The following is a 125,935-nucleotide window of genomic DNA, read 5'->3' on the forward strand; positions in this document are numbered from 1 at the left end:
CCAAGTAATGTATTTGACTTGGTACTCACGTCCTCCTTATACATCTAGCATTATAATAAATGTGAAGTAGTGGACTAGTGGTGTTAAGCTACATAAGACCTCTACTTTCACCTACCCAAAACTAGTCATCATTGTGCATATATGCATAGCTATTAGCTTTGACTTAGTTCATGAAGACCCAAAAATATTTTACATAATTGATGATAGTTTATTCATTATCAATTTTGTCAAAAGATACCAATTTAATAATACACATGAATACAATAACATAAATTACTAAGACTAATAACTTGGTGTTCGTCTGGTGATGTAAGACCATGCTAAATCCTTAAGATGATCAATGAAATATATTTGTTGGGTGACATGAAAAATCAAACAGAATAAAATTTAGTATCTGCTGCATCAGTTAAGGATATGAGGCTGATTGAAAATAATGTGTGGGGTTATAAAAAAATTAGTTCACAAAAAACTATAATGGTGAGAGCATTACTCAAAAGTTTTAGTTAAAAATAACTTGGTCTAGAGATACAATATAATCTCATTTGATAATTCTTCTCACCATATGTATGAAAAAAATTGTAGTAAAATATGTTTGGTTCTATCTCCTTAGAGTGTAACAATACATGAAACATTATCATTAACCAGCAGTGTACTCGTGTGCTTGCACGGGTCGCTTCTTTGTTTAGGTATAATGCGCAAATAATGTACATATATTTTATAACGTCAGTAAATCATAAATCGAACCATTATATTTTTTGCATTCATATAGTTGCAATTGAATAATTAACGTAGTTTCTTACCAAAAAATGAAAACCTACCAACAAAAATCCATGCAACATTATCTTATATTTCAGTATTTTTAGAACTTGTTTTAATTGTCTGAAAACAAACCGTAGGAGGATTAAATAGGTTGAATTATCCTTCTTTTTTTTGAATTACCAAACAAATCTAATTCGTAATTGTCACTCTTAACAAATGTCGGTCTCAGAAATCAAACAATCGGCTGCTTAGATTATGTACTTACCTCACTTAATATTTTGATCTTGTGACTAAAGTTTGTTTGGTTGACCACAACAAAAATGTCCGAAAAACATAGTAAAATAGAAATTGAATTTAGTACTAAACATTAGGACCCACCACTACCCTTAACACCGTTCTTCCTTAACACCTTCTCTACCATCTTCAACTTTTTCCTTTCCATAATCCCAAAAAACAAAACTTCACATTTTCTAACAAACATATAACTTAACAAACACCATTTCTGCAAAACCCACCTTCATATTTTCTTCACTACCAAAAATTTCACACCTTTACATAAAACCCATAACTTTGCTTAAACTAAAAATATGATTTTGCCTTGTAATTCTAAAAAAAGTTCACTTTTTTTGTGTTCAGTGATGTTGGGTTTAGCTTCATGGAGTTGTTATGGCTTAGGAACATTTGGGTTCAATATCCACCACAGGTTTTCTGATCCGGTTAAGGGAATTATGGGTATTCATGATCATGAATTTCCTCATAAGGGAACTCCTCAATACTATGCTGTTATGATCCAAAGAGATAGAATATTCCGGGGTCGGAGACTCGCCGCCGATCATCATCACCTTCTTACTTTTGCCGCCGGCAACCGCACTTATCAGATTGATGCCTTTGGATAGTATGAAAATTCTTCTGTTTTTCTTTCTAAATCTGGTTGATATTGTTATTACTGTTATAAAAAGAAAAACTTTTTGGGTCTGGGTCATGGTTTTTATTAGAATTTTGTGTTAATTTATTTTTGTTACTAATCTGTGTTAAACCCAAATACCTATTTAAGGTTAAAAAAACCTCTCTAGCTTTCTATTTTTTTATGATTTTTTTTCTTGAAGGGAACCAATTTTCTTGGCACTGGAATGAGTGATCCTTTCTTTAGTTAGAATTTTGCATACTATACATGAGAAAGTGCAAAGAGAATAATTTGATGTGAGAGTAAGTCTGAATTTACATGACTATGAAGACATGGTTATATAAGAATCTTTATCAACAACTTTTTTGTGTGAAGTCTTAAGAAGAATAAAATCTATGATGCATTGATGGGATTTTGTAAGGGATTTTATATGATGCTGTAGATATAGAAATAATTTGTGTTCTTTATTTGGGTTTCAGTTTGCATTTTGCCAATGTTTCTGTTGGGACACCGCCTTTATGGTTTCTGGTGGCATTGGATACAGGGAGTGATTTGTTTTGGTTACCTTGTAATTGTACTAGTTGTGTGCATGGTTTAAAGACAGAAAGTGGAGAGGTATATATTTTCTCTTTACTTGTTAACATTTGTACTTGTACTACAAATCGTTTATCGTTTATCGTTGTTTGGTATTACTTTGTTTCCTTGGAAAAAAAGAAGACCTTATATGAAACTTGATTTGCATCATAACTAATTGTTGGATATATCTTGATGGTTAGTTTGATTCACTTTTCGCTTTTCTGTGGTTTCTTTATCAGTACAAACCAAGACGAATTCGAGTAGTTTGAATGTAATGGCTCTTTTTTATTATTAATTTTCTCTGACAGGTAATTCCTCTTAATATCTATGATCTTGATGGATCATCCACAAGCAAAAATGTTTTATGCGGTAGCAGCACGTGTGAACAAATTCAAGACAGTCAATGCCGCTCAACATCGAATAGTTGTCCGTATCAAGTTAACTATCTTTCAGCTAATACTTCATCTAATGGATTCTTGGTAGAGGATGTGTTACACTTGATTACAGATGATGATCAAACTAAGGCTTCCGACACACGAATTACTTTTGGGTAAAATTCTCTCAACGATACATCATGCTGAAAATTTTATTGGCTATATATATTGAACATTGTGGCATTTTATTGACTTAGAGCTTAATGTTTTGTCAATGAAAATGATTTATGATAGAACATTTTGGCGTTGTTCGATCCATGTAGCCGACCATACCTAGTGGGATAAAGGCGCGGTTGTTGTTGTTGTTGTTGTATATATATATATATTTATATATAGCTAGTGATGTTCAGGAATCCCGTGACAGGTTCATGACCTTGTGAATTCCTAGTTTTCAACTTGAACTAAGTATCCTAATATCATTGTTTCTGTTTGATTCTCTTACTTCGAAACTGCTTTCTGTAATTAATTAACCTTTTTGTTTTGTTTTTTTGACATTTTCTCATTTTGTTGTTTTTAACAACCTTTTTCTTAACATCTACTTATGTCTTATGGTATTTGCCATCCGATCTGTTGCAGTTGCGGCAAAGCTCAGACTGGTGCATTTCTAAAGGGGGCTGCTCCAAATGGTCTACTCGGACTTGGTATGGAGAGTTTATCCGTACCTAGCATCCTAAGCAAAGAAGGGCTTACTTCAAATTCTTTTTCAATGTGTTTCGGATCTGATGGTTTCGGAAGAATCACGCTTGGGGATAGTGGCAGCTCAGGTCAAGGAAAAACACCATTCAACCTCAGGGCATCTCAGTAAGTGGATGTTGTTTTTCATTCTTCTTTCGACAAGAAATTGTTCACTTGCACTCTGGAAATGGAAATTTACAACAGAAATTCGAAAAACGTGTGTCTAACTTCAGTTGTTCTTAATGAATCTTTGGTGTTTATTGGCAGTCCAACTTATAACATCACCATTACCCAAATTATTGTGGGAGGAGATGCTTCTGATATTGAATTCCATGCAATTTTTGACTCCGGTACATCGTATACCTACCTAAACGATCCAGCTTATACTGGTATTGCTGAGAATGTAAGTAAACTACGTAATAGTTTTTAACATGGGATCAGGAGTTTCATGTCATGAGTTAAAATTTCCTGTTGTGTTTGCAGTTCAACTCACTAATTGAAGCAAAACGGTATTCATCTCAATCATCCGATTCCGATCTCCCATTTGAGTACTGTTATGAAATAAGGTGATTTTCGCTTGAGAAAAACTATCAACTTATTTTTCTTCATAAACAACCAGGCACTGATTTCCACTTTACCTGCAGTTCAAATCAGCCACTTCAAGTTCCCTTTCTGAATCTAACAATGAAAGGTGGAGATGATTATTATGTTACGGATCCACTTGTACCGATTTCTATTGAGGTGAGGGACAAGAGGTTGAACTTGGTTTTATGATATCTAAAGGTCCCTAACCTTCTTAATCTCACAAATTCTTTTTCTAATATTCAGAATGAAGGAGATTTTCTTTGTTTGGCAATCCAGAAAAGTGACAGCGTGAATATCATTGGACGTGAGTATTTAACCGGAAAAAACTTTCCATGATAGAATATATGATTATGAAGTTTTGTATTCCAATTGACTTAATTGCTGTTTTCTCATGGAAACTATTTTGTTAATTCATGCATTTTATCAACTTAGTAGCACCTACTACTGCAACATTCTTCGGTTTCTTCTGGTATTATGAAGTAAATGCAAGTTCCGCTTGTCTATTTACTTTTAACCAATCATAAATCAATAGTTCGACAAAAAAACATGCATGACTTCGATAAAGTTATTGCTGAAGCATTGATACATGTTTGAAACTTGCAAAATTCATTATATTTATCTTCATGCAGAAAACTTCATGACCGGCTACCACATAGTCTTCGATCGTGACAACATGAACCTTGGTTGGAAAAAATCGAATTGTGAGTATATCTCATTTCATCAGCATTAAAACTCGGCATGCTTTAATTTTTTTTCCCTCTATGAATTGTTGTTAAACATTGAGTTTATGATCTTCTCAGGTTATGATGTGCTCTCAGACTCATCGCCTATTAACCGATCACACTCTCCGGCTGTTTCACCTGCTATGGCTGTGAACCCTGTCTCCACACCAAACCCATCAAGTAATCCTGAGAGGGTCTCACCTAATAGCTCATTTAGGATGAAACCTTCATTAGCATTTATGATAGCCCTTTTCTCACTTATAGCAATCTATTGATCATTTTTCTGTCAAATTTACCATTTATTATTCAAGTCAATAGGCTTTTTATTTTAGTTGAGTACACCAGAAGCATTAACAATTCCCTTTTTTGAGTCTTAATGTTATTAATTTGATCACTGGCTTGTAAATAGTGTAAACTACAGATAGTTCATTCCTTACATTATACAATATATAATAAAGAAATTCCCTTTCTTAAAACATACATTATATGGCAGTTGATGGCTCCACCTTTTTCCTTAGTAGCCTTAAGCCAGATCCAGATTCACTGAAATCAGATTTGCACATATTCATTGCCTTCAATGGCATGGCACAATATGAGCTTTTGGATGGATTCAAAGTCACATAATATATCCTGATCCAAAGCCATCCATTTAATGGTTCAGCCAAAGGCTTCAATGATTTCAGCATTTGAATGAAGCCACAACCCAAAACCTTGTGCTATTAAACTCAAGGTGTGGTTAGCCAATGTCTACAAAACCAATTCTTTTAAATCTGCATGGCAACTGTGAAAATATGATCTTCATGAAAAAGTTAACATAAATACTCTTACACTTACACTGTTATTTTGAAAAAAATTAATCTTGGTACTGCATAAGATTTTCCTTTTCTTTTGTTCTATACTACAAATTTAGCATATTCAAATCTAATTTGACATTTGGCTTTGGATTGTGCTGCTCAAATGATGCTCATAATGCAACATAAAAACAAATACATATTCCAAGAATCATTAATTTATGCCAAGCAAGGATTTCAATCGAGCTAAGTACCCATGTAGTTTGCAACAAAAAATTACTAAGCAGATGATATTATAATTATGTCTATAAGAAGACACTCACTCAAAAATCTTAACAAAAGATCAAAGTCCCAAAAACCTCTATTCAATCAAAATCTCAACCTTCCTATACTTTTTGTATAGCTCTGTCCACTTCCTTTCATGTGGTCTAGAATGGCCACATTTTCATCGGCCTCTTGTATTCTAGTGTGTGGACTGAACCACAAGGTTGATAACTAGTGCCTCTTCTTCCCCATACCTTTGAATTGCGATTTTCCGTCTTTCCTTGTCTTACCATCAGAGGATAGTTGAGCTTGTTTTGATTTCATCTTAATCGATTTAACCAAATATGATAATTCATGCTTATCTTTCTTTGATTTCAAAGCATCTCCTTCCTCACCCTTGTTCACCATGTCAGAATCATTAGAAGACAATTGCATTCCTCTAGAAGGCTTCACATGTTCTTTTTCGATCGGTATTTCTGAATGACCCATCTGCTGCTTCTGTGCTATTTGCCTGGCATATACTGCACTCCTGCAAAGCACACAAAACTAAATTTTAGAGACAAAAATGAACCGATATTAGAGTTTGCTACATGAAGAATATAATGGTGTACAAGTCTCTTGAACCACAGAAAGTCCAGTATGGAGATTAAGATCATCCAATGATGGCAATTAAACCATAAGTAAACATTCAAATATTATAACCAGGTTAACCGGTATAAATCTCAGTCATGAAATCATAGTAGATACAAGTTGAGTTCCTCATAGTTAATTAAAGGCTGAGTGCAAGCTACATCTAACTGATATAGTTGAATTAAATTTTCAATATTTGACAAAAGCATCCTATTATATTTCAACCATATGGAAGTACCCATGATTTAAAACATGAACTTAACACTTCTCTCACAGCTACTCAGATGTTGCAATAAATTGTTTATGAACACAAGCACTATAGGGAAAAAAATACCTTTTAAATTGTGGGTCGGTGGGATCGATTACAAAGTCAGGTGAAAGAAGAGCCGCAAAACGTGGGTCCTCAAAATCACTGCTGGGTATTTTCCCTTCATCAATAACATTCTCCCCCTTTTTGCCCTTGCCTTTTTTAAATTTTAGATTATAACCCTTGACACCAGTATCAGTTCCCTTGTCATCAGCGAGCAATAATTCAAGCTCTTCTTTGCTTGCTTTGTCCATCCCATCCATATCTTGGTGCTTATTTTCTCCATCTCTTTTACCTTCTGCCTTCTTCCTCTTCTTAACAGAAGGCTCCTCAACGAAGAAGTCATCTGCTTCTTCAGCTGCTTCTGGAACAGTGTCACTATCATCATCTGATGATGATGATGATGAAAACTTCGATTTATTTTTCCTGGCCCTCTTTTTCTCACGTTTTTTCCTCAAATATGCTTCCCAAACTGTTTCTGCGTTTTTATCTTTCTTTTCCATAATATGTTTGCTTATATCTTCCAAACCTGTATTGAAGGTGACCTCCATATCCTGGGCATCATCATCATGCTCACTATCTTCATCTGAACCATCGCCAGACTGGAGTAAAGCACGATACTTTTCCCGTTTCAAAGCTTTCTTATCAGGCACATCATCCATCTCATTGTTATCATCACCATCATCACTTTCACTCTCATCAGAAGTCAGGAATTCCTTCAGTTCCAACTGATCTAGCTGTTACGGAGGAAGGGAAGAAAACAAAAGGTCAGGTTCATAATAAAGCATGTGACAAAAACAATAATCACTACATATATGAAACAACATACAAGAATACCAATGCTTTTCAATTTTTTTCTTCCAAATGTAGAAACATTACATATAGACATGCAGTACAACATATGACTGCGAGTTACTGGGGCAGAAAAGCATGTTGATTAAAATATAAAGAGGTAGTGAGTGAACACAGTTAATGACATTGATATTCACAGGCTTACATGACCAGATTGTGGATATTTCCTTTGCGATACATAGGACATGGATCATTAAATAATCTTATATGCAGTGAAATGTAAAATTGGTCTTTTAAAGATACAGGTGACACTAACTTGGTCCTCCAAAGAAAATATCCACCAAATATGACCCTGAAAATTAAAAAAAACGCCACCGCATTGACCATACTAGGGACATAGGTGATGTTCCAAATATTTCATGGACTTAATTTAACACTATGTGGTGGCACTTCAAATTTTGAAGGACTTAACTAGTTGCAATTGTATCTTTAGAGGACCAGTTTTACGATTAACTCTTATAAATAAGAAACTACGAGAATGACTAAATAGCAATAGAAGTGAATACTAGAAAATTATAAATACACTGTGCAAGGTTTTCAAAAATAAGAAATACACATGTCCACAGCTTTTGCAGCAGGTTAGGACAACGAACACTGACCTGCTCATCAGTGAACTTCCGTTGCAAGGTCTTTGCACGAAGAGGTTCATCCTCATCCCAAGAAAGATTAACTTTACTGTGCTGGAGAGCTCGAGAATAGAAATCCTTACACTCATAGTTCGCAGGAGCCTGAACAGAAAAGGCGTTAATATCTTCTGGTTATTAGAGTTAAACTAATCATTCATAAATATAGTAATATAGTATATCTCTAATAAAGTTGGCCAATGTAGCAGAGTAGATTGTGTAAATGGCTAAAAGGATTTAAATAGACCACCTCAATCACTAACTTAATTGCCTACTAATGAAGGACAATCAAAATTAGATGGTAAATACCTCTGTAGCAACATCACGAGGTGGTTGTTTAATTTCCATATCGTCCGGAATAAACCTCAAATCAAGTGCATTAGAAGACTGTATAAATTCAAGACCATCACATTCCTTGTAAATGTGATCCGCTGTGGTAATTGAGTCGCATTCCACCACAGCATAGTAGTACCTGGGGAGCCGCAGAAAGAATCAGGATACACATAGATGAAAGAGGAGAGGAGAATAAAGGGATGTGTATATCAAACTGTGAACATGTCCATATGTCGTGAACCTGGAATGCTTAAAAAGTTAACTAAGTCTGCTTCGTTTTATATTATACAGTAATGATTTATGCAGTGCGGGGGACGGGTGTTGATCCTCATCATGCAAAGCATGTATGACAACAAGTTATTAACACGGGTACCGCATCAAATTATAAGATGAGGAAATAGTCTATGCATTGACATTCTAAGCTACAATGTTAATGCATCATTCACCAATCACTGTTCATGTTTTAGGAAACATTGACTCTTGGATAAAAGTAGAGTAGATGAATTGTGAATATTTGCACTGACGGTGTAAAAAAATCACACTGGTAGTGAAAAAATGTTAAACTCTCACAAGAAAAAGAGGCAAAAAAGGAATGTGGAAAAAGAAAATTAAGGAATATATTCTAATATTCATTATCACTGAACATTACTTTTCAGCTTAACCATATCAGTATGTAAAATGCACTAACATCATGTCATATACACCATGACATATATTGCTTATAGGAAAAAACAATTATTAGATGATGAGTACTATAAAAGTGATAGATAAACTATTTCAAAGCTTTATCTCTAAGACACCCAATAAAATATGTCACGACAAAGTGATTTTGCTAGTTATTTACCGCATCCTGCTCTTCTCATACGCACGCAGCTTCTCATTGTCAATATCATCGTCACTGCTCTCTTCGTCACTATTTTCGTTTTCATCATCGAACAGACCAACAGGGCCACGAACTTCTTCCTCTTTCATACGTTGAATACCAAATTCAGATGGATAGACAGCTACTGATTTGATCAATCCATTAGATGGGACAAATGAACTTAATAACACATACAAGTCAACAGCCTACACCAAAAACAAAACACTGTAACAGAATCCCTAATACACATAGACAACATTTTAATCGAGCAGAACCATGTCCCAAGTCCTCGAATTAAATATGTCTCACAATAAAATTTATCTATGTCAACAACATCATACTTGAAATACACACCTTAACATATCTCCAGTCCATGTTAACAACAGCAAGCCTATGCGTTTCTTTCTCAATATTTGGTACCTCTTCCTGATCACACAACAAATAGTAACGAATTCAATGAATGACCAATTCATGTTAGAATTTACATCACACAAATTAAATACGAATAATGCTTCACGTAAATTCTATTCATGAACTTAGTAAGAAAGGTGCTAATGAGAACGATTTCATTTGTAGTGTCCCTTCCACTTTTGACTTAACCTTATTTCTGTTATTCCTTTGATTATGCTACTCGGTTACTGCAATTTGTATTTGTCTCAACAATTCCATTATTCGTACAACTATTGTTACACCTAGACGACACCTACTATTCGCACTCACATCAATCTACAGTATCTACATCAAAGGGAGCCACGCTATTAGCATAATCACAATAACTAAAATTGACGGTGAAACAACAACTAAACTTAGATTTCCATAAGTACATGTAATCCACTTTGAAATACAAAATATCGCGGCATCCACTTACACTCAAATCCATCAATCTACACTATTTCTTCAACTACCCTGCATTTAATGTTAATTCTCCCCTTAGAACAAACCCATGAATAAAGTTATGCTAAATAACACATCACTAATTCAAAAATCACTCTTTTCTTCCAAATCCTTATACAACCAATTCAAAGTTCATATCATTCATACCCTTTTCTCATTTCCCTCCGAACTAGCCGTAGCAACATAAAGTTGATAATTATATTATGCAAAATTCAAAACGAAGCAATGAAAACCATTACCTGTGTTTCCTCCTCAGAAGCTTCTTCATCTTCATCTGTATCAGTATCCGTAGCAGATTCTTCTTCATCTTCTAACTCTTCTGATTCATCTTCTGAATCACTCTCAGGTTTCAATCGATCAACTTTCAAAATTTCATCTTCTTCTTCATCCTCATCACTAATCTGTTCTAATTCTTCTTCTTCTTCATCTTCTTCACTTTCACTTTCATCCTTCACCTTTTTTTCTTCTTCTTCTTCTTCCATTTTATAGTAATGGCGAAGAGAACCGTGGCGTGAAGCGGCGTCGTTTTTGGGTTTACCTCTCTTATCAACGGGAGCAGAAGAAGGTAAGAAGCTCTTGTGAGTGAAGATTCGATCAAAACGAGAATCAATAGCCACTTTGGTTTTGTGCTTCGGTGCATCACGAAAACGAGGGTCTGTGTGTAGCGACGAAAATCGAGGGTCGCTAATTACATTAGCGGCGGTAGTAGGTGGAATGACGGAATTGCCCTTCTTCATCTTCTTCTTCTTATTGGCGTTGTCGTTTTTGGATCCCATCGTGGTTTCAAGTTTCGAGTGCTATTCTGTTTTGGTGAGTGAATGTGTTTTTATTATTAGGGTTCAGAATTTGGAGACAAAACAATCAATGTTTTTGGGCTACTTTTTTACTTACAAAGCCCAATCCACAATTACACACTCACGTCACTTTTTGAAATACAAACGCCGGGCATGACATGAAAAATATGTTTATTTGCCCTAAAATATCCTCCAACATGTCTTATTTGTCTGTGGGCATTTCAAACGAGCAATTTGCGAGTATTACTGGAGAAAATGTTGAACATTAAATATATAAATGTATGTATTTTATCGAATGTAGAAAGTGTGATCCATTTGTTATATATGAATTTGTATATAAAATTCAAGAAAATACTTATATATGGATTTTGTATTTTATAAGTAGGTTATGTATTATACATATTTTGTATTATATTTGTGCACTTATATTTTATATGTATTGTTCCATTTGTATAATTGTTTATTATGATAAATAAATTTGTATATTTGTATGCAAAATTTGTATTGTTTATTTTATACGAAGTGTATATAAATATGTACATATTTTTTTAGTTTTATTTAAAGTGGACAGAATATTATATTTGATGCCCTACTTAAAGACTAACATGTCCATATCCTCCTAATTTAGGCATACATTTTATGGACGAGAATAAGGTGATACTAATTGTCAATACTATATGTAAGCATTATCTAATATTTATACTATATATAAAGCCAAAACTTGAAATAACTTCTCTCATAGTGTAATTTTCATTTCCTATATTGCCCTTAACATTATTTAATTTTTACAAAAAAAACTATATAATCCTAAGCAACTACCACCAATACATTAATTAACCACATATCTCACCTTAAATTAAATATTATTATAAACACATAAAAATATAATATATAAAAATTGAATATGTAGTATCACACAATATTCGCCGGTATACACGAAGTGCCTGTACACACTAGTCTATTTATAATGCTAAAATGTCATGGAAATAAACATAAAATATCATATCATATGCAACTTCATCTGAATCGAACGATTTAACTATTGATATGATCTTTAATCAACTCTTAATTGAACCATTTTGAGGTGGACATGAACTATAGGCACATGACATTAGCCTTCATAGGGTGTTGATCCTATCATCTTCACCACTAGCCATTTATTTCCTTTCCATCTCCATTTCATCATTCTCATCTCATTTTTTTATTTTTTTTGCATTTTTATTTTCTACTTGTGGATTTTAATTATTGTAATTTAGGATTATTTTTTAGTTTGTGATTGGGTTTGGATTCATATAGAAGGGTTGAATTTGTGGCCCTCCAAGAAGGATCATATCACATTTTCAACATTAGATCCAATAACATGGGCTTATCATTTTGGTTGCTTTAATTTAAAATAATAAAAAAACATATATGAAAAAAAAAATAAGGATATAGAAATAGTGTAATATTTATATATTGACAGTGTAAAAAATTTATATATAGTCAGTGTATTATCTATTTATATCACTTTTATTAAAGATTCAATGATTGAAAATAAATTCTAAATAATATAGTGACAATATAAAAACTATTATATCGTCGATTGCATACATTTTTTTTCTATATGTTGATGAGAATGTGTTTCAAGGGTGAGTAACTTAGAGAGAAATGGATGCAAGTTTTGTACTAGATTGAATCATGTGTTGCAAAGCAGTAACTTGTTGGGTTGAAAGCTGCAACCTCAATTAAATTTAAATCAAAATTCATCAAATAAGAATAAAATATAAAGAAACATAGTATAAAAGTTTAAAGGTAACATATTAATACAAATATTTTAAAAAATAAATAAAATAACACACATGTCACATTTTTACTTGCTAGATGAGATAAGTTATCTTCTTATATAAGGAGATACATTATTCTCTTAATACAAAATAGGGACAATTTAGCTCTTGTAATTGTTTATCAATTGTGACTAGAAAGGGGTGTGTTAAAATATTTTAATGTTAGTAAAAATATTAAAATAATGTAAGGGGATAATTGCTCTCACTTGTTCTTTATAAGATTGGTTCATGATAACATATCATATTCAACCACACCTAAGGTGGATGACTTGAATTTCCATATAAATTACATATTATGAATGAAAATTTAATATTTAAGTTAAAATTTTAATGATAAAATATTTTTCTGACTAATCAAAAGAAACAACACATAGAATGATACACTTTTCGGAACTTAAGATGTGCAATGGGGAACTATAATCTACATCAACATTGAAGCTCCAATAAATGTAGTTTTGGTAAGACTTGTCTGCCATCATAACCAATAAAGTTAAGAGGCTTGCAATGCAAGTTTTGATAGCACAAAAAACTAGGACTTCTCAACCATAACCACCTCAAATTCCTCTTTCATAATTGAGGTCTACATATATAGTCTTGCTATTGCAAATAAGGAAATACATTTTAATGGTCGATTTTCTTTGCTATTCGGATATCCGTTTACGACGAATAAAGATATGTTATCATAAATGATGTCTTAAATCGAGTAAAGATTCTCTCAATTAATAGAGAGACAAATATTACATAATAACACAAAAAGAAACATGTAATAACACTTTTATCCATTTGTTATCATAAAATCATATTTTTGTCATTGAGAATATGTGTAAAAACAATCACTTGCCTCTTCATTAATGAAGAGTATCCTTATTCATCTTAAATCATATCTCATACTAATAAAAATATGTTTTGTCAATTAAAATAATTAAACATACATTATTATTTTTATTTTTGGTGACAAGGAACAATAAATTTTTATTCATATTAGGACCATAGCCTAAAGTGCGACATGAAATTGTTAGTTAACCAAAAGAGCTCATAGTAATATCATACAATTTCATTTTTGAGATTAGGACAATAATACAATAAAGTAAAGTAACAACCATAATAATGTATCATGGGGTGTGACATTATTAGAATATTAGTTTGTTATTTGTCATCATTCGTTAAGGACATGAAATTATAGCTTTATTCTTGATTCAGCTTAATTGAATAATTGATTAACCTTTTTTTGTTTCCCACGGGTATCCTTGCACTGGAGGCAATCCTGTACGAGCTAGGAACATTCACAGGTATGTGGGCTAACTCTCCCAACGAGCATTTTTCCATCCACAAGACTCGAACCCGGATTATTGCTTAAGGAAAATCAAGCATGTACCACTTGAATCAACACCCGTTGGTAATTGATTAACCTTTTGATTCAAGAGTAACATGCAACACATTATCAACTTACAAAAGCTGAGAAAAAGTAGTAGTGAAAACTACAAGAGGCCCGAACCTTAATTCTACAAAGAATAAAGTACCTTGTCATTTAGTTATGAGAATGCTTAAACATTACTTAATTGACTATATTACTTCAAAAATTGATTATATGGGGCCAGATTATGTCCCAACTTATAACTAATCACTTTTCTTTTTCACTCTATAAAAAATCCATCTTTGATATCCACAATCTAAAAAGCTAAAAATCATCAATTAGTCTTAATAAACATTGCTATAATGGCTGCATTATTGAACTTAATTCTCACATTTTCACTACTTACAATTGCAAACTCACTTAGCTTAAACTACTATCACAAGACATGTCCTGATGCAGAGTCCATTGTTGCTAAGGCTGTGAAGGCTGCCAAGGCTGTCGATAAAACTGTTCCGGCCGCGATCCTCCGAATGCACTTCCACGACTGCTTCATTCGGGTAATCCGACAAAGAATTCTTCAATTCCTTGCAATGCCTATATTCTGATCAAATACTCAACTTGTTAACTATATATTATGTGTTACTTTTTTGCTATTTTTGAAGGGTTGTGATGCTTCTGTTCTGTTAAACTCAAAGGGAAACAACAAAGCAGAAAAAGATGGTCCACCAAATGTTTCATTGCATGCATTTTATGTAATTGATAATGCAAAGAAAGCAATAGAATCTGCATGCCCTGGAATAGTTTCTTGTGCTGATATCTTAGCTATAGCAGCAAGGGATGCAGTTTTTCTGGTATGAAAAAGAGTTCAATATATATACAAATTTACCATTAGATATGGCAAAACGTGCCGCCCGGCCCGCAAATGCCCACAAAAATTTAAGTGGGCGCGGGCATGCCCGCATTGGTTAACGGACAAAATTCAATGTCCCGTCCTTTTTAAAATGGGCTAACGGGCGGCCCGCGGACATTGTTGAATAATTAAAAAAAGAAAAAAAATTTATACAATAAATGAAATGAAATTAAATAAAATAGTTGAAGATAAAAAATTAACAATTTTTTTGATATTTGATATGAAGTTTAACAAATCAATTAAATTACAATTTTTTTTAGGGATTAAAAATCACATTACATCATGATTTATTTAAAAAAAAAGTTACTTTTTCCTGGGCCGCCCACAGGCTGCTTCACATGCCCAATAAAAATGCCCGTAAACTTAACAGGTAAAACGGGCCGGGCAAAAAGGTAAAATTTATATGCCCTGTCCGTAAAAAAATGCGAACTATACAGGCGCGTCCACGGGCAATGCCCGTTTTGCCATCTCTATTTATCATCATTTAGATTATTCTGAAGAACTTTTGTTATTATAAAACTATAGCTGATGCTAGAATATGTGTTATTTTATAGTCTGGAGGACCAAGTTGGGATGTTCCTAAAGGAAGAAAAGATGGAAGAAAATCTAAGGCTAGTGAAACTATACAATTACCAGCACCAACTTTCAATATATCACAACTACAAAAAAGCTTCTCTCAAAGAGGTTTGTCTATTGAAGATTTGGTAGCTCTCTCAGGTAAGCTATTCCAAAGGCCAAAAACTTAACCTTTATTCCAATGAATGTTCAACTAATTTGGATAACTGTGCTTTTTATAATGCAAAGTACTGTCCGTACCCTACGTTGTAAAAAGTCAAAGTTATTCAGAAGTTGTCTAAGATAATTGTCGATAGAACCCATGAAGCACTGACACTTTAATAACTTTTACGTATCCGTGTCTGATACGTATCCATAGCGTATCGAGATTATATTTTCGAAAAATAAATAATTTATAAATCTGATACTTTCTGGATATTCTATGATATTCTTAAAATGTTTTCCCGATACCTAATAGACACTCAGAATACCATACAATAGCATTTTAAAAAAGAGAAAAGCATAGCACAATCAATTAGGTAGAAGAGAGAAACATAATATATAATCTACCACATGGACTTGTAGCAAGATAAATAAAACAAAACACACATATTGCGTAGAGAATTAATAGGAAGTGCATATGTATAATGTTGATCCTCGACTAAACAAGATTGATCATCGAATGACAATATGAATATCACTTTGTATTTAGCGATATCTACGAAATATGTTCCTTATTTGGAAATTCATAACAATAAAATTATATCTTTATTATGTTTTATGGATTTTATGTACATATTCTACACACTTACCTCAAACTTATCATATCTTGCATTTTCAAGAAAATGCGTATCGACATATCAGATACATATCATATTTGACACTCGTCTCGATATCGGTGCGACTTTGAGTTGATAGTGATGTGTGTTTCTACCATATGTAGGAGGACATAGTCTAGGCTTCTCTCATTGTTCTTCATTCAATAGCAGAATCCATAACTTTGATGCTACACATGATATAGACCCTTCACTAAATCCATCATTTGCATCAAAACTAAAATCAATTTGTCCACTAAAAAATCAAGCAAAGAATGCAGGAACTACATTAGACCCTTCTTCAACAACTTTTGATAACACATATTACAAGTTGATTCTTCAAGGAAAAAGCATATTTTCTTCTGATCAAGCACTTGTTGATACTCCAAAGACAAAGAACCTTGTTTCAAAGTTTGCTACATCACAAGATGCATTTTATAAGTCTTTTGTGAAGTCTATGATCAAAATGAGTAGCATTAATAATGGGCAAGAAGTTAGAAAAGATTGCAGGGTGGTTAATTAGAGAGGTTTTATTGGTTTAATTAATGTTGAAAATGTCAACTTCTACCATATGAAATAAATACAATTATTGTTTTAATGTATAATGGCAAATTCCAAGTATGTATGTTTATCTCATTGTAATGAAACTTAACATGTCTTATGAGATTTATTTAGAATTGTAATGAAGCTTAACCATATCTTATGAGATTTATTTAGAAGGTTAACTATGTCTTATCATTTTTTTATATAAGTAAGGATATCTTATGATCCTATGAGTATAGAACTAATTCATTTTAGGAAGTCGAACATTTGATATTTGATCATGAATATGATACTTGAAGATTTAGTGGTGTCTTACCAACTCCTTATTGATGTCTTATGAGATTAATTTAAAACTTCATTATAAGCACATCTGATGTCTCACAGTTTGTGTTACTCCATATGTCATAAGCTTGTGATTGGTCAGAAAAATACTTGATAATTAAATTTTAATTTAAATATATATTTTTTGACCAATCACAAATTCATAACACATGAGTGACACAAACCGACCTTTGCTTACTGAAGGCATGATTTTCTTGGCATATTAAGCCCAATGTTTTTTTAGGAACTTATCCAAGAATTGTGACATTACCAACTAAGCCCAAGTAAGAGCATTTTTTATGGGGCCTAAACAAAAATAGCATCAGCCTAATGAGATGCCATTTCTTTAAACAAAAACAACATTGAAATTAAAGTTAAAAAAACGAATTATTTTGAGATTGTATAATTTATTTTATTATTATTATATTATAATAAACTTTAGTGATTAAATTATAATAACAAATTTATTATATGTATACATATGATTCATATAATAATTATTTATGTATATATATATCAATTATCAAAATATATAAATATATAACCAAATTTTTTTGGACTACCAAGATTATCTTCTCACCCTTAGGTTAACGAATTAATCATTTTCGAGGTGCATCTATTGTGAAAAATATTGTGGAAGCGTAAAATGAATATTCCTATATTTTTTTATTGAATTATCTAGGCATCAAAAGCCTAATTTATAGTGTGAACTAACTAGCTAACAAACTAATAAACACATGTTGAAAAACAATTCAAAATGTGTTAAATGTGTAAAATATGTAAAATGTGATAGCTTTGTTTTCCAAATAGTATCATTATTTCTCCCAATAAATGACACTACACGAATCGAACTTTAGTATTTTGATCATCATAAAGATGTAACACTCCTCACACTACTAACCTTTAAAAATCTATACTCCAAATTCCCAAATAACTATTACTTGCTTCTACCATGTTGTTATCCATATTCAAACCTTCTTGGAATTAACATCATCCAATTGGCTTAATATAAAGATTTATATATAGAATGTACAGTATCTACAATTTATTTGTATTTTTTTAAAGAATTAATAATGATAAAATATAAATAATATAATATAAGATAATGTATAATAATCATACACACTACAACTATATCCATTTTTTTTACTTATATTTCATATTTGAATGTATTTCAAATAAGTATAACAACCTTATCTTTTCCGCCAATTCCCATAAAGGTGATGAGGATATATGGTTACAGGTGGCTCCAGCTTATAGCATTAACACATCTTTCTCTATACACACAATTCTCCACCCTTTCTACTCTTCCTTTCTTAAATCTTAATAATTAATATTATTAGAGATAATTTTAACTTTCTTTACTCAAAAATTTTACATACATCTTTTTATTTAGTCTTTAGAAAACTTAAATTGGTGACAAATTAACAAAATAATTTTTTTACAAATAAAAACTAATACTCATAAAATCATTGATATGATTTAAAATGGAAATATAACAAAAATTAATCATAAAGAATGCTAAATAAATAATTTAACTTATATATAATATTTTTGAGAAATATTTTAACTTTTTCCAAACTATATAAAATATACCAATGGTCATATGGTACATGTTTGATTATCCTTAAGTAAAGTGTCGAGTTCGAATTATGTGGATTGAAAAATATCATTAGGAGAGTTAGTCATATATACACATGGATATTCTCGGCTTGGACATAATTGACTATAGGACGAGTATATACGTGGGAAACTAAAAAAAATTAATATAAAATATTTTATGTGGGGCTCTTTACTCTTTTAATATTATTATATTATATTAATATAAATTAATATTTCTAGAACTCTCCTTAATACTCTTCTTCAGTTCTTCTTCTTCTTCTACATCAATCTACTGAACTTGCAAGTTTGCATAACTAGCTATGGCTTTCACTCACAATTTCCTTTCAATTCCTATCGAACCCTCTCAAGTTTCGATTTTGAACCCTTCCCATTTCATTTCACCAAATTCTTCAAACTTTTCTTCCAATCTCCGTTTCAAAGCTCCTAATCACTCTATATTCCCCAATATCCACAAGATCGCTCATAAAAGTAAAACCTAACATTTTTAATTTTGTTTTATGAAAATAAAATGATTTGCATTTGCAATTTCCTTTCTTTATTATTATTGTATTGAAAAAATTTCATTTTTGATTGGTTTTCATATGAATTCAGCTACTAAGGTTAAATCACAAGAACCTGAAGTTACTGTGGCTAGTGATGCATTTACCCAATTCAAACATTTGCTTTTACCTATTACTGATAGAAATCCTTATCTCTCTGATGGTACAAAGCAGGTTAGTTTCTATGATGCATCATTTTTTTTATCTTTTTATTTTTATTTTTGCATAGGTTTTGAAGTTTATAAAAAAATGTTATTTTGATAATAGATAAGTTTTTTGAAATGCTTGTGGAGATTAAAAAAATGAAATTTAAGTGAGATCTTTGATTTGTTGTAAGAGAAGTTGTAGAACTTAGGATGAATATCACTATATCAGTATATCAGTATATGTAAACTAGTTTAAAGTGAATTGTTTATATGTTCAATTATAGCTCAATCAGCTATAATTTTTTTAAATTTGTTCGCAATTGCAATAAACATAATGTGATCACGATCGCAATTGAAAACCAATTTTTGAAGCACCCACAATGGTGTTTTTTGATTTGTTTAAGAACTTTCTTAATGTTGTTCGCAGTTGTTGGACGCGTTCTTATTAAGAACTTGTTCGTCCTTACCTTTGTTCTGAGACAAATGACAATGGTTCACCATTTGAGTGAGTTTCGTAAGTTGTTGTGAAGTGTAAATGAATATAAAATAAGCATCCAGACTCATCTAAGAACGGAAAAGTTGTTCACGGCTGTGGATACGGATCACTGAGAAACTATTTTTCGCTGATTAACGCGTATACTTGATGCACAAAAGACTGACATGTGGTTATTGTCATTTTTTAGGCTATATCAACTGTTACTGCTTTAGCAAAAAAGTATGGAGCTGACATTACAGTAGTAGGTATGTCATTCCGTTCGCAGCTTTGAACTTTTACTGATCTTTAAAGGAGAATTCTGTTATATTCTTGTGGGAGATGATTTGAAAATTAAGATTCCGAGAACTCTTCATATGCTTTGCAGTTATTGATGAACAGCTGAAAGAGTCACTGCCTGAGCATGAGACTCAACTATCCAGCATCCGTTGGCATATTTCCGAAGGTTTGCAAAAAGCTGCTTTCTTATATAATTTTAGACCTTGCCTTGTGTTTGTTAAGGGCCCTTGAAAGCACGGTATCATTCATATATTTATTCATTTTGTTAGCATCCCTCAAAGTGTGAGCATTTTCTCGCAGTGTATTTGTATGGAAATTTTGATTACTTTCATAGATTTGTGGTGAAAGTGAAAGTGTGAAGCACCTTTAATCTAAGGTCTAGGAACCATGAAATGCACTTTTGATAGGGTTCTTAAGCTTTCCATTTACCTCTTTTTCCCTCAAAAAACCAAATCACAAACAGCCCCTTTTAATTTTCTGAATGTTATAATGATTTCTAGCCTCTAAGGAATGATAGCTATCGTAAATGTGGAATATAGTGCCAAGAAGAGCATCATCAGATTTATTTGTTTAACTTACTATTAGTTAGTAAAATCTTTTCTGCTTTGCTCTATACGGGTGTTTTCTCTCTCCAGGAATTATCTTCACCAGTTTTGTTTTCGTACAATTATTGTTTATATATGAATTGTTCTAAATATTTCTTATAAAATTATTGTTTTTGAGAAAGTACAATGGCTACATTTGATCCATGTTCCCATCTTGAGTTCTTGACTACCACACTTAACTGGGAAAAGGCTTTTGTCTTTGTAGTATTATTTGCATGAATTATATGCATTAAGTTGATTGTCTTAAGATTGTATTGATATACAACTAGTATAATAGTTTCATTTAGGTTAAATACATTACAAAGTTCGGGATCTCGGTTGTAAGTCCTATCATTTTTAAACAAACAATCATACCATAAAACTTAGATAAGAATAAGTACTGTTATCAACTGTTGTTCCATCTACTTGTTTTTTTATTTCATAAAACACATACAGGTGGATTCAAGGACTATAGCTTGCTAGAGCGCCTTGGTGAAGGGAGCAAGCCTACGGCTATTATCGGTGAAGTTGCCGATGATCTTAATTTGGATTTAGTAATTATTAGCATGGAAGCAATTCACACAAAGCATATAGATGCAAACTTGCTCGCAGAGTTCATTCCTTGTCCGGTCATGCTTTTGCCGTTATAGTTTCGACTAGTTTTTAAGATATGTAATGGTTTTTGTCCCAGCTGGTATGTTTCCCCTGTTGCAATCTAATATTCCATGGTGTTTGACATTTATGTTTATAACCTGTGAATCTGGGATATGTTCTTAAAAAGGTGGGTGTGTATATAGTGTGCTGAAGTCAGGGATTTTGACTAACTTTTAAGCATGGAAAGAGGTTATGGTTTTTTTTCCCTTTTGGAGAAATTTCACTATAATGATGGGTTATATGAGAAATTCTGATACTTTTTCATTTGATTCTTTTTAAGTGCATGGTAATGTCCTTGAAAGTTGAAATGTTGGTTTCCTAGGACAGGGTTTTGTGTACTCAAGACCTTATCATTTGACTAGATTATGGGAGGGTAGTCACACATTCCGGAAAAAATTAATTCATTACTCGTTGGTTGGGGAGATACCATTGGTGATACAAAAAAAAAAAGATTACGATGGATTCATTCCAAGCATGGTTCGGATCCATGACCGCCCGAACAATGATCAACACCACCACCCAAGGCCATCAAGCCTTCGCTGTCGAATCGTGAGCCGCATAGCCACCAAGCTTGGTGTTGAGGAGCTCTTTCCCCCTTCCATTTCTTGGGGAAAGGAGGGGCAGGCGAAGGAGTAAACCGATTAACACAAGGATGATTATATGTATGGGTCTTGATTTTCGGTTGAGCATGGACTCCACGATTGTTTTGGAGTTGTTATTATATTTTTGCAGTTAAAATATAGAAAACTCTATTTAAATCCGTTTCTAGGAATATACTGGTCTTTGAACTTGAAATCAAGATTTGGTAGTAGGTTACAGATTGAAAAAAATATTAGCACTTCATACACTCGGACTAGATGATATCTTACTAAATTGTATAGATTGTTTTATACCTTAAAATGTGTTCGGTTATTTAGTTAAGAGTAAATACATATTTTGATCCCTCATATTTTTCGACTCTACCAAATTAGTCTTTAATAAATTCAAATTAACAATTTATTTCCCAACAACTTCAACATGGAGAGAGATCTTAATCCTTTTGTCCATACACATTAGTTAATATTAGCGGTTTGGTCTACGTGGACAATTACTATTGGCTTGACGATACATTTTCCATCTCGTGGACTTGTTTTCTTTTGGTTCTCTTCTGGGTGTACATCAGCGCAAGCATCAATGATTTCATGGCCTAAAATTATGAATAAATACTTATTTTAGTTCTTTCTATTTTTTGATCTTATCAGTTTATTCATTCAAACAAGAAAATACCAAAAATAGTTTTAAAAATTTCAAATGTATGTCAAATTAGTCTTTTTAGGGTCAAATTAGTTCATATCAAACATTTGAACTTTTTGTGTATTATATGACTTTTCGTTTTTAAAGGACTAAACTGGTAAGGTTAAAAAATAAAAATGACTAAAATGAATATTTACTCTAAAATTATTGAGATTAAGCAACTCTAATCAAGTGGGAAATATTGGTCGAATTAAAATCAAACAAAATCAAAATAGTGTAACATGTGAAGTTGTGAACTCCATGGATTTTTCAAGCTTAAACATTCGTACTTTTTATATATTGAACCAGACATTTGTAACCACATCACATGAGTCTGATAAGCTAGCTAAGAAAACCAGGAAGAGAATGAACATGTCAGGAAGAGAATGGGTCGAGGAAAAGAAGCGAACACTCTCAACCCTCATCCACGAACATATCTTTTGTCTCATAAAATATGTTACTTCATGTGTCACTTGCTATGATTGGTTGAAAATATATATATTTAAATTAAAATTTCAATAATTAAGTGTTTTCTGATCAATCACAACAAGTGGCAGATGTAATGACACACTTTGTGGAATATAAGATATGCTCCCTCTCCTCCATCCTTAATGTTTTTATTATTTTATGTTTTATATTTATTTTATTTTGTGTTCATTATTGATTGGTACAAAATACGTTGTTATTGTTATTAGTTATTTATTTATAAAAAAAAAGGTTTTATTTGTTACTTAATATAAAAGTGTTATAATTTATTAGTTTGTTTGTAAAACCAGGCACATAGAATAAGTTAGATGAGAAATACAATGGTTCCCCCATGATTTAGTAACACAAAAATTAGAGTAAAACAAGGTCCCAATTCTCTTCTCTACGAATTAAAATCTGACACATAAATAAATAGAAAATTTTAAAGATAAAATATTATATTTTTATATTACTTGCTTAAAATTGATGGGACCGACACAAAGTTTTAAACACAAAACCAAATCTAGCCACATCATGCTCACAATCTTGTTAGAAAATTGCAAAAAACAAGGAAGAGATACACTGAAATTGCAGCTTTATTTATAGTTAAAAGGGGAAAATTTATAAACTCATCATAAACTTTGTGTCATTTATAAGTAACCAAATATATTTTTCTCTCATATTCCTATTGTTCCTTAAACTTTATTAGTATTTTTTAATTCATTTATTTTGTTTTAACATCTACATTTAGATAATAATAAATTTTATTTTAGTTTATATATATATATAAATATTAACATATTTACTTACTTTTAGCTATGAAATTCATTTATCATATTCTTATCATCATTTTTATATTTTGACGATGTTTTCCTCCGAATATGAATGTTGGTGAACCTTTATCATTGCATCACCATTGTTGTGGGTTTGATTATAGGAATTTATGTATTGGTCTATTAGTAATTAAAAATATAATTTATATAATGACCAATTTTACGAACTTAAAAAGTTTAAAAAGTAATTAAAAAGAAAAATAATTAATTATAACTGGTTGCAAAAAACATAAAATTTTAAGAGGACTTTATACATTTTTCTTATAATTAAAAGTGGTAGACTTAGGAATAAGTGTTCTAGAAGATCCGATAAGCAATTTTGCTTATCTAGAATTAGTTAACAATGTTACCACCTTATCATTTTTAAGATAAGCATCAATAATTATTGTAACAACCTTAATTCAAACTGGTTTTTGTTTTTATCATTTAATATTATTTTAATAGGTGATTGTAATTAAATAATAAATTATATCTTAGAGATTATTGGGTCTATTTTTTATTTTTTATAAACAACAAAATTTAGAGATAATCATAAAAAGTAAATCCTAACAACCATTAAAAAAATTGTCATTTATTAATTAAAAAATATGTAACAAACTTTTCCCTCTTACTTTTATTTTATCAGGTGTTTATCCACTCGGTTTTTATTAAAAAATAAATAGATAAATACTAACTTTTCTCACTTATTTTTTTAATTCAAAACAATTTGGAAGCTTCTAATTACCTATCTATTATTATTTTCGAAATTATTTATTAAATATTATTGTTTTGTCAAAAAAAGAATTTTTAATTTGATTAAGTTAGATAAAATTAAGTGTTCACAAAATTATACAATTATTATATTTATTGATTTATGGTACACATTTAAAAAGTAGGTGAACATGGATGAATTGGTCTCATTTAAAAAGTCATTATATAATAAAAGATTATCCTCGAAAATATAGAATAATTTGCCAAAACATTGTGTAATTATTATTATTACGAAGTAATGCCTTAACATTTTTAATTTTTTTTATAAAAAACATATAACCATAATTAATTAAATATCACCAACATATTAATCATATCTTTCACTTAAAATGAAATTATAATAAAGACAAAAACGTATAATATAGTGTACACTCAATACAAAAATTTATAATATAAAATATATTTTATATAAAAAAGACATTTTAATTCTTCAAATTAAAATATATACAAATTAGATATTTAGCCCCCTAAAATTAAGAACGTGAGGAACAAATTGTATATTACCATAGTAATAATAGTAGTATTTAATTAGCTGATTTAAACATCCAATTATAATTAAAGGATGATGGGAGATTGGTGTTTTCAAATTAATACCTACTTTAATGAAATATACGATTTTGGAAATTATAATAATGAAATTTTCAAGTATTAATTGTGGATTTCATTATATTTTTCTGATTATTTACGAATTGATACCTACTTAAGATGCTACTTGAACATTATAGACTATTACTTTTGGTAAAACTAGTGATATCCCTTATCGTATTGGATGTGAAATTAATTAGTCTTTTAAGTACGTGATTGTATTTCTCAATAAGTGTTACTTACAATAATTAAATTCTTAACTTTTTAATTTATATGAGATCTAATAGAACTTTATACCAATAAATTAACATTTTGCTGATGATTTCATCATTCTCAAATAACTCATTCTTGTATCCTTTTGGCATCTTAAAATTTTCTAAATTAAAGAAAAAAACATTGAAAAATTAATAATTACACAAAGATATACACAAAATTAATTTTAGTAAAACATTGAAATATATATTAAATTAATTTATATTTATTTTTTAATTAAGTAAAATTAATTTTATAAAATGTATTACTATATTTATATTTTAGACAAAAAGGAATATTGTAATCATAAAAAAAGAAATATCATAATTATAAAAAAAATATATCTAAAACTCATAAAGTGAAATGAAATATTCTATGAACAAATCCGATTATCAAGTTGATCATAATGAATTTAATATTTAAAAAAAATAGCATCCAAGCTTGATCCAAATCCATCATTAAGATATACATAAAATTTAAATTCCATTTAATTTCGAAATCAAACAAAGAAGATATCGAGATAGCATTATTTTGAACACTAACAAATATTTCCTTAAAGATAAAGCCGAAAACATTTTTATAATACATAAAAAAATATTCAAATAATATATAAGGTTATCCTAACAAAAAAAATCAAATATATATCTAGCCCCATTATGAAGTTGATTATAATGAATTTAAATAAATAATATCTAATATTGATCCAAACCTACCATGAAGATACACACATTCTAAATTTCAAAAGAAATATTCTAACAGAAAATCAAATATGTATCTCATATCTCTATTTTCAAGTTAATTATAATGATTAGAAACAAATAATATTATCCAAACTTGATCCAAATCCAACATTAAAAAATAAATTTAAATCCTCTATATTATTCTCGTATATCCAACCCAATAAAAATATGACACATGTATATTAAATAAAAGTTAAACTAATTTAAAATTTAAAATTCAACATTTAGTAGTATATGATTGTTATGAGATAGAGAAATTGAGTAATTTTGTGAGATATGATTTCTGTTATTAAAAGATATACACAAAATCTAATTTTGAAAATTATATTAAATAATAAATGGTGAGGGTATTTTAGTAAAAGAAAAGCTGGTTATATTATACAAAGGAGAGTGTGTTATTCTTTTCTCAGTCAGAATAAAAAGAGAGAAAAACAAGTTAACCCCACCACACTGTTCCGTTTTCACAGCCTATAAATACCTCAATCCCCTCTCTCTTTCTTTCTCCACCAATCGGAGAAGATCAAACCCTAATAACTACTTTCTCCGATCATATCTCATGGCTTCCAACGCTTCCTCCTCCGATCATTCCCCTACCGCCGCCGTCGCCACTCCGTGGAGCCAGATTGCAGCCTCCGCTAAAGACTCTTCTGATTCTCTCTCTGATACCAACGAAAACGGCGTCGTAGGGAGCAATGTTACGAGGAATGTTTGGAATAAACACTCCAATGAAGGCTCTTCTTCACAACTCAATCCGTTCATCAGCGCTGATTCTTGGCCCGCTCTTTCTGAATCAACCAGAACTTCTGCTAAATCGCCTTCTCCATCGGTTAAGGCTTTCATGGATCCATCGTCATCGCAGGTTTTGTTCATTCCTATTTTTTTTGGTTTAGATGATTGATAAGTATATTCTAGGGTTCAGTTTTGTAATTCTCAAATTTGTTACAATTTATTGTTTTAATTACGTTTTGATATTGTAGCAGAAAAAATGTTGTGTCATTGATTTTAGGTCAACTTTATTGCTATTGATTGCAAAAATTATTCATGTGGTTTTAAATTTTTTTTAGCATATATGTCATGTGTTTTTTTAATTTTTTTTTATGATTTAAATGTGAACGTAGACAGTGATGAAGTGTTTTTGTGTGCTGATTGTAGGGTACTGGAAGCGGGGTTCCTTCTCCTCAGAGGGAGGTTAGGGATAATGTAAGCACTAACAATATTGTTCCGGCTCACCAGAGGCCGGTTAGGCGTAGCTATCCAAACCAATTGTCTAATGGAGGACATCCACCACAGTTGCCTGCTCCTCAAGGTTCATTGCCTTTGACAGGGGCCCACAGCAACAACTCTTCACCAAAGGAACATCAACCTAGGACTGGATTTGTGTATAATGATAACCCACATCAGCGTAATTCATATAGAAATCGGAATGGTGGTCCACATCAACGTGGAGATGGTTCTCACCATCATAACTATGGCCGCAGGCGTGATCAAGACCGTGGAAATCATGATTGGTATACTTACCGAAATTTCAATGGTAGAGACAACTATATGTCACCAAGATTTGGTCCAAGGTTTTCAGCAACTCCAGCACCTCCAGCACCTCCAACTTCTGCTTTATTTCCCCAACCACCACTAATGCAGTCTTATGCTGGCCCTATTGTATATCCTGGTAAGTTTTGTTAATGTTAAGAATATGTATTTTGTAGTTTTTGTCTATGCCTTGATGATTATATACATTTTCAGACCTACAAGCTCCAGTGGTATATGGTCCTCCACCTCCTCCACCCATGGATGCACTAAGATCTGTTCCTTTTATGATTCATCCTTCCCTACAACCACTACAGCAAGTGTTTCTTCCTTACTTGGATCCTCTGCTGCATAGCAAGATAGTCAAGCAGATTGATTATTATTTCAGGTAGTTCTTACACTTTGATCTACTGCTAGCTCATTATTTCCATTTTGTTGTTTTCTGGTTTTTTATCTGTCTCGTGAAGTTGACTTGTAGAAATACTAAAGCTTGCCTTTTGCAGTGAGGTGAATTTAGTAAAAGATGAATACTTGCGCAAGAAAATGGATGACCAGGGCTGGGTTCACATAAATTTAGTAGCAGGCTTCAATAAAGTAAGTTGTTTGGGCCTTTGGGGTATTTGATTGCTTGGTTTTTGATACTTTGTTGGTTGCTTGTTTGTGTTCATAGCTGACTAAGAATATAATGCATGTTTCTGTAAGTATTTAATCTCATGTTCTAACTTATTACATATGGAACTAGCCTCTTTGCTTGCAAGTGTAAGACTGCATACAGCTATCCTCTCCAGACCCCATTGGTTGGGAGTCTCGTGCACTGGGCCATCATTTAGACTTAAGTTACATCTGATTATCTCCTGTCATTATTGGAAGCTTCTTATTATATTGTTCTGGTGCTTTTAGCAATCATATTTAGTCATGATTGATTACACAGATATAGAAACCTTATTCTGATCTTTTAATTTAACTGCTCTCCCAGCAACAATGACGGGATGGTAAAAGGTGGTAGCATATGTTTTGTCTACATATGGTTGTGCATCATATCAGTGAAAAATGTTCCTCGTAGGCAAAAGTAACTTTACTCTTTAAGATCAGTATTTAGACTTGAAAGCTTGAAACTGATATTCCAGAAATGGTATCAGGGTAAGTGCTGCATTTTAAGGAGGGGTGAGAATGCAAATGCTGGAATCTAAGCCAACATTAGTTTTATAGAAGTTATTATAACAATAAACTTGTGGGCTATTTTTTATTTTCTATTTTTCTTTATGTTTTTTATTCTTTTTTTAATATTATGCTGATATGAATTTTTTGTAGTGGATATATCATACTAATAGCAAATCGATTGTGTGTGTTGGCCTTCTGTAGAAGTGACCTTTATCCACTGAAGTAGGACAATATGAATGCTAGGGTTCTAATGATAAAATTTGCTTTATACAGGAATGTTTAACTGCATACCTTAAAAAACAGCTTTTGATGTGAATTAATTTTGATACTTTTTCACTTTCACTCATTCATCTTTTAGTTCTAATAAAATGATGTGATCACCACAATAACTGATTGTTGTATTTAATTGATATGATTATTATTATCTTGTAATTAATGATAATGTTATTTATGTTTTTTACTTGTTGAACTAATTGTTGTATTTAATGGATATAGTTATTGTGAATAAATTATTACTGCGATGAAACATTTTTGTAGTTATTTTCTGAGAAGTTTTAACTACCTGTCAAACATTTATTATTACTATTATTAATTTTTGAACTCTATGCTTGATATGTGGATCCTAGCTTCATTTACTGAAAGATGATAAATGTTTTTTTCTCTATTAGGTGAAGGAACTGACGGATAGTGTCCACATTGTATTAGATGCTCTTAGAACTTCATCTATTGTTGAAGTGCAGGTACTTCCATTGATCTTGCCATGTATTTTGTGGGTGTAAGGATTTGAAGTGGTGACATTTTTTAGATAGAATATCTGATGAAAATGATTTTTCAGTGTTTAACTTGTTTTGTCGTAATTTTCATCCTCATATAGGGTGACAAAATAAGGAGACGAGGTGATTGGGAAAGATGGCCCTTGGCTCCTGTTCAGCCTGCTAATGAAAGATGGCCCTTGGCTCCTGTTCAGCCTGCTAACGTTACAGGTTCCGAGACCATTGAAAAGCTGGCAGATCAAGTCCAAAATATTGCTCTAGAGACAACTAACAATGCCGCTGCTGGAGGACTAGATGTTTCACATAACAGACCTAATGGGGATTTGAATTGTCAGTTTCTGCATTCCAGTGGCGAGGGCAACAGTCAAGCTGGTATTCAAGTTTCCGATAAATCTATTTCTGCACGAAACTAGAGCTGCAGATGTTCTTTAAAAACCATATTTTTTTGGAGAATATTCTTGGGAGGAAAAAAGGAAGCAGAGATCTAACATGGTCTCAATTTTGCATATGGTATAGTGACATGATTTCTCAGGAGGTACGTAGGAAAACAAGACCAAGAAATGAGGAGAAATTACCTTCTATAAAACAGAAAAAAGGCACTTACATTATTTTATTTTTCCGGTTATGGAACTTGTAGCATGACTCTAGTGATTAAGTACTTATATTTAATATGGGGCTTGTTGTTCCTACTCTGACGGTGAGTTGATTTTGTTTGCCATATAAATTGGGATATTTTGTTTTGTTTAATTTAGTTCTGTGGCCTTCCCCTTAGTTCCCCTCAGCTGCTTTTTATATTCTTTGGGGCCAGTTTTTCCAATCAGGATCAGAAGCATTATGTGTTGATGGTTGTTGATTCAGTTTTGGTAGCTACAGCTACAGCTACAGTTGAATGTGGACGAAGGAGAAGAAGCCCTACACTACACCTACAGAATCATTGCATGGTGTCCTTTGCTCTCAACTCATGTCATATTTGGAATGACTTTATATATTTCTAAACTTTCAGCTTTCATCTATTTAAAAAAAACTAGTACAAAAAATCTTATGCTTGAATTGCTTTTGCTGTTATTTTCCACCTGTATAAGGTTTGGGATATTGTCCAATTAGACTTCATCAAGTTCTTCAACAAAGTTTATTTCATGCTACACCATGTTTTTACATTGCTCATTTTTTACCTTAATCCTTAGTTTTATTCATTCGTGTAATCAGTCTCAGTATGAAATGTAATCTTACGAAAAATTGGTAAAATAATTTGATAGTCAGGAGTTACAAATTTGTCAGAACTAGTATATACATTGGTGTAATATAGCTAGTGGGACTAAGGCATCGGTATATAGAAGGAAACTATAAGAGAAAAGGTCTAGTAATTAGAGGTGAGCAGGATCCGATTCTACCTGCTTACTTGGTTTGACCTGATAATGATTGGACCCAAATAGAGTCAGATTTCTTTGGGTCTGTGGTCATGTTCGTGTTCAAAAATTAGACACAAATAAATTTAGGGGTGGGTAGGCGGCAAACATGACCTGACCCAACTCAACTCGCCCTAAGGTCAATCACTATCATGTTTATATGTGTTTTTATTAATTATTTATAGAATAATGTTATTTCTTTTGTTAAAACTTAAAAGTGTCTTTTGTTCTCTAACTTTTTCTCATATATACTTGATTAATATATAATTTCATATATCAAATTATATATTTATAATAATGAGTAAATTACCGAAAAGACTATCTAAAAGAAATATGTAATAGAATTAATTTAGTTTGGGTTTTGGTTCGAAGGTTGTTCAAGTCGTTATTTGAGATTGAGTTAGCTTCGAGTCTAGGATCAAATCTGGATCTAAGAATGATTTTATCAATATTTAGGATTAGGTAAGAGATAAGTCTTTTCTGCCTATGCTCACCCCAAACTACAATTATCAAAGTAAACCCAAATTAAAAAATTATAGGAAAAAGTTCAGAAATATATAATTACATTTTCCCTATAGATTATTAAATAATGTTATATATTATTAACACATCATTTATATGTTAATCAACATTGATTCTTAAATAAAAGTAATTAAATGAACAATGTATTAAAAATGTGAAAAACTCCACACTAAAAGTTAGGATGTTCACAGTCAGTTTGGACCGATTTTTAGACAAAAATTATCATCTATAGACATAATTAGCATGCATTATATTCTAGTCTAGTTTATTTATATTTTGACGTATGATCTATATATTATATGTAGTTTCAACTCGGTTTAGATTGATTTTTTATATAAAAAATTGACACCACATATACACTTTAAAACTCATAAAATGACTAACATATTGAGCATAATACACTTTAAAATATTAATTGTAATACAAAAAAATAATCAATTTGTTCAACAGCAACATCAAAATAGTGTTTAACAATAACAAAAAAAAACAATTCACTGTTCAACACCAACAAAACAACAAAAACCAACAACAAAACACTATAAAACAACATCAAGTAACAGCCACATCAACAGTAGCAAATTTGCATTACTTCAACCTAGTTTAGATCGATCTGAATCTTACAGTTGAAACAAAAAACTGAATTATATCGATCAATTTTAAAAAAATAAATTCAAGACAATCTAAATACATTTAACTTTTTGAGTTTTAATCTATTTTGAATGGTCTTCTGTTTTAATTTTGAAGTGGTTTGGACTTGAACACCGCTACTAAAAATGTATAGATATTAAACTCTATATTTATATATACACCATTTGGTACTTTATAAATAATAAAGTTTAGAATACATTCCTGTCTTTAGACTCTTAACACTCATGAATTGGTGCCCTAAACAACTTTAAATAAGTCGTCAAATTATCTCATAGTATGTTTTGATGTGAGTAGATTACACCGGGCTCCAAATTTTGAGAGATTTTATAATATAACTCTAAATAATAGAAAATAACTAATAAGATGTTGATATAATACTCGATTATATTATCAGATAGATTAAAAGATTAAAGATTCAATTCACTCCGAAAACAAATTAGTTTTTTACCCATATAGTAAGAGATATCCTTAGTTATACCAAAAAATAATAGTAAATAAAAAATTGTCATGTTGCTTGATTTTAAGATATTCCTAATTGATGTTTATTTTTAAGAAATGCTTTGGTTGGATGATATGAGCTTAACGTCTTATATTCATCTTGAAATTATAATTAGAACAATAATCAATTTGATATTGCTGAGAATGAATTATAAGTGGAGTTAAAGTTACTTGAAGAGTTCTTGCCTTAGAAAAACATGCTAGTTCTGAAGTTTTTGAAACATACATATTGTATCCATAATGCAATATTAATTTCCATTCATTTTTTGTTACAATTGCTTTTACAATATCATGGAAAGTAAATAAATTAGGATTAAATTAAACTTTTTTATTTTATTTAAATTAAAGTTGATTTATAGCAACATTGAGAATGATATATTGAAAACTTTTAAATATAAGGATTTGACCCATGCTTTTATTTCATAAAACGTTAGAATGATGACGCTTATCAAATACATTAGTTTTGAGAGATTGTTAGAATATTATGTAAAGTAAAATACTTTAAAATTTCAAAGAATTTTCAGTAATAACTTAAAATAAAATAAAAAACAATCGAAACATGCATAATTTAAATTTTATGATTATAACTTTTTCTCATATTAGAGAGACACAAGTATTTATTTAAGGATAGAAAATGTTTGAAACAACCTTAGTGAAAGAAATCTTCTATGTTCATTGTTCTATGTTTGTCACTTTGAGAATCCGAGGAAGTGTGGGAAAACTTGTTGGTAGAATGAGTTTATTCTTTTTTTGTGGGTAATACTTATATATCTTTTCACTCTTTTAGGTAAAAAATTAATCTCTTTTGGAGTGTATAACCACTCTCCCAATAAATATCGCTTTCAGGAATTAAGCCATTGACCTTTTGATCATTTTGGGATTTCATGGAACCTTACATTATTAGGTCAACACTATATTGAATAGAATGGATTTGTTCTAATGGATAGATAAGTGACAATTTGAGAATCATTCGAATGACTTTACATACAACACTTTTGCCCAGTCTTTATCCTTTTATGATGTAGAATGTGGAAATTGAGTTGTATGATTGCCTCGTTTAACGAGTATCATTTTTTGAAAACGAATTCTCAATCTTTTAATCATTTTATAATCTAGTAGGGCCTTCCACTACTGGATCAAAACCTTATTGGTAGAATGAGTTTATTCTAATAGATAGATGAGTGAAAATTTGAGAATGAGTTGAATGGCATCACATACAACACTTATGCATAGTCTTTGTCGTTTTGTGATGTAGAACGTGGAAATTGGGTTGCGTGATATTCAAGTAACAAAATTTGGTCTTTTGTGAAAATCTGTTGGTGGTGGCTGGTTTTGGAAGGTAATGAATAGCAACAGTGGTAGTAGAACAGTGGGCTAATATGATTTATGACATCATGTATCAAAAAGTGGTTTGGATAGAATTAGGGGCAACCAATATCCGATCTCACATGCTCACTCGGTTTGGTTCAATCATGATCGATGTTAAATAGGATTGAGTCTCATCATATCTAAGGTCATATTTAAGTTCAAAAATTAGCCTCATATAATATTCAAGGATAAAGGACAATTATGACTTACCCGACCCGTCCCATGTTCATTCACTTATCATATTTGTATGTGTCTCTATTAAATTATATACAGAGTAACGACATCTCTTTGGTTGAAACTGTCATTGATTCTCCAAGAGTAAGTTAAAAAGACTTACTCCGCATCTTAACTATTCATTTAGGTCAATCCAATTACTTGAATTAGTGAAAGATTTCAACTATTAGATTATTCTAGAATATATGATTAAGACGTAGAGTAAGTTTTTTTAACTTACTCTCAGAGTAAATGGACTCTTCTCATCATATATACATGATTAACATATATACATATCATTTCATATTTCAAATTACATATATATACTATTAAGTAAAAAAAATATGCATGCATTATATTTAATCAGCTCTAGGTCAAATTTAATGGTTATCTCAATCAATATTTGAGACCGAGTTAGCTTTAGGTCTATGATCGAATCCAAATTCAAAAAATGACTCTACCAACAAAATTGTAAGTGGTGGTATGACCGCTACAACTAAAGAAAAAAGCTTAAAAATACTAATTTTTTTAAGCAATTTGTACTCTTAAATTTTGAAACAAGGAGAATGAAGTAGTACAACTCAAAATATTAAAACTTAGAAATTGAGATGAGACCATGGTTGTAAAAAAAGTGAGGATATGAGAAAATGAGTGAAGGGAAAAGGCATTGACCTAGTAATGTATATGTTCGAGGTTGAGATGAGAGTCACCTGATGCAAAAAGAGAGAAATAAGGGAAAGAGGATGGTTTCACATGTTTCTTCTCCAAAAAGAAGGAAAAAAGATGAACAATAGGGTTTCACATTTCTGCTGTAGAATTTACTATTGTTCATGTGTTTATAGAAGAGAGAAAAGGGAGTAGTATTATCCAAAACCCTAAAAAAACATGCATTAAATAAGGGCAAAAATATTTTTCCTCTTTAAAAACTTGGCTCCACACAACCTTGTTACCACATGAAAAAAATAAAATAAGAGCAAAATGGACATCCCCTAAAAATTAGGATTCCATTACACAACCTTGTTGAAACAGGTTATGACCAACTAACAGATGCGACGACCATCCGTGCCGACAACCACTGCAACACCACTATCCCAACATGATAGTACACTATTGACTACTTGGATTCCAATTCTAATTTTTTTCAAGTATTTAGCCCATTCCTTATAAGTTGGTATTGATTTTCGTTCCATGTTAACTTGACTGAAAATTGCTAACATCGACCTAAATATTTATAAAAAAGATGAACTAAAATCAAGGTGATAAATGTAGGAAACAAAATCAAAGTAGGACCGTAAGTGTAAGAGTCAAAATCCGAGAACTATTTGCATTGCCAAATTTGGTCGACAAATTCTTTTTTCCATGAAACAATTTGGCCCTTTAAAAATTTTCCATGGTACAATTTTATCCATAGATATTTGAACTAAATTGGGTGAAATCAAAATCTCTAACAACCAATTTGTTCCATTCAATCATTTCAGGGATCAAATTGTCAAATAAACAATATTTGAAGATTCTTTGGGGACTTTCTTTCAAGACCAAATTTGGTCATGCAAAAAGTTTCAGAAATCAATTTGAGTGTTCACTCAAAATGTAAAAAGTGACTCAAGTGAGCTTCAAAAACTGCCTTGACAAACAAGAATATATAAGAAACTCCAAGACTAATCGATCCCATTCATGTTGTCCACGAAAACATGAATAAGTGGTTTTGAATTGGAATCCTCTTCTGTTCTGGACCCTCCAATACTGGAATATGAGGGGTAAATATACGAGACATAATGTTGATATTAATAACCATAACCAGAATCAAACCATTAATTCCAAATGCCACTTCATATATAGCTATTACTTACAGCTTCCAAATGCCCAAGTTCAAAAGGGAAGCCAAATCCAAGTTCACATAATGAAACATAAACAAGGTCATCAAAATAAACTAGCAACTAAATCATAAACTTGCATGATATTATAGTTTTCATGAAGTAAATGTTTTATGCATAGTTCTCCAAATGTCAACAATGTGACATCTCTGTAATTTATGATATATGAACTAAAACAGAATCTAGACAAACCAAGCACCACCACAGCTTCACAAATCATTCAAAAGCCCACTGATTCTCGCGACGCACTTCCTCCTCTTCCTCGGGGGTAAAGTCGTTCTTGATGTTGAAGGTCTTGCGAATTTCCTCCGGAGTCTTCCCCTTGATCATGTCTGCAACAGTCTGGCAGGTCAGGTCCAAAAGGCTCTTGATGTTCAAGTAGTTTGCAGCCTGAAATGGATAATTTCAGAATACAACACAGTAAATCAGATCAACTATTAAATAGCACAGATAAAATCTAAAAGCAAATCTACTATAGTAAATAATTTGGAAACATGCAATAAAATAGACCAAACAATGTCACTACATAATTCTCATCATTAACAAACATGGCATATAAACATCAAAAAGGGGAAGGACGATCCACGATCCAGTGTACTAGACTCTCATTTAATGAAATCTCGGGAATCGTGGTGGGTCCAAGACCCGAGGTCAGGGGTGCAACTGTACAAGTTACATTGAATGATCCAAAATGTAATAGAACTCGATACCAAGTAACATGAGTGCAATTTTACATAACAAGGTGCAATGTGAGTATAGATGTACGCATCGTTACCATCACAATGCGAGACTTCACAGGAGACTCACATACGGAGTAACACAAATATAATAAAATATGAAAACACACAAACAAGCCATAAGTTGCTTAAATTAAAAACAATTTAAAAAGACAAAAGAAACACATGTTGGTAACAAAACAAAGAACACACCAAAATCAAAGATCAAAGGCAATAAGTATGTCACAAAAGGAACAAAAACAAATTATTACCAAAATCACAAACCCTAAAACATGACAAAACAATAAATAAAAAATTAAAAAAAGTGAGAAGAATCACCAGAATGAGATCGAAGAGAGTGGCTTGATCAACCTTGATAAAATCAACATCCCAAGCTTTGAGATCATCATCAGCAGGCTTTTCAACATGATTCTTACAATACTCAATTACCTTAGCAAGGATCTTACTTGTGACGTTGGGCAAAGGGATTCCATTATCAGCACAATCATCTTCGATCATGTGTTTGATCGTTTGAGATTCAAGCGCCACCGCTTCATCAACCTCGAAAGCTTCGCCATCGGAACTCTTGAGCGTGATCTTCTTCGGTGTTGAAGCCATTTTGTGTGATAATGATAATCGATTCTGAGAAGTGATTATTTCATGCGTCACCACTCTATTTATATGAATAATTTTTAGAACGTTCTAGAACAGCCCAAGGGGAGGAAAAGGAAAGTGGATAAGATCATACAAAATCCATTTTTTTCTATATTTTAAATGAGTCATCTTATTCATTTCTGAAGTTATTGTGATTTTTTTTTGTTTCTCACATGTATTTTCGTACTAGAATCACTCATGTCTAAGTTAGAAACACGTGTTCTTGCACTGGAAGCAGTCATATACAAGTCAGGAACATCCACAAGTACGTGGGGTTAACTCTCCCAGCGGACATTTTTTTATCAACAAGATTCAAACCCGAGAATCAATCATATACCAACCAACGAATTGAAATTTAACCATGTTTAATATAGTTGAATTGAAATTATACTAGTTTAAAGTAATTCAATTGATTATTTAGTTATAATCGTTAACCAGGATCGTTTTCATGTCTGATTATTATTCGAATAGGTGGGATTGTTGTATCTAGTCCTAATATTCATTCAAATTCAATATATGAAACTTTATTTATATAATTTCTATATAAAATATGCAATACTTTTGGTATAATTGTATTATAAGAATGTAGTAAATGATAAAGAAGACACAATTTAATATTGAATTAGTAATGTTGATTTTTTTAAAATAATGACAATACTATTATCCATACTTTGTCATATGAAAATAGAATAAATAATGAATATTTCATCCTAAATATGTATCAATTAACCTAAATGAGGAATGCTTAAATTATAATTTTGGTGTGAAGTAATTAAGCAATCGATATGTACGTGAATTAATTTTTTTGAAAAAGTATATAGAAATGTTATTGACACTGAACAAGATGTGTGAGTACGAATAATCAGATATTTGTATATAATTATATTAATAGTGTATAATAAACTTTGTCAAACACATGTCAAACTTAGAACAGCAAAATATAATTGAAAATAATATTATTTGCAAAATCACTCTCTTTCCCTTAAATTATTCATTCTTTAATTAAAATAGTTGTTGTAGTTTTGGAAAATAGGTATTGAAAATTGGATTTATTCTCCTTGATAGAAGAGAAAATCAGACCTAAAAGATGGAAGTTTGTTTGTACAGTCATTGAAAAAAAGGAAAAAAACTAATAGTGAGTTGTGTATGGTATGTGTTTGAATGGTTTCCATTAGTAAAAAGAAATTATTAAAAAAAATATTATTTAATTATTAAAAAATTGATAGAAATAAATTAATATTTTTAAATTATTATAAGATGAGAGACTTACTCTAAAAACAAATTTTTTAATCTTACTCCTAATTCTGATTCTAGTGATTCAATTATAAGGAGATCTAATATACCTATAATAAATAGAGTTAGTTACATAATGACAATGTACAATTACTTTTTCTCATTCAAGTATCACTCATCCATATTATTTAATATATATATATATATATATATATATCCAATATTCTTTTTTTACTACCATGATATCTCATTATTTTTTTGTATGACTGTCTCTTCAAATAAGTATCCCTCTCAGAAATTAAAATTTTAATTTTTTACTATCTTAAGAATTTAGTGAGACTTTATACCACTAAATCAATACATTGTTAGTATATATCCAATATTCTCAATCCACAGAAAACATATCCCAACGGTTTCAAATATTTAAAAAGAAATTGTAAGATATGATTAAAGTGATGGTCATAAAAACATTGATAAGTAATATTATTTTGGTAATAGAACGTGGCACGAAGAACGTCAGAAAAGTTGGATTACTCCATGACCAATACTATGTAAATACATTATACATTCAAAAGTTGTAATCAATGTAAGAAACATCTAATCAACATAAGGAATTAATGGTTATAAAAACATTGAAATGTGACCAGGCATTATTTGTTAATTTTTTTTTATATAATAAGGAAAAACTTAGTATTGGGTTCACTATATATTATATTATTTATATTTTCTCTACTTTATAATAATTTTTGTATTTAGTATACTTTTTATTATAATTTTTATCTCTATTATATTGTCAAACTTAAAGTAATAGAGTTGGTTAATATATTGGTAGTGGTTACTTATAATTTTTATAGAAATTAAAAATTGCTGAGATAAAACTGAAATATGGAATTTACTTCACAGTAATAATTTACCATATTTTACCTATAAATACTATATATTTAAAAGATAAATATACAACAACAATGATGTATAACATTAAATAGATGAATAATTACAGATTCTCACCATTTATCCTTCTGCTTATTGAATGTGTGTTTTGATAAGGAGGGCCTTTTAAGAAATCAAGAAAAAAAAATTAAGTTTTAGGAAGGTAAATATCATTAATTATTCATCATTCATGGGTCTTTGATAAGGAGTGCTTTTTAAGAAATCAATAAAAAAAATGTGATAGGATTTAAGACTCTTGAATAAAAATAATAAATTAACGTATTATTTTTTACAGGGACACTACTTAAATATTAAGGTTCCACTGGATTCATAAAAAGACTAAAGTTTAAATGTTCAATTTTAAGATGTAACATTTGTTGGGAGAGACAACCATACATCTCGAAAGAAATTAGTTCATTACCCATTAAATGATGATGGGATATCCTTGGTTTTGTTGGATGGGGCAACCACATACACTAAAAAGGATTAGTTCTTTATCCACAATGGGGTGCACATCTGCTGTCCCACAATGAGTGTCACTCAATGAAATTGTGATTGGTCAGAGAAATATTTAAAAATTAAATTTTAATTTGAATATATATATTTTAATCAATCAGAAGGTCATGCCATATGGTGTGATACTCATTGTGGGCCATCCGATATACTCCCTCCACAAAGTGATGAGATAATGTTATTTATACAAAAAAATTCTATGTAAAAAATTAAATATATTTAATACACAATTTTAGGACACTTTTCTCGTTTGATTAGGGCAACAATTAGCATTCTCCTTGTTAGATAAGTTAAAAAAATAAATAGAAATTTAATAAGTTAAAATTGAAAAACTAACTTCAACAATTCTAGACACCTTAAATGCATAATTTTACCATACAAAATCATTATTTGTTGTTTTCTTAACCAATATAATCCCAAAAGACAATTGTACATGTAGTTTTTCATGCCATACATGTTTTATTTAGTGTTAAGGAGAATGTTTAGTGGGATATATTTGGGGATCCACATCACTTAAACTCTTAATAACATAAAAATTGTTGAGTCTCATGGCTTTCACTATCTACAATTTTATTGATACCCTTATAGATATTTTAGTGAACCTTACACATTTACTAATATTTTACTCGAGTTTTGAATCAAACAAAGGTTGTTGCACACAAATAAATATCAAATAGATGTATACAAACAAATTGAGTCACAAATAGATTCATCCAACAAGCATTGATAGTTGTCTCAAAACACAAGACTTACATTATTCCAATTGTTTGGGAAAAGGATAACACTCAATTTGAGATAACTTGAGCTAAAGTTGTAGGAAAGAAAGAGAAGGAAAAGCTCTCCCACTACAAAAACAATGCACTATCAAAAGGAGCCACTTGAGCTATATTTCATAAACATACTTTCCATATACTTTTTATTACCTATATTTAAGAGTTAATGATGATTAAATATGAATAATGAATGATATATTAGTGGTGTATCAGTACATAAATTTTTTCTGCATCATTTCCTATTTTTGTGTAGCGACATAACCCTTTTACAACATCTGGTTTTTTCCATTGATAACGTGTAAATAATTAAATTAGTCTTTATTAGGGTTGAGCAGGACCCAATCATACCCACTCATTTAGGCTTGAGTAAGAGACAAACATGACCTAAACCGACTCATGATCATTCATTACTATGTTTGTATGTACATATTTAATTGTGTACAGAGTAATGACACTTCTTTGGCCTAAAGTAAATAGTGTATTTTATTGTAACAACTTATCTATTAATATAATTTCATAATTTTAATTGTGTTTTTGCTAGTTTTTAGGACGCTTTTGTACAAATGGTTTATTGCCACAATTTATATATCATTTTATACGTGATTGATTCTCTAATTTTTTCAGTTATATATAATATATATAAATGATTAACAAAAGATCTATATATACATAATTTTTTATGTCAAATTATATATCAATAATAATGTCGCGACTCGATTTTTGGTTGAAAGACCGACTCTGCGACTTAGGGAGGGGCACACTCGATTTCTACCTCTCTTGATTGACTTGGAGTCACCAATACGTTTTTTGCGGTTAAAACGTAGAAAACTCTCTAATAAGTCCAATTAGAATAATTATGGTCTTTGAACAAAGATTCTAAGCTCAGGAGTCAATTATGGATCATGGAAGGTATTAGCACTTCGTCCATCCATATTATATCAGTATTCTCGCTAATCGCATGGACTATTATACCCTTAAACAAATTTAAACATTTAATCATTAAAACAAAACAATTTTGTTTTTCATATTTGTGTCTGACAAGAGTTCATCTTGCTGCTACGTATCTGTAGGAGCAATATGGAAATCAAGACTACGTAGTTCTGGTTCGAAAATTTGTTGGTTGAAATATATTTTGATTTTTTTTCATCTTTAAGGTAGGTGAAGCAACAAAACCTAATATCCGCACCACACCAAATCTTAAATTGATTTTTTAAAAGTAATTGAAATATTATTTTCTAAAAGATAATTAAAACTTGGTCGGTTGCGACATTAGCTTTTGCTGATTCACCTATCTTAAAGATGACAAAAATTCAAATTATATTTCGACCAACCAATTTTCGAACCAAAACGTAGTCCTGATTTTCCTATTGCACCTAATGATACGGAGAAGCATGATGAACTCTTGTCAGACACAAATATAAAAAATAAAAATGTTTTGCTTTAATGATTAAATGTTTAAGGGTATAAGAGTTCATACGATTAGCGAGTGTATCGTTTTAATACGAGCAGACAAGGTACTAATATCCCCGATCGGTAATCTACTTTTGAGCTTAAAATCTCTGTTTAAAGACCATAATTATCCTAATTGGGCTTATTAGAGAGTTTTCTAAGTTTTAACCGCAAAAAACGTAATGACTACTCCAAATCAATCAAGAGATGTAGAAATCGAGTTCGTCTCTCCCTAAGTCGTAAAGCCGGTCTTCCAACCGAAAATCGGATTGTTACAGCTGGTGACTCTGCTGGGTTGAGATATTTTGGATTGATCCATGATGAGCAACTCATCATTGCTCTAGTTATAGGTTTCTTAGTACTTTCATTCGAGCAATGAGATCAACCATCATAAACTGCCCCAGTTTGGATTGATACCCTTCTTTTGATTTCAACATGTCATATGTTTTCTCCATGCATAACTCTTTAAAAAGAAATACTAAAAACAATGATCATGCACATGTAATTCAAATTCTCCCAACACGTCCTGTCTGGCTCCATCGAAAGCTCGAACAATTGTTGAACTAGGTTCTATGGCTGAATCGTCCACTAGTAACTTAGACAATGTCATCTTTGTTATTACAATGAGCGAGGCACTGTTATCTACCAATACCCTTCCTATCACGAAATCTTTGCACGTGATTGAGATATGGTGAGGACGATTGTGTCATGTTCCCTTGTTAGGGATTTCCTCGTTACTGAAAGAAATAAAGTCATTGACCATGATATTTTTGACGATCCCGTCCAATTTGCTGGTACTTATATGGTGGTCAACGTGGGCATGATTCAACACTTTCAAGATGACTTTTCTGTGAGCCTCTGATTTCATTAATAAGGACAATATGATACCCTACCCAGAGTGCAACTTAGCTGATCAACTATTTGATATTTACTCTGCCTTATGAATTGCAAGAACACACAAGCCTTTTCGTCTATGACCTCCCTTTCAACTTCAGGTGGAGGCAGCTTAATCTGTGCTGCTTCAGAACTGGTGTCTATTGGCTCATCGATTTTCTCCTTGCCCTAAGAGGCGTTGACAACTTTCTTGGTTTTTTCAACAAGGTTATACACCTTTCCGCTCCTTGTCATGTTTCCTACCCCAGCCAGATTAACATCTTTATTCATTTGAACTGACCCTGTTCCAACTTCCTCTTGGTATTTCTAGGGGACGACTTTGTCTGATTGATATGGAACGGACTCAGTCGTCTTGCCACCATAGGTTCCATGTTTCTCAAATGAGGCACCCATCGAGGTGGAGCTGCTGCATGCATGTATGTTAAACACTGATACAAGTTTCCTTACAACGATAGGACTCCGAGTTTCCTCGTCATTCTCAATAACACAAACATCATAATATTCATTACTCCTCCCAATCACCAAAAACTGAGAGTCTAACAACTTCTGTATAAAAAATTTGAACTCAAAACACTCCTCCATATTGTGATATGTAGTTCCATGCAGCATACAAACATCATCTTCACATCGGCCACCTTTCACCAATTCAACCAAGCATTGTTGCACATCTCAGCAAATATGACTCTTAATTGTGTCTTTATATATTCCACCTTATCGATAATAATTCTTGCATCATCCTGCTCGAAGACATTTATTTCCTGGTTCCCATGATTGGGTAGAGGGTTGGTCGTGATAGTGGGAACGTAATCTTTAACATTTAGCCATTTGGAGTCAATAAGGTCTTGCACCCCATGCTTCAATGCTCTACAGGTTTCAATAGAGTGCCCTACTATCCCATAATGGTAGGCACATCTAGCATTAGGGTTGTACTAGACGGTGATAGTGTTTGGGGCTCTCCCCAGAATAGGTGCTAGTATAAGTTCTGCTTGTAGGGTGGTGAAAAGTTCAGCATATGTCATGGGAATAAGGTCAAAGATTCTTCTTTCTTGGGTCTGCAATTGTGTAGGTGGGCTTTGGTTTTGGGTCTGGTTGTTTGCTTGGTAGGGTTGTGGTTGATAATTGGGTTCGGGTTGTTGGGGTTGACATTGGTTGGGTCGTGGTTGGTTATATTGAGATGGTGGGCGGTTGTGGTTAATGTAGGCTACTGGCTGGTAGGAGGTTTGGTATGTTGTTTGTTGGGTTGGTATGGTGTTTGGGTATGTTGAGGGCGGGGCGTATACGACTGAGAATTGTTGTTTGTTTTGTTTGATGCTTTCTGAGGTTCTCCAGCTACATAATGGGCTTCTGCTTCCTTTTTCTTCATATAATTTGGCTTTTTAGACACTCTAGTCTGTTCAGCAACGATCTTGCCGAATTTCATATTCTGCCTGATCCTATCTCTAACTCTGATCACAGAATTGAAATCAGTTGTGTTGTTTCCTATCATTTTGTCGAAGAAGGGGTTGGGGAGAATGTTGATAAAAATATTGATTTGTTCGTCTTCCTCTAGACGAGGCAAGACATGTGAAGTAACTCCCCTCCACCTTTGAGCATATTCTCTAGAGGACTCATTTGCCCTTTTCGTCATGTTTTGGAGCTTGATGCGATCAGGTGCAGAGTTTCATCCTTGTTGAAGCGAGTTCATATGTGAGTGTAACTCGTAAAGTGACGACTCCTAATCAACTGGGAAATATTGAAATTGAGTTCGTCTCTTCCTAAGTCGCAGAGCTGATCTTCCAATCGAAAATCGGGTCGCGACATATATCCTTTTCCAAATAGACCCAGAAAAAGCATGGGAGGAGCAAGGTCTATGGTAATTAGACCTATGAATCAGTGAAAGTAAAAATAAAAAAAATAAAAAAGACAACATAATAATGATGCATTGTTAGCTAAAGCTAGAAGTGACTTTTTGGATACATATTAAAGAAACCTACTTTACATATAGGCAACTGAAGCTAGGCAAGGTGAGAGTCATAATACATACATAGTTCTTGGCTTGATGTGATTGTTCCAATAGCTAATTGCCTCTTTTCCTTATGGTATTCAAAGTCCTAAACAACCAAATAACAATCTCATTTTCTTTTAATTTTATTTAAGACTCCATATATTGTAAGGGTGGAGGGCTTGTATTGGTCTTGTCAGGACCTGCAAGATGGTTTGACATAAATGTGACTTGGGTCTCTCAACAAGAGGAATTTCCCAAAATTCTAGTGCAATTCTTTAAATGTTGAGCAATATGAATCATGTGAATGATAATGACATACCGTAAACCCCACGGATTTCTACTTCTCTCCATTCTTGCACAAGGGCACAGCAGCAGCACATCAAATGAGAAAGAAAATCATCGATATAGCCCCCCTACCGTAGAATATCAATGAGCGACAAAACATTAAAACAAAGACAAAGCAAAACAAAAGAAAACTCAAACTTTAACATTAGATACCAGGAGGTCATATTTATGTCGAAGGAAGGAAGCATTACCGTGATGTTCAACATCTTCCGAAGCTTCCTCCTTATACAACAAGTATAGCAGCAGCAAGATAAAACTAATGAATATGCCATCAATTCATTACATATTTCTGCAGAAGCTGAGAAAAAGCAAAATTGAAATTATAGCAGCACAACCTCAATGTTTTTCAGCGTTGCAAAGAAACCAAATTTAAAGTTAGAATAACAAAAAATCAGAAAACATTTTCAACTTAAAGCAGCCTTAGCGTTGGTTTCAAAAAATAAAGACACCTGCTTGTTAGTCAATAATCTGCCGAAAAGAAATTATTATTATTCATCCATTACATTTCATTATCATTTATGACTAATTAAGTTAAGCTGGTATTATGCTATTTTATGAATTCGGTGAGATTTCATCATTGGTTAGATTTTAGATAAACGACCCTGCTTCAGTCTACACTATATAAGAAGGTTTAGACATGGCTTGTTCTAAACCTTAACTTAAGTTGATGATGTCAAATTTTCAGATTTCAACCCCATATCCCTCAAAGTCGTGTAACCAAGAAAGAGATTTTTCTAAGGTGTAAAATCTATACGAAATACACATAATGTTATGACCTTATTATCGACTTGATCCACTCAAGTTCTACCTTTGTTAGCAAGAAACATATATAAAGTAAAAAGGAATCCAGATATAGAGATTCATCATCTTCATGCTATCACGATATATAATAGCTTACATATTGGCCTGTTAGTTGTGATAGTAGCAATCTTGGAAAGTGTCCCACAAGGATAGAAGAACGTCTTTATACCTGCGAATCAAATAATCTACTTATGAATCTAGCTCCAACAGTTACCACCACCAACTTCTAGTTTTATTCAAGGTTCACAGAAAAACCGGTGCCACCAACATACAACATGCAAGAACCTCTATCCTATTTCCTAACCGTTCCTATTAATTCTCATGAAGCTGTATATTTCATCCAGTTAAGTGTCCAATAACAGCTAGTGCAAACTACACAGAAAATTACAACTTACAGCAGTTAGAATTTAATAAAAAAGGGTGGCCGAGGGGAGAGAAACTCAAACTTGAATCTTTCAGCTTAATAGATCCGAAATGCCGATAAGTCACCCCCAAACGAAAAAAGAAAAAGAAATGTTATCACTACAGAGGCATGCTGACTATGTGATAGTTTATATACAAAGATGAAGGATAAACCTCACAGTAGAGGTGGAGAATATAAGTAAAAAAGTTAAACTACCGTCTCCACTATGGTGCAAATTAACAGATATGTAAATTAGAGATTTTGTTGACTACTGCTTTAATGGAAAAGCATTTTGGTTAATAAGGCTACAGATATAGTGAACCAAAATATACATGTAATACCCTGTAGTGAATAAAGAAACTATTCTATTATAGCCGACTAAACCTAAAGGAAATCAAATTTACAACGGGAGAGAGCATACAGAGATAAGGTTCAGAACAACAAGCAAGCAAATCCGTATGCCAATCTTCCTGCTGATATGAACCTCCGGCTGACATTTCCTTTTCTGAAACTGACAATCTGTTCGGCCCAAGGCATATAAGCATCAGACTCAATTCAACATAAGGTAGAAACCAAAAAAGATAAATGATAATTTTTTATAAATAGGGATGGTGTAGTTTAAGCTACTCGAGAGTTGTAGCAAAGGAAACTAGATGTCAGATGCATGTGGCTCAAAATTCATGTAAGTATTCTAACTTTCGGTTAAGTAGTTATTACGAATGAACCAAAAAACACATTAAACCTGGGGAAGAGAGAAATATATTACCCTGTTGCTAAAACGTTGTCACTTTTTGTATGGACTTTCGTATCAGATGAATGACCCTTTCCATGATTGTCATCAAAATAAGCGAAGTTACTGTTCTCTACTTTCTTACAACTTTTTTCTGGTGAAAACTTCTCAGGAAGAGAACAAGCTGCAACTTCTGTGACATCTAATAAACGTTGAATGAACTCACACTCTTGTATATCCATATTTGCTTGTGAACGTCGTAGCTCGAGTTGAAGCTTCTCATTTTCTTTTTTAAGTGCTTCAGTGAAAGAAAAGTTTGGGTAAGAACACGAAAGAGTTTTCTTCAGCACTACAGCATCACCTTTGTCAGGCTCGGGTTTTAAAATAACAGTCTGCATCTTTTGGTCATCATCATCCAATGTGTACTCACATTGATCTTTATCAATAACTTCAAATCTTTCCTGATTTAAAAACACAATAGATTGTCCACTTATAGTATTCAGACTAAATTTACAAACATATATGCTACTAAGAAGGTTGCAATATAAAGCAGATGGAAGTCTTCAGAAAGATATGGAAATTTTGAAAATTCTGATTGATTGAAAAGCAAAATGCTGTCGCTTATGCAACACCATGACACACTCACAATCATTTGGAGAATAAAAGGGAAGGCTTATTTTAAACTTTTTAAGCCTTCCCGTCCCTTTTCCTATTCCCTCCACGATCCTCCGTCCAAACTTATCTAGAGGGAAAACTAAAACCACATTCTATCTGAAAGTTAAAAATAATGCCACTAAACCATATCAATAGCCCTGATTTAAACTAATGGGTTTGAGTTCTAAATTACATCGAATGCTGCCGTATCCTAGTGTCCTTATAGCATGTGGTGAAAAACAAAGCACCGGGGGTATATGCATATGAATGCATAATAGTTGTGCCTATACTTGTATGGGAGAGATGATCTATCTCAATTTTCAAGAGTAGTTGCTCAGATCCCATTGAAAAAGCACTCTAAATTAATCGATTCGAGCACAGCTCAAGTTGCCCAGGTTGTATTTTGTATCGAACACATAATGTGGTTAGATGGCCTTACAAGTTCACCATATGCAACTTACAAGCATCGGACCCTAATCTTCACATGCAGAACAAGTGGAATTTGGTGGATAACAAGTTTATGTCATTTTGATTCATCTCATCAAGAGTTAGGAATCACTCAAATGAAGCAATCCTCATTTTAATCCAGGATTTACTCATACTAACATTGCTCAATAAACTTCTAAAGAAGCTTCCATTAACATTCAAATAATGTTGAAAATCAACCACAAGTTGATTGCATGCTTATTGATTTTGCCAAGGGACCTACTTGAGTTGTATCCCAAAGCAATACATCAAACAAGAGCTTAAATCCCCCGACCCTAGTAACTGTATATAGTACTAGCCAGTAGTGTTAAATTAATTGCAAACTAGCAAAGATGCAAATAAATAATATCAACCAAGATGTTGAAAGATTCCAATGAGTAAAACTACAGAACTTTTTCCTCTTTATTATTTTCCTGTTCAAACAAAACTAAAAATCCATTCACAACAATGATAATTGATAATGAGCACAGTTAAGGGATAAAAGATACCCTGACTCGAGCATTGTCGACTAGAGTAATGAGAGGTACAAGGCGTAAGTATCGGTCAATTTCATTCTGAGCTTTCCTGAATTGATAAACAATGTTCCAGCCCATGGCAAGCAAATAAAGATAGCTCCGATCCTGACAACTATTGACCAAAATATAAGATCTTCTCAAGGCATCTTCAAGCTGCTCCAGTGGTTCCCGTGTTTCAGGGTACCTCTTAAGCTCTGAGATCTTGAGTTGCTCCAACAAGTTCCCAATCAACTTCAGATGCTTTGCAAACTGCCTGCAGTTCTTCTTGTGCATCCGTGCCGTACTTGCAGCTTTTACGATCATCCCAATTAATCTCACAGCATCTATGCCCGTTAACTGGGCCACATTCGCAATCTCCCCGAAATGATCCCATGAAGAAGCCATATTCTCTACAAATCAACCTGAAAAAATCCATCCTTTTATGAGCTCACTCTAATAATTCTCATTTCATCAAAAATAAATTGGAAAAATAAAATGTTAATACAAAATCAGAACTTTTTTGTGCAAACAAATTCTCTTTGTTTTACCATATAACTCCAAAAATAAAGGGCTAAAAACATTGCAGACTCTATTATATGCTAGAGTTTCAACTTACCTTTAATTATGCAAATACTAGCATTGAAAAATCTAAAATTTCAAGCAGGATCAAGCCCTCCCCTACAAAGTGTTCTCAGAAATAGCATTACCCTGCAAGATCCATGGTATTTTCAGAGATAGAAGCACTACAAAAAAAATAGCAAATGCAATTTAAGCAACTAAGAAAAAAAAGCAGAAAATTAAAACCAAACAAAATCATAGTGTTAATGAAGCTGTTTAACTCACTTTTCAACATAAAGTCTTTTCTAAAAGAAAAACAAAATACTCATACAAATCATAAACGAAGAAATCCATAAAACATTTTCAGATTATTTTTTTCCTCTCTTTTTATCATATCAAATACAAAACAAAAATAAAAGGATCTAAACTCATTTCACAAAGTTGTTGGAAGGGTATAAGGTTCACTCGTACACATAATGCATAAACAAGTTACTATGTAAGGAAAAAGGTGTCGGTCTAACAGTGTAAGACTCACTTCCATGTATTGTAGTAATACGCCAAAGTTCGAAAGTTTGATTCCTTAGAACAACATTTGTTCGGGGGACATGCAGCCGAAAGAGATTAGTTATATAATTTGTTATAAACAAAACACATAAAAAAAAGGTTACTTACATAGTACAGAAGAATGTGAAAAAATCCGAAAAAGAAGAACATAAGATTCAGGTAATGACAGGCATTGCTTTGAATTTGGAAGTGTGTCTTAATCGATCACAGTTTTGGGTACGGTGTTGTTTGTCGCTATTGCTTCTGTTCTTCTTGCTCCATCTCAATACTATTACGTAACTACCCTCTTATGCTCTTGTTATTACGATATTACCGTTTTCACAGTTTAACTTTCATAGACGATAACAATGTAATAATAATAATAATAATAAGTGTGTAACAGTTGTCATTACTGCAAATTAATTATTCATGTACCAACGGACGTTAGTTCAAGTGTTATATCATTGATTTTTCTTAAGCAAAGTCTCAGATTCGAGTCTTGTGTTAGCCTCTTGTACTTGTGGATGTTCCCGACTCAGACAGAATTGTCTCAATACGATGATAGATATGAGAAACCAAAAAATTAACTATTCATGTTTTTGTAGCAGAATATGGAAAATGAAACTTTCTCTCCACAAGTACGTGGGGTTAACTCTTTCAACATGCATTTTTTCCATCCACAAGACTCGAACTCGAATTCTTACTTAAGGGGAATCAAATATGTACAACTTAAAGCAACGTCCGTTGGTCGGAAAAGGAAACTAGCCCATGGTGGAAAAATAAATACATGTCGTTTTAATTTTATTTTTCAATGGTTGGTTAATAAAGATAAATTGTGTATTACTCTTTGGTACATAAGTTGTGTATGATTCTACAATTTTACCTTCATTTTTAAATGGTATTATATAATAAAATGATCTAGAGATTTGTTTGCTGAGAAAAATATGTATATATTGATAGTTTGTAAATATTATTTCAATTCTCACTCATTTTCAATCATTATTAACTTCAAAAGAAAAAAGTAAGTAACTCAAATAAAATGTGGATGACACATTGATTATGTATAAATATTTACAGTGCGTAGATATTATATTCTTGTTTATTTTAGTCTTTTTGTAATATTTTTGGATTTGACATATTTTTATTTCTATTATATAACTACGTATATAAATTATAGATGAAATTAAATATTGTATTATGTTATATCATTTGAACTTAGGGGCTCTACAAGATTCTTTTTTTTTTAATACAATAAAATCATGTATTCAATTGTTATACAAAAAATCAACCATAACCAACCTGAATTCAACCTAAGTTACAAAAAAATCAAATCAAACTTTTATAGTATTAGCTAGTATTATAGTATAGTGTGGTATTTAAACTACTAGATATCAATCTGTGGTTTCATTAACAAAAAAATCATAAAAAGTACCAATTTCTTTGACGTGAATGTGACTCCACGTAGGGAAAAAAAAGCATAAACACGTATAGTGTATGAGTTTGATATATTATCATTGTACCATCCATAACTATTCATGTTTAATTATCATTAACACTTCAAAAAAGTAATACAAACGAAAAATGGATAATATAATAAATGTATATAAATCTTTACACCGATAATATATATAAATCTTTACTTTGTAGAATAGTTGGATCCATTAATGTTGGGCACAATGCTTAGAAGTTGGAAATGCTACAACAAGAATGGGGCCCTATATATATCTGAATCATGAAAAAGGCCCAATTGACAGGATAGCAGCATGTGAAATGCGGGTGAACATATGTTGTCCTGTAAAAGTTTATCACTCCATGTGCTACTATTTATGATTGGTCAAAAAATACGTAATTATTATTTTTTTAACTTAAATACATTATTTATAACCAATCACAAGCAGTGTCACACTTTATAGTATAGCAGATGTGTTCCCGTGAAATGTGGATGAAAACAAGAAATGAAAGTAACATTGTACCTTGTCACCCAAAAATAATAATAAAGCAATTCTCCTACCAATAGAGAATCTTACATATATTTATGGCTGATGCTTCCATGGTTCTCCTTCATGTTTGACAAAGACTGTAGCACTTATATGTAGTTTAAACTTATTATTGAGAGGTAAGCAAGACCTTATCCAATTTGCTAATTATGTTTGTCTTGATATTAATTGGACTTGTATAGGATCAACTTTTATTAGGTTTAGAATTGTATTTGAGTTAAAAATTAGTCAGGGCAATATTTAGGATTAACTAATAAGTAAGTTTTACCTGATCTAATTCGACTAATTCTTATTGACAATTTCTATTTATACATCTATTTAACACAAAGTAAATAATGCATTTAGTTACAACAATATATTTTTTGATATAATTTCATTTTTAATAATGTTTTCAATTGTTATTAAGAGTTATTTAGGATACTCTTATATAAATTATTTAATATTATAATGCATATATCATTTTATATATCATTGATATCTAATTTTTTTCACCCTACAAAATTTTAAGACAACATCTTTATTTTTTTTAAAGTCGATTACTATGAGTCAGATTTTTAATAATTTCATGACCAAATCTTTATGCTTTATAATTAAATCCTTAAATATTGATCTATACTATGTAAAAATTATTGCATGGTTAAAGATTATGATAAGGGTTTGATGGGCTTAGGATGTGGAAGTTACAACACACTTTTATCTACTATGGTATGAGATACTAAGTTATCACCAATAATAAGTTACTTTTTTATAGCTTCAAGAGTGCTCTAAAAATGCCTTAAGATAAGTTGCATGTAAAATGGGATATGGCCAAGGTGGTGCCTAAAAGGCTTGGCATCTTTTACTATACCAGCTCGATTTTGTAGTTGAATAAGAGTTAAACTTCTTTCCATTACTGAAGATGAAAGTGTTGTATAAAAAAAACAAAAATAAAAAAAAAACAATTATATGCTTTTATTTATACTTGTATGGTACTTTTATCCTAAAACTAAGTGTAAGAATATCACTACTTTCTATAATAATGGAGATGATCTTTACTCGTTAAATAAGATCTAACTAATCGACACAACTTATGTGATAAACTATTGAAACTAATAGAAATTAAGACCCATCATAGCCATGTGGTGGATCTCAACATTCATTATGATAACTCAAAAGAAATCTTTGATTTTGTTATCAAGCACTAGAGAACTAAGCACATTATAAGTCTTCTCTGTAGGATGATAACTATCCCAAAATAAGTAGTTTGAGGAATTTGAGCATGTGTCTATGCTGTAACGGTTGCACAAAATACCCACTTCTATGTTCCCTGTGCCACAACACCCTTTATCAGTCTCTTCAAAACCTTCACAACAACCAATTGAAGGAAACAATGAGTCCAAAATTAATGCATTATGGAATATCTAAATGGATTTGCATATAGCTAGGAAAAATTTACAAGAAAGACAATCAAAACTGATGTAAAGGCTGGTTGTGTATATTGAAGACGAAGTCGCTCATGGGAAAGGATCGACAAGATTTGCACAAGTTTGACGCCCGATGTCAAAATGATCATTATTATACATTTCCGGATAGGGAATTGGGTCAACAAACACAAATCATTGCTTTGCTATGAGGTATGGGCTTTTTAGGCCATCTGAGACTGTTTCAGGCCCGAAAAGGATGTTTTAATATTTTTTTGAAATTTTTGTTTTATTTCTATTTTGGATAATTTCGCATTAGGTTTTTCGTTTATTATTTAAATACTTTTGGCTGAGGCCTTGATCACTATCTTATCCTTAATAAAAGTTCGAGAGTTTCTCTTTCTGATGAATTCCAGAGTTTATTTGTAAGATTTATGATTACAAACTTGTGTTTATTATTCTAGATTTGGTGCTTGTCAATCATTTGTGCTTCCGATTGCATCAAAAACTCAATTCCACCACTAGATGTAGTGGACTATTACAAAAAGTTCATAGATAAAACAATATTTTTATGCATCACTTGAGAGCAACAATATTGTATTTTTTTAAAGTAATTTGGTTTACATTAGTCGATCCTAGTTGAGCCACATCTTGTATCCCAAAGTTTATATACCACTCTATATTTCTTATTTCTCATTGACTAAAAAGGTAAAAATATGAAACCAATGGGAATGAAAGAGCACAAAGGGTAATATATATCTTAGGACCGAAAATATACTCCCGTTCTAGGTAAAATATATAGTGTATCATCCCATATTTTGATTTTCTAAAAAAGCTTATCCCTCTAGACTGAATAAATTAGGGTGTATCAACTCATATGGTGAAGTAGCTATGTGACAAAGAAAGATATAAAAGTGATGAATATGATTAGTGATTACCATATTTAGTAGGGTTTTGAAGCATATCAAGGAAAGGATTATAGGAATCAAGATAGACAAATCTTGCATCTGGTAACTTTATTTGAAGTGTATCCATTTGAGAAGAGAGTTTAGAGTTGAAGAGTATTGCTCCTTGGTTAGAAGAATCTGAACATGATCTTAGAATGCCTCCACCAATTGTTCTTTGTGAGGGTACACACCCTATAACTGGTATATTGAATACTCCAATTCTTCTTGCTCCTACTACATAAAGTTCCTGCATCCAAATCATGAAATGGGGATCAGCTGTCCCACTTTTTTATGTCTCAATCTAATAGAAATTTGACACATACTTGAAAAGAAAATTAAAAAAAATGTAAAATAATATTTTTATGTGATTTGGTGGGATATCATTGACTTGAGACATGAAGATGAGAAGTTTTTAGGACGGAGGATCCTCGTTCCCTAATCATGTAATATATTTTTTACTCACACCCCATAAAGTTTTATTACACGAATGAATGAATAGAAAAGTTTTATTACACCTACCTATCCAATTATCTATTCAGTTTGCAACCTAAATCACTCTTCAAATGCTGCACCAATGGGGGACAAGATTTCAATCATTCTTTTATTTATTTATTTCTTACTTTATTTTTCTAACTTTTTGTTTCATGTTTTTGTGAGAGTGGTACCTATTACTAGGGATGAGTAAGACCCAACCCTAATTACTCATTCGTTTTGACTTAATCATGATCAGGTCTAAATATGGTCGAATTTTATCGGGTCTAGGATTAAATTTGAGTTCAAAAACTAGACCATTTAGGATCGAGTAAAGGACAAACATACATGACCTAGTCCGACCTGTTGTATAGTTACTCATTCATCATGTTTGTTATGTATCTATTTATTTGTATATAGAGTAATGTTGTATCTTTAGCCCAAAGTACCATCTATTATCTGAGTTTTCATCACATATACATGATTAACAATATATATAGTTTCATTATATTTATAAAAATCAAAGATGTTAAAAGTTGTCATAATACTTTATTCACGAAAAACTTTCTATCTTCAAAACTCACAAGGTTAAGTGCGAGTCAGACTCCTCTCCATTATCAGAGAGACCAATTAGTTGAAAATACATAGAAAAACTAAAAAAACAACGACACTTTTATTCCTTAACTTATATTGTTATTACATTTTTATTCTTAAAAATATACTAAAAAACCTAATTGACTTCTCAGTAAAGAAGAGGAGTCTGACTCCTTAAGTGGATATAACAATTTTGAGCATAGTTAGTTTCCATTTAATGTTGCAATGATTTAAAAAAATATACCTGCAAAAAGTTTGAAGCTTCTGAAGCCATTAAATCTGTATAGGATTGAATATCATATTGGGCACGCCTAAATGGAGTTTGAGCATAAGTATTTGCAATATCATCACTTCCTATGCACACAATATATATACTCTTTGATACTATTTTTGTTGTTATGTTTCCACCAAATGCTTCCTTTATCTTCATTATATATTCCTTGAACATGTTCAATTGATATGATAATGACATCACAGACTTACAACAAGGACAAAATACACAAGAGTTATATTAATTTAAGGTATGTTATACAAAATTAATAATAGAGTAAATACATATTTCCGTCTTTGTGATTTTTAATCTAACGAGTTTGGTCCTTCAAAAATTAAATCATCTCAAAAGTTTTAAATGCGGGACAAATTAGTTCTTTTAACATGTTTTACTATACATGAGAGAGAATAATTTGAAATTAAAAATGACTAATTTGATCCACATTTGATATTTTTTGAATCATTTTGAGTTTTTCGATTTTGGAGAGATCAAACTGATAAGGTCTAAAAACATAGGGTGCACATCTGCTATTCCACAATGTTTGTCAATACATGTGTCATGCCTATGTGATTGATTAAAAAAATGAATCTAAGTTAAAATTTAATTATTTTTCTCATCAACCACAATTTATTGTGACACAAATTATAGAACAAAAGATGTGCTGTAAAAAACATAAGAGACTGAAATAAGTATGAAAATATACAACGATATAGAATTAGTAACTTACCACTAATTCAGATGTTAGAGGATCATAACCAGCACCACCAGAAGCAAAGCTTACACCTGTGAGGAGTTCTTGAATTTCCAAATTTGGATCAAGATAAGCAGGTAGAAGGTCCTTAACTCCAAACTTTGCAGCTAAAAAATGAGCCAAATAAATTTATAAGTGTTACGAGTTTCACATTCAGTAGAATAACAAACTCAATATATGATACTTAAGTCATAAGACTCTCCGCATCTCCCACTTACTCGACTAATCTTTTGAGTTGAGTTTTACTCGTGTGCTTAAGTCGTAACAGTAAAGAAAATATAACATTACAAGATACGATTTTTTTTGTACCAATGATATCTGATGGGACTAACCCATTGCTGAATCTCCCTGTTGGATTATTTCCACCAACAAAATCTCTACCATATGGTGGAAAATTGCATTTGATGAGTGTTTCAATGTGGTTATTGTTTCCAGGATCCACTATAGAGTCTCCAAATACAATAACTGCAGGCACAGTTTCATTGTTTGGTAAACTTGCAGCACAAAAATGTTGAAAGATAATGGCTATGGTTGAATAACAAAGAATGAGTAGAGACATTATTTGAGAATAATGAAGATTTTGGAAGAGTGATTTCATATTTCTATGACTAATGTTTCTCACTTTTCTTTCTGAATGAAAAGCTATATATCACATACATTTTCAGTTTTGGTGTAACCTACTTTATAGGAAAGTTAGATTTTTTCTTTTTATCTATTTTTATTGTCCTCTTTCTTTGAGTCTCATTTGGATAAATTAATCAAGAAAAAACAAAATCTAATTATCAGATAATAAAAAGTCTATTCATTATATTAAATAGGTCACAATAAAAGATTTAGGAATTATAGCTAATCTATATTTTAAAACGTATGCATTTTATTTATAAGATGATATTTCCTTTCAAATGATTTTGTTATTTAAATTAGTATTATTAAAATCGGTAAATCTCAAATCGAAAAATGTTTCATTTAAGGTTCGATTAGATATATATAATATTTTTTTGCTATTTAAAGGCATATATATGAGATTAATGTAAAATTTGTCTCCTAAAATTTGTGTATTTGATTACCAATGATCTTTTTATCTCATGGAAAAATAATCACCAATCACACCCTTAATAAATTTCCTTATGGCCAAAAATAAGCATTATTGTGTAATTCCATAGGATGCATGGCATGTTGAGTGACCCAACCCATTATATTCAAACACTTACCAACCCTAAAAACTGAAATAGTTGTTGCTCCTTTATTGTGTGTGGACATTTTCCTCCTAAATGCAAATCAATCATATTCTTTTCTAGCACATTCTCAACCCATTACTACATAGTGAAGCATATACAAGTTAGGGATGAGTACCGATCTAGTCTGATCCGATCATAATTAAATTCAAATATCGACAAGTTTTATTGGATTTGGGGCTATGTTTGAGTTAAAGAATTAGACATCAATATTTAAGGTAATAAGGAACGTGTATTATTGATAGCTTGTCTTATTTTCACTCATGACTTTTATTTGTAAGCACGACCATAACTTATAGTCTATCGTTATTCTCCATTATCACTATTGTTTCTTCTCATCTCTTTTATCATTTGAGCGTCTTTCTAAACAATCTTTTTTAATTACAAGTAAATTAGTCAATTCATTAACGCGTTTACTCGAAGTTATCCGATTTAACATGATTAAACACACTCCATATTGATCTTAGAGTAAAGCTCCAATTACCATTATCATTACATTTATGAGGTGCCTAAACTTTAAAACCATGGTGTACCCTACACATAAAAACAAACAAGATATTCAAGTCACATGTTAAGTGATTTGTTCACAAAATTTTCATGTGCTATCCATATGGTGATATAGCTTCCTTACTCGTTGAAACATAAGTTACACGTTTTGTAAGACATATATGTTATATGCACATAATTGATGAGTAAAGCTATGCAAACTTCATAGAAAATTAATTATGTGATTATGTCTTAATTTACCCTAAAATTCACAAACAATAATTTAGGAGCAAAACAAAAGAAAAACAAACTAAGGCACCAAATGGGTAGTTTTTTATTATCTAGTCTAGATATAATTTAAATAGATTTATAAGATTTGAGTATCTTATTATTCCAACTAATTTTGGAGTGAAGGGTATAGTTACACACTTACACCATTTATATGAGACTAATGCTTTATTGCAATGATGAGCTATCTAAAATATTGTGTAAATTTCATGCTCCTCCAATAAATTGGCTAGGTCATGAGAAAAGTATTTCAAGGTTATGCATTGCATGCATAGTGTTACCTTACCACACTATTCAAAGAATATCTAGTGATGATGTCAAACATTAACTTCAACTATTTTCTAATCGAGTATAATATATATGTACCAATAGTATAAATAATTATACAGCATTATCCATTATTTATTTATATTATTTTTATTCAAGAGTTGAAGATGATTGAAAGTAAATGATGGGTGATACAATAACAATATAAAAACTCTTAAATTGTTGGTGGATACATCGTTTTCTCTTTCTAAATTTCTTGTTAAAAGATAGGTAAGTAACATTAGCGTATTGGAAGAGGGAAAAATCACAAGTGAGACATCATATCTTGAACCAAAACCTTAAGGTATTAATTTCATGTGTCTTTCCTACTTATAAACTCTTTCACTCATTCATGCATATCCAATGTGGGACTTCACACTTGAATAAACCCAACACAAACCATTTCAACCAAAGAACTAACACTTGGAGGATCTATAATCCCTTTTCAGTTCCGGAATAACTTGAGCTTTTTCACATGACTAGAAAACATGCATGAGATTCTAAAATGATAATACATTATATTTAATCAGGTCTAAGGTCAGGTTCGGGTTTAAAGGCTAAATTGATCAATATTTAAGGTCGATTTAACTTTGAATCTAGGATCATGTCCAAATTTAAAAAAATAACTTAACCAAATAAGAGATAAACCTTAAGTCGTCACAATTTCGCCTATACTCACTCCTGCTACGAAGGAGCACCACTAATCATGGATGATATAAAAGATGAAGATCCATTTGCAATGAGTGTAGCATAAAGCCTTTTCCCCTTTTTGACCTATGTCTTCCGTTAAAATAATTTGCAATAATAACAAAAGATAAAAGTATAACGACCACGAATCAGGATCCTAATATTAATGAACAAGTGATCCCAACTTTTTGCTTTTAAGTCGTCAAAATAAATTACCTCTAAATAAAAATGGCATACCTAAATAGTTCACTTCGAATTTAATTATATCAATTGTTAAAAAGTAATCAAAATGATACAGTAAAGAGTTTAAAATCTATGCACTATTTTTGTAAAATATTTATCATTAATTTGTATTACTTTTATTTTAAAGAGTTCGTAATAATGAACATATGAACAATGAATATTTGACTAATAGTATGAAGAACACTTACAATGTCAATACATATATTAAAAATACTTTATAAATCTTTACAATTTTATCAATGTTGGAAAACTGAGCCGGACATCAGATTGGACGAAGTTTCATATTAGGTTTAACCGGTTTGAACCGTTAAATCATCTGGTCGTACCGACAAATTTCATATATAATTTATTATTTTTATCTATAAATATAAAGTTATATAAAAATACAAAAAAATATATAATTAATAATTATACATAATTATATTGAAATAACATATTTTCATATTTCCTTGGAGTGAAGTAAATCAAAACATTAGAGTAGTATTCTATTTATTTAAATTTGAAGTGTCCGCTTCACTTCCCGAATTATTGAGATTTAACATGATCAGATTAGAATTTTTCCGATTCAAAGCAATTCAATTCCTCATTTGGATAAGACTACAAACCATAATATTTTCAAGTCCAATCAGCGGTAATAATTATCCAAGATTGAATTTTACGCTCTAATAATAATAAAAAGAACACAAAAGAAACGAGTTTGTTGGCTAAGATTTGTTCGCTCCAAGAACGCTTCAACGGCAAAATTTCGCGGGACAAAAAGGGGTTCGTGTTTCTCTCTCATCTTTGATCTTCGATCTTCCACAATTCCCATTTCCTCCCGCATAATTTTTCATCTCCTCCGAAACGGTTAGGGTTTCTCATTTTACTATTTTCTTAATTTTTCCACCTTTTTCTTCTTTAATGCCTTAGGGTTTCCATTTTCAAATTCGTTTTGGCCATTTACTAAAAGGGTTCGATTCAAAATGATTTTTTCTTGTTTCTTTTCTCGATTTCTTACCAGATGCGTAATTGAAGCGGGAAATTGAGGAGGAGATCAGGGTCCTCAGGTAGAAGATGAGTGCTTCAAGGTTCATCAAATGTGTCACTGTTGGTGATGGAGCTGTTGGTAAAACTTGTTTGCTTATTTCATATACCAGCAACACCTTCCCCACTGTTAGTGCTTTCTCTTTATTTCTTGTTTGTTTCTATTTGATCTTTTATGTTGTTTTTTTTCTTCATTTTTGTGAAAAGTTTCAAACTTTTATTTTGTTGGGGTGTTCTGGTTGTAATTGTTTAATCCTATGAAGGTAAAACTTAGTGTTTTTTTATTATTTATTTTTATGAAGGTAAAATTTAGTTTTCAATTTTTTTAATTCATTGGAGGATTTTGTAGCTTTTTGCTGTTTATAACTTCATAACAAAAAAATTGAAGTTTTCTTGAGTGTAGATTAAGAAATCAATGTTTTCTATGCCTTATTTTGTGCTATTTGCATGTTCTGTTGTGATAAATTTTAATTTTATGAAGTTTGGGGAACGTAGTAATATGGGGAAGGATATAATGAGATTTTGGTGCTTAGTTTATCCTCTGAGATGTCATGAGAATTTTGGGATCGTATTTCAATGCTAGATGTCATATGCTTATTTGAAGAGAGATGGGTAGACATTTTGTAACTCCACTTTGCTTGAAAACAGGATTATGTGCCAACTGTTTTTGACAATTTCAGTGCAAATGTGGTTGTGAATGGAAGTACCGTTAATCTGGGTTTGTGGGACACGGCCGGTAATGTTGCACAACTAAAGTTTTATTTGTTAAATCTATATTGTGTAGAGAGTTCTTTGTGGATTTTGATTGTGTTATTGTGTGGAACAGGACAAGAGGATTATAATAGATTACGACCATTGAGTTATCGTGGTGCTGATGTTTTCATACTAGCCTTTTCTCTCATAAGCAAGGCCAGTTATGAAAATGTTTCCAAAAAGGTATTCTATCAGTGTGTTTCAGAGTTTATGTTTCTAATGTCCTTTATAATCCCTTTGATATGAATATTACTTTTCTATATGAACTGAAATAGACAAATACATTATTTATATTTTATTGAAAATTGCTGATAAATTGCATATTTGTTGTTTTTCTTTTTCCAGTGGATTCCGGAATTGAAGCATTATGCACCTGGCGTGCCCATAATTCTGGTTGGCACAAAGCTTGGTAAGTGTATTCTTGTCGGTAAGTGTATTCTTGTCTAATGTGATAGCTGATGTTGGGATATCACATGCATTTAGTTATTACTCCCTTCCATCTTATTAATTAATAATATTAATTATATATTAACCACTGCTTGTAAACCATAGGATTTAAATATTTTAGGTCAATCATATAACATAACAAGGAAATTGATGGAGATGTAAACCATAGAATTCAAGCATGGTAGATGAAGTGGAGGAGTGCATTAAGTGTCATATGTAATAGAAAGGTGTCACTCAAGTTTAAGCGAAACATTACCGCTCAAATTAGTACCTATTAGTGTTGCAAAACATACTAAAAATGACTAATTTGACCTACATTTGATTTTTTGGATCATTTTGGGTTTTTCAATTTTCGAGGGATCAAACTGGTAAGGTGAAAGAATACGAGAGACTGAAATGAGTATTTATTCTTTCATTATTTGTGGGTAGGCTGGCCCAGTCTGCAAATACTTATTTATTCTTTTGCAAATAGTCTGCCAATGACTTCCATAGCATTTCTTGTCAATGAAATGTGATTTTCTTTACCATTTTGTGATTTGAAATGAGACAGACCTTCGAGATGATAAACAGTTCTTCATAGACCATCCTGGTGCTGTACCCATTACCAATGCTCAGGTGAGTATTGTTTCTGGTGCTCCTATAATTGCTCTACACTTCTACTGCATGTTTGGAATCTACTGTAGTTATTGTAGTAACAACTGAAACTTGCATGTTCTCTTTAAGGGAGAAGAGCTTAGCAAGCTGATCAATGCACCAGCTTACATTGAATGCAGTTCAAAAACACAGCAGGTACATAATTAAATTTTTTATTGTCTTTTTCTTCTACGCAATGTTTAACGTAATTAAAAGTGGCAGTTTGGTTTACGAGACTTCTACCCAGTGGGGTTTAGATAGCATGCAGCACAAGCGAATAGACTGTTTCCAAGATTTGAACTTGAGACCTCCACTCAGATCCACAAGACAAGCAACCTTATTGTTGTTTTCAGGCTCAAACTATATAATGATTAATGTGATTGTTTAAATTTAATTATTGCTTTACTGCAGAATGTGAAGGGGGTCTTCGATGCAGCGATAAGAGTTGTCCTTCAACCACCAAAGCAGAAGAAAAAGAAGAGTAAAGCACAAAAGGCCTGTTCAATATTGTGATTCACTAGGTTTAAACATTTGACAGCCATGTCTTCTACCTGTATTACCACCCCCTTCTTCCTTTTCATCATTCCGTAGCCGTTGAAGAAGTTGGGGTTTATGTGGGTGTTCATCTGACATACTCTTAATGTCCTTGAAGCATAAGGTGGTTGATGCTTTGCTTTCTTGGAATTATTGTGAACTCTAATTGTCAAATTTGCACTTCATGGTTCCCTCCTTTTTCTTAACTTGCGGTTTATGTATTAATAGACTGGAATTGTCCCAGTTAGTATAATGATCTTTGTTTGCTTGAAGATATATATCTAAATTATTTTGTATTTGGCTATAATGCTTGTTGTGCCTGTGCATAGGGATCTTTTAATAATCTTTTCCTTGACATTATACCATATTTAGATTGATGTTATTTATTTTGAAATGTATGTTATGATCCAAGCACCATCATACATGGCATCTTCCTTCCAAGACTGAGCTTTCCTTTGGGATCTTGTTTGCCAAAAGTCCAGATCGGTCGGCGAAACAAGTGGCTTGTCGTGGGTTCAATGCAGTATAGCTCAATGGTGTTCTGGTGGTTTGATCAATGTGGAACATGAAGCTACGGGTAGCTGTGGTGTTGCTTTGCCTATCATCGGACTGACAAAGTTGCCATCTGCTTCGGTGGTTGTATTTGCCTCTGATAGGTTATGCCGCTGCGGGGTGGGAGGAATGTTTTTAATTTGTTTCCTCAACTAAAATACCTTCACAGTTTAAAGCTCATCATTGTTTTGTGAAGTTAATGTGTGACCAAAATTTAACATTGTTGGGTTCCAAGTAGCTTATCATCTGTTCAATTGCACTTGTGAAATTGGAGTTCTGAAAGTGAATATAAGTAGTATAACACAAATGGGTTGCAGAAATGTTTTTCTTACACACCATTCAGAGGTATCTTACAAATAAGAAGTTACAAATAGTTTAGTAAACCAACCATACTTGTACTTTTTGCAAATATATCCAAATATCTCAAACATCTGCTGTCTGAAAACAATATATCATTCCATGTGTCGCCGCTGGTTGTGTCGGTCATAAAAATGATTAATTATTAAAATTTTAATTTAAATATATTTTTCAACTAATCATAATCACTCCTTGCCAAAAACCCTAATTACTATCATAAAATCACGAATAAATACTCATTTGATTCCATCAAGTTTTTCGTGAGTATATTATAATAAATTTAAATTACAATTTGGTTCCTAATTTTTAAAACATTTATCCACATTTATCCATTTGTTATCCCTTGTATGTTAATATTAATAGAATCCCTTATATGAACGGTAACACCATACTTGGTCATACACAACAATTACTAGTTGTATTATCAATTGTCTACACTTTTTATTCTCTATTTTCCCAAGTAGTTGTTTGTACTTGTCTTTTTACAATGATGTGTTTTTAGGTTATAATCAAAATAGCCTTTGTATTTATCTTATTTATGTAAATTTGGAACAATAGCAATTTTTTTGCAATTTTAAAAAAAATACCCTAATTAACCCACCAAATAAAAGCTAATAAACAAGGCCCAAATCTTAGGTACCTTTCTCCTCAATGCCATCTCAAATTATTGGTTCATTTCAAGCCGAACCTCCCACAAGTGTATTTATGATTTTTAATGCTATCATTTATAAATAAATTTTATTAGTTATATATATATATATATTCACACGAGTCTTTCTTGCCTCACTTTTATACGTTTGAGTAATCGTTACGGGTTTATAAACCTCTATTCAAATTGAGTATTCTGTTATAATAACAACTAGAATCCCTAAAATAACAAAGGGGTTTTCTAATGTCAAAGCGAAACACCGTCGTTTTGCTATCATCGGACGATGAAGACGATTCTATTAATCGTTCAAAGCATGGCTATAAAACAAAGCCAAAGTCGAAGAAGTCAACAACCTCACGAGGACGAAAAAAGCCTCGAGTTTCTACTTCAGAGACTCGTTTCTCTAATCTGCATCAGGTATTCATTACTTTATTTTTTATTTTGTTAATAATATTTCTGGAAATTATATTTTGCTGAAGCCCCAATTGTAACTAGCTTTAAACCCATCTTTATTTTGTTGCATTATTTAATAAATTTGGGAAAAAAATTGGTCTTGAAATTTGAAATGGAAATGGAGGGTTAATATTTTGAACTTTGGTTAAAGAGGAGGGGAAGAGTGTGAGCATGGCGCAAAGGTAATGTTGTTGCTTTGTGATCGCGAGGTCACAGGTTCAAATCCCGGAGACAGTCTCTCCACTTGTGGGGGTAAGACTGTGTTACCCTCCCCAGACCCCACTAAGTGTTAGTGTTAGTGTTAGCCTCGTGCAGTGAGTCGCCCTTGTTAAAGAGGAGGGGAAGGCAGCGTAAATAATGATAGTGATAGTGATAGTAATAGTATCGGTGGATTGATTTGAGTCTAATGATTGGGTCTTCCTCAACTCGGTAGTTAAGATAGTGATAGTATCGGTGTATGTTGTGTTAACTTGATCATAGTTGATGTGAAGTTAATGGTTGATAGTATGTTATTTCTACCAAGTGGTACTGACTATCTCTGTGGTACTTGAGTTCTGTTTACTTTTTTTGAAATGTTTGTTATTTGAGAATATGAGGCGACTTTGACTTATTGCAGATCAACTTACTCGATGAAGACTTTGATGAAGTGTTTACTGGGTCAAAGGTATCCGCTGGTATGCTGCTGCTGTGTTGTGTTTAACATGGTAGTTTTTTTATTTGCTTGATTTTGAATGGATATTTGCGCTTTTGTTCAGTTTGAATGTGAAGGTTAGAACATCATTGAGCAATATGTTACACTGGTGACTTTTCAACTTTGTTACTAATATATGAACCATGCTGAAAGTTGAAAGACTAGAAGTTTTTGAAATAGGCCAGATTCTAATGTGTTGAATTGTACTTTATATTTAAAAGCTTTAATGCACTTCATTTATTATTATTGTGTCTTCTGAATCTATACTTTTCCCCGGCTCTCATATGCATAATGGATGCATCAGATACTCAAAGAAGCAGTACATTGGAGCAATGGGTTGATAAATACAAGCCCCGTTCACTGGAAGAGCTTGCTGTTCACAAGAAAAAGGTAAAGGTTCTAAACTTTAACTTCTTGTTTCGGAAATAGGAGTTGCATCTCATTTTCCCTTTTGTCGTGTTTTCAGGTTGAAGAAGTCAAGACATGGTTCGAGGAAAGGTTGAAAGCTTCAAAGGTAAATATAATAAAAGAGAGTGGTAGAGAATGTTTTTCTTGTAGACTTGCAAAACAATGTCTAGACAGATGGAGTATTAAGGATAAGGTGATAAGGTAAAATTGTCAATGCTTTAAGAATTTTGATTTTTTTGCTCTTTCAGATTGGGTAGTTAAGCGATGTGAATCCATTTGGCCATGATTCTGTTTGGATCGTTTTAAGGTTGGAAATAACGCTAAAACTTGTAGTTCCTTCCCCCTACGGATCAGATCTTTAGTATAATTTCGTCATCATATTAATTGCATAAATAGAATTCAGGAAGTACGAACTGGAATTTTTATTTAGCCGCAAAAGGGATCAGCATCATTTTTGGCTTTTGGTTATTATAGATCTTTTCTTCTAATTTCTCCCTCTAAAAGTGTCCAGTTCTGGACTGTAAATTTCTAAAGATTTTCCCCCTAATTACTTGGTTATACTCGTATAAGTGAGTATAGATTGTTCTCTGATCTTTTATATATGCATTGTGTTCTTTGTATTCTGTTCATATTGTCAATTTCATTTTTCTTCACTATATTTTTTGGCAATTTTGCAGGGTGTCTACAGAAATAATGTTCTTGTCATTAGTGGGCAAGCTGGAGTTGGAAAATCTGTATGTACTATGTAGTGCTTCCATTTTCTTGTTAACACAAAAGTAGTTGCTTTCTTTTACGTGTACTAGAACAGCCATAGGGGACAATTTAGAAGTGCCAATGTTTGATGCATGATAGTGCGGCTTGTTGTACAAAATCTCTTCTTTCGTATGGATTTTGAATTTTTGATTTGTTCCTTTATAGTTTGATTCTTATATATATATAGATTTTTAACCCAGTTTTTATTATTAGAGTAACTACACTAAATTCCGTCTGAAAAGCTAGCTCATGGGGAGAGGGTTGCCTCTTTATAAATGATTGTTTACTCATATACTCAACTGATGTGCAATTTAAACACTTAATTATTATTGAATATCTGCAATTCCCGTTTAGAATATCTGCTATGTATAATAACTAACAAGAATGAAAAGTACTTTCAGTTAGGACGTTGCTATGAAGAATCACTTCCTATTGTACTTTGTTAGGGCTACCACATTGATGATGAAAATACGTTTTTTTTATTATGTAGGCTGCTATTCATGTAATTGCATCTCACCTGGGAGCGGCAGTGTGTGGATGGAACACACCGACACCTGTAATTTGGCAAGAACATCTTTATAATTCCGGTGCAGGTAGACCAAGCAAGTATGCTCTTGATGAGCTACATTGAATAAAAATTGACTTATCCCCATGATTATGCTTGTTGAATAATCTGTTTTTTTTGTTAAATGGTGATTGTTCTCCGAGGACATTTTTTTTAAAAATGACAATGTGCCCCGGGTTTATAGTTTAAATGGGAAAATGCATGCATTATATAAATCGATAGGGGAAAGAAGAAAATTCTGTGGTTGAAATTGTAACTTCTTGATTGTGACCATATGATTTTTCTTATTTTCTGATGGATTGACAGGGGCACAATACACATCCAAGTTGGGTGAGTTTGAAAATTTTGTTGAGAGGATACGGAAATATGGAATAATTCCAACTTCCTTTGCTGGAGAGTCAAAGCCAAGCGTCATACTTTTAATAGACGATCTTCCGATGACAAATGGGAAAGCTGCTTTTGGAAGACTTAAAGATTGCTTGCAGCTTTTGGTGTACTCGACGCAGATACCGACAGCAATATTGTTCACTGACTATGGCAATACTGATTCAGCAGATTATAATGCTAGGTGCTTGGAAGAACTTCAGCTGTCTCTTGAGAGTTCTGGGGCTTGTAAGGTTACTTCCTTGAAAATTCTCTTGCGGTTTTTTATGTCATATTATAAAAACATGTTTATGCAAAACTTAATTTGGGAAACTCTCAGGTTGCGTTCAATCCAATTACAACGAATTCTATTAAGAAGGCACTTTCTAGAATATGCCAAATGGAGCACTGTGATGTGTCTGCTGACCATGTTGACCATATAGCAAAAGCAAGTGGAGGTGACATTAGACATGCAATTACGTCCTTACAGTTTTTCTGTTTGAAACCAAATCAAGTGCATTCTTTGTCTCTATTTACTCACTCCCCTGGTGTATTAAAAGACGAATGTAATAAGCCAGATAGATCGAATGATGGATATTACTTGAACTATGGAAGAGATGAGACACTTTCTTTATTTCATGCTTTGGGGAAATTTTTGCACAATAAAAGAGAGACCCGATTCTCAATTGAATATGGTATGTCAATTTGAATTTCATATCTCCCGTCTTTTTACCTGGTCAAATGGCACACTTATATGTTAGTTGAATCTTAATGTATCTTCGTGATGCAGTTTATTGACATAGTTCATTTTATTATGTCGTAGACCAAGATGCCTTTCTTATACAAGAAAGATTTTCAAGATTGCCTTTAAAAATGGATGTGCCAGAGAAGATTCTTTGTCAATCCCATGCGCAACCTGGTCTTGTTACTGGTTTTCTGCATGAAAATGGTATTTCCTTTCAATGTGCTGGTGGTGCTTTATGTGAAAAATTGATCAGATATTGATGATTTTTTTTCTTTTTAATTATCTTCTAAACCAATTACAGTAGGTTCATAATTCTGACTTGCAAATTTCTTGTAGTTCTAGATTTTTTGGATGATGAGGCAATAGATGATGCATGGACATTGTCTTCATATCTAGGTGATGCTGACATTCTTCTCGCTAATCTTCGGGGAATGCTATCTTGTGATGATGGCGCTGGGAGTGTTCTGCAGTCTGCTGCTGCTTCAGTAGCTGTTCGTGGGGTGCTATTTGGAAATTCTCAACCACTATCTTCCAGGTTAACGTATATGCATTCAGTCTTACCGGTGCTAAACTTTATGTTTCTCTTTCATATCTAAATCTGTTAACTTTTACAGGTGGCATACAATTCGTCGACCACAGCTCTGGCATGTCGAGAAAGCATCCTTACACAAGAAGGTTTTTAATTATTGCTCCTCTCTTCATATTCTACTATGCTTCAAATTGTTTCAATAAAATATTCAATAAAGTAGCTTGGTTTCATTGGGTCACATTTTAGTTTAACTTGGAGAGAAACAAGGACTATGGAGAGCAGGAATGGATCATGTTACAAGTTTTCTTGATAATAGCTCCTTTTTTGCCTCATCCTTATTATAAGATATTTTTAAACGAATTATACATACCGATAAGAGTAGCTAATTTTCTTGACTTTTTAAACAGATACTATAACATTACATTTTTACCCTCCTAAAGTCTCCTTCGAAAGTTCAGAATTATCGTTTCTCATTAATGAATAAATGGCATATAGGAGATACATAGAAAATATAGAGTGCCTTATAAAAAGGACCAATAAAATTTTCAAAATGGCGCCTTATAAGAAGAACCAGATGGAGTATTATACTACTAGAAGATTGTAATATTCAATGTTCAATGTTCAAGCTTGTCCTAGATTATTTCCATAAAGATTTGCAACCAATTGTTAACTGCTTTCATAATTAACAACTACCTCTTATTAATTGCTTCATGTTCCCCAACTCTTAAAAATTTGACATCTATTCATGATCTTACATTGCAGAATGAAATGTTGAGGTTGAGATTTCCTGTTTGTAAGTGCTCGAGTTCTTATCACATGTCAGTTATGGCCACTGAGTACATGCCTATATTAAAATGGCTTGGAAATAGGGCAAGTGTAGTATATCATGAGCCTCATCAGGAACTGTTGAAGAACATGGATATGGAAGATGTTGATTTTGACCAAATGAGTTTAGATGAACAAGTGGGGTATTCTGATGATGACATAGAAGATTGGTAGTATTATGATGAGGTTGCTTAGTTTGCAGAACCTGGTTTTAATGTATATAATATTTGTTAGAATCTTCTCTATTTTTATATATGCTTTTGTTGATTGAGGAAGAAGTAAATGCTTATAGGGAATTGTAAAGTTTTGTTAGTAGGAGCTTGTCTGGTGCATGCATGCTTCTGGAATGTGTATGTTTTGAATGGATGAATCTTAAGGAAAATTATTGGAATCAATATCTTGGAATGACATGGTCGGTTTGCGAGTTCGGTTTGGAGGGCAACGAATGAAAAAGGATGACTTTGGAACCATTTTATGGATGTATTTCATGGCTTTTAAGTCTTCTCTTTCTCTTCCGTTCCTCCAAAACCCAATTCATATTCAGGCCCTTAGAGAACAATTAATTGTTAAATCACTAGATTTGTAGAGCCATAGATGTAGCATATATAATGGATGAAACATGTTTTCATGTGTTGCAATTAGGATAATTACAAATGATTTAATATGTATATACTGACAGTGTAAATGTTTTTTACACTGTCAGTTAATCATTCACCGTTAATTTATTAACCACCATTGACTCTCAAACAAAAGTAATACAAATCAATGGTGGATGATGTGCTAACAGTGTAAAAAACTTGATACTGTCAGTGCATAGATTTTAAACTCAATCACAAAACACACCCTTCTTCTCCAACATGGGTAGGTTGTGTTTTTCCTAAATAGGATAATCTTCTGAAGCTCACATTTGATGACACATAAAATGTTATATATTATAGAATAGAAGATAAGCTCCTGTAAATTTCATCTAATGTGTAAAAATTGTAAAAGAAAAATAGAATTAACATGATCATGGTACATGCAAAAATTTGAGTGATGAAAATGAACTAATCATATATTCAATAGGAGGAGAAATTAAATTATGATTATATTTATTTATACAATAATATGTGTAATTATAATCTAAAAATAATAATGCAACCTATTCAAAGCTAGGTAAAAATACTTGTTTATTCTTAAAATTAAAAAATCTATTATAATCTGAACTAATTAACAATAATAATAATAATAAATAAGATAAAAAGAAGAAAGTGAGTGAATAATAATAAGAGTATGATAATAAAGAAATAATTCATAAATTCGTGTCTCCTTCTACATTGGCCTTTCTTATCTGCTCAAAGTTCAAACACTCTCTTCGTTTCGTTCTTCGCCTCCGTTGCTTCCGCCGTCTTCCGCCGTCTTCCACCGTCTCCGCGTTTCTCCTTACCTTCTTCACTCCAGGTATTTTTCTTCAACCTAATTTCAATTCAATTCTGCTATATTGGACTGCTTCATTAAAATCAGGGTTTGATGTTCAATAACTTTGAGGACATATTTGTTTCGCAATTTATATTCGTGCTTTTAAACTTCGATTTGAATTTTTGCGTTTAAAGCTCAATTTGAATCTGTGCATTAGGTGGTTTCATTATAAAAAGTTGCATTGCTCTGCACGCTTTCAACATAGTCATGAAATCAACAACATTTCATTTCACGTTATTCTATTGAAGATTAAGACCTAAAGTTCCTGGTTTCTGTGGTCTTTTGTTTGTAATTGCATAATAGCATTTTAAATGTTGCTGGTGCTCATAGCTCTTGGTCATAGTTCTGCTATTTCAATTCAACAAGTGCCGTATTTTAAATGTTGGGCAAATGTTGTAAAATTTTCCTTGAAATTTAAATACATAAGTGTTAATTGGTATTTTGGTTCAAACTTTGGCGATAAAACTTTACATGGCTATATTTTTTATTTATAAATTAAGGTTCTCAATTTTCATTTCGCACTGGGCTCAGAAAACGTGAAGACCAGGCCTGATTATAGAGAGATGATGACATCCTATATGGTTCTTCAGCCGCTAGTGATAGCATCATGTCCTTCACGAACCACGATGACCCCAATTCTGAGACATGATTGGTTCAGTGGGAAGAAGGAGGTTTTGATGGGTAGAATGACAATAAAGTGCATGGCGAACCCTCGGAGAGTGAAAATGGTAGGGAAGCAGATACAAAGGGAGCTTTCTGATATGCTCCTCACTGATAAAGTCTTGCAATATGCTGTTCTTCCAGAAGCTTCTTTGGGTGCTGACCGTTACCTCTCTTCCCTCACTACCATCACTGATGTTCAAGTTTCCACCGATTTGCAGGTTTTTATTCTCCCCTTTTCATATACAACAATTAAAGTTCTCATAGTAATAACATAATATTGGATATAACCCGTAAGGGTGTGTTTGGGAGTACCATTTTGGAGGGAGAGGAAAGGAAGGGGAGGGTTTAGGTGAGGGATTCCCTTGTTTGGGAGTTTAGTGGAGAAGAGGGGAGGGTTTTGAAGGATTTTTCAAACCCCCTCAAACCCTCCAAATGCCAAAATACCTAGTTCACCCAAATTGGGATGTTTTGGAGGAAAATAAGCCAAATTACCTAACTACCCTTACTAATATTATTCTATAACATATAATACATAACATACTATTGATTTTTTAAAGGAGGAATATGGGTAAAATAGTATTTATGTATTACATTTACCTCCATCCCCTCCTATCTAAATTCCACACTCCCAAACAAGGGAGAGATTTAGTTGGATTTGCCCTCCCTTCTCCTTCCTTTCCTCCCCCCTCTTTACCTACTCATCCCTCTCCTTTCCTTTCCCTCCTAACTCCGAAACAAAGCCTAAGGGTGCATCACAAGAGTTTATAGAGAGCTTTTTTGTGCTTATGAGTTATGACAACTAGCATATGAATGTCATGAAAATAACTACATTCCAATTAGCTATTTTTGAAGCAATGAAGCTTCTTAGAAAACTATTAAAAACATTGACATGGTTAGTCAATTTGATCCCTGAGATTATAAACACTTTAATTCGATCTCTGAGAGGGCTTTACGAACTTTTTGCCAGGACCAAATTAACGAACAGTGTGGAATTCATGGAAAAGGATTTCTCATAAACTAGAATAGTTAAAACACTTAAATTAGTTTATATAACATTCATAGGTTCAACATTTTATGACTTCGAACCTAAATCCATGGACTACCTTGGCACATTCTGTTTTCACTTCTCCAATGTATTGTCCCTGTTGTTTTGTATGTTTATTTACTTCCTAGTTCCTGCTCGACCCTATTTCCCTATTTTCGTGTCATGATGTGATATGATGCTACTGTTTAAGCATCTAATTTTCGTACTCCATATATATAGGTGGTTAAGGTTTACGTATCTGTTTTTGGTGATGAAAGAGGGAAAGATGTTGCCATTGCTGGTTTGAAGTCAAAGGCTAAATATGTTCGCAGTGAGCTGGGGAGGCGTATGAAGTTGCGGTTAACTCCTGAGATACGCTTTCTAGAGGACGAGTCTTTTGAGAGAGCAAGCAGGGTAATGAATTAGTATATTCAGCTTTTGTTTATATGGATATATATATATATATATATATATATATATATATATGTATATATGTATGTATATATGTATGTATGTATGTATATATGTATGTATATATTTGCAAGTTTGTGTAGTAATTTTTTCCTTTACTATCCTTTTCATTATCATCTCTTAGTTTCTTTATCAAAAGCTAATTTTTTTTTACTTCTAACATGTTGCTCATTGGTGGATCTATAATCCAAGACCGTATAGGTGGAGGTTGAAATGGTTCTTGATTGTCTTTTTTCTACTTAACATATCAAGTATGCATAAGATGGCTCATACAGGCTTTATTGCCACTTGTTTGAACAGCTTATCATGCTGCTACTTTCATTTAACATTTGAGTTGAACCTCCCCACCCATGTTCTTTGTTCCCTATATGTTTTTTTGTTTCTGATGATGAAATCGTGGATTGTGCACTACTTTGGTGTGAATTTAAATATCATCACCAGTGAGCGTGCTTCCGTAGCTAGCGCTTTCCTTATGTATGTCATTTTTCAAATGTTCAGGTCATTGCAATATTAGATAAAATAAAGGATGGTAAGAGCACAGAGGGTCAAAACGAGCAGTTAGATACATTGGCTGATGAAGATGACGATGATTTAGACGGTGAAGACCCTGATGAAGGTATCATTTATGTGGAATAACTGGCCTCTAAGTGCATCAATCCTCTGCCTGTCTGATATGAACAGACTTTTCACTGTTAACAGGTATGTTTCAATCATCCTATTCAAGCAGTACTTTAGATAATCATATTCGGATGGTTTGTGTTAGTTAACCTTTTTACTTGTTTTATCCTTAGTTTACCGAGGTTAACGAAATAAAAATTTTGTTGTATTTATATCCCTAATTCGATCAGCTTTAGCAAGTATTTATATCCAAATTGTGTATTTCACTCCAAATTTGGTTAGCTTTTGCAAGATTCTGATTCTGTGTTTATTTATCAATTTGATTAATTAAGTGCAATGTAGGGAACACTTCATTTAAATACTTCTATGGAATGATGCTGTTCTTGCTGGAGAGTGATGACATTCTCTGAAAATGAAGCACAACCTCGTCATGTCGACGGATTTGCTCCATGTAACTAGACCAAATTATGGGTTTGCTCTCCTTATATAGTGTAACCTAGGATGTAAGTGTACAAGAGAACTTGCTTATACATTTCTTTTGGAATTTACAATGTTATATATTGCTACCCAGGTTAAATATTGCTGTCTGGATTAAGTTTTCTTGAACAAATTATGGCTGAAGAAAATGCATGATACATGTTCCTTTAGGTATTGTTTTTCTCTATTTATAATAAGCCATTCCTCAATGCAGAATTTAGACCATAGAAAGAGCATTATGATAGCCTCTTGAGAATGGTGATTGTGCTACCACACACCACACATACCCCATGAATGAAGGGAGTTCATTTTGATTATAACATCAAATAAATGCGTTGGTTTAGTGGTGTAAGACCCCACTGGCTTCCCAAAGTCGAGAGTTTGATTCCTGGAAATGTCACTTGTTGGGAGGGGCAGTCACGAACCCCGAAAAGGATTGGTTCTTTACCCAAAAAGGTGAGAGAATACTCTTAGTAGCACAAAAAAAAATAAACTTAAACAAAACAATATATCGAAGTAAAGCAGCATTGCAATTTTTTACATGTCTTTAAGGATTTGTGAACACCTTTGAGAAAATGTTTGAACTTGGATTAGTAATCAAAATAAGTTCTTGTAGGGTATTCATGAGCATGTTAACTAGTAATAACACATTACCATGTCTGTAAACATCATCCTAGAAAATTGGCTCTCTATTTTTCTTATGGAAATGATTATTGAATCATGAAGGGTTAAAGAAGAAAGAGTGAATTATACAAAAGGGATATGAACAACATGGAAAAGCAAAAGGTATTGATCATGAGCAAAACGTTTGATGGGATCAAGTACTTGCCATCTAAATGAACATGAGTTGTTTAACACAAAATCATAAAACTAAGCAAAATGGGTATCATTACAAACATTGTTGCAATATTGGCTTACAACAATAATAGTGGGGGTTTGAATCTAACTTTTTTTATTGGTACGTATTCCCTCACTCTGTGGGTAAGAAACTAATTCTTTTTGGGGTGTGTGTGGTTGCCTATCTCAACAATTGTCGCTTCCATAAATCGAACTCTTAACATTTTGGTCCTGAGAATCCAACAGAGCCTTACACCGCTTGATTGATGCCTTGTAGGTCGTTTTTAACTGAACTATGTTTTTTTGGCTGTTATCTCAGAAAGTTTATTTCAGCATAAAAAATTATTCCATTTATTAGATTGATCACTTATGCATTTTCTGTTTCTTATTTACCTCCAACATATAAACTGTCCATATTGAACTATATTTTTCATACTCGTGCTTAGAAGTTAGAATATTAGTTAGTCAACATTATTCATATTGGTTTATAAGGAAATCTTTGCAGCCAATCATATTTTTATTCGAATTGAGTGACTAACTCTAAATAATGAAGGATACATGTAATTTAAACTAAACTAAAATAAAATATTGGAACCAAATGTGGAAGAGTTTATCTTAAATTTATAAAGTAGTGTGTATATCATGCTACTATCTTTCTTTTATTATTACATCACACAAATTAAGAAATATAATCAATATGTTTATTTATTATGTAATATTTACTAATTTCCCATTTATCTATTTGTAATAACTTGTTCGAGGAGGATTGATTCTTGTTTGTTTTGAGAGAAGAATTAGGGTTTGTTGTTTTGTGATGAATCATGAATCAAAACCATAGATTATAACCCTACTTTGGATTATACTATGATGATCTAAAAGCACATGCAATATTAGCCACATGGAACAAATTGCTGAAGATCTCACAAACTCCATATTTGAAGGTGGAAAATTTTCTCAATGTCGGCACAAACCATTCAATCAAACTCCACGATCAAAATAAGGGTACATGAGTATCTCAAACCACAACATAAATCATGCTTTACAATTAGGCAACAACAGGTTTGAATTAGAGAACTAAGAATATCAACAAAATTAGAAAATCAGCTATTGTAATTGCCCGATTTCTCCCATCTCAGATAATTGCTTATGGATCCATAAGCTGCAAACTTGCTTCACTTTCCAAATTTCTTTCTCCCGACCCAATGTTGAACGAAGACATAGTAACAAATATACGATAACTGTATGAGTTTTAGTAGAATTGATTTCTTTTCTCTCTCATTTTTCTACTCTCTCTTGCCAAAACTAAACACGCACTTCCAAACCCGACCCCTCTCCAATAGGTTCACCGATACAAGTAGGCTTGTACAAAATGAGTTAGACTCATCTCCAGTAATGGAAAGAGAAGTGTCGTACAAAATAAAACAAAAAGCAAGATACAAATACAATTATATCTTTTTATTCACACTTGTAACGACATTTTTATTGTAAAACTATATGTAAAAAAACCATTTATCTCTCTGGTAATGAAGACGATCCCTACTCCTACAAAATAGGTCTTTCCATATATGGGATGGGAGTACAAAACCCAACAAAACAATGGTATCTAAATGAATTTGTTTAATTTAATCTGTTTTGAAAGCATGCATGATTTATAGAAAGGTGTTGTATCATGTATTGGAAAAGAAAGTTGAAGCTATTTATCTTCATATCCTACATTAAAGTGCATCTCATTTTCTTTATATAAAACATGTGGAGGCTTTAGTTTCATACAAATATAAACATTCCACCTTATTAATTGGTAATTATTAGAGTCCAAGGATATTGGTAAAAAGGAAATAGATTTTGTGTAGAATGATAGGAAATATTATTAAAGGGACAGGGTATGATGATTTTGTAGTTGAGGATTTCATAAATTTTACACTATAATGGTAATAAATAGAAAAATTACACTACTATGGTAATTAAAAAGTCAAACTATACCTATTCAATAAATTTGTCGGGTATGAATGTTTGTCACTTATGCTCAAATAAGAAAATCAAATGAACTTCTTTTTTCATAGTGTACAAGTTAAGTTAAGTTCAATAGTATACAAGTTGTTGAATTTTATTTAACCGGTGACCATTTATTTTGATTCTCCAAAAATATAATGTTAGCACTTTGGCGATAGTAAATACATCACCATATTTTTTTTCGCATCATATTAGTTTTCATACGAATTTTTTTTTTTTGGTACATCGAAAAAAAAATAAGACTACACAGACTGTTAAGAAAATCTGAAGTACCAATTGGAGCAGAATCCAAAATCTGAAAAGCTGAGCTTGAAAGAACATCAGTCTTAGCTATAAAGTCGGCCAATGAGTTAGCTTCCCTTGGAATAAAGCGAATCTAAAACTCCTAACATATTCAACTCACCATTTCAAAAATCCTCTAAAATCTTACCACAAGACGCTTTGTAATGATTTGCACAGCTTTCCAACAGTTACACTCGAGCATAACAAATCAGAAACCTCTTTCCGGCGCTAAATTTAGACCTGATGTTTGATCTCATATTAAGATTTTTTTTGTGGAGTCTTATTTATTATGAACAAACTAAACAATAAGGTTAGATAAAAATTACACTTAAACTTTAATCTCATAGAGAGATCATATTTTATTAAAATTCTTCCCCAAGTAATTGATCATGCTCATATAAGTGACTATAGATTATGTTCTTATTGTCATGTTATGATAAAATATTCATGCAGAACTTAATTTGGGAAACCTTTAGCTTGCATTCAATCCAATTACAACAATTCTATTAACATAATCTATAGAATATTTATAAATATCAAATGGAGCAGTGGAGTGACAATAGTGACCACTTTACTTTTTTTCATGATCTTGTAAGATCTCGATCTTGTGTTAACAAGAACGACTATTTGCATGCTCGTTCTTGTTATTGTTGTCTGACTATATTTAATATTTAGAAATATTAATGAGACAAATATAAACTCAAACCAAGTTATTCTAAAATGTGACTATATGCCAAGTTTACAAGGCAAAACATAACAAATAAAATAATAAATATAATATAAAACTAAGACAGGTAAAAGGACTAATGTCCTAATAATATGCTTAAATGTCTACTTCTATGTTGTATCTATAGAATGTAGACTACTATTACTATGAAAGTTATTTATGGAGACCAAGTTCATCTCCAATTCTAACTATGCTGTTATTCATAATTTATTGATTTCACTTAGGATCTAAGTTGAAGCTCTTGGACTCATAGATAATGTAATATCTTGAAAAACCTTAAGCCTTTTCTCAGTTTTGGTCTTGAACATGGTTGTGCCATTGGCCTTATCAGACTCATTTCCTGGTCCTAAAATTGCTGCAAGAATAGCATCTTCAAAGTCTTTGTTATCTGGCAACAAATCTGTCAACTTTTTTCTCTCAATATCTTCCTCTAATGAGAGCCTTCTTGTTTTGTTTTCAGGCACAGGTACCTCTAGTTTCATCATAGAGGCTGCAGCATTTCCAGATCTTGTCCTCTTAAGCTTCTCTGATATCTGATTCTCATCAATTGACTCCTTGAAAAGTGGTTTTGATGCATAGAAAGGTGGAGCTGCAACATTAAGTGAGTTACCAAACATTGCAACAACCTTGTTGTTAATGTTTTTGTTGTTGTTATGTTGTTGTTGTTGTTTTTGTGCTGTATGATTCGGTATCATGTTGATGAGATTAGCATTACTATTCTCATCTGCAAACCCATCTTTGAAAGAATTCGCGCCGACTTGCAAGGTTGTGTTGTGATTGTTGTCCTTACAAGGCTGAGGTTGCCATATTGATGAAGAGCCAAGGAATGCTTCAAAGATTCTGCTTTGTTCAATCCTATCACCACCCTTATTCATCATCTCAGATTCAAGGTCTTTGAGCATTTGTTGTGCTCTTTCATAAGCTTTCATATGAGATTCTGAACCTCTTGGACCATCTATAATAGTTGGTGGTTTCACTCTATACAAAGTTTCTTTTGCTTCACTAATTCTACCTTGTTTCATTAAGCAGATTCCTAAGTTGCACATTTTGTTGTTATCTGGAGCTATTGAAAGTGCACGCCTATATGCATCTTCTGCTTCTATATAATTGTTCTGTTGCATTAGAGCCCATCCCAAATTTCCCTATTCAACAAACTTTAACTCAGATTTTTGTACCATAAAGACACTTATGAGCAAAATTTAATGAAAATCAACCTTAATGTTTTGTCCTTGGTTTTTTAATGGATACACATATTATTAACATTGGATATGGAAAGTTGAAACATTATTAAAATGCTACCTCATGAAATTTGGACAATCAAAACCTTACACCACATAAAAACTAATAAATGGTATCATAAACAACTATGTTTTATGCAAAAATGATCTAGATCTTCAAATAAAATTGTATGAATGACATAAACAACTATGTTTTTCATGTGAATATTGAATTGAGAATGAAAATTTAAAGTTCTATGACAGAATGTGTTATTCTTCTTACCAGTAATCTTGTGGCTTCTTGCTCCACAGAGACTTGAAACTTTTTGCCTTGAGATCTAGCAGTTTTTGTGCGTTTTCCATTGAAGGCTAATCCTTTTTGAATCAAGAACAGCTTATGCTTCAAGAGACCAATTTGATCATCAAGTCTTCCACATCTCTGTTAATAACAAATCAATTCAATAAAAATAACACAAAATGAACAAATGAATTTGTTATTATTTGTGATGATGAACTTAAAAGGTTGTTTATAGAATGGAATAACCAACCTTATAAAGATCCAAGAGGATATTATCAAGAGACTCTTGTGCTTGATCCGAACATCTACTTCGAAGAGACTTAATAGCTTCAATCGCTTCTTCGGATCGATTTTGCTGCTTCATCACAATAGCCATATCTTTCAAAGCACTATCAACTCTATCTCCGGCATTAATCGCTGCCCAAAACAATGGAATTGCTCTCTCAGGATCCTTCTCCACCAACTAAAAAAACAAAAAATCAAAACATACCCATTAGTTAAAAATTGAAACTTTAACAAACCCAAATAAAATTAACATACAAAAGAATCATTAAAACCAAACCTGAACATTTTTGGCTCTGACATAAGGAGTGTCACCAATAGGGACCTTATGGGTCATATGAAAGGATTCAGAACGTGTTCTAAGAACTCCAACAGGTTTTGCTGGAGAACAAGGTGCAGATTTCGATGCTCTTGAACCAGGGGCACCATTGAACATGTCTTGCATCATTGTCAAAAAATTTCTACGTTGAGAATCAGAAGAACAATGGAGAAGAGTGAAAGAAAGTTGGTGTGTTCTCAGGTTTTTAAATTTTCGTAAATTAGATAGCCGTTGGAACTAGCCGTTGGGGATTTAAACTGGGTCGGGTTTTTGGATTTGGGTTTTGGGTTTTATTAAAAAATGTTTATTTGGGTTTTTTATTACAAAAAATATTAAATTCATAAATTGGTATAGTTTTTAGTGTTTTAACGTTAACTTCCAAATCTGATTGCCACCATTTAATATGATTTTTATTCTGAATACTTTTAATTAAAGGGATTTTGTAACGACATAATTTCAAATTTGATTAATGGTAGTTGAATTAAAATTTTTGAAATATCATTTTATTGCATTAATTCAGAAATTAAATATAGAAGGTTTCTTTTTGGGGGAAGTAGTATATTTAATAATTAACAAATTGAAATTCAAAAGATATCAATATATATTGCATTCTAACTCCTTCCATCTTATTGCTTTTTCTCTATTTTTCCTTAAAGAAAAACTAACCCTAATGTTTGTATATATTTTTTACTTGGATGTTATATACTATGAATATGTGCATACGTTTTTAATAAAATGACATTGATATTCATGCATCTACTCAATTTAGAAGGTTATCTTTTAAGCTTGTTATTCTTGTCTTCTTGAGGTGTTAAATCCTAATCGTAGGTTTGTCAATTTTGTCTCAAACTAAGCCAATTTTGTCTCAAGTTAAGTGACACATTTTGAAATAGATTAGTTCCTTATCAAAAAATAGTGAGATAATAACTTTGGTAGTATCAAAAAAGTCCAACCCTTTCTTATTGGACCTCATCCTAATTAGCCTTGTCTCGTAACTTCTGCTCTAAAAGTGTGTCAAGTCTAAAAAATTGTTCTTATTATTATTTATGCTTGAGTAAGAGATATACAAATCGTGTTTTAACTTACCAGTTGTCCGCTATTACCATACATCATTAGATCAATTTTTTTTACCGTAAAATTTAATTTTAATAATTATGTACTTATATATTTCTGCAGTTAAGAAATATTAACTTTTAAATAAGTCATACATTTATTGTATTTAGAATAAGAAAAACCCTTAGACAGACAACCATTCATAAATGATCTAATTAACATTTACTTATGTTCTTTTTACTAATGGATGAGTCCTAACCCCAAGAAAAAAATTCCATGGAAAGAATGATGTGCATAGATAAAAATATGTGAATTTATTCCCTTCCCAACAAACATAATGAACCCTTAAAAGAAACATAATTAACCCTTAAAAGAAACATAATGAAGGGAGACATTACCATAACACCAAAAAATTGGTCTCATATTCTTGAGAAATATGTGTTTGTTTCAACTCCATTATTTTACATACATACAATTCAACTTTCACATCAATATACTATGGGAGAGGATTTACTTAATCCAATTCATTTTTCACAATCTAATAGTTTGAATTAGTAAGTAGATTTAAACTATTAGATTTTCCTAAAATTGATGGCTAAAACGTAAAGTAAATTTTTTAAACTCATTCTTAGAGTAACTCATCTCCTCTCATGTAACTTAACTTAGAGGTACTATAATTAATTGCTTGTGGCAATCTCTCTCCATCATTCTTAGCTAATAAGTCACATTCACATTCTTGCAAATGTAAATCATAGTAATAACTTCTTCCTCACTTGATTCTCTTCATTATAAGCTAAGTCTTGAAGGTATAAGAAGAGAAAAGCTTGGGCATTTTCTTGGCAGAAGGTTTGACCAAGTTATTAATAAGGTAGGGGATAATTCTTCTAATCACTTAAGAGCCTTTATAGGTTAATTGGTGGGTTTGCTTGATTTTTTGTAATGATTAAATGTTGTTATTTGTGTGCCTAGTGTTTCATTGAAGAAAGGGTTTGATTAATGTTGTCATTATTTTATTTAAATCAAACCGAAGTTTTTGGTTCTTGAAAATGGTTTAAAGTTTGTTTTGATAAAAAAGATTGAATTTTAATTTTTAAATGCCAAGGGAAACAGGTTGACCGACTACATGTCAAAGTTTAGTTTCGAGACATATGATGACTTGAAGTTCTGGGATTCTCTATCTATAGGAGCGCTCAACATCTTCCATATGGATCTCACCCCGATGTTTTAGCCTTTTTTTTATTCTTCTTTCCATTGTGCCAAAAAATGGTGAGATGGCTAACATGCATAGTGTATGCCTGTTGTTGAACATTATTTAAACTAATTTGTTGTCTTGGATTCTTGCATGCATATTGATTTTTATGAGTTGTTGTCCTTAGTTTGAAATAAAAATTTGTGTGAAAACATAGACATGTTATATTTTGAGATAAATCTATTTGTTTGTTTGGTGATATTATTTATAATTAATTTTAACTAAAATTATATTTTTAATATATTGTCAATATTTTATTGGTTGTTTCTACTTACATATATTTTCACATAAGTATTTATCGAGGCCGAATGGCTCTAACATGTTAGTGAGGAAAAGTTTTAATTGTTATATACTTGGTATAGTAATGTCAGGGTGTTATTGAATTTTTGGGGTTGGAATTTGTAGGAATCAAAATGTGATAAGTTTTATTTTTAAGCAAAAGAGTCAAGGAATTCCGTGATTGATTGAGTTAAGCAAGAAGTTTGTAAGGTAATAGAAGCCGGAGAAAAACTTATACGAAGACGCATTTAACACGTCATATTTAAAGATAATTATATTTTATAGTTTTTGATATTATTGTTTAAGATTAAATTAAAATATTAATGTGTTGTTATTATGTCATTGGTTATCTCTATATGGTTTTATCTCCATACAAGTTGTTCGAAGTTGTTTGAAATAATTATTTTGTAAGAGAAACATGTTTGGTGAATCAGCATCTTAAAGGATTCATTAAACATAGTGCAATTGAGTTTTGAACCAAGTTATGGACTTAATAACAAATTTAATGATGTGAAGTGATTGAAAGGAAGATGTAATGTGAAATTGGAATGAATAAGGTGATGATGATAATTATTAATTAAAGGAAGTAGCATCAATCAATTAGTTAAATGACTTCAGATTGAAATCATCTCTAATACTAAAAAATAAGGTAAATAGAAATTTCATATATTTTATTTAAAAATAAGTTAAAATTTAGATGGTTAGAAATAATTTTATCAAATGTTACTATCTCCCTTAAGTTACTAGACTCTCATTATATGAATGTGTTTCTGCATACATGGATGTGAACAATGACATTTATTTTACATGTGTATGATTCTTTTTGTTACATTTTATGCTTTTCTTACTTAGGTTGTTATAAGTCATTTGTTGAATAAATAATCCAATGGGTCATTTTGAAACAATTGGAAATACTATGAAAATTGTGATAAGAATTATCTGTTCTATAATTTTTCTGTTTTTATGTCCCAAACCAATCAAACTTCACGAAATAATAAAATATTAATTTCTGTTTTTATAATTTTTCTTTTTAAATGTAGAGAGTTTTTTCATTGGTTTGAGACACCAAATAGGACATGAATGTGGACATGTGATCCCCATCCGAAAAAAATTAGGAAATTGGATGAGACTTATCTAACATATCCATTTAGAGATCAACAAACCATATGTTTCACTATATATGGTTGATACAATCCATGCCATGTGTGTAATTGGGATATTAGACTAGACTATACATGAACATTAAGATTATGTCATATCACAAACATTTTTTGTCATTTTGACAAGAATATGTGTTGCTATATATTACTGATTGCTTGTGATATTAAAATAGAATTTTAATATTATTGTTAATATTACAAAAACCTATATGATCATAAATCAAATGGAGATATCAAAGTTTAAGTAGTAAAACACAAAGGTTGCATTTGGCACTAAGCATTCTAGTTGGCACGAGTTTGGCATTCTTTTCATTAATGGATAGACAAATACACTCAAAACAAGAAGAAAATATTATATGATATGACACTTTTATCCTTAAGATATATTGAGATGACATTTTTATCCTTATATATAAGTGCAAAAATGATTACTTGTCTCTTTATTAATGAAGAAGATCCTAACTCAATTGTCATGAGCATGCCCTACAAATCAGTTACACAAATAAACAAATGGGAGAGGAAGAGTGAGGGAGAAAAAATGTTTTTTCTCTTCTTTTTCTACACAAACAAATAACACATAACTCAACTTTGTTTCTCATCTATTTCTTTCTTTTCACTCTCTTTCTCACATATTTCAGTCTCTATCTATATTATTTTAAATATCATTAATGAAAATACCATACAAAAAAGGAACAAAATTAGTCAACAAAATATCATTTTAAAATGAAATAAGTGGTGAAATGTCAATGTGAGCCTTGCATACATGGTAACATAATCATAGCTATTTATCCTTAATATGCCATAGCCAAAGCAATAAGCATTATAATTAATGAATACAATTATAAGTAATTTATGTTCCTAGCTTTCATGCTATAATACCAATACCATATTTGTCAAAATTGAGAGCATAGCATAGGAAACAAAAACATGCATACTTGAAATGACAATCCAAAACAACACAATAGGAGAATGTCTCAAAGATCCTCTTGTAATGGTTATCTTATTTCATTGGTATATGTCAATTTCAACTTCACCAATAGCAAACCCAATGATAGGTATATGTCAATTTTGTCTATCATTGCATGATGTAACATATATAGAGAGATAAAAACAGATTTACAAAACATAAGTACATTCTCTAACTTCATGGTTTAATGCCAAATATTAGGGGCAAAGTGTTTTTTTTTTCCTTCAAATGAATGTTAACCAATATTAAGGAAGGACAAAAATAATGGGTTATTAGAATAATGTGGTTGTAATCTGTTTTTTAAATTATTTTATTTTAAAGTAGGTACCATATGGCATTAGTAGGAACATGATAGTGCATGCTATTTTTTTTAAAAAGATTCATTTTAGAAACTTTCCAAGGAGAGTAAATTTCTCTCAAATATTATTATAAGAGTAAAGGATTGATATGTTAATCTAAGCTTCTAGATATAACTAAAACAGAAATGTTTTAAAAAAAATCCAAGATTGTATATAAAACTTGAATATCTTATTTTGGAAGCATTTATCAAAAACAAAACAAAAAAGGTCATACAATTTCTCTTACTTATTATTTCCCTTTTCTCTTATCCCAAATTATACAAAGATAAGTATAACATTGTTGTAACTACAATATAAAAGGGTAAAATATGATGGGTGAAACTCCCATGATCCTATCCATTATTAAGGGTAATAGCCATAATGTTGAGGTACTAAAAAGAGTTTTAGTCATCTAAGTGTATAGAATAATAAGATCATTTATATTCCTACTATCAGACAATTATATAAGCGTGTATCATGACCGGCCACACAACTCAAACTATAAAAGGGCCTATTGTACGCGGCTCCCATTTAGTGGGGTCTAGAGAGGGTAGATGCACACAACTCAAACTATGAACTCGATTAATAATGATGCAAGTTTGACAAATAATACATGAAACGACCCTAAAGCAATTAAGTTTAGTCAAAACCCAGCAAGACCAATTCATGAGAAAAACTAAAGTAAACTAAAATGATGTTTCCTTAGAAAGGTTTATCTTTGCAGCCTCAGCAGCTGTTTTTTCTGTTTGAATCTCAGCCAAAGCATCAATTTCAGCTACAGTATATAAACATAAATTATGTCTCCTTAGAAGGCCCTTTCTTTGCAGCTTCAGCAGCTGCTTTCTCTGCTTCAATATCAGCCACAATGGCATCAATTTCGGTTTCCTCAAGCTGACGCAGACCGTGCTCCTTAGTCACCACAGCAACTTCTATATTCTTGCCTCCACTCTCAACAACCTAATTACAAATGGCAGCAACAAAAAGTCGTAACTCGTAATGTAGGACGCACTTCCCAACCTATAATAAGTTACAAGCCCACAATAGTACTATAATCATGCAGCAGAAATAGATCATATTACTTGCTCCATTTCATTGTTTGATTGTATAAGCCAATGTATAAACATCAGATTCATCAGGTTTTGTTACTCAATTGTCTGAAATATATGACTTTGCCACGTGATTAGAATATTATTACAAGTTGTGGAAGACACACCATGTACATAAAGGTTTTGAATGCAAGCAAGACATGATGTAAATGTACTATAATAAAATGTTTCTTCAAATCAGAATGACCACTTTGCAACCGTCACTCTTCTCAGGTGTATAATATCCCACAAAGATTTCTTCCTCTCCGAATCATGTATAAGACACCAACTATTAAGGGTCTGTGTGGGAGTTAGTTTTTGGAAGAAAAGATAATACATATTTTTTCAATAGTAAATTAAGAAAGTTATATGATGTTTTAAAAATGAATAAGGAATAGACTGATAAATTATTATGAAATCAACCTTATCATTCTTTATTTATTTATAAAAATATTATATAACTCTAAACTTAAAATTGAAAATTATGTCTCCCCTTTCTTTCCAAAAACCAACTCCTAAAAGACTTTAAGAGTTCAGGTTTTGGAGCTAAACAAGAAATACAAAGGTGAATAACAATTTACGAATTCTACAAAAAAATAAATCTGTTTAGGATAAAATAACAAGAAAAGTGCTCACATGCGTCAATATATGTCTAACCCATTAAGCAATCTTAGAACAATGTTATGACATTGGCTAATTGTTTCTAAACGAGAAACATCTAACAAAAAATTCTAAATTAAAATTCTGTCAAAAGACAATGGAGAATTAAGCTCCAACGGTTACGGTGAACAGCTACACAAGCTTTACATTCAAACAAGAACATGATACTACACCATCCATGCTAAAAAAATGAGTTTTTGCAATAGACTTTGATATCCAAGAATATTCCATGGAATTGAAAAATCTAATGTTGGTATATTGCTGTGCTTAGAATTTTAGTTAATTTGTGAAGTGGCTGTTATCTTGCATCCATGCCTAAGAAATTTAGAAATAATCAAATAAAAATAAGCAATGTACAGCTTAATGAGCTTATAACAAACAACTCATGACACTATCTCCACTAACTTACACCTTGTATTTTTCTATTACTCTATTTCCAAATGAATACCTTTTCAATCATGTAAACCACAAATCCTCACAAATATATTACATAATCTTTTTGTTTTTCATATATTCCTTTTGGATTAGGTTTCACTCTTGCACAGTAGTACAGAAATGCTCACACAGACTTTTTAAGTCAATATTATATGTCAATACATAAACAATCTGAATTTCGGAACTATTCGACATCAAAAAGTCTTGAATACATTCCACGCAACCGTTTAAGGAGTAAAGTGGTTGCAATGATTAAAATTTTGACTGTATGGTATGTTTACTTTCATAAAGAACAAAATAGTGAACAGATATTTTGCAAAAACGTGTATTAATGAATAAGGACATGAATGATAGAAACATCTTAGAATGTAAAATGGAAGTTTAGGCATGTACATTAAAACAAAGGTGACATCTAGAAAATCATAAGTAAAATTTGTGCTTTAATCGACTGCGAATATAAATTTCTAAAAAAAAAGTATGTATATATATATGTTTGTATTATTGAGCAAGTATGATGTATTATACTACATATTGTTCCTTTCCATATAAGGCCAGAAAGTATGTCTATACCAAGAATCAGAAAGAGGCGAGATTTGAAATGTACAAAGAAAGGTTACTTAACACCATGCAAAACTACATGAAAAAGTCACTTCAGCCCAGCTTCTCAAGTTAAGCATATGAATGGGTATCTATCTTACAAGTAGATGATTTATGAAAAGTTCATCCAAGGAGCAGAGAAGGACAGTGCCTTCGTTCTTTAGCAAGAAAAAAGACTTTTACAGGTTGCAGCAAAAATGATCCATATCATAGAGATTCGACCAAGTTTTATGTTGGTTGTATCGAATGCCTAACACAACCTTCACTTTTTATCTGGGGGCTTAGGACCGGCTATGTATAGCAGCAAACACACAAGTTTATGTAGCAGCAAACACACAAGTTTATGTAGCAGCAAAAATAACCTAATAAATAATAAATCCATGTATGCTTTCACAAACATTAAAAGAACAAATGAACTCACTTCAAGCAATGCCCGGATCGCCAATTTGATAGTTTCTTGCCCAGAAACTTCTTTATAGTTCTTCTCTAGGAACTCCCGAATAGAATTTGAGTTTCTCCCGGTTGCATTTGCTTTCCAAGCTGAAAATGTACCAGAAGGATCTGTTTGGTACAGCGACGGTGTACCAGAGTATGGATCAAATCCAACAATCAAAGTCGAAAGACCAAAGGGTCGCACACCACCACTTTGTGTGTATTTTTGCTGAAGACCAGCAATGTAACGAGTAATATACTCGACGGTGACTGGATCCTCAACAGTAAGCCTATGACTTTGACATTCAACTCGTGCCTTGTTTATAAGGACGCGAGCATCGGCTTTTAGTCCTGCACAAGCAAGTGCAATGTGATTATCCAGATTCACAATCTTTCTCACTGATCTGCAAAACAAAAAAAGCAACAAGGTAGTGAGAAAAATCAAACACTATCATCCACAAAAATTACAAACCCCCACATTGCTTAAATTGAGGTATTGCGGTCATTACCACCGTCACAATTTTTTTTTGATTAAAAAATGTTTTTAATTTGATGGGTACAGAGGGTGAGCTTGGTGCAACAGTTTGTTGCCTAGTGACTATATCATGAGTTCGAATTCCGAAAACAGTCTCTATATTTGCAGGTGGCTGCATACATATATCCTTCCCATACAGATTTGCAAGTCGAGTTTTGGAGAGGAAGAAATGAAAAAAGAAAGGCTTTAGAGTCATCTCATCTCACCATTGTATTTAATGGCCCCAAACCTTCAATTTCCTTCCCCTCCTAAACTCGACTCGAAAAAAGACTTTCGGAGTCTGGTATATTGGGCCGCCTTTTTTTTTTTAATTTGATGATGCAGCCCAAATGCTATTTCACAGTATACTGATGCGGACACATCATTGTGATTCCGTGTCAATTGCGGTGTAATGCGGTTACGAAGCCATAAATCTGATCACCCCTAATTGAGTTTAAAATGAATTTACCATTATATCCTTAAAAAGTAAAAGAAAGAGATAAACCTAGAGTCTTGTAATTTAGCGGTGGATTTCTTCTCGACGCCGAGGACGACGTTATCGGAGCCGCGAACACCGACGGCGGCGTTACCCTTACGAACAGCTTCGAGTGCGTACTCAACTTGGAAGAGATGGCCATCAGGTGAGAACACTGTGATTGCTCTATCGTACCTCGCCATTGATGATTGTGTTTCGATTCTGATTCAAATTTTCTTCAATGTTTAAGGGAAAGTGTATTTCTTGCTTCTTCTTCTTCTTCAACAAGTTTAGTATATTCTTGGGCCTTTACTTTTTTCATAAATAACAAAGGAATAGCCCATTCTATAATGTACCACTCTTTATTTTATTTTTCACTAAAACTCGACAATGTTTGTGGAACTAATGTCTTAAGATTTTGGTTTTGGTTCAAAATGTGCGTCTCACAGACTCTCCACTCTTCCTATACCCATGTAACAATGGAACTCCCTCCCTGTTGCAGTCTGGTCTAACAAGCACGTTTTTTATTTTCTGGATTGAAACAAATTAGAATTCTTAATTCTCTACGATGTCGGGGGATGAAATATTTCCAGGAAGGAGCAAATCATAATTATTTTTTCTTTCTTTTCTACATTTTTCTATTATATTAGGTATTATGAGATAAGTTATCATTTTTCTCACTATTAAAATTGATATTATAATTGTAACATGTGTTATATTTTTTTAGTTTTTAGAAATATTTTTATAAAAAATTGTTACACATGTCATAATTTTAATGATTAGAATATATAATATATATACTTTATTTTCTTTTCTTATTCATATACTTAAGAGTTGATACTCAAACTTAAGAATCTTGTATTTTCTTTCTTTGTGAGGTCCTTCATTCTTTTCACAAAAAGAATGGTATGACATTTGAATGTTAACTATGTACAAATAATATTACTCTCTTCTTTCATACACCACATTCTCTTCATATCCCTCTTCTTGCAATTCCTACATCCAAAAATGGTTTTAGAGAAATATTTGTAAAAATAAAAAAGTTGTCCATTGTGAATAAAAAATTGTCATCAACAACATAGATATTAAATAAAAAATTTCCAATTCTAATAACTAAGAATGTAATTATGTTAAATACTTGGTAGAGAGAGTTGTCATCATTGTAGAAAAAGGAAATTTACACTTTGATTTAATTACACTTATTACCTTTTGTTTTAAGAAGTTGCAACAAAAATATCAATTGTGTTGATAGTTAATCATTTTAGTAATCTATATATGATAGTAAAAATACAATTGTTTAGTTTTAATTCAGTCATCCTAAAACTTGAAACCAATAATTGCATGAAAATACACTCATTTTCATTGAAATATAATAAGTCTTTTGATATAAAATGAATCTATTGCCTAATTAAAACAAACTCATTTTAAGGAATCCTTGTTTTGAGGCATAACATAACCTTAATGTAACACAATACTAAACTCTGTCTTTCCTCACAAAGTAAAAGTGAAAAGTGATTATAAAAGCACTTAAAATATGATGCTAACTAAACCAAGGAACACTCATGATTTGAGACCAGAACATGAAATTTCCAACATTCATCACTTTTCTTACTAAAAATGATTGAAGTTATCACATCAAATCAATATAAATATACATTAAACATCAAATTATGCTACAATGTTTCTACCTATAATATACAATAGAAGCTGCAAGTAATGAATACCAGTATTTGATGTTAGGATGATCTATCTTTGATTGAAAAACTGCAGCCATAAATCACTTAAGACTTTTTAGCCTTTAACTCAGCAGCTGCAGCTGCAGCTTTAGCTGCAGATTTGGCCAGGGTGGTAGGTTTTATAACGCTCTTCGGATTAAGAGCTTGCCGAATCTTGAAAGCAGCCCATGCAGTACCCACAGCATGCCCTGCAGCACCAAGTCCTTCAGTTGTTGCCTTAGCAGCTTCTTCCCCATATCTGCAGTATACACATAGCCAAATTGTTCTCAACTGTTAGAGAAGAACAATCGTATTCCAGCCGAAATTCCGAAAGCAAGTCATGGGAAATTGAAAGTAGTAAATTAAGGAAAATGAATTTCATTCGGGTTACAAATGCATCAATTGTATAGCTTTACCTGTGATTGACAAGTTCAGTTGTCACAGTAGATGATGTTGACATCACATTTTTCCCTGCTACTTCAATAGCATCACACACTTTGCCTATTTATTTAAGAACAAGAGAAAGAAAGTTATGAGAATTTGGAAAATAAAAAGGCTTCCATGACATACCTAAACTATGACATAAAAGCATCATTATAATAATTAACTAGTAGGATAAAGCTGGTGGATCTTAAAGTCCAAAAATGTTCAAAATTGTTGGGTAAATGAACAAAAATGTTTAAAGTCTGGTTTTGTAGGAGATATCAACCTACTTTATATGAACTGAGCAAGGAGCTTAGGTGAAAAGTAAAATGATTTTTAGTTGCTCTAACAGGAATCACTTATGCAGGCACAAGAACCTTAGTGACTGATCAAACAATTTACCGTCACAGACGAGAACATTTCATGAAGTATACATGTTTCCAACATCAGTTCATAGATCCTACTCTTGCAAAAGAACTTTATTCATCTGAGACAAGAATGACTAGTGGCATATATAATCTGGATTTCCATAATCCTTTGTTGATTTATATATAACTTGTAATTGAAATAGTCAACAAATATGGTTGTTGATTTACATTCATTTATAAAGTTATCTAACTATATTACTTTTAGCAAAATCATGAACTGCTATGTTGGGTTTTCTACACTAAGTTCACATTAAACCTGGTGAAGACAAGAATTTCATGCTAGCCTTACAATGCAAATGCGTTATTTCGCCCAATCGCTGTTTTTTCTCAGCATTCCTGAAATTTTCGGAACATCTCAGCCTGGCATATAGGTAAAGCTATTCAGACTTTCAATAGTCTGTTCATACCCTTTATTAACACAATAATTATACAAAAGAAAAAACTAAAAGTATGACTTTATGATTAATTAACCGGAACATGAATATGCAATTTTGAGCATCAATAACATTACCTCATTTGTTTAACTAAAACTAAGATTTTTACTATCCGATGTTGTCGATTTTTACTATCCGATGCTTCATCTAGTGATGTTGTTGCAGCCCCTCCATGTTTTAGTAACAATAATAATCTGAAGAAGCTAAAAGGATCAACTTATTTTCTTAGTTTTTACTTCAAATTTTATCTTAAGAAGATGGAGGGTTATCTATATATTCCTTTCTTGGTGGATAGGGTTGGATACTAGGACTTAGAACTCAAACATTTCAATTATGAATGTAAAATCATAAGCCTCCTAATAGCTATGGATTAAGATAACTGACATACTGAATCCATCCAATGATGCAAGTACTACTTCTCCTGGTAGAAGGCTGAAAAATTTCTTTCCAGCTTTCGAATTTGCCACTGAACTAGTGAAAAATCCGGAAACCTTCACGACCCCGGAGAGGACACCAGTTGCCACATTCTCTGTCATTTTAGTCACTCTCTTAACCCTATATCAGCATCAAGCCAAAGAACATAATATTAGTTATGAACTTAGATATTACTGTTACATAATTAGAACATAATATTTATAGTTAAAAGTTAAAACACACATTAGTTATTTGTGTTAGTTAACATGCTTAGACATAAGCACTTCTCATTCCATCAACCTCATCAGTATTAAAAAATGCTTTGAGGACAGAACCAATAGAAAGTTAGAAACTACACCTAAGCATAATTACCTGGTTAAATCATTTCCCTTATATATCGCATACCAAATTCAGCGTCTCGTATATTAGATACCGAGTTCGTGGTCATAAAGAAAATCGTGTAATAATAACATAAGAAGAGTTAAGAGAATAACAACACAAAGAGTTCTACTGTCCAAATTATGTCCAACACCAATGAAAACATGTCATATCAATTAAAAAAAATTGAAAATTCATTAGTTTTTTATGTTTTAACTTCATTTCCGAGGTGCAGGATTGAGATAACAAATTTTTGTTCGTAACAATATACCTTTTGATCCGCTTCAAGGTTTCTGGACTTATCTCTTTTTGCTCAGTAGAACTCATCCTCTTCTTCATAACCTCATTTCCCCATTTCAGTCTCTCCACAGTCACATCTCCACACCACAATATCCCCTTAATCAATTGCCCTGAACCGGTCGCGATCAACCTCGCCGCGGTTCCACTATAATCCTCCACATTGGGAGCCAATGTGGTCCAATATGCAGCACTCTTCTCCGCCATCAAATCCTTATTTTTCTCCGATTTCAAATCCGATGGCGAAATCTCTTTCGCCATCGAATCATCCAAAGCCTCTCCCTTCTTCTTCGCCTTCTCAGACACCTTCTGCAAAGAGAAACTACTGCATTCGCTTAAAACCTTATCCAATTCCTTCAACATATCCTCTTGCCCCTTCGACGCAATCGTTAACCCATAGCTCAAGAAACTAGGAACTTTATTCTCTTTCTTTTTCTTACGATCTTCTTCTCCTTCCTCGTCGCTGGAATCAGAACCCTCTTTGTCAGGGTCCTGGTCAGGGACACGGAAGGAGAAGAAGTAATGATTGTCATCAACCTTAACCGCTGCTTCGTCCTTCGCCAGAGGCCATTGGATTTCGTCCGCAACGCGGGCGAAAACCGCTATAACATTTTGGCCCTGGTGAAGGCAAACAACGGAGAAATCGCCACAGGCGAGTTCGACGCTGTACTCCTTATCAATGAGGTGGAGAATGGCGCCGGGAACGGTGATGAGGACTTGCTCGGTGGCTGGTGGAGGAGCTGACGGAGAAACAATGGTGTTGGTTTCCGGGAAGAGATTTTCACAGAGTTCGTTAACGTCGATTGAAGGGTAGAGATTTGAGGAAGAGATTTGATTTGGGTTTGGATCAGAATCGATTATTTCTGGGTAGAGAGAATTTTTTTGGTTTGGATTTTGAGACGCCATTGTTGAATTTTTCAGAGTTCGAAGTTCTATGGTGATTTTTTTAGAGGGAAAAAAGAGAATAACAGAATAGTAGTTGAAACGGGTAATAGAATAAAGGACACGTGGCGGAACAGAAATTGTTGTAGATAAAATTCTGACAAGCTTTAACGAAATGTCCCGCGTGATAATCGGTAATAACTATGTTGTTTATTTCTGGTTGACAAAAAGGTACGAACGAGTGTTGGTTACGAACGATTGTTGGATCAAGTGGTACATGTTTGCCTAATTCTCTTTAAGCAAGGTTTCAGGTTCGAGTCTTGTGGATAAAAAAATACTCACTAGAGAGTTATGTTCTCGGTTCAGACAAGATTGCCTCCAGTACGAGGATACCAGTGAAAAACTAAAAAAAAAAAATTGACAAAGGTTAATTATTATCCTCTTTTCCCATTTTTATTATTTTTTTTGGGTACTATTTGTCTCATATTATCGAATTAGAAAAATCTCTCGTATTAAGTTTAACCGATTAAAAATGAGGTAGTCAATTTGATAACAATGATGGTGCTACATGGGAGTCAGAAACAAACAGCATGAAGTTGAACCCTCAACAAATGACAATGACAAAAAGCATTTTAAAACATGAAGGCTTGCTAAAGAATACAAAGATATATACGAGAATACAAAAATAATAAAGGACAAACATTTAGAGCTATTAAAAACATTTTTAAACTAAACAAAAAAAATTAGTTGGAGGAGGAAATAGTCCATCTCAAAACAAAATTATGATCAACAACAAAAAGTCATCAATTAATAAATGAATATGTTCCACCACTAAGTTCAATTTCTTCTAGTAATAAAAAATATTAATGATATATGTAAAGAAAAGATTTTTTTTGTTTGTTATTTCTATTGCAATAATTTCCTCTCAAAAATAGGGTTATTTGTGTAAAAGACTACGAGTATAGATATTATGTATTTAAATAGTTGAGCACTTGACTACTATAAAAACAAACTATTCTTGATGCACACGATAAAGATAATTATAATGTTATTTTATACTTTATAGTATTCGTTGAGAAATGTTAGTGTACTAGACATAAAATACAATTAACTACTCTATAACATAAGTTTGAGATCCAAATCTCAAACCGTGATATTGATAAGTAAACATCTATTGTATTATAAGAGTGTGTCATTACATGTGATACTTTTATATATTTAAATTTAAAATTTAATAATAAAATATTTTTCTGACAAATCAATAAAAGTGACACACTTTTTGGGATAGAGTATGTGCTCCCGATATTAATGGAGCAAATTGATTGGAGTGATAAAAGGTTTAATTAAGAACCGGTCCAATCCTTTCCTCTCTTTAGGTCACCATTTCCATGCATGTGTAGTTGTTGATTGTCTGAATTGTAACTCTAAATTTATATTAACTAATAATTATGAATGCTCTAAGTGGTGTCATCCTTGCTTTTCTTAATCAAAGTGTCATTACATTTGTAAAAGTATAAGAGATGTAAGAGTTGAAAGTGACTAGATGGGTTATTAGGGTTTTGATACAATGAAAAATGTAAAAATATATAAAGTTACTAATATTTAATTTTTTAACTATATGACATATTGTGATTGGTATGTGATAGACTTTAGAATATATTAGAGGATAACAGATTTTTGTCCCTCATACATAGCTTATGATTTTTGTCCCTCAGATCCAATCATCTCAAAAAACTTATCTAACCTAAATAGGTTAGACTTGGACTTCATAAAACTCTATTAAACATAACATACAAACCTATATAATATTATATATTTATATTAAATACTGTACATCACATACACATGAAATAAATAATATCTAATTCCTATAGACAGTTTTGAAATTTGACTATTACATTTGTCAATTTAAGGTCATCCTATAGTTTATTTTAATGCATATTAGTCTATTAAATGTTTTAAATCATATCAAGACTTTTAAAAAGACCAAACTTATGTATGAAAATAAGTTAAATAGTTAAATAAGTTATAGTTAGACTATAATACATTAAGTTATAGTAAATCTAAACTATTATATGTCTATAAAATTGATGGCTAGAATGAAGACTAAGTTTAAAATACTTACTCTTGAAGTAAATGGATCACTCCCTTAATATATTATAGTCTAAGTATAACTTATATAACTATTTAACTTATTTTCATACATAAGTTTGGAGGTTTTCGAAAGTCATGACAGTCTCATGAGTTATCTTTACAAACATTTTTGTCTTATTGTTACATTTTATACATATTATTTTAACACAATTAAATAGTTATTTTTCTATTGTGTATGTTAGGAACACATATATTTGTATCAAGTACGACCTCGATTAGCGGATTGTGCACTATACCCAAAAGCACAATTTGGGCAATATTATTAAGGTACTTGTATTCTAAGCAATTCAACTAACATTCACTTGATTGTATTTTGGCACCTACATTTTACATTTATAAGGGTTGTTTAGATAATTTATTAATTTGTTATTAGTTTATCCTTATATAACTTTTCCTTCTATAAATAGGATTAACTTTTGCTTTTGTATTGAATTTATTCAACTAATCAATAAAGATGAATTATTTCATTTCATTCCATTTCTGTCAATCCTTTTTCATTCTGCTTCACTCTCTAATCTCAAACAAGAAGTGTTATTCACTTCAATTCTCATTCATGAAAGAATCTTGGATATTCTTTTAATCATTAAAGCAATAGAATCCACAAATATTATTATAGCAAAATAAGACGAATAATTATATGTTGTAACATCTTACTATAGACCTGGTGGAAAATGTTATTGACTTACTGATAATAATAATAAATGTGAAGATTTACATAAATTAAAGATTTTCCAATTTATAATTTGTGCATGTTTAAAGTAATTAAATTAGAAAGTCTCATCCATCTCTTAAATTCAATTTTCCTAATCCACGCTTCAAACTGGAGCAAAAAAAGACTCAAAGAATGTATGTACCCGAGAAACAGTCTAAATACAAAGTTTCATAATTTCTTCTTCCAGGACCACGCAAGCCTAGTCATCAACTGGTTAAAAGAAGAGAATAAAATAATTAATGTTATACGGAGATAAATTATTTTATTTCACCACTAAAATTATGAGATTTGTTATATTTAAATATTTTTTACAAAAAAATTTCTAAAATAAAACAAAACAATAGGTTGAATATAATTTATCTTCTCCTAAGATGAAATAATTTATTCCCTTAAAAAACTGGCTTATACAAAATTTTATCTTGTGAATGAGAATAAAACATATGCTCTGATCAGTAAAAATATAACATGTATATTATTTTATTTAATCTTAAAAATATTTATGTAAAAAATGATTAAACATGATACATGTATGATTTAAGTGGTTAGAAGAAATAAATTATTTCCTTATACTATGAGATATTTTATTCTCTTAGAGAATATAATAAAATACTATAAAAATGAACAAACAAATAAGTAGTAATATCATTTTTATTATAGTAAAATATCTACTAATTACACAATCAATATATCATTTACTATTCATTCATATATTACTTATTTTAAAAGTTAACGATGATTAAATATAAATATAGATAATATAATACACCGTAAAAAAATTCTTACACAATTAATGTATACAATTTTTTTTATATTTCATAATGTCAATACTTTTAAGCCTAACAAAAACAGTAATATTCATGTACTATATGTATCATAATGTCAGTATAAAAATTTATACATAATAATTATATTATTTGGATTAATTTTATTTTTCTAAAATGTGAGTCTTAATAAAATATAAATAATAATCGAGATAATAATAATGTATAAAACTCATACATTATTAATACTTATTTTTTCATTTAATAATTAATTAAATGAAGTTGGTCTTCAATCATTTTTGTTTTCTTGGGATGTCCCATGTGCCAAGTGACTTTGACTCATGCAAATATAAGGGGGAAAAATGTATACACATATACTTTAATAATTTTATACACTATCAATATATAATTAGTTATTCCTATTTAATTATTATTAACTATTTAGAATAAATAAATGTAAATAATATAATGAATATATATAAATTTTTGCACATAAATAAATATATATATATATATATATATATATATATTAGATTGTATGATTCAGAATCTTCCACTGTTGAATAAAGAAAATATCCCATCAATAAAAAGAAAGGTTTGGATTCAAAATCCCAGCTCCCAAACACGGCACAATAGATAGTAAATATGGCTAGCGATCACGAAATTAAAACGCCTTTAAGTATGGACTTTTTCTTCTTAAAAATAAGCGCTTTTCCCTTTTTCTCTTCTTAAAAATAAGCCCTTTTTTTCTTTTTCTCTTCTTACAAACTAATAAGTGCTTTTTTTTATATTCATTAATTTTCAGTTCAAAGAAATTACCACAACGACGACGGCGCCTCCGGTTCTCGCAGCATATCTTCCTCACCGGAAAACTCGCCGTTAGGCGAAAATTCTCCAATCGAGCAAGTAGCGCTCACTGTTTCGGTTACCGACGATCCTTCTCTACCAACCTTAACATTCAGGACATGGTTTCTCGGATCTCTAGCTTGCGTTCTTCTCTCCTTCCTCAACCAGTTCTTCGGTTACCGCCGAGAGCCGCTCTCCGTGACGGCGGTATCAGCGCAGATCGCGGTGGTCCCGCTCGGCCACCTGATGGCGTCGACGGTTACGAAGCGAGTTTTCTGGAAGGGGAAGAAGTTCGAGTTCACATTGAATCCAGGGAAGTTCAACGTGAAGGAGCACGTGCTTATCACGATTTTCGCTAATTCTGGAGCTGCTAGTGTTTACGCCGTTCATTTTGTTACCGGTGTGAAAGTGTTTTATCGGAAAGATGTGTCGCTGGTGGTGGCGATGCTGGTGGTTTTAACGACGCAGGTGTTAGGTTTCGGTTGGGCTGGTGTTTTCCGTAGGTATCTGGTGGAACCTGCTGCTATGTGGTGGCCCCAAAATCTTGTGCAGGTATCGCTTTTCAGGTACGTATCTACTAAACAGATTTTTCATGCTCTAGCTTTTTGTTCAATCAGTTGAATTTCTAGATTTTTTATAACTGAATTATGAAAAAAATGACATGTTGTTCCATTATTCAGTTAAATTCTGGAGGATATTTTGCTTATTATTCATAGTTGAGAATTTATAGGTTAATTTTGAATTGAAAACTTTTCCATCCTCCTATATAATTTTTAACTCAAAAAATACTGAAAATTTGAACCCTTAAGAAGAATAAATTGGTATTACATATTAATCTCTGAAGATCCTATATCCCTATTTGTATCCCAAAGTAATCAAAATGTGTTATTTAATTGAAAATAAATTTATAAAAAATATAAATTAGTATTTTATATTATTTAGTGAAATATTATTGTGACACATGTACCCAGTCAAGTATAGTATTGTAGAAAGGTTGAAATCACTAAGTAGACGTTGCTAAGGCTCCATAGATTGTTAGATATTGTACAAAGTAAAACATTTCAATTCATGTGAGCTAAGTTGTTGGACATAGACCAAAAGGAATAAGTTGCAATGAGTTATTGAATAGGTTTAAAACCCAATTGGTTAGTATTAATAAAATTGGTAGTTTTTGGGAATCCCTTGTCTCTTTTCCTCGTGAGGATCAAAGAGGAAGAAAGGATGAACTTCAATGGAAGAGGAAGAAAGGACGAAGTCACGATTATGCTTTGTGGTCTATGTCGTGGTAGGGACCAAGTCCTAGGAACAAGCTAATTTATTTCTAACATTTTCTTAACATAATATGTTTCGTGCCTGTTTTGTTTTTTAGTACCCTAGCCCAGTTCTTATTGTTAGTGGCCAGGGTGGCCCAATTCAGAAAAACCATGTATACCTTACCCATTTTATTTAATTATACCTACTTTACATATAATATATGAGAAAATAATGTATGATGAGAGTTTTTACCAATATAAGAGTTTTTACATATTAGTATATCATCTATAATCATTTATATTAATTCATTGAAGAGTCAATAATGACAGAAATGAATGACGTATAATATATTGAATATGTATAAATTTTTATACTATCAGTATATAAATATTATACTCATAATATCTATAAAGGTATTCGTGCTCTAATTTTTTATGAGAATGTCAAACCTCCTACCCAATATGTATTCTTGTTGGTGCAACAGAGGGTCCCTTTGATAATTGATGTAAAACTGGAAAGATGCTTTGGCTTCAAATTCTAATCCATCCAAACAATAAATAAAAAACCATAATTAATAGCGCTACTATTTAGTTAAGATTTAATATTATCATAAGTGCTTTTTACACTATCAACAAATACTCACCATTCATATATTAGTTATTATTAATTTTCAAACAAAAGTATTACAAATCAATAATGGATGATATGCTGACAGGCAATATATAGATTTTAAACTCTTTTACTTATCCGATCACATGCATTCTAGTTTCTCACATCTAAGATACAAATTGTCTACTTTATCTTTTTCATTTATGTGTTTTTAATCCTATATATTTCTTGTATGATTTTTGATCTCCAACATACATGATTGTATCAAACTGGTTACTATGTTCATTTTTCATCCATTAAATTCTGTCGACATAGCCTACATGAAATATGTTGTCCAATATATAGCATCACATGTGTTGTTATCATGTAGTACCTAGGATTATAAGTTGTAATTTTGCTCCTTCTCTTTTATTTATTTATTATTATTATTATTATTATTATTTATGTTCGATTTGAATCCTCTAACTTATATAATATGCTAAAATAATCATCTTATAAATATACCTAACAATAGCAATATAATAACTTATCCAATCACAACCTCATTCAGAATTTAATGTGAAGTATCTAATTTCTAATGCATGACGGCAACGAACTAGAGTATGCTCACAAATAGAAAATAAATTGCAAAAGAAGTGGGAGAATAAGATGATCTTGAACATTGAATCGTGATCCCTCTTTGTTTTCTAATTTATAATTTAGCTAATAATAGTTTAATCAAATTTACCCAACCCATGTGGATGAATAAATATACATCAATTATTCTCCACAGATGAAAAAGATAAAAAAGAAAAATTATATTTTATAATTTTGGGTGTCACATGAGTGATACATATAAACATGAAAATAAGCCAGCTAATATTTTAGGCATGTCTTGGCTTAACCCATTTAGAAAATGTCATAAACATACTTTTTAAAAGCTTATTTACCTTACTAGACTATACTTGGAGATATGTATAAACCCATTATTAGTCCCAATTTAATTGTAATGTACAATTATTATTATTTATTACTATTTTTCTAAAGCCAAAATGGGAATAATATATATTCATATATAAGGAAATAGATTATTTCTTCAAACTCATTTAATGAGTAACCTTTATCATATTCTTAAAGTAAATATAAATATGATAATTGTTAGTTATTAAGTGAGTTTGAGAAGATAATCTCTCTCCTACTACCATGATATACATTATTCCTAACATTCTAAGACATAAAAGGCTAAAACATTAATCAAACAAGAGTAACTCAAAAGACATGTTCTCACTTCCCTATTCCAGAGTTAAACAAAACCAAATCCTTTATATTAGAAGTTTTGTATGTCTCTATATCTATCCAATAAGGTTTTGCCTAATAATAAATAATATATCTTATTTAATTTTTTATTAATTGTTATACTAATAATTTTAGATATTTGGCAAAACATTATCGAGTTGGTTTGCTATAGCGGCATAGAATTTTTTTCACAGTAAAGTTAACTCATTAGCATAATGTTGCCGCTCTAATTCACTCAACACCTTCAAACCACCACCACTGTTACCTATTTGAAGACTTATTTGGATGTAGTTCTCATGATTAATTTAAAAGTTTTATTGTATATAACACTTTAGGCCAAACTAATAAGCCAAGCCAACCTGAAAATAAGTCAAGTCATGCCTAGAAAAGAGCTTTATAAGTATATATGTCAGACTTTGAGCTTAAAAAAAGTTTTGTATGAAAGACTTATTGAACGCAAGGCTTTCATTTTACATATGTCATATCAATCCATCTGCATAAAAACAAATTTTTATTTGCTTTTTTAATATGTTTATCATAATAATGGGAAAATAAAGTTATTGTAGTGTTATAAATTGCGGTCGCGATTGCAATAATGGTTGCAGTTATTACGATTGCGGTTACTGCGCCTATTACGATGCGGATTGTAGTAGTTACAATGTAAATTATTTTATGATTAAAAAACTATTTTTGAACTCGATGCGGTTTGATACGGTCCAATGCGGTTGTGTTGCAGTCCCGTACAGTTACGTTGCAACCCGATGTGACCGCATCAGTGTGATTCAGAATAACACCACAATTGTAGTGTGATGCGGTTGCGGCAGTCACCCAATATTGCGGCCGCATCGCAATATTGCAGCCGGCTATTTAAATCACTGGTTGTTGTTGTTGCAATACCGTTATTCCTCAATCAATTTTACAAACCATGCATGACAATATAATTGATTTCAGGGCACTTCATGAGAAAGAGGGTCGGCCAAAGAAAGGGTTAACTCGAAATCAGTTCTTCCTCATAGCATTTGTTTGCAGCTTTGCCTATTATGTCTTTCCAGGCTACTTGTTCCCAATGTTAACATCACTTTCTTGGGTCTGTTGGATATATCCCACTTCTGTTATAGCACAACAGTTAGGTTCAGGGATGCATGGCCTTGGAATTGGTGCTATTGGTTTTGACTGGTCTAGTATATGTGCTTATCTTGGTAGCCCTTTAGCAAGTCCTTGGTTTGCAACAGCTAATGTTGCTGTTGGTTTTTCCATTTTCATGTATGTCATTACCCCTACTGCTTATTGGTTGAATCTCTACCATGCAAGAAGATTTCCCATTTTTTCAGATGGTCTATTCCTTTCTAATGGCAACAAATACAACATCTCAGCCATTACTGACTCTAACTTTCAGCTTAACAAAGAAGCTTATGAGCGTGAGGGTCCTCTTTATCTTAGTACCCTTTTTGCTATGTCATATGGGATTGGTTTTGCATGCCTTTCTGCTACACTTGTTCATGTATTGCTCTTTCATGGGAGGTAAGCAACATCTATAACTTTTCACAGTAAAACTTATTTTTCCATTGAAATATTTGCAAAGTATATATCTTAGTATAGTAGTTGAAGTATGTGTTTCATGGTCACAGTGATATATTGCAGTTAAGTAAGTCTGCTTTCAAAGAAAAGAAGATAGATATACATACGAAGCTTATGAGGAAATCCTATAAAAGAGTTCCTGAGTGGTGGTTTTTCTGTATTCTTTTGTTCAACATTACTGCAACTATATTCATATGCGAGTATTATAATGATCAACTCCAACTACCATGGTGGGGTGTGGTGTTAGCCTGTGCTATTGCCATATCATTCACCCTACCCGTTGGAATCATCAGAGCCACTACAAATCAGGTACAACCCAATGCTATAGATTACAATTGTTCAAATCCTTGATAACACTAAATTCTAAATTTAAAGTCAACTTTTTTTGTTAATACATCGCGCTAGCGCAATAGGTAGGTGCTAGTTTCCTCATAGTAGGATTCTGGCAATGAACCATTTCCAATTTTGTACCAATTTTATGTTTGATGTACAAATCTGTAGTTAATGATTGATGTGTATTTGATTGTTAATAGGGGATTCGTTCAACTTAAACCTGTTAACCACCTAGCACATACGATTAGCAACGAATCTATATATCATTAATCAAACATTAAAAATGGTATAAAAAACTTGAAGGAGACTATAGGGATCAAATAAACTAACTTGTGCAAAAACTGTCAATCTGTAGCAGTTGTATGTGTGCAGCTAAATTAATGATTTAACCTTAGATTTAGCCAAACTTAAAGGATTGAATGAGAAACCCTTCAAAAGTATTAGTATTACTATTACCACTTTTCTTTGAAGTTATGCATATAGTTTTATTCTATCTCTTGCATTATCAATTGGATGGTCTAACAATAATTTTTTTTCCTTGATGAGAAGTCACCAGCTTTGAATGTGATAACAGAGTACATAATTGGATACATCTACCCGGGATATCCTATTGCTAACATGTTGTTTAAAGTGTATGGCAATGTGAGTATGAAGCAGGCAATTTTCTTTTTGCAAGACTTCAAACTTGGCCATTACATGAAGATTCCTCCAAGAGCAATGTTTGCTGCACAGGTTTTCACACTACCATACAGAATTTCCTTCATCATAAATAGCAGAGAAAATAAAAAAGAAGCTACATTTTGTGTTATAGATTTTTCTTATTCTGAGTGGTCTTATATGTTGTAAATTTGTAATTATCAACCCTTTGCTTGCTTCTATTTTCATCTTCAGGTACTCGGCACCATCATCGGCGCAGTGGTACATTTTGTAACAGCATGGTGGCTCATGAACACTATTCCAAATATATGCAACAGGGAATTGCTTCCAACTGGTAGCCCATGGACTTGTCCTGGTGACCATGTATTCTATGATGCATCAGTGATATGGGGTTTGATAGGGCCACGCCGAATATTTGGAGATCTTGGGCACTACTCAGCCATCAATTGGTTTTTTCTGGGTGGGGCTATTGCTCCTTTCTTAGTTTGGCTAGCACACAAGTCCTTCCCAGAAAAACAATGGATTAAACTTATCTCTCTGCCTGTGATCTTGGGTGCATTAACTGACATGCCACCAGCTACATCAGTAAACTACTTCAGTTGGGTTCTTGTTGGATTTGCCTCTGGGTTTGTTGCATATCGTTACCATCGCGGTTGGTGGATTCGGCACAATTATGTTTTATCTGGGGCACTTGATGCTGGTTTAGCCTTCATGGGAGTTTTACTGTACTTATGTTTGGGCATGGAACATATCAACTTAAACTGGTGGGGTAGTAACTCAGATGGATGTCCACTAGCTTCATGTCCAACTGCTCAAGGTGTCCAAGCTAAAGGGTGTCCTCTTTACTGAGTTCCGAGTCGCGTTTGTAATACTAGTTGAGCTATACATAAATGTTTGCATAATTCTTCATTCTTGAATGTATGTAGAAGATTAGTATAAGAAACGGCGATCTAGTGGACGAGACTCTCACTTATACAAGTACAGGAAGGGTTGATATCGCAAGCGAAGAAGTTGTTTTCAGGTTTTTTTGTCGACTCATTGTATGGTACAGGTACAGATACTCATATAAAGTATAGTAGCTTAAGGATTTAAGATAGACATGCTTAGAAGTGTTGATTTTTGAATGGTTTTAATTCGAACTCCACTTGTTAATTAGAAGTATAGAAGAAAAATTATTTCTGGAACATTCCCAAAATTGTACATCAGGTTTGCTTCATAACCAGACGTATTGTTCACACATGTAAGTGATTTCTTTAACAACTCTCATTCATATGTAATTAGGTACTACATTGAATTTGCTATATTAGTCAATGTATGATTCATAACATTGCGGTCCTCTTTAAGGACCGACGTCCACGATGACTTTCACTCGATCGATACGGCTCGATGATAGTCATTTCTATTTTGGCAGATTCACTCACCTATCAGTATTCGGTAATATACGTTAATCCAACCTACAGGTGACCTTTTTCATGACACAACTCTCAACGAAATCACCAATTGTTAGGACTGAAGCACCTTAGGAGAGTCTAACCCAAAAGACTAATCTATTAGGTGTGTTAGCCTCATGACTTAAAGTATCACAATTGAGACTCCTAACAATGATACAATTTTCAGATGCTAACAAAATGATGTTATCTTTGAAGTTGTTGAAGAGGGACTCATTAAAATTTATTGTATATGTGGTGGAAGCTGTGTTGGTTTTCTGATAAATAGATTTTTGCATTCATGTAATGGTTGGCAAAAGCCAAAAGGGGTTACTTTTCTTTGCTTTCTTTTCTTTTGTAATTTGTACCTTTGCTATCTTTTTATCACCTTCAATTTTTAAAGATTGATATGTTCACACAATCTAAATTTATTCTCTGCCCCTTGACTTGCCCTTTTATTTTCTGTTCTTATCTTTTACTAACTTTTTCCATATTTATCTACCTCATTTACAAAAAAAAAACATAATAAAATATCTTCTGATATAAAGACATAAATTATTTCCTCTAGCCACTAAAATTATAGTAGATATCCTATTTAAGTATTTTCTATAAAAATATTTCTAAAATTAAATAAAACATGTATCATATTTTTACTAGTTGGAGAAGATAATTTATATCGCAATTAGGTTGATTTACATGATATTTATTTACTAGAATGAAGAAAATATTGAATAAAAGTGAATATAAAAAGTAACAATTAATGCAATCTTAAACTTTTAAATAGAGAAAAAATTCTTCAAAAGACAGGTAAATAGTACCAGAGACAGTATTTGCGACATTGATTGGTTTGTTGACAGAACTTTCTTTAAGGATTTCCACAAAGTCTTGCTCCTGTTGTCAAAAAATCATTATCCAAAGCAGCATTTTCTGAGGCTATATTTTTATAAGAATTTGTTGTTACCGTAGCTTGCAACAATTCTAAATGGCACGAAATAATACTGCGTGCATTTCATGAGGGATTGGTGAAGGGGGAAGATAGGGACTCTTAGCTTAGTTATGAAATATTTCATTGCTATTCACTTTTAATCAGAATTGCTCTTTAAACTTTCTTTTAGATATTTCGCCTGAGGTTGACTCTTGTTAGACACTAACCAATTCCACGCTTAAATTACATAGGATATTGGTGCACATCTTCAGCCGACAGCATTATTTCCAACCACTACTGGTTCATTTGCAAGTTGAGTTTTGTTGCGAAAGAAAAGAAAATTGAAGGTTTAACGACTATGAGATACACTTTTTTAGAATGTCATTGAAGCCGTCTTTCCTTTCATTACACTCCAAAAAGTAACTCACAAACGAATCCTTGGAGAGGAATGATAGAGAAATGAGAGGTTTAAGAGTCATGAAATACAATTATTTTCTAAAGTTTTTTATTTCTTCCCCACCAAAAACTATCCGGCATATAGACCCTAAGACTTACCAATATAAGATTAGAGCATCCACAACATCAAACAAAATTTTTATTCTTATTTAGGTCGCACAGATTATTTTATAATTTATTACAACTCCCTATGAAATAAAAACAACATATACTTTTTTCTCACAATGACAAACATCATTCTTATTCTTATTTGTATCCCACAACATCTACTTTTTTCTCACAACATCTACTTTTTTCTCCCAGCATCTACATCTCTCCTCACTTTCTCTTGGTTAAGAACAACTAGGAATTGTTCTTATTTAAGAATAAAAAGAAGAAAATAAGAACAACACAGTGAAGAATAGAGTAAACATGTTCTTATTCCATCAAGAACAACATTAAGAACAACCATTCCTCTTATTAAAAGGAGTATCTATAAAATCATTTTGGTCTTTGCATCCTACAAAAGGAAAAATAAATGAAGTAATTACAAGTTATTTATTTGCTAGATAATGTATTAGTAGTGATGATAACCTTGGCACCATTCTTATCTCCCATATATGATTAAAAAATGGTTAGTTATATGAAACATGTGATTGGATTTGCAACTTTTGACATAAAAAAGGTTTCATTATCTTTGTTGAAACATGAAAGTAAGAATTAAAAGGCTTATAGAGGAGGTGTCTATGGAGTAAAGAAAGCAACTCCACCAATGAGGTTAAGTAGCAATGTCAAAAGTTAACAAATGGTTACATTAAACTAGAATTTAATTCAAGTGGAGTGAGAATGTTGATGGATATGACTTTGGATTCTTAGCTATTACGGAAGCAAATATTAGTTTCAATTATTCATTAACACTTTTGGATTAGACTTGCTTCACCAATCTTCTATTCACTGGCCAACTTAAATAACTGATTTTTTTCGGGTGAGTGATTGTTCATTTCAATAAGTATCTATTAAGAATCAAATTCTTGACCTTTTGATCTTTTTTGGAATCTAATGAAACCTAATACTACTAACAAATCCAAAGATATTGTTTAAGAGAAAAGATAAATTTTATATTAATCGGTGATAAATTGGTATACAACTGTACATTTCTCTTGTAATTTTATTAGAGGAGGTACATAATTGACCACTTTTATTTTTGTATAACTAAATGTATTCACTCGCTTTATGAGTCACTTTCGTGATGTGTCCTAACAAATGTCATTTTCAATGATTGAATTTTTGACCTAATACAACATATGATGATTCAGTAAAGTCTTATATCAAATATCAACGTCTCATATGATTTGCTGCCCTTTTTTTTTACAACTAGTAGACATATTTTTAAGGTGGTTTTCTTTCCTTATTACAATTATCATTATTATTATTCTCACAAACGATTGATTGGAGAATGCATGTCCCCATACAACGTGAGGAAATGCCACCAACATTAAATTTATAATGGTATTTACACATCTACCAACTCATGTTGGCTTTCCATGCAGGTGCCACAACCCTGAATATCGTAATTAACAATAATCATTCAACAACGTAATTTTAAACAATGTTATTGAAAACGAGGTGAAAAAATATTAACAACGCATACTAAAATAAACACTATCAATATATGTAACTTCAATTAAACAACACTATTAATATTAGTAATATTAAATGCTAGTTTGAATGTGTTATGTTTAATATCATATTTGATAGAAAATGTTATTGTGCAAAATATTAAGGATTTATAATGGGATGTATTGTGTTTGTTCACACATCCTTTGGTGTGTCCAAAACATTAAGGATGGAAATTTTCATTGCATAGTAATCAACCACTAAGGAATGGACTTAAAGTTGTCATCTTATCTTGGGTCCTAAAAAAGTGGGTTGATTTCTTTCCTTTGATGATAGAATAAGAGGCACCCCTTTTCCTTGTGTCTGCCCTATATTACGAGAGACTTATGTGAGAACAATGTGCTATTGTAAGAAATGAGAATAATTAATATGAATTATTAGAGTTTATTTAAATGATCAACTATAATATGATCAATAATAAACATTTAATCCTAACAATCCATGATTGATTATAAGGCCTAAATTTATTATTTTCACAATCTCTTTTATATGATAATTATTCTCAATTTAGTCACTGTCATCATATATATATATATAATCCACACAATTGTCATTGAATAAATTTTATAATAGAGCTTAAAATGTAAAAGTATTATTTACTATTCATGTGTTGAGTATGGTAAAAATGAAAATAAAAGTTGAATGCATCTTTTATGATGGGGATTAACATAAAAACATTTGCATTTATAATATATTTATACACCATTAAACTCTATAATGATATGCTCCTAAGAAATGTGAGATCAATATTATTTCTTTTATAATTAAAGGTGCATAAGCTGTCAAAATAGCACAATAGACAAAGCACACAATAAAAGACTCACTCCCACATAAGACTAACCAAATGGAAAAAAATACAACAAAAAAATAATAATAAACAAAATTTTATGTGATATCACATACAATTGTAATTTATTATCCATAACAGAAACTTATGTGCACAAATAACTTATCCTATAGCTGAAATGAAACTAACAATGGAATGAAAATGAATGGGTTAATTAATTAACAACTAACTAATTAAAGGGTAATGGTAAATAATATTTTAATGACAATGCTAACAAATGTCTTACTTTTTTACTTTTCTCATTCAATTGAGAAGAGGACATTTGTTAAGGTTTCAAAAGAAGAAAAAACATGAAGTTATTATTGTCTTTTCATTTTCTCTTATAGTGAAAGATGATGCACATTTTTTAAGTACTTGTAATTTATATTTTTGTGATGTTTATTTGGATACTTATTGACAAGATCCTATTTTTTATAAGATTTAGTGGGCACCTTAGATGTCACATTTTCTTTACATTTTCTTCAAACTTTAAGCACTTAAATCGTCATATTAAGCTTTCACCTCAATTTCTCACTTTTTCCTTTTTGAAATGCTTTCACTGAAAAAAATGTGGTTGATGACATTTCACAAAAAGTTTGAAAATAACTTTTTTTAGCAATTTGTGCGTAATATCACACCCCTAGCCAATTAAAACTTGTGAATATTTTTTAGAGGATGAATAAATCAATTCATTATTCATCCCAAAGTTGAAAGCATGACATAACCAATTTAGCTAGAATAGCAAAGATATATACAAATATCTTTTATGTATATTTTAGTGAGATTATATAAATTATTCATATCTTTTTTATTTATATAAATTATTCTTAAATTATATATGTATTATATTGATTATCATTGAAGGAAAGATAAGTGTAGTTTTTTAAACAAAAAATGGTGATGAACGTAATTAAGTTAAAAAAATATGATATATTTTGAAAACAAATCCAAATATTATAAGAGTTAGTGTTTCTTCTTTACTTTAGTTCATTACAAAATGCACATATAATTCTAAGGAAACATTGTTTAAATTACTTTTATATTATTTTGTAAGGAACAAAAATAATGAAGAGACACTAATTCTTATATTATTTGGATTTGTCTCCCTAATATATCATTTTATTTAACTTAATTATATTATTTTGATTTGTTAGTATAGGTATAAAAATATGTGGGTAATTTATATAATTTTACTAAAATTCACACCTATAAAAATAGTTTCTCTATTTAGCTTTAACATATAGTAATCAGATTAGATGTGCAGACCAAACCATTTATGACAAATTCTTTTTTTACGGTTCAAAATCCTAGCAATTGATCTTTACTTTCCACTTTCAGATGTTTTTAATTTTTTCATGTTATTTCAAAATAATAGATATTTTAAAAACTTAATATATATTTATAATTTAATTTCTAAATATATCCTTATTTTTACTTCTTTCACCATCTATTTCTCTATTTCCTTTAATTTACTTTCCAATATTAAATAAAGTTAGTTTAGTCAATTTGTATTAATTTTTTAATAACTTCTAAAATTATGCGCATAACCTCAAATATAAAGAAGACGTGTGAGTATTTCTAATTTTCTATTTCCCTTTTACTTTTTTTTGTAAAATTTTGAACTATCTATAATTATAATTATGAGTATCATATATTTAGAAGATTATTTATTGTTTAAAAAGTGTTAATGTTCAAGTAACACTTATGACTACGAGTGTAAATGTTATTCCTTAATTATTCCAAGATGTCCAAAATAATAATAAAAGAAGTAGTCCAAAACATTTAAACCAAGAATTTAGAGTCCACTATATTTGATTTTTTTTATAAGTATACTTGGGACATTTGTTACACAAACCATAAAAGGTATATTGTTATATAAACAAAATAAAAAAAGCAGAAGATATATGTAAGATATATGAAGAAGAAAACATTGACTAATGCCCATATGGTAATGTGTCTAATAAATAGAAGATATAATTATGATTAAAATTTACATAGAATTCAATAATGATAATATATTTTTACATTAGATTGATGTGAGTGATCCTACTTTTGTGCATCCAAAAGGAAGAAGATAAGGAATGATGCAAATTCAATAAAGACTAAATTGGAAAGAATATGAAAGTGAGAGCCACAAAAAATAATGCATAGATGGAAAGTGAAAAGGGTTTGGTTATGATGGATTCTCCTGTAGCCAAATTTGCTATCCATGAACTAGTTGTTACTGCAGCTTCTTCCATTGATGATCCTGGACCTGATTCTATCAATGACTTCAAACTGCAACATTAATAATAATAATCATTCCATATATTAATATTTATGAACACACAATATGAACACAAAATACAAATTCTAATTTACTTGGCATCAATTAATGTTTTAGTAGCTCATTTTTTCATAACTATAATGGGTCATAAATGACTTTAGTTGCTCAATTATTTAGTTTTTTTTGTTTCCTACATATATCATCGTACTGGAGACAAATAACTTTGAGAATCAAGCAGATGAGACATTGCTTAAGGAGAATCAAACATGTACCACTTATACCAACGCCAGTTTGTCAAATATTATTATAGTTTACCAACTTATATACCTATTATTAAAAGGTTTAAAAGATAATTAAAAACTACTTATAATGACAATAATACCCTTAAATAGTAATGAAGTGAAAATATTTACCTAGGAAAAGAAGAAGGGCAAAATGTAATTGTATAATCAGCTTCAGCACAAGTAAAAGTACTTGAAGCATCATCAAATGCATAGCTATAAGATTTGGGACACGCCGACTTGAAAATCTCTGAATAGACCGAAGGTTTACAAACGGAAGGTGAATTAAACGCGCCGCCGCAGCAATACTCATCTTTCCCAAACGCACCACAAGCACTCTGACACGCGTCACCGCCGTCCACCCTCAATTCTGAAGGACACCGCCGGTTCATATCAGCACCGCAACCCGTGGTGGCACACGCTCCGGAACCGCCACTCGCTTCCACCAACATAGGAACGTTGTACCCATCAACGAGACTCACATCGTAGTAGTCTTGTTGAGAGCCAGAACCAAGTGTGAACTCGGCGAGGGTGGCCGGTGGTGCTGCGCCGTTGCCGTTACAGTTAACTTCGCCGGAGTTGCAGTCGCCGGTTTTGCATGTTCCGTGGCCGGAATCGTCGAAATTGCAGCCGGTTCTGGCCCAGAACCGCCCTGACCAAGCGGTGGGTGCGTCGAATGAGTTAGTGGTTCCTCTTTTGAGTTCGAAGCCGGTGGTTCCGAGGTCTGGTTTTCCGAGAATTCCCGGCCATACTGTGTGATCGCACTTGTTCATGAATGTGAATGTTGTACCAGATACTGAAACCTCTGCATGCACAAAAGTATCAGATTCTGTATTTATAAGAAATTACTTGTAAAGCAATCATTAATAAATAAAACATTACATCAGAATATATATCACTTTTTTTTATATAAGATTAGTAGGAGAGTATATCATTTTTATTCTTTTTTTCTTTAATGATGTCGTATTTGCCAAAAACTAGGCAATTAATAATGCCCTAATTATACAAAAAAACATAAAAAAGGGGAATACTAAATACATATAATAATAATTATAATGTAATGGTAGAACATAACTAAATTGTGGTTAATTGTAACCATAATATTATTGTTGTTGGGTGTTAGCAATGCACAAATGTTTGCATTTTCTCACAATTCTTGACAATTGTGGCAAACAAAAAAGAAATAACAATTACAATTTAAAACATTAATGTATTATATTATGATTTGGTTAAAATAAACACACACTTAGGGTATAACATAATTATGGTTGCCCTTTAATTATGATAGTATGCAAATGGCACAAAAGAGTAGTCTTTTGAAAATGAATAAAGAAGTGAGATTTGTATGAATATATATATATATATATACCTAAGAAAGAGAGGATAAATAGGTAAATGAGTGGTTTAGAAGAATGTTTGTGATATGAGAAGCAAGACATAATTGGTTTCCTCATTTGCTTGAAATGGAAAAAGTATGATATTTTTGGTCTTGAGTTGTGAAGTTGAATGAATAGAAGAAAATACTAATAAAATTATGTTCACTATTTCTTAGAAGAAATAGTGTGAAGAGAACAATAGAAGGAGTAGGATTTAGAGAGAGTTATTGTGGGGGGAATTTAAATGCTACTTCATGCATGCTATTTATAAGCTAAAAAGTAAAAAGCTCCACTAGCACTTGTTCATTGTGATTGTGAATGAGTGAGTGAGACTAATAAAACCACTCATATGGGTTTGGCCTATGTTTAGTGTCAACTATTATTTTAGTTTTTAGCTATGTCATATTGAATTGCATTTTTATTTAGTTATAAAATTGTGCGAATAGTATAAAAATAATAAGAATTTCATGATTTCGATAGTAAAATGTTAATATAATCAATTAATGTATCTATATATTATAGTTTTGCTAAAAACTAAGTTGCATTGAAGAAACTAAAACTAGTTTGGTAATGAAAAAACATGAAATGATGACCTTAACTAACATAATTATGAAATCATAGAAACTTATTTTTTTATTCATGATTTATTATTGTTTTCATTTTTTTGCAATGTGGTTTCTTAATTTAATTAGTTGATATCCAATATGGTTTCAGTAGAGCATACATATAATTTATACTTTTGTATGATATATTTTACATGATTTAATACTCTAAATTGGAGGGTTTCTATTCACATAATTTTCTAATTTAAATCAGAAATTTCGACCTTTTTGATGTCACTAACACCAAATCTTAGTTGTAATAATCTATTCAAAAGTGGTCTAAAACACGTGGAAGTCACTGGGGTGATGTGTGCAAAACGCCAAAACACTAACATAGTTAAATTGAAAAATGCGTGGGGATAACGATTAGGACACGAGTAACCTATGATAGTTAGTGATAGTGTATAATAATTAAATGTTTTTTTTATATTTCATGTGGTTGGTTGAAATAAGTTAAAAGTATAATAATTAAATGTTTTTTATCAATCAGACTAAATGATATATGAAGTCATATATTTTTTGAGATAAAAAATATGTTTCGTCTAATTTTTTTAAATCATAGATAAGAAAAAAGAAGAAGAATAATGTTTTTTTGGTGGGTTGTGAGATCCATGTATAATAAACGTTAAAGTTAGATAACATATTTAAAAGAAATTGTAACTTTATTATGAAATATAAATAATTATAGAATATATATGAGGGATACTAAAAACAAATGATGTGATCATGGATGAGATGGTCTAACATAGCAAGAGTAGGGTCAATTTTCAACCTGAATTTATGCTCTTATGTTTCCTTTGTTAGTGGCTAGAAATTAAGATATATATATATATATTTTATTAAAAATAAACTTTTATTGAATAAAGAAAAGGTTATGGCTAGTGAAAGTCCCATAAATGAAACAATAGGAAGACAACCAAATCCAAACAATAAGGAATACAACTTAATAATAACATTCAAAATACAAAATTGGATTAGAACTCCATTTAAATTAAGACATGACTTTATATTTATATTTTCCTTTGATTCATATTTAAGACTTTAACTTTATCTCATCCACTAGCTCTTCCATACATATTTTTTTTGTTATTAAAGATGATATCATTTCTAGAGTTCTAAAGAGACCAAATATGAGTAATTTAAAGCACGAACAAACTTCTTTTAATAACCTACCATTAACCGTTAGAAAATATTGCAATAGATGAGTCTTTCAAATTGAAAATAACACCACAACGAGCCTCAACCATCTATATAGAAGTTGTAAAATTCGATAAGAGAAGTTATAAGAGAAAAAAGACGATCCACCATTCTGGATAGACCTGACACTAAACACACATTAGATTGTTGTCAGTAATAATAACATCCTTCTTAGTAAAGTATTACTTACATAGAATCCTATCTAGGATAATTCTCCGATCATGCACTCAACATTAAAAGGCGCCAAAGATTTTCAAACCAAATGTGAAGTAATAATGGGATAAATATGATAAGCTTATCAAGGAATTTAGTATAAGAAGACTTTCATTCCTTTTTGTGTCGTCCTATATATGAAATAGTTGATTTCTCACCATTGTATTGACATCATTTGTCCCTCATTCATTGGTTTACATGCCGTGTAAAGTTTTCATGTGTGGATAAGATTTTCTTTCTTCTTTTTTGAACTTTTTTCTATCATCATATCCCTTTTATTATGGTTTTTCATGCACCCTTTATTCTTTAATAAAGATCTTCATCAGCATCTGATCAGCAAAATGGGTTTTTTAGATATGAAAAAATAAAGATGTTTTGAAAATGTTTGTTTATATTTGGTATTGTTGAGCTAATGATAGTGATTGAATTGGTTTAAAAGAATGAGAGGATTTCGGTGTGATAATATTAAAGAGAAGGGAACTGAAAAGCTGAAAAAGGGAAATTGAAGGATATGAAAAAAAAAGTAGCATTGATAATATTTTATGTTACCTTTACCTAAAAAATTCTAGATCTTGTTTCTTCTTTTAAGAAGCTTTCATATCTGATTCTCATTTTTTGTGTAAGTATTCACAAGATATTTTTTTTACTGTCTGTTTAGTCAAATCCAATATCAATCACTTTAGAATTTAGACCCCAAACAACCATGCATGTCTTTGGTTTTGGAATGAAAGTAGAAGGAAATAAAATGGAAGGAAAGAGAATTGAAAGAAAGAGAATTGAAGGAAAGAAAAGTAGTAGAAAATGATATGATAATTTTATTGTTTGGTACGATTGAAAATGGAAAAAAAGTGAAAGGAAAGAAAAACACATTTATATATAATGTATTGAATAATATAGTTTATATAATAATATAGAGTATTTTCCAAATAATATAGTTTATATAATATACAAGGTTTTAAACTCTGGTTTTGGTTTTAGAGATTTCCAAAATCTTGACTTTACAGTCAATTTTGGATAAATAACTCATACAATCTTAATTTCATAGCGATCACAAACGAGATTTAAAATCTATGCAAGTTAAATGCTTTGAAAAATGATAAACTCTCCTAAAAAAATTAGCATATAAATTCATCTACCAACAAAATTGTCATTTCTTGCAAAACCATTCATTTCACTTCCGGATAGAGATTAAAAAAATAAAATAAAATAAAAAGTCATACTTATACTTGAAGTGACATGTGTTATATAATGAATATTTTATTTTTATTGTTTTATAAACATATTTGCCACTTTCTTATAAATAAATAATTTTATAATAATTTCATACAAAAATATATCATTATTCAAATACATTAAGTTAATCTTAGGTGAGATTCTGTAAAAGTTAATCAATTAACCCTGTAGTTAATTGATTAACCATGCAAGAGTTAATTGGTTAACAATGTAGTTAATTGATTAATTGGTTAATTTAATTTGTTAAGATGAACTTTATATGTGATAATCGATTAAACAACAGAATTAATTGATTATGTGGTTAATAGTTTATGTTTTTTATTTTAGTTGTTGATGTATATAAAGTGATATTTCCCTAATCTTTGTAATTCAATTAAAACAATTCTAAAAATATAAGTATAATTAATAGCAAATGTTTGACACTGATCATTCAGCGCATTCCCGCTTTGAACATGAAGGAAGAAGTGACACGAGTCGCGACGATATTATCAAATCCCAAAAATATTTAAGATTTTTGTAACTATTTTAATAAAAGAGAATTATTATAAAATAATATTTACTTTGATAAATTTTTTTAGATTTAACTGCTTTGGTAAAATTAAAATTAAAATGTTTTATTAATTATGATATATAAACATAAATAAATAAATTGAATCAGAAAATAATAAAGTATCTTCTAGCCAATATGTTTAGGGAAGAAAGTGACACAAGAAAACTGATCCATCCACACACAAGTTCTTTATATCCAGAAAAGGTGAAGGATATGGTAATATAAAAAATAATTACAATTTAGTTTTGTAGCCATGCAATATATGTGTCATGGTTCATTGAAACAAAAGCCCAATTGGTGTGGGCTAGAGACTGATTGGAGAATCCACAAGTGAGTGATCATTTTTTTTGGTTTCCCACAGGTATCCTCGCACTGAAGGCAATCTTGTCCGAGCCAAAAACATCTACAGGTACGTGGGGCTAACTCTCTCAGTGAGTGATCACTTTGAGTGGTGATAGGATCTTTTGTGAATGTATGTTTACTATTCTTTGTAATTTTTTTGAGTGGGGTATTCATGTTTGAAAAAGGATTTTTTGTTTAAAGTTATGTTTCAAACTATGTCTCGGACTAATGAAAATATGTCATATAAATTAAAAAAATTAAATATTCATTAAATTTTATGTTTTTATTTTAATATAATTAGTTCGGAACATAGTTTGGATAATGGTTTGTAGGGTAGTAGAAAATTTAGGTGAACACGTTTTTTCTCTTCTAAGGCATTCCACTCCAAGATGTGATATTTTTTACCACAGCCCTCCTTCATCCATATTGAAGAGATTTAAAGACGAAGAAACGTTTTTTTTAAAAGAAGATTTTGTTGGTTTTCTATAGGTATACTCGTACTGAAGACAATCTTGTTCGAGCCAGGAACTTCTACAGGTATGTGGGCTCGAGCCCAATGTTTTTTTTTTTTAGAGAAGCTTTTGAAAATTTAAAACCCATTCATTCCAAACTCTCCATATTTATTGGAGCATTATATACTATTTAACATTGAAAATGTGAAACTGAAAATAGAATTTGATTGGGCCTTAGTATTGCATATTATGGTAAATATGTTCTAAGCTTCGGAAGTTACAACCTTTTTTAAAATGAATCAGATCCCCTTCAATTTTTCTACAATATTACACCTATAATGAGCAAGAATGCAATTTATGGTAAAAAAGATAACATGACAAAAAGCTTTTTATAATTTTTTTTGTTTTGAAAATAACTAGGATGCTCTTTTAAACCTTTTTATCATTTCTTTTGTATTTTTTAGTTTTCATCAATATATGCCAAACAAAATTGAGTATTCACCTTTTTTGAAGAGTCAATAACCATTAAATATATGAACGATAAATAATATAGTGATAGTGCATGAAACTCATGCAGTTGAAAATTCTAACAATGATCACATACCAAAACTGACTTGACAATTCCTATCAATTCCCTCAAATGACTAGGAATCTTTCAACTACTCTTGAAAGCAAAATTGGACCTTCTAGTACTAAAAGTCAGCAAAAGATAAAATATCAACTTCAAATGAGAAGTAAAGTTTGACCAAATGCATTCGGTAACCAATTCTATTTAAAGGGTGGTCCACTACATCAGACTCCAACCTAGAGTAGATGTACTTAATTTTATAATCGTAAGTAAAGAGGCTATTTCCGGTATTTGAATGAATGATCTCCAGGTCATGAGACAAGTAACCATACCATTATGCCAAACTCACCCTTTGTAATCAATTGTATTTGATAGTTAAGATGCATCTGAACAATTGAAGAAGATATTTGATTGTAATGTATATACATTCATAAGAAGAATAAACCAGATACAAATGACATAAAAACCTTACCACAACAATGATGAACCACTCTTCCTAATGATGAAGGACAAAACTTGGGTAAAGTTCTTTAATTACTTATGATATTGTTCTCCAATAGAAACATAAATATGAAGGGGGAAAGTGTCAACATGTTATGTATTTTTATAAAAGAACAGCATCACAATTCACAAGTAATCAATGAACTTTAACCAAGTTTATCCTCTTGAACCTCTAGACTGATAAAGCTCCAGCCTACTCTTGGATTCTTGCAACAATGCCTCCAAGGATTCGACTTGCGTAATGAAGGATTGCTTCGATGCCCATTCGAGCAATCCGAGCACGTTGTCCTTAGCAAGTTCTTCGCTTTCTGGTACATACAATGCAATATATGAGAGCAGAACTAATGCGGGTTTCTGAACAATGTGTTCTCCAAAATATCCAAGCTGAACCAAGTGTTTTGCACCGCCCGCGCTTATAATTGCCTTACAATGATCAAGGTGGAGGTAGTTTTCTGTGCAGGCAAATTTTGTTAGGGAGATCAATGCCTCCCTAGTTACTTCTGCCTCTCTTTCGTCGAGAAGTCGCACCAAGGGACCAACTATCCGTGTCTCCGTGGCTCGGAATGTTTTTGCCAAATTTCCAATTGCCTTGACACAAGGAACTAAGAGATCTGTATCTGCTTTTTCTATGATCTTAAGCATTTGATCAACAACTGCTTTGCAAGCAGGAGAGTTAGGCTTGAATGCCGATCTTCGCAATTCTGCATCTTTCTCAGCCATTGCTGTGATCTGCATCACTGCCATGGCAGAATTTTTTTGGACTTCTTTAGCTCCTCTTTCAAGAAGAACAGCAAAGCATAGCAAAGCTCTTGATTCTGTGATACTACGACAAATTTCCGAGTTTCCTTTTGCTAAATGCCAGAGTGCTCTGGCTGCCATTGCTTTCATGTATGCCTTATTCTCAGGGTCTTCGAGTTCCCTTCCCTTCATGTTAATCCCGGAATACGAATAACTTTGCTGGTTGATTTGATGGCCTTGCTTACCATTACTAACTCCATTGCTCTTAGGATTACTTTCCTCAGTGTTTGGATTTGCTTCATTTCCTTGATTAGGCTGTTGCTTTACTGCAATATGCATTGCCATTGTACTTGTGACCACTTTGTGCATATGATTCGGGGATCTATTCCCCAACGGATGCTGCATTCGATTCTTTATTTCCTCATCATCATTCTCTTTTTTCACACTATTCGCACTCGAATTCGAATTCGAATTATTACTCGCCATCAAAACAGCATGGATTGATGTGGGTTTGTTGCTAACAATAGCATACTTACTATGCTCTTGAACTGTTTCAAAAGCAAGATGGCTAACAAGCAATCGAATTATATTATGTTGCGCAAACAGATCTTGGCATTTCGGGTAATTCCCTGCAAGCTCGGATACAGCCCAAGCCACCACACCTTGCACTTTCATTGGACCTTCTTTCAGTATCTTCGCAAAAGCCGAAATCACACCGGCTTGTATCATTTGCTCAACGCTCTCAGCATCACGACCAAGTAGTCCGATCGCTCTTGCAGCACTCTCTTGACCTTCCTTCTTACCTTCACCAATAGATCCAAAAAATAAAAAACATCAACACGATGCCGAATATAAAAAAGAACATATAACAAATAATTTTTATAAATCAAATCAAGTCATTGGATTCAATCATACCTTCCTTGATCAACTTCAACAAAGGTCCAACCCCACCTTCCTCGATGATTGACTTCCCATATCGATCATTATCCAATGCCAGCGAAACAAGCGAGGCTGCAGCATCAGATCTATCATCTACAGAGCCAGTATGAAGAATTGCAATCTGCTCCCATATAAGTCCCAATATCGGCTCATTCGCGGCAATTGGTGGAAGGCCTAAGTACTCATCACCACGCTCCTCAGCAGGAGCTGAAACTCGCAACAGCCAGGACACATCACCAATACAATTCTCAAGCTGCGACGACATTTTGCGAAAAGCAGCAGCCGGAATGATGGAAAACACACGTTTCATAAGTCCGTTGGCACGACATTTAAGTACTAATGATAAGGCCTTGTCAAGGACTTGTTCTGTGTCATATATAATTCGGCGAGTCGGGCGCTCATAAAGATCAGAGCTAGCTCTTGCTGCTTGTCTAAGAAGGCTAGCTAACTTCTCAATCTTGGATTTGAGTTCTAAGCATTCTTGTTTGAATGATGAACTTGCTTCTTCAGCAGCCTTTGTTACTTGATCTGATAATTGGATTGGTTTTGCTAATAGTTGCTTCACTATCTCAGCCATTTTTTTTTTTGCAGATCTAAGAAATCATGCTAATAACTTTTTCTTCTATTTAAGTCATTAGTAACAATTTTGGGTTTGATAGAGGAGAGAATAAAAAATTGGAGTGGTGGTTGAAACTTCAAAGGTGTTAAGGAAAATGGGCTAGGATGAACTGGCTATAGTTTGGAGATGCAAATCAATAATAAATGGATTTAGATTCTCTCAAGTACCGGAATGTCGATTTTTTTTGTATTATTAAGATATGTCTTCACATTTTTTGGGTAAAAAATTAATCGATTCAGGGACTCGTGTAGTCGTGTTGCCCCTCCCAACAAGTACTGCTCCCAGGAATCCAATACTCAACCTTGAAAATCCAGTAGGTCTTACACCACTGTACAAATACTTTATCGACTATTTGGATATTAATAATAATAAATGGTAAAAATAAATTTTTAAGAGTATGAATTTTTAGTTATTTATTTTTCAATTAAATAATTTAAGAAAATATAAAATCTTATTTCTCCTCATATTTCGGTACTCGAAATGGGTATTTAAGAGAAACACATGGGGTGTGGTAAGAGGATGAGTTTGGGAATATAAAAATGGAATTAAATGAGGAAGGTGTGGGGTTTTAGGTTTGACGTGTTGAATTGAAAACAATGACAGAAAAATTAGGATGTAAAGGTGTGGAAGAGTATTATTATGATAGATGGGATTTATTACAAAGAAAAACGCGGTTTCATTTTTTATTTTATTTGTTAATTGGTTAGATGGGGATTATAATGTCAAGTTGAAGTGTTTTAAGGCTAATGTTTTAGGGAATAATTTAGGTAGCAATCATTTATTAGAATCTTCAAAACTAGATGAAAGATAAGAAAAGAATCAATGATGCTCAAAATTGGGAAAAAAGTGATTGAAATGATGCTCAAAATTGGAAAAAAGTGATTGAAATGATGCTCAAAATTGGAAAAAAGTGAATGCTGGGCCTGAAAAAGTTCGATCCAGAAAAGGTTAATAAAAAGTGTGAAAAAGGCTAGATCCAAAAAGTGAATTCTTGGGATTTCATGTGGATTAAGTTTTTAATCATAAAAATATCCATATAAATATTATATTCTCACTAAAATCCAAAAAGGTCAAGGTGTAAGTGGTTTGGAATATCAATTCAATTCGGCTAAAACGGTGGAGATTGGTTTCACAATTCATTTCTTTTTTAAGGAATCCATCCTGATAAGTTAATTTTCGGATTTTCGGTTTTAGAGATTCAGGAACTGTTTGAACTAAAGTACATATTTAAAGTTTAACTCCTTTAAATGTACTAATCTTATTATCAACATATTATATCATGTAGTTTTTTTATTTATTGTTAGTTTGTTTTTTCGTTGTTTTGTAGTTATAAAAACTTAATCAATTTTCACAATGGTAATTACACTAACTCTTTACTTTTATGATTTTATTTTTTTGTTAGAAATTAATATTTTTCATTTTTTTAGAACACATATATTAATGAGTTTGCTTCCTTCCTAAAAGAAAAAAAAACTAAGTTTAATCTAAATTGAATCCTAAATCACAATCAACCCTAACTAAATTATTTGTCATCAATAACTTTTTATTCAACAATTATTCATCCTCTGATCTTCTTCCATAATGCATCCCTCCCTTCATCATTTCTAGTCCAATAGCAATAGTAATACAAAATGCTAATAGCAATACTATCATGCTTGAAGACTTTCAGATTCTTTTTGTAATTCAATTTTAGAGGATAAAATATTTTAAAGCTATGAAATATAATTATGAGATAGTTTTGAAATATTTATTTTCTCTTCTTCCACTTTTAAAACCAAACTCCTAAATAAACCATGAATGTTTTAAGTTTAGAAAACAAAAACTTGCAAATAACATACAGACTTATTAATTTCTTGCAATTGCAAATAGTTAGTTTGCATCTAAAAATAAAAAAAGGAAAATTAAGAGGGTTTCAAAACATCATATTTGTATCATAGTCCTTCATGCATCTAAATAAAAAAATAAAATTTATCGGATATTTTTTGATTGATAAAATTAATGTAGGTGGAATCGTAAGTATAAGTCACCAGCCTTTAGAGGCTTAGGACTATAGATTATGCGAATGCAAACAAACCAAATCGGATCGAATCAAAGTTCAGTCCAGTTTGGCTCTATAAGGATTTGTTCGTTTGGTCCGGTAAAACTTCAATAAGCATAAGTGGAATATGTGGGTAGGGTTTGGACAAAACCAAGAGGCAAGTGGAATGGAGGACCATCTTTTGCACACTCTAAGGCATGAATCAAACTACATTCATCCTCACCAAACCTCCCACCATGTCCATTGGGCCAAGACTAGCCCAATTTTACATAGTAAAAACTAAACAAAAACCAACCAAAATTCAATGGCTTATGCATCCACTAAGACTTATTACAAGTTTGCAACACTTAGGAAAATGAAATTGTGGGGCCTAAATAAAGGTGCAATCCTATATTCCTTATTACAAGGTTATAGTCTTTGAGATCATTCTATTCATTGGGTTTAATGGAAGTTCTTTGTCTTTTGTTATTTTCAACTCCAAGTGTTAAATTGGGTTTTATTGCTTTATCTTTGTGTTTTTATCCATTGGGTTTGAGAGGTTCATCATCAAAACTTCTAAAACTTCAAAAAATTTCTAGCTGTGTAGCATTGCTCTTAATATATTCACCCAACTTCAAAAGTATTTTATATGCATAAAATGATATAGAATATTTTATTTAATTTATCTTTTTTGGGGTTGGACACTAAGATATTTCTATCTAATTTATCTAAAATTGGTGTGTTGATTAATGTATGTCAAAATTTTCAAATAAGTTGTTATTTCAATTACTAATTAACCATATATATATTGATCAATCAATTGAAATATCTCTTTAAACAAAGTCCAATGGCTTTATTACGATTATTGATTATTAATTGTATGGCAAACACTTCTTAGTTTTTTTATTTAGAAAACAATATTTGTAAAATTTAGGTTTGCAAAATTCTAGTCATGAAATTATTACACGTAAAGACAATCATTTTAATAAATCACATAAATTTATCTACCTATTTCTTTTAAATTTTAGAC

The 125,935-nt window shown here is 31.6% G+C and overlaps 17 protein-coding genes across 25 annotated transcripts; 8 read left to right on the forward strand and 9 right to left on the reverse strand.

Moving 5' to 3' along the window:
• On the forward strand, positions 1,159–5,135 carry LOC109332878 (aspartyl protease family protein 1-like). Its single transcript, XM_019568005.1, has 10 exons — positions 1,159–1,654; positions 2,143–2,278; positions 2,548–2,789; positions 3,250–3,474; positions 3,616–3,751; positions 3,832–3,914; positions 3,993–4,089; positions 4,177–4,237; positions 4,563–4,634; positions 4,734–5,135. The coding sequence occupies exons 1-10, from the start codon at positions 1,347–1,349 to the stop codon at positions 4,928–4,930; spliced, it is 1,557 nt and encodes a 518-aa protein (XP_019423550.1). The 5' UTR covers positions 1,159–1,346; the 3' UTR covers positions 4,931–5,135.
• LOC109332877 (pre-rRNA-processing protein esf1) lies at positions 5,594–11,020 on the reverse strand. 2 transcript variants are annotated; one of them, XM_019568004.1, is made up of 8 exons: positions 10,451–11,020; positions 9,672–9,743; positions 9,300–9,523; positions 8,432–8,594; positions 8,099–8,227; positions 6,675–7,384; positions 5,906–6,239; positions 5,594–5,867 (listed from the first exon to the last, which is right to left on the reverse strand). In XM_019568004.1, exons 1-7 carry the CDS (start codon positions 10,985–10,987, stop codon positions 5,942–5,944), a joined length of 2,133 nt encoding a protein of 710 aa, XP_019423549.1. In that variant the 5' UTR covers positions 10,988–11,020; the 3' UTR covers positions 5,594–5,867; positions 5,906–5,941. The 2 variants fall into 2 exon arrangements, with proteins under 2 accessions (XP_019423549.1, XP_019423548.1); XM_019568003.1 differs by having other exon boundaries at positions 5,594–6,239.
• Positions 14,486–17,152, forward strand: LOC109332379 (peroxidase 64-like). Its single transcript, XM_019567344.1, has 4 exons — positions 14,486–14,739; positions 14,845–15,033; positions 15,647–15,809; positions 16,591–17,152. The coding sequence occupies exons 1-4, from the start codon at positions 14,545–14,547 to the stop codon at positions 16,983–16,985; spliced, it is 942 nt and encodes a 313-aa protein (XP_019422889.1). The 5' UTR covers positions 14,486–14,544; the 3' UTR covers positions 16,986–17,152.
• On the forward strand, positions 19,182–21,915 carry LOC109332186. Of its 2 annotated transcripts, none has more exons than XM_019567071.1 (5): positions 19,182–19,420; positions 19,541–19,662; positions 20,318–20,375; positions 20,495–20,572; positions 21,447–21,915. In XM_019567071.1, exons 1-5 carry the CDS (start codon positions 19,249–19,251, stop codon positions 21,638–21,640), a joined length of 624 nt encoding a protein of 207 aa, XP_019422616.1. In that variant the 5' UTR covers positions 19,182–19,248; the 3' UTR covers positions 21,641–21,915. The 2 variants fall into 2 exon arrangements, with proteins under 2 accessions (XP_019422616.1, XP_019422617.1); XM_019567072.1 differs by having other exon boundaries at positions 19,183–19,417.
• On the forward strand, positions 26,952–30,768 carry LOC109333230 (la-related protein 1B-like). 2 transcript variants are annotated; one of them, XM_019568594.1, is made up of 7 exons: positions 26,952–27,400; positions 27,694–28,207; positions 28,282–28,453; positions 28,569–28,659; positions 29,895–29,966; positions 30,101–30,135; positions 30,172–30,768. In XM_019568594.1, exons 1-7 carry the CDS (start codon positions 27,098–27,100, stop codon positions 30,410–30,412), a joined length of 1,428 nt encoding a protein of 475 aa, XP_019424139.1. In that variant the 5' UTR covers positions 26,952–27,097; the 3' UTR covers positions 30,413–30,768. The 2 variants fall into 2 exon arrangements, with proteins under 2 accessions (XP_019424139.1, XP_019424138.1); XM_019568593.1 differs by having other exon boundaries at positions 30,101–30,768.
• On the reverse strand, positions 36,433–37,914 carry LOC109333231 (SKP1-like protein 1A). The gene is made up of 2 exons (XM_019568595.1): positions 37,584–37,914; positions 36,433–36,918 (listed from the first exon to the last, which is right to left on the reverse strand). The coding sequence occupies exons 1-2, from the start codon at positions 37,860–37,862 to the stop codon at positions 36,745–36,747; spliced, it is 453 nt and encodes a 150-aa protein (XP_019424140.1). The 5' UTR covers positions 37,863–37,914; the 3' UTR covers positions 36,433–36,744.
• Positions 45,588–50,972, reverse strand: LOC109332856 (protein MID1-COMPLEMENTING ACTIVITY 1-like). 2 transcript variants are annotated; one of them, XM_019567955.1, is made up of 9 exons: positions 50,818–50,972; positions 50,204–50,295; positions 49,582–50,009; positions 47,990–48,414; positions 47,645–47,742; positions 46,918–46,989; positions 46,211–46,317; positions 45,994–46,087; positions 45,588–45,874 (listed from the first exon to the last, which is right to left on the reverse strand). In XM_019567955.1, the coding sequence occupies exons 3-9, from the start codon at positions 49,990–49,992 to the stop codon at positions 45,822–45,824; spliced, it is 1,260 nt and encodes a 419-aa protein (XP_019423500.1). In that variant the 5' UTR covers positions 49,993–50,009; positions 50,204–50,295; positions 50,818–50,972; the 3' UTR covers positions 45,588–45,821. The 2 variants fall into 2 exon arrangements, with proteins under 2 accessions (XP_019423500.1, XP_019423501.1); XM_019567956.1 differs by lacking the exon at positions 50,204–50,295.
• On the reverse strand, positions 53,834–57,753 carry LOC109332858 (GDSL esterase/lipase EXL3-like). The gene is made up of 5 exons (XM_019567957.1): positions 57,429–57,753; positions 57,096–57,226; positions 56,342–56,575; positions 55,024–55,279; positions 53,834–54,027 (listed from the first exon to the last, which is right to left on the reverse strand). The coding sequence occupies exons 1-5, from the start codon at positions 57,715–57,717 to the stop codon at positions 53,834–53,836; spliced, it is 1,104 nt and encodes a 367-aa protein (XP_019423502.1). The 5' UTR covers positions 57,718–57,753.
• LOC109332859 (rac-like GTP-binding protein RHO1) lies at positions 61,040–64,080 on the forward strand. Of its 4 annotated transcripts, none has more exons than XM_019567960.1 (9): positions 61,064–61,210; positions 61,365–61,516; positions 62,036–62,123; positions 62,214–62,323; positions 62,486–62,549; positions 63,138–63,202; positions 63,311–63,376; positions 63,632–63,763; positions 63,795–64,080. In XM_019567960.1, exons 2-8 carry the CDS (start codon positions 61,418–61,420, stop codon positions 63,731–63,733), a joined length of 594 nt encoding a protein of 197 aa, XP_019423505.1. In that variant the 5' UTR covers positions 61,064–61,210; positions 61,365–61,417; the 3' UTR covers positions 63,734–63,763; positions 63,795–64,080. The 4 variants fall into 4 exon arrangements, 3 of the variants coding, with proteins under 3 accessions (XP_019423504.1, XP_019423505.1, XP_019423503.1); XR_002105950.1 differs by having other exon boundaries at positions 61,065–61,210; positions 63,632–63,785; positions 63,842–64,080; XM_019567959.1 differs by having other exon boundaries at positions 61,040–61,126; positions 63,632–64,080.
• Positions 65,451–70,882, forward strand: LOC109332855 (cell cycle checkpoint protein RAD17). Of its 2 annotated transcripts, none has more exons than XM_019567953.1 (12): positions 65,451–65,729; positions 66,382–66,439; positions 66,761–66,846; positions 66,923–66,970; positions 67,542–67,598; positions 68,108–68,210; positions 68,489–68,799; positions 68,886–69,240; positions 69,369–69,494; positions 69,627–69,825; positions 69,905–69,965; positions 70,582–70,882. In XM_019567953.1, exons 1-12 carry the CDS (start codon positions 65,556–65,558, stop codon positions 70,816–70,818), a joined length of 1,815 nt encoding a protein of 604 aa, XP_019423498.1. In that variant the 5' UTR covers positions 65,451–65,555; the 3' UTR covers positions 70,819–70,882. The 2 variants fall into 2 exon arrangements, with proteins under 2 accessions (XP_019423498.1, XP_019423499.1); XM_019567954.1 differs by having other exon boundaries at positions 69,687–69,825.
• Positions 71,936–75,529, forward strand: LOC109332860 (probable ribosome-binding factor A, chloroplastic). Its single transcript, XM_019567962.1, has 5 exons — positions 71,936–72,084; positions 72,603–72,983; positions 74,030–74,203; positions 74,759–74,959; positions 75,221–75,529. The coding sequence occupies exons 2-4, from the start codon at positions 72,666–72,668 to the stop codon at positions 74,894–74,896; spliced, it is 630 nt and encodes a 209-aa protein (XP_019423507.1). The 5' UTR covers positions 71,936–72,084; positions 72,603–72,665; the 3' UTR covers positions 74,897–74,959; positions 75,221–75,529.
• LOC109332102 (protein POLLENLESS 3-LIKE 2-like) lies at positions 79,304–81,498 on the reverse strand. Its single transcript, XM_019566926.1, has 4 exons — positions 81,289–81,498; positions 80,977–81,189; positions 80,712–80,867; positions 79,304–80,353 (listed from the first exon to the last, which is right to left on the reverse strand). Exons 1-4 carry the CDS (start codon positions 81,454–81,456, stop codon positions 79,439–79,441), a joined length of 1,452 nt encoding a protein of 483 aa, XP_019422471.1. The 5' UTR covers positions 81,457–81,498; the 3' UTR covers positions 79,304–79,438.
• On the reverse strand, positions 86,932–90,867 carry LOC109332124 (proteasome subunit alpha type-7-like). Its single transcript, XM_019566957.1, has 3 exons — positions 90,602–90,867; positions 89,572–89,986; positions 86,932–87,330 (listed from the first exon to the last, which is right to left on the reverse strand). Exons 1-3 carry the CDS (start codon positions 90,772–90,774, stop codon positions 87,169–87,171), a joined length of 750 nt encoding a protein of 249 aa, XP_019422502.1. The 5' UTR covers positions 90,775–90,867; the 3' UTR covers positions 86,932–87,168.
• Positions 92,153–95,630, reverse strand: LOC109332090 (protein EARLY-RESPONSIVE TO DEHYDRATION 7, chloroplastic-like). Its single transcript, XM_019566912.1, has 4 exons — positions 94,635–95,630; positions 93,960–94,126; positions 92,703–92,787; positions 92,153–92,545 (listed from the first exon to the last, which is right to left on the reverse strand). Exons 1-4 carry the CDS (start codon positions 95,564–95,566, stop codon positions 92,353–92,355), a joined length of 1,377 nt encoding a protein of 458 aa, XP_019422457.1. The 5' UTR covers positions 95,567–95,630; the 3' UTR covers positions 92,153–92,352.
• LOC109333361 (oligopeptide transporter 7-like) lies at positions 99,714–106,993 on the forward strand. The gene is made up of 6 exons (XM_019568822.1): positions 99,714–99,848; positions 99,975–100,581; positions 104,105–104,674; positions 104,782–105,040; positions 105,614–105,796; positions 105,956–106,993. Exons 1-6 carry the CDS (start codon positions 99,815–99,817, stop codon positions 106,568–106,570), a joined length of 2,268 nt encoding a protein of 755 aa, XP_019424367.1. The 5' UTR covers positions 99,714–99,814; the 3' UTR covers positions 106,571–106,993.
• LOC109332345 (thaumatin-like protein 1b) lies at positions 113,063–115,166 on the reverse strand. Its single transcript, XM_019567298.1, has 3 exons — positions 114,928–115,166; positions 113,691–114,363; positions 113,063–113,288 (listed from the first exon to the last, which is right to left on the reverse strand). Exons 1-3 carry the CDS (start codon positions 115,010–115,012, stop codon positions 113,114–113,116), a joined length of 933 nt encoding a protein of 310 aa, XP_019422843.1. The 5' UTR covers positions 115,013–115,166; the 3' UTR covers positions 113,063–113,113.
• LOC109333217 lies at positions 120,479–122,927 on the reverse strand. The gene is made up of 2 exons (XM_019568569.1): positions 122,246–122,927; positions 120,479–122,133 (listed from the first exon to the last, which is right to left on the reverse strand). The coding sequence occupies exons 1-2, from the start codon at positions 122,844–122,846 to the stop codon at positions 120,749–120,751; spliced, it is 1,986 nt and encodes a 661-aa protein (XP_019424114.1). The 5' UTR covers positions 122,847–122,927; the 3' UTR covers positions 120,479–120,748.

The sequence above is a fragment of the Lupinus angustifolius genome, chromosome LG18 (assembly GCF_001865875.1).
Source record: "Lupinus angustifolius cultivar Tanjil chromosome LG18, LupAngTanjil_v1.0, whole genome shotgun sequence".
NCBI lineage: Eukaryota > Viridiplantae > Streptophyta > Magnoliopsida > Fabales > Fabaceae > Lupinus > Lupinus angustifolius.

Bases quoted from the DNA above. Each gene is read 5' to 3' on its own strand.
- LOC109332878 (XM_019568005.1), top strand. From the start codon at position 1,347: ATGATTTTGCCTTGTAATTCTAAAAAAAGTTCACTTTTTTTGTGTTCA. The intron at 2,279-2,547 runs GTATATATTTTC...TTTCTCTGACAG, and splicing joins TAAAGACAGAAAGTGGAGAG to GTAATTCCTCTTAATATCTA. The intron at 3,752-3,831 runs GTAAGTAAACTA...TTGTGTTTGCAG, and splicing joins ATACTGGTATTGCTGAGAAT to TTCAACTCACTAATTGAAGC.
- LOC109332877 (XM_019568004.1), bottom strand. From the start codon at position 10,987: ATGGGATCCAAAAACGACAACGCCAATAAGAAGAAGAAGATGAAGAAG. The intron at 9,524-9,671 runs GTGTGTATTTCA...TTTTTGGTGTAG, and splicing joins TGGACTGGAGATATGTTAAG to GCTGTTGACTTGTATGTGTT. The intron at 8,228-8,431 runs GTATTTACCATC...TTTTCTGTTCAG, and splicing joins CTCGTGATGTTGCTACAGAG to GCTCCTGCGAACTATGAGTG.
- LOC109332379 (XM_019567344.1), top strand. From the start codon at position 14,545: ATGGCTGCATTATTGAACTTAATTCTCACATTTTCACTACTTACAATT. The intron at 14,740-14,844 runs GTAATCCGACAA...CTATTTTTGAAG, and splicing joins TCCACGACTGCTTCATTCGG to GGTTGTGATGCTTCTGTTCT. The intron at 15,810-16,590 runs GTAAGCTATTCC...TACCATATGTAG, and splicing joins AGATTTGGTAGCTCTCTCAG to GAGGACATAGTCTAGGCTTC.
- LOC109332186 (XM_019567071.1), top strand. From the start codon at position 19,249: ATGGCTTTCACTCACAATTTCCTTTCAATTCCTATCGAACCCTCTCAA. The intron at 20,376-20,494 runs GTATGTCATTCC...TATGCTTTGCAG, and splicing joins AGCTGACATTACAGTAGTAG to TTATTGATGAACAGCTGAAA. The intron at 20,573-21,446 runs GTTTGCAAAAAG...AAACACATACAG, and splicing joins CCGTTGGCATATTTCCGAAG to GTGGATTCAAGGACTATAGC.
- LOC109333230 (XM_019568593.1), top strand. From the start codon at position 27,098: ATGGCTTCCAACGCTTCCTCCTCCGATCATTCCCCTACCGCCGCCGTC. The intron at 28,660-29,894 runs GTAAGTTGTTTG...TTTCTCTATTAG, and splicing joins TAGTAGCAGGCTTCAATAAA to GTGAAGGAACTGACGGATAG. The intron at 29,967-30,100 runs GTACTTCCATTG...ATCCTCATATAG, and splicing joins CATCTATTGTTGAAGTGCAG to GGTGACAAAATAAGGAGACG.
- LOC109333231 (XM_019568595.1), bottom strand. From the start codon at position 37,862: ATGGCTTCAACACCGAAGAAGATCACGCTCAAGAGTTCCGATGGCGAA. The intron at 36,919-37,583 runs GTGATTCTTCTC...TATCCATTTCAG, and splicing joins CTCTCTTCGATCTCATTCTG to GCTGCAAACTACTTGAACAT.
- LOC109332856 (XM_019567956.1), bottom strand. From the start codon at position 49,992: ATGGCTTCTTCATGGGATCATTTCGGGGAGATTGCGAATGTGGCCCAG. The intron at 48,415-49,581 runs GTATCTTTTATC...TTTTTAAATCAG, and splicing joins TCGACAATGCTCGAGTCAGG to GAAAGATTTGAAGTTATTGA. The intron at 46,088-46,210 runs GTAATGCTTCCT...ATTCTACGGTAG, and splicing joins GGAAGATGTTGAACATCACG to GGGGGCTATATCGATGATTT.
- LOC109332858 (XM_019567957.1), bottom strand. From the start codon at position 57,717: ATGAAATCACTCTTCCAAAATCTTCATTATTCTCAAATAATGTCTCTA. The intron at 56,576-57,095 runs GTAAGTTACTAA...CCTTGTTGTAAG, and splicing joins CTCTAACATCTGAATTAGTG to TCTGTGATGTCATTATCATA. The intron at 55,280-56,341 runs GTATATTTTTTT...ATTTGGATGCAG, and splicing joins AAGCTTCAAACTTTTTGCAG to GAACTTTATGTAGTAGGAGC.
- LOC109332859 (XM_019567959.1), top strand. From the start codon at position 61,418: ATGAGTGCTTCAAGGTTCATCAAATGTGTCACTGTTGGTGATGGAGCT. The intron at 62,324-62,485 runs GTATTCTATCAG...TTCTTTTTCCAG, and splicing joins ATGAAAATGTTTCCAAAAAG to TGGATTCCGGAATTGAAGCA. The intron at 63,203-63,310 runs GTGAGTATTGTT...GTTCTCTTTAAG, and splicing joins TACCCATTACCAATGCTCAG to GGAGAAGAGCTTAGCAAGCT.
- LOC109332855 (XM_019567953.1), top strand. From the start codon at position 65,556: ATGTCAAAGCGAAACACCGTCGTTTTGCTATCATCGGACGATGAAGAC. The intron at 68,800-68,885 runs GTTACTTCCTTG...GGAAACTCTCAG, and splicing joins AGAGTTCTGGGGCTTGTAAG to GTTGCGTTCAATCCAATTAC. The intron at 69,826-69,904 runs GTTAACGTATAT...TAACTTTTACAG, and splicing joins TCTCAACCACTATCTTCCAG to GTGGCATACAATTCGTCGAC.
- LOC109332860 (XM_019567962.1), top strand. From the start codon at position 72,666: ATGATGACATCCTATATGGTTCTTCAGCCGCTAGTGATAGCATCATGT. The intron at 72,984-74,029 runs GTTTTTATTCTC...CCATATATATAG, and splicing joins AAGTTTCCACCGATTTGCAG to GTGGTTAAGGTTTACGTATC. The intron at 74,204-74,758 runs GTAATGAATTAG...TCAAATGTTCAG, and splicing joins CTTTTGAGAGAGCAAGCAGG to GTCATTGCAATATTAGATAA.
- LOC109332102 (XM_019566926.1), bottom strand. From the start codon at position 81,456: ATGATGCAAGACATGTTCAATGGTGCCCCTGGTTCAAGAGCATCGAAA. The intron at 81,190-81,288 runs GTTTGGTTTTAA...TTGTTTTTTTAG, and splicing joins TCAGAGCCAAAAATGTTCAG to TTGGTGGAGAAGGATCCTGA. The intron at 80,868-80,976 runs GTTGGTTATTCC...TGTTATTAACAG, and splicing joins TCCTCTTGGATCTTTATAAG to AGATGTGGAAGACTTGATGA.
- LOC109332124 (XM_019566957.1), bottom strand. From the start codon at position 90,774: ATGGCGAGGTACGATAGAGCAATCACAGTGTTCTCACCTGATGGCCAT. The intron at 89,987-90,601 runs GTTTATCTCTTT...TTTGTTTTGCAG, and splicing joins GCTAAATTACAAGACTCTAG to ATCAGTGAGAAAGATTGTGA. The intron at 87,331-89,571 runs GTGAGTTCATTT...ATTTGTAATTAG, and splicing joins CGATCCGGGCATTGCTTGAA to GTTGTTGAGAGTGGAGGCAA.
- LOC109332090 (XM_019566912.1), bottom strand. From the start codon at position 95,566: ATGGCGTCTCAAAATCCAAACCAAAAAAATTCTCTCTACCCAGAAATA. The intron at 94,127-94,634 runs GTATATTGTTAC...ATGCTGATATAG, and splicing joins ACCTTGAAGCGGATCAAAAG to GGTTAAGAGAGTGACTAAAA. The intron at 92,546-92,702 runs GTAAAGCTATAC...TGTATACTGCAG, and splicing joins ACTGAACTTGTCAATCACAG to ATATGGGGAAGAAGCTGCTA.
- LOC109333361 (XM_019568822.1), top strand. From the start codon at position 99,815: ATGGCTAGCGATCACGAAATTAAAACGCCTTTAA. The intron at 100,582-104,104 runs GTACGTATCTAC...AATTGATTTCAG, and splicing joins GTGCAGGTATCGCTTTTCAG to GGCACTTCATGAGAAAGAGG. The intron at 105,797-105,955 runs GTTTTCACACTA...TTTCATCTTCAG, and splicing joins GAGCAATGTTTGCTGCACAG to GTACTCGGCACCATCATCGG.
- LOC109332345 (XM_019567298.1), bottom strand. From the start codon at position 115,012: ATGAGGAAACCAATTATGTCTTGCTTCTCATATCACAAACATTCTTCT. The intron at 114,364-114,927 runs GTATATATATAT...TTGTGCATGCAG, and splicing joins ATTTATCCTCTCTTTCTTAG to AGGTTTCAGTATCTGGTACA. The intron at 113,289-113,690 runs GTAAATATTTTC...TTAATGTTGCAG, and splicing joins TGCCCTTCTTCTTTTCCTAG to TTTGAAGTCATTGATAGAAT.
- LOC109333217 (XM_019568569.1), bottom strand. From the start codon at position 122,846: ATGGCTGAGATAGTGAAGCAACTATTAGCAAAACCAATCCAATTATCA. The intron at 122,134-122,245 runs GTATGATTGAAT...CTATTGGTGAAG, and splicing joins GTTGAAGTTGATCAAGGAAG to GTAAGAAGGAAGGTCAAGAG.